The 121,958-nt window shown below is 46.5% G+C and overlaps 2 protein-coding genes across 12 annotated transcripts; one reads left to right on the forward strand and one right to left on the reverse strand.

Moving 5' to 3' along the window:
* Window positions 1–46,722: 46,722 nt before the first annotated feature.
* DHRS7 (dehydrogenase/reductase 7) lies at window positions 46,723–85,653 on the forward strand. The gene is made up of 7 exons (XM_005285919.5): window positions 46,723–46,985; window positions 62,357–62,509; window positions 68,097–68,203; window positions 69,291–69,530; window positions 82,765–82,887; window positions 84,529–84,744; window positions 85,420–85,653. Exons 1-7 carry the CDS (start codon window positions 46,856–46,858, stop codon window positions 85,456–85,458), a joined length of 1,008 nt encoding a protein of 335 aa, XP_005285976.2. The 5' UTR covers window positions 46,723–46,855; the 3' UTR covers window positions 85,459–85,653.
* A 287-nt stretch (window positions 85,654–85,940) lies between these two features.
* PCNX4 (pecanex 4) lies at window positions 85,941–104,367 on the reverse strand. Of its 11 annotated transcripts, none has more exons than XM_008168261.4 (12): window positions 103,940–104,367; window positions 102,253–102,365; window positions 97,298–98,024; window positions 96,442–96,621; window positions 95,838–96,346; window positions 94,848–94,948; window positions 94,578–94,700; window positions 93,966–94,329; window positions 90,049–90,152; window positions 88,389–89,440; window positions 87,862–88,048; window positions 85,941–87,322 (listed from the first exon to the last, which is right to left on the reverse strand). In XM_008168261.4, exons 3-12 carry the CDS (start codon window positions 97,984–97,986, stop codon window positions 87,071–87,073), a joined length of 3,561 nt encoding a protein of 1,186 aa, XP_008166483.2. In that variant the 5' UTR covers window positions 97,987–98,024; window positions 102,253–102,365; window positions 103,940–104,367; the 3' UTR covers window positions 85,941–87,070. The 11 variants fall into 11 exon arrangements, with proteins under 11 accessions (XP_008166483.2, XP_023960970.2, XP_023960969.2 ...); XM_024105202.3 differs by lacking the exon at window positions 103,940–104,367 and adding an exon at window positions 103,584–103,721; XM_024105201.3 differs by lacking the exon at window positions 103,940–104,367 and adding an exon at window positions 103,280–103,500.
* Window positions 104,368–121,958: the final 17,591 nt, after the last annotated feature.

Below are 121,958 nucleotides of genomic sequence, written 5' to 3' on the forward strand. Positions count from 1 at the left end.
ATTACTTTGTTGTAAGCTTCATGGATTATGACATGTCAAGATTCAAACCAAGTGATTAAGTCCATCAGTCCTGTGGCATTCTTGGCAATAAACTGAACTTCCTCATTCAGCTGAGCATTGTTTAGAAGGGTTGAAAGTTCTGTTAAAACCTGCATTTTCGGTGTCAGTGTGAGCTCTTCTCAGATGAACTCTCAGCAGTATTTGAGGTGAGCTGCTTGGTATTGTACAGCTCAAAATCAAGAATTCTAATGAGTAATTACTGGCTCTGGGGGAAGTGCAATTTTTTGTTCCGCAATTTCAGTTGCATTTGCAATGTACTGCCTGTATCGAAGTTTGCAGCTAGGGCAGTGTTTAAAGATCTTTTTTAATGTAGCTGACTAGTTTATCAACTTTACCAAACTCGCATCTCCACAGCTCACTGACTAGAGAAATTATACGTGCATTACATGTAACATGGACAGCATTTGGCATTAGACCTTGGAGAACCAATTTGAAAGATTTTGTCACGTAAGTTGCATCGTCGCTTGTGAAAGCAGATACTTTGTCAAAGTCCGCACCGTATTTTGAAACAGTTTTAATTATCACTTGAGAAACTGTAGTGGCGTTAACAGCATCCAAGTAAATGCAGTTGTCGAGCACTGTTGTTAGCTTTCCTGTCTGTACGTCTTTGGCCTGGTCAGAAATAAAATCAAACAGAATATGGTGTGCATAGTTGTCTTGCTCATCTGTGCACTCATCGGAAATAACTGCAAAAGATTCATATGAGTTAGAGACCTCATCTCCTCAAAATGTGTTGCAAAACCTTTGGAAGATAGTCCTGTCGTAGCTTATTCGCACTTGGTAAGCAATCGGCATATTGTACATTCTGTTGAATAAATTCACGCAGCGTTGGGCGATCAAGTTTTTCCAACAGTCTATTAGCATTTGCAAATGCATCCACAAGTTCCATTGTAGCTAAATGACTGGTCTCAGAACTCTCAGTCATCTTCTTAGAAAGAGAAGAAATTGTTTTTGTTTTTTTTTCCTTTTTGTTTCCCAGCAATGCACTATGCTGCGGAGCCCTCTTTCTGCTTCAATGGCTTTCCGAGTTTAAGTGGCGCTGAACGATTGCCCGTCATGCATGATCCAACAAAACATTGCAGCTTGTACAAAACAGTTTGTCACCTGGCATGTAGAATTTGGCTTCCAAATTCTTTCACACGATCTGCTACAGCAATGATTGTAGAGCAGGGGTGGGCAAACCATGGCCCGCGGGACCGTCCTGCCCAGCCCCCGAGCTCCTGGCCCAGGAGACTAGCCCCCAGCCCCTCCCCTGCTGTTCCCCCTCCTCCGCATCCTCAGCGCGCTCACTCCGCCACCGGTGCAATGCTGTGGGCGGTGGGGCTGTGAGCTCCTGGGGCAGCGCAGCTGCAGAGCCCGGCCTGACCCGGTGCGCTGTGCTGCATGGTGGCGGTGGCAGCGTGGCCCAGCTGTAGCCGGGTGGCGTGGATGTAACGTCGCCAGCCACCAGTGCTCCAGGCAGTGCGGTAAGGGGGCAGGGAGCAGGGGGGGTTGGATAGAGGTTAGGGGGCGGGGGTGTGGATGGTGTTCGGGGGGGAAACAGGGGATTGAATGGGGGCAGGGTTCCCGGGGTGCAGTCAGGAAGGAGGAAGGGTTGGATGGGGCGGCAGGGGGCAGTCAGGGGCAGGGGTTCTGGGGGCAGTCAGAGGACAGGGAGAAGGGATGGTTGAATGGGGCAGAGGTCCCGGGGGGTGGGGGGGCCGTCAGGAATGAGAGGAGGGGTTGGATGGGGCGGCAGGGGTCTGGGGACAGTCAGGGGACAGAGAGTGGGGGGGTGTGGATGGGGCAGGGGTCCCAGAGGGACCATCAGGGAACGGGGGGGTTGGATGGGGCAGGAGTCCCGGGGGAGGGCAGATAGGAGGTGGGGGCTGGGCCACGAACCCCTCCCCTAATGCCCTCCCCTGGGCCACGACCCCCTCCTCCTAGTCCCCCTCCATACAATTTATGAAACCTGATGCGGCCCTCAGGCCAAAAAGTTTGCTCGGCCCTGTTGTAGAGGTTTTTGATTTATTTTGGACACTCGTTTTAAAATACTTTCACTTGTTTCACTCCGACAGCGGAGAGAGTGGGAACTGACCTGGCGAAAGAGCTAAGTCACAAGAAGAGGCAGCCACTGCCCGGAGAGAGACCACAAGCTGCTATGCCAAGCATAGCCATGAGGAGGCGCTGAGCTGACCCCCTTCACACCTCCTTGCCATAGACTGTGAACTTTGAACAATAGTGCGGTGGTAGGAAGTGGCCTAGGGAGGGCAGCCTTAAGGCACCCCTGGTGTCAGACCTTTGATAGCCCTTACAGGGCCATGGACCAGAGCCCAGTGGAGTGGGGGGGCCTGGGCTCCCCTAACAACTGCCTACCCTGCATGTTGAAGGGCCTAAGCCCTGACCACTAGGAAACACACACACTGTGAGAGCAAACCATCACAAGAGCTAGATTTTTGCCTTTTTTTTTACTGTGTTAGAGTCTCAACCGTAAACAGCTTTTCCTTTCCCATTTAAAAATATGAATAACATTAAAAATGAATTATTCATAAGTGAAATGCCTGGCTAGAGAGATTGCATTATGCCTAAGGCTATGATTTTGGCACAGAAATTTTAGTGAATTTTATAGCAGAGGTGTGGGGAAAATAGTCACGGAAATGTCACCAAATAATGTATCTTTCACTACATCGACATACACAGAAGCGTAGTGGGGGTGCTGAAAAGTGAGGCTCAGAGAGAGGGTTGGAGAGCAAGCCCATCCTGCACTCACTGCAGCTGGGACTCCTGTCCAGCAGGGCTGGACCTGGCTTCCTGCTCCCAGCATTGTGACCTGGTGCATGGGTAGGGCCCTGCCAAATTCACGGCCATGGAAAAACACATCACAGACCATGAAATCTGGTCTCCCCCAGTGAAATCTGGTCTTTTGTGTGCTTTTACCCTATACTATACAGATTTCATGGGGGGAGATGAGCATTTCTCAAACTGGGGGTCGCAAGGTTATTTTAGGGGAGGTCACGGTATTGCCATCCTTACTTCTGCGCTACCTTCAGAGCTGGGTAGCCGGAGAGCGGCGGCTGTTGACCAGATGCCCAGGTGTGAAGGCAGCACCCTGCCAGCAGCAGTGCAGAAGTAAGGGTGGTAATATGATACCATGCACCCTTACTTCTGTGCTGCTGCTGGTGGCGGCTCTGCCTTCAGAGCTGGGCTCCCAGCCAGCAGCCACCACGCTCCAGCCATAGGCACCAACTTTTCCCAGTGCCAGTGGGGGCTCAGGCTTCCTGGCCCCGGTCCGACCCCGCCCCTGCCCCGCCCCGCCCCAACTCCACCCCCTCCCTGCCCCATTGGACTCCTTCCCCAAATCCCTGGCCCGCGCCGCGTTCCCCCTCCTCCCCCTCCCACCCAGTGCTTGCTGCCGCAAAACAGCTGTTTCGTAGCGGGAAGCGCTGGGAGCTAGGGGGAGAAGCAGCGCACTCAGGGGAGGAGATGAAGGCGGAGCAGAGGTGGAGGTGAGCTGAGGTGGGGTGGGGAGCTGCTGGTGGGTGCAGAGCACTCACCAATTTTTTCCCGTGGGTGTTCCAGCCCCGGAGCACTCACGGAGTCGGCGCCTATGGCTCCAGCCGCCGAGCTCTGAAGGCAGCCACTGCCAGCAGCCGCGCAGAAGTCAGGGTAGCAGTACTGCAACACCCCTACAATAACCTTGTGACCCCCCCACTACTTCTTTCTGGGCCAGGACCCCTACAGTTACAAGACCGTGACATTTCAGATTTAAATAGCTGAAATCATGAAAATTACAATTTTTAAAATCCTATGACTGAAATTGACCAAAATGGACCATGAATTTGGTAGGGACCTATACATTGGGTTGCAGTGCCTCTCACGTTTGGCTTGTCTGCCCCTCTGTAGATGGAGACAAAGGGGCAGACAGGCCAAATCTGAGTGTCACTGTAACCCCATGTGCCAGGTCGTAACGCCAGTCAGTTTGGGGCTGTCAAAGGTGCGTTCACAGCCATTTCTGAGACTTCAAGTAAGTTATTTAAATTCATGATTGCTGTGACCCCTGTGACCTCTGTGACAAAATCGTAGCCTTAATGAAACCCAGTATCCCTTCTGGATACTGTACAATAGTTCAATAATAAAATAAACATATGGAAATAACAATCTAATGAACACTACCAAGCATTTATTTCTCTTATTTTGGTTGGAACAAAAGCCAACTTAGCTCTGTTTATTTATAGTCTTTTCGTACATTAGTATCATTAGTGAAACTCCAGGAGTAATATGTGTTATCTTGTTAGATTATTCCTAGAGCTTCACTAATTTGTTTTCTGCTGTTAGAGTCAGCAGGGGGAGCTCACCAGACTTCACAGTGAGTAGTGGACAAGTGTTGGGACTGCACATGCACAGTATTGGTAACTATCTGTCATTTTATTTTCACAGCCTTGTAATTCATCCTCCCTTTGCCTCCCATTGCTCTTGACAACCACACCTTTGTGTTCTTTGTGTAGTCATCAAAAATGTGCTTACTAGATCACTGCTCTCCAAAGTGCTGTCTGTATCACTCACTGCTCTGAGGGCACCAGAACTGTCACTTTACTGATGTTCAGCCTGATTTAGTTTGCCTTCTGGCTTTAATTCTTTTACTATTTTTTTCAGTGTTATGAGTCATCGTTCCTTCAGGAAGTGAAAATTAGTTTCATAAGGGTGAAGTAAGGCAAGGCACCCTGAGGGGGAAAATATGGAAAAAATCTTTTAAAATTATTTTTAACCCTCAAGTTATTAATATGTATTCCCAATCTCTAACTCCAACTTCATTTAGCTTATCTGGGATTTAAATATATTTAAGGGGACTGTTGGCACCTTACTAAAACTTAGTGGGGGTTGTTGGTTGGCCCGGTCGCAGTACCAAAAGGAAGGGGAAGGGTTGATGGAAAATCAGGACCCTGGGACTAACCGTCCCTCAGGGGCAATGGGGAGAGGCCAACGCTCCGGATCAGCCTGATTGACAGGGCGGGCAGGCTAATGAGAGAGTCAGCAGGCCAAGGCATGGGAGGGAGGGTTCCCATCCTTCCTGTGAACTGGTGCTCCCTGGGCCTGAGTGCGGCCGAGCTAAGGAGAGGCCAACAGGAGCCCAGGCTGAGATGGGGATTGGAGGCTTGTGGGCCAGAGCCAGAGAGAACCAGAGAAGCAGCCCAGGGAGCAGAGCTGTGCTAGGAGAAGAGCTGCAGCAGCAGCGTGGGAGCTGGGGCAGTCCGGAGCCAAGTGTGGTGAGCAGCCGGGGAGAGCAAGGGGGACTGTAATGGGGTGGTCACCCCGCTCCGGCCCTGACGGGCTTAAAACAGCCCTGGGAGAGGGCTGTGGCTCAGAATGGCTGGGCTGATGGGGGAAGCAGCCACAGCTGTGGCCAGCTCAGTTAGGGCCCAGCTGGCCCTGATAAAAGGGCTGTGATCCACGCGCTCAAAACAGAGATGCTGTCTCGCTAGCTTCATGAGAGAGAAGGACCTGGCTGCCTGGGAAGCGGAGAAGGGTATCTAGGGTGGAGCAGTGCTGGGGAAGGGCAGAGGGAGCTGGGGAGCTCCAGCCTAGCTAAGCCCCAGGCTGCAGGCTGAGTTAAGGGCCCACAAGTGAACTAGGGCTGCAGAAGGGCAGCCCAGGGATAGGTAGAGGCCGCTGGTCCAACCCCCCTTGCTAATGATGAGTGGCTTATAGACTGTAGTCTGCCCCAGGGAACAGGGGCTAGATGGTGACTGGCAGTAGCCACTGAGGCAAGGTGGGGATAGGGGGTTGGGGGCTCCCCTGGGAGAGGAGACCCAGAGACAGAGGGGTTATTGCTGGGGGAAGAACCCTGGTATACAAGGTCACTGGGGTCTAATAACACAGAGGGGGGAGGCAGCGGCAGGTGAGGCATCAGCCAGCAGAGGTGCTCTGGAGCTGAAAAAGAGCTAATTCCCTGGATAACCAGCAGGAGACGCTGTGCCGGTGAGTTGTCACCCCAGGGACCCTGGGCAGAGGGCCCAGCGCAGGGAGACCCCACCAGACTGGGGGGGGGGGGGAAATCATAACCACGACAGGACTGATGCTGGGAAGAAGGGGCTGCCACCTAGATCCTGAGGGTGTGTGGCCCCCACCAGAGAAAGTCTGACCTGCTGCATCCATACAGCACAGCCTGGGCATGTGAAGGAGGCTGGAGACGCATGAGGGACAGACTGTGAACTTCCCTTACATTCCAGAGACTGCTGGTTGTGATGTCCCTGTACCACAGAGTGGGGTTACATGTTTCCTTTTATCCATTTCCATTTTTTCCTTTTTTTTTTAAAGTAATTGCTGTATAATAAATTGTATTTGCTTTGAACTACATGTAATGATCAGTGGAGCAGGGAAGCGTCCAGAGCAGTGAGAGCACTCAGGAGTGGGGACACCCTAGCCCCTGCCCTAAATGACCACAACAAGGTCAGCCTTGTCAGGGTTACGAGGACTCCGCCACCCAGGAAAGTGGAAGGGGAGTGGTCAGGCAGGCCTCTGGGTAAAGGGAATGGGAGTGAAGACTCAGATCTCTTTGCTAGCCCATTTCACCAGGATAGTGTATAAGCCGGGAAAGTTCCCCACAATAAATTCCCCCGCTTACATATAAGTCAAATTTGGGAGCTTTACTTCTTCCTCTTTAAGATGTTTCATCTTGCTTTGGTACTCTGCTAAACAGTTCTTCCATTAGCAGCTGCAGCTTCTTAAACTGCAAAGTATGTGGGGCTTGTCTCCATCTAAAGGCAGATCCACATACAGGGTTTAGGAGCCCCTTAAGGAATTTAGCTGTAGCTCAAGTCATGCTTTTTAGCTCTGAAGGTTCTGGCTTCAAACCCCACCGATGACCCAAGCAGGGTTTCTGTATCTTGATAAAAGTGTCACCCTTTATTGTAATGTCACCTTACCTTGTAATGTATACCAATGACTGGCAGTAATTAAAGAAAAATATCTTGGTAAAATTATTCTCCATATTTGATTTAGATTTTTATCTGGGGCGGAATGTATCCAAATCTGTTAACTTTCATCACATTTGTTTCCTGACATACTTAGCTCTATCACTTTTTTTTTATTTCTCACACAATTCAGCATCTGACTATACTTGCCAAAAAAATTATTTTCAGATTTTAACTTCAAATTTCAGCAACATGTTTAAAATTAGTTATAAAAATATTCTTTTTCCACTATTAGTGCTGCAAACAATAATTTTTTTTTTACGAGAAGTGAAGAAACCACAAAGACAGATTTTGAATGGCTTTAATATTGTGATCAGTTTGTGTATCTCAATCAGGAAGAGTACAAAAAAATCCTTCTACTTGAACAGAAACATTGGGTCTGAACAGTAAGAGAAACATCTTGAATAATTCTATGGTCAAAAGAACGTGTATCTCAAGAAGGTAAAAGGTTTGAATGGTGAATTTGCTCATTGAGGAAATCCTAGAATCATAATACTGGAAGGGTCCTCGAGAGGTCATCTAGTCCAGTCCCCTGTATTCATGGCAGGACTACGTGACCTCTCAATTTCCTTCCAGTCCTATGATTTCCTCAAAGAGCACAAATGCGGATATAAGCTAAAGTGTCAGGAGGTTCTATTCCCATACAATAGCTGTCAGATTCACAGAAGGACTACGGAGATCAAGAATAGGGGGGGCAGGGAGGGAGGAAAGAGGACGACTGTGACGGGTTGGATCACAGAAACCCCCTTGGGAGCTGCCACCTAATGTACCAAGACTACTTCTAGTCCTGTTTTCCCTGCCAGCTCAGGACTCCAGCACCCTGTCTTGCTGAGCCAGACACTCCCGTCTGCTCCAACACAGACCCAGGGTCTGAATCACTTGCCCCAAAGCTGCAAGTTTACCTGAAAACAGCTCACAGAAGTGTGCTTGTCTTTAGCACTCAGATGCCCAACTCCCAATGGGGTCTAAACCCAAATAAATCCGTTTTACCCTGTATAAAGCTTATACAGGGCAAACTCATAAATTGTTCACCCTCTATAACACTGATAGAGAGATATGCACAGTTGTTTGCTCCCTCAGGTATTAATACATACTCTGAGTAAATTACTAAATAAAAAGTGATTTTATTAAATACAGAAAATAGGATTTAAGTGGTCCCAAGTAGTAACAGACAGAACAAAGTAAGTCACCAAGCAAAATAAAATGCGCAAATCTATGTCTAATCAAACTAAATACAGATAAGTTCCTCACCAGTTCCAGAATGCTCCCTTTTACAGGCTAATCTCCTTTTAGCCTGGGTCCAGCAATCAGTCACACCCCCTGTAGTTACTGTCCTTTGTTCCAGTTTCCTTCAAGTATCCTGGGGGGTGGGGAGGGGGTGGAGAGGTTCCTTCTGTAGCCAGCTGAAGACCAACATGGAGGGGTCTCCCACAGGTTTAAATAGATTTTCTCTTGTGGGTGGAGACCTCCCTCCTATGCAAAGTCCAGCTCCAAGATGGAGTTTTGGAGTCACTTGGGCAAGTCACATGTCCCTGCATGACTCAGTCTTTACAGGCCGAAGCCATTGTCCACATGGTATCTTGTATGTCTCCAGGAAGACTTCTTATGTGGATTGGAGCATTCCAAGATGCATTGTTCCCCAAGTGCTTCCTGATCAGGTACTTAACCTTGCAAATTCCTTCCTAAAGAAACTGATCAAATGCCTCACAAAGCTTACTTAGAAACCAAGCAAGTATACAGCCCATATCCTTAACCTCAAGTAGAAAATGATATATGTGTACAGATAGGATGAATAGATATAGTAGACCATAACCTTTATGGAGATATATAACATGGCACAGGCAGCACAAAACATATTCCAGTTATGTCATACATACATTTATAAGCACCCCCCCATAAAGCCTTGTGGGGTACACTGTCACAACAACCTCTACCTGCGTGCAAAGGACAAGCTAGTCACTAAAAGGGCAGCTGAGGAAGGCCCACCTGTCCAAGGTGAAGGAGAGCAGTGGCTGACTTAGCAGGAGATCCAGACTCACGACCAAAACTATCTACAGATCAGTGGTCTGGACATCTTAGTGATAATAATGAGCAGCCAGAGACAATGTAAATTAACAAACACTATGGGACCGAGAGGGGTTATCTAGTCCATTCCCCTGCACTCATGGCAGGACTAAGTATATTCTAGACAAGCGTTTCTCAAATTGGGATCCGGGAGGGTACTCCAGGGGGTCTGCCAGCACACAGATCAACTCCTCCCCCTCCCTCCCTCAATTTCCCCCCTCCCTTCCAGTGCCTCCTGCGTGCCAGGGAACAGCTACTCAGCAGTGTGCAGGAGGTGCTAGGAGGGAGGGGAAGGAGTGGGGAAGGGGCGGAATCATGTCTGGGGCCACCAGCCCCACTGATCAACTCCTCCCCTTCCCTCCCAGTGCCTCCTGGACACCCATAGAACAGCTGTTCCCTGGCGTGCAGGAGGCACTGGGAGGGAGGGCAAGGAGCTGGGATGGGGCGCTCTTGGGGGAGGGGGCAGACAGAGGCAGGGAAGAGGAGGGGCAGGGGTGGGTGGGGCCTTGGGGGAAGGGGTGGAGTGGGAGCGTGGCCTGGGGCTGAGCAGGTGGCTTGGGTGTCTGTGAAAAAATTTAAATCAAAATGGGGGTCCTCGGGTTGCTAAAGTTTGAGAACTGCTGATCTACACAATCCCTGACAGGTGTTTGTCTAACCTGCTCTTAATCTCCAATGATGGAGCTTCCACAACCTCCCTAGGCAATTTATTCCAGTGCTTAACCACCCTGACAGTTAGGAAGTTTTTCCTAATGTCCAACCTAGACCTCCCTTGCTGCAATTTAAGCCCGTTGCTTCTTGTCCTATCCTCAGAGGTTAAGAAGAACAATTCTTCTCCCTCCTCCTTGTAACAACCTTTTATGTACTTAAACTGTTATCATGTCCCCTCTCAGTCTTCTCTTTTTCCAGACTGAAAAAAATTGGGTTTATTTAATCTTCTCTCGTAGGCCATGTTTTCTTTAATCATTTTTGTTGGAAAAAGTCCAGGCAAGAGCAATTTGTCCACATCTTTCTTGAAATGTGGCACCCTGAACTGGACACAATACTCCAGTTGAGGCCTAATCAGCGCGGAGTAGAGCGGAATAATTACTTCTCGTGTCATACTTACAACACTCCTGCTAATACAGCCCAGAATGATGTTTGCTTTTTTTTGCAACAATGTTACTCTTGACTCATATTTAGCTTGTGGTCCACTATGACCCCACAGTATTCCTTCCTAGTCAGTCATTTCCCATTTTGTATTTATATCCTATTTACTTCAGACCATTTCTCCAGCTTGTCCACATCATTTTGAATGATAATCCTATCCTCCAAAGCACTTGCAACCCCTCCCAGATTGGTATCATCCACAAACTTTATAAGTATACTCTCTATGCCTTATCTAAATCATTGATGAAGATATTGAACAGAACTGATCCCTGCGGGACCCCACTCGCTATGCCATTCCAGCATGACTGTCAACCCCTGATAACTACTCTCTGGAAATGGTTTTCCAACCAATCGTGCACCCACCTCATAGTAGCTCCATCTAGGTTGTATTTCCCTAGTTTGTTTATGAGACGGTCATGCGAGACAGTTGCAAAATCCTTACTAAAGTCAACAGGGCCGGCTTTAGGCCGATTCCCCCAAATCGGGCCCAGCACCCTAAAGAAGAGCGCCTAACTTTTTAATTTTTACTCAGCCGGTGATGGTCTGGGTCTTCGGCGGCACTTCGGCGGCAGGTCCTTCACTTGCTCCGGGTCTTCAGCGGTGGGTCTTTCAGTCCTCCGCAGAAGACCCGGAGCGAGTGAAGGACCTGCCGCCGAAGACCCGGACCGCCGGCCGCTGGGTATTCGAATCGGGCCCCGCACTTCCTAAAGCCGGCCCTGAAAGTCAAGATATACCACATCTATTGCTTTCCCCCATCCACAAGGCTTGTTACCCTGTCAAAGAAAGCTATCAGGTTGGTTTGACATGATTTGTTCTTGACAAATCCATGCTGACTGTTACTTATCACCTTATTATCTTCTAGATGTTTGCAAACGGATTGCTTAATTATTTTCTACATTATCTTTCTGGGTACAGAAGTTAAGCTGACTGGTCTGTAATTCCCTGGGTTGTCCTTATTTCCCTTTTTATAGATGGGCACTATATTTTCCCTTTTCCAGTCTTTTGATATCTCTTGTCTTCCATGACTTTTCAAAGATAATCTCTAATGGCTCAGATATCTCCTCAGTCAGCTCCTTGAGTATTCTAGGGTGCATTTCATCAGACCTTGGTGACTTTAAGACATCTAACTTGTCTAAGTAATTTTTAATTTGTTCTTTTCCTATTTTAGCCTCTGATCCTACCTTATTTTCACTAGCTTTCTCTATGTTGGACGTCCAATCGCCACCAACCTTCTTGGTGAAAACCGAAACTAAGAGGTCATTAAGCACCTCTGCCATTTCCACATTTTCTGTTATTGTTTTTCCCCCCTCATTGAGTAATGGGACTACCCTGTCCTTGGTCTTCCTCTTGCTTCTAATGTATTTGTAGATTGTTTTCTTGTTACCCTTTATGTCCCTAGCTAGTTTGAGCTCGTTTTCTGCTTTGGCCTTTCTAATATTTTCCTTACATACTTGTGTTATTTGTTTATATTCATCCTTTGTAATATGCACCAAGGCGTGGCATATTGAGGACTGCCCTGGAATTGCAAGCTAAGAGTGCGGGATTTCCTGGTCATCATGAGCTCAGGCTAAAGGCCTCCATAGAAAAGTGTGTGAGCAGACAGTGTTGCCATCTTGGGCAATTTTTTTTTTTTTTTTTTGCCAATTAGGGTTCATTTGAAAGGTCTTGGTGACAAAAAAAAACAAACCTTGAATTGGTGACTTTTTAGGATACAAATCACTTTCTTGTGGTGAAATTTGAGTGATTTTACTTAGAGCTCTGTTTTTCTCCAGTCCCTGTCTCTTTGCTGCCACCTGGTGGCCTTTCAAATGAGCAGCCACCAAAGGACATGTGTAGTGGGAACAAATCCAGCTCCTCTAACCAGCAGATGCGCACATGCCACTGGGAACAGAGCCTCACTGGCTGCAGCAAAGCGGGGCTTCCTATTGGCCCCAGGATGTATCCCATTGGATAAGGATGCAGCCAATAGAGAGGTGGGGTATAAACCGGCAGCAGCTTATGGGCAAGTGACTGACAGCTGCTACAAGTGTTGCCAACCTCTCTGATTTCTTTTGAAATGGCAGAATCAAAATTTTTGAAGCAAGGAGTTATTCTGTGATTTTGGGACTCCTTTTTGCATGTTGTTGGTGAAAACTCAAGCTTTGTGGTTGGTAGCACTGGAGCAGAGTCAGTCTGGAAAGAAACATCTGAAAGCAAGGTGGAGTGAATTGTGCTCACTGTCTTAAGGAGCAGCCTGTTTTCTCTCTCTCTATTTTTGATTTCTTGTGTTATCCTTTTGAATTCTAAGAAATAAAACAGTATTATATTGCAACCTTTCAGCAGGAGTATTTGTTTTTATTTAATTTCTCTCTGTATATACTGTGGACATAGCAGAAGGTGCCTCAGTTGTTGTGTGTTAGAACAGTAATGGGTATTCCAGTACTCATGGAGAGCTGATGAAAGACCCCCTCCAGCTTCATCTCTTGGCTTGCATCTTCCTAAACCATGTTTAATTTCCATGAACTGCAAGCAATTCTGAAATAGGCTAAGACATTTGCCCATACCTGTCCTTCAGCCTGCAGAAGATCTGCGCACACCCACCCACTCACACGCTGAAAATCTCATGCATGCCTAAAATTCATAACATCAAGTTCTCTAATTTATGAAAATAGAAACTAGTACTTAGCTGTCTAGCCAATTGTGATGAAGTGGGAATGTTAATGTTTTCTCTAAATAATGTGTGGGTGCCTCAGTTTCCCCTATGCATTTCTTAAATATCTAGGTGGTGGGATAAGGGTGTGCGATTGTTGCAGAGCCCTAGAGGGCAGGGGTGTGCAAGGGTCTGCACAGAGAATGGCCGATACCCTGTCTCCTAGCAACTGATAGCCTGGGCCCCTCCCCTGCAAAGGTGCCAACTGAAGGTGTTGGAGAACAAAGAGATCAGGTGACCTCCTGGCCCAGGAAAGAGACAAAGGGAGAGGAGGGGCTGGAGAGTTTCAGTTTGGAGCTGGCTGGGAAAATGGAGGGTAGGCTAGACAGACCTCCTGGCCTCCCTGGCTCCCCAAGATGGACCTGACCGAGGGGGTCCTGTTGTCTGTACCTGCAAGACCTGTCTTGGACTGTGTTCCTGTCGTCTAAATAAACCTTCTGTTTTACTGGCTGGCTGTGAGTCATGGTGAATCGCAGGAAGCTGGGGGTGCAGGGCCTTGTCTCCCCAAACTCCGTGACACCAATTTTAGTCCTACACAGAATTTTGCAACATAAATAATGTCTGTCATAATCTGTGGGCAGGCTGCTCCTGTGGAGAGCCTTTTCCAGTCCCTTGAGTGAACCTCTTTCAGTGGCAGGCCAGTGCCTCTACTTCTTTGAGGTGGGATATTGCAACCCAAACAGTCTCCGACTTGGTCTCCAGGTTGCCAACTGCATTTTTTCAGCAGGCCCAATTGGTTTGGCACCTGCAATTTTTCCTGCAGAAGCCTCTGACAGCACAGGTTTGCAGTGAGACAGAAACAGCTTATTCAAAACAAAGCATAATTTATTTTGCTCCAAAGGCACACAGCTTAGAGAAGTGGATTTTAACATAACAAAGATTCCTACAGAGAAAAGGTGGGTGAGCCAATATCTTTCATTGGACCAAGTTCTGTTGGTGAGAGAGACAAGCTATCGAGCTTATAGTGCTCTTCTTCAAGTCAGCTCTTCTTCAGCTCCGTGTAGCTCAAAAGCTTTTCTCTCTCTCTCTCATCGACAGAAGTTGGTCTTGTAAGATATTACCTCATCCACCTTGTCTTTCTAATATCCTGGGACCAACAAACACTGCATACAAAGACTGCTACATGCATATTCCCTTACTGAAGCTTAACACCGCTCAAGCAGGTCTGGCTTATTTCCTGTTTCTGAGTTGAGAGAAAACAGTCTGCACTGCTTTCAGTTTCCTCCCTCTGTTTCTCTGTGTCTCAGTCAGACTGTCAGCTTTTTTTTTTTTTTTTTTAAAGACCTGAAGAAGAGCTCGGTGTAGCTCAAAAGCTTGTCTCTTTACCCACGAGAAGTTCATCCAATACAATGTAAAAATGTTATTAAGATTAAAAAAAAAAAGTACAGAGTTTAAGCACAGAAATTTCTGGTTATCAGGGAATAACGTACCTCGCCAGCCTCTCTGATCACTTCCCTCTCCCTTTCTGCTGGAGGCACTTTCCTAACTGATCAGCATCTTTCAATCCTTTAGCGTCCCAGCCTTAGAAAAACAAAATGTATTACCTTTGCTAGCACCTGCAGGTAGAATCTCCACATAATGGCCTGTGACAGGGTGCTATTAGTAGCACCCTGATCACTGATGTTGATGCAGCAGAAAGAAAGCTACAGTCTCAGCTATGAGCAATTAAGTACTTTCTATTGGGGGTTTATGAGCACCTGGATGGTAATCACTGGGCTAACAATAAAAACGAGGAGTCCTGGACTCCTCGTTGTTTTTGCTGATACAGACTAACATGGCTACCCCTCTGAAACCTGGGCTAACAATGTAATTGGGAGGATATAAATGGAAGGAACAGGAAGCAAGGGGAAGTATAGAGAAGCAGCCTCTTGCTGTAGCCTGCATGATACTTCAGAAGGAAAGACTAAATACACACTTGGTGAAAGGGTCACAACCTGATGTATGTTTGTGACTGTGAGATCAGGTGAAAGGGACAAGTAGTGAAGTACCCTGGGTAGCAACAGAGGCACCTTCTGACATGGCCCCATTGTTTTCTTAACTGCTTTGAAGATATGTACTGAAGTGGTCTTATCTCTGTCATTTATCTTTCCTGCTGGGTTCTTTAACAACTAATCTACAGCTTCCTTTGACTTAACTCTATGCATTCAGGCAGACAACAATACTAAATCCAACAAAGAAACCAAATTTCATACAATATTCATAGGAAAAAATGCAGACATGTTCCCAATTCATCAAATGGCACACTACAAGAAGATGAACTGCACAGATGCTTAACTGTGGCATGCGACGGGCTGGCCTTAGTATTTTTTTGTCCAGCCTGCAAAATGTTTTGCCATCAGCAACCTTCTCTCTACCCGCTTCTCCCAACCCCACCTCCAAAATGTTCTTACTTGCCCACAGTGATGCACCTCAGGAACTACTCCCCCAGGCCTGTCTGACAATAAGGTCACTCTACCCTCTATGTAGACTTCTAGTCCACACACCTTTGCCCAGCCCTGCCCTTTACCCCCAGGTAAATCCATTCAGAGTCTAAGACCCAGAACCCAGTTGTATGTAGTACTCCTGGGGAATTCATGGTCCCTGAAGAATTTTTTTTCTCTACAGAATATGGATTCTGCTGGAGAGGCACTGCAGTTACACATTTCGCCCACCAGGGGCTGCTGTGGCACCAGAAGAGAGGGCAGCCAGCTGGCCAAGAGGCTGTGTTCCTCACAGTAGGACCACGTGAGGAGACACGGAATGGACACAGTTGGGCATATGGGGATGCTGGAGAGGTCAGAGACTGGGGTTCAGAGACTGGACTAGTGGGGGGGGCAGACTGGGGTGTGAGCTCAGGGGCTAGTGGGGTGACAGCATTGAGTTTGGGGCTGAATCAGAGGGAGGGTGCAGGGCCACATAGGGATGGAGGAATGGGGGTGCAGGACCACATGGAGATGGGAGGGGCTGCAGGGGGACATGGGGCCACGGGCAGATGTGCCTGACTGAATGGGAGAGGCTAGGGTTCTACCAGGGTGTCAACTTGTAAATGTACCTTTTACTAGAGTGTTTATCTTTGTTTGCTGTACTTTGAACCTAAGACTAGAGGGGAGTCCTCTGAGCTCTTTAAGTTTGATTACCCTGTAAGGTTATTTTCCATACTGATTTTACAGAGATGATTTTTATCTTTTTCTTTAATTAAAAGCCTTCTTTTTAAGAACCTGATTGATTTTTTCCTTGTTTTAGATACAAGGGGGGTTGGATCTGTATTCACCAGGAGTTGGTGGGAGGAAGGAGGGGAATAGTTAATTTCTCCTTGTTTTAGATCCCAGGGGGGTTGGAACTGTATTCACCAGGAGCTGGTGGGAGGAAGGAGGGGAATGGTTAATTTCTCCTTGGTTTAAGATCCAAGGGGTTTGGATCTGTATTCACCAGGGAATTGGTGAAAGGTTTCTCAAGGCTTCCCAGGGAGGGAATCCATTGGGAATGGTGGCAGCGGGACCAGAGCTAAGCTGGTAGTTAAGCTTAGAAGTTTTCATGCAGGCCCCTACATTTGTACCCTAAAGTTCAAAGTGGGGATACAGCCTTGACATGGTGGCAGAGCGGTGGGATCATTTTAAACCCAAAAGCCAGTAAGATTTTCTTTCCTTCTAGCTGCTTGAAAAGCAGAGCTGGAGGTAGATAGATGCATATCTTATCTCTCCTTGCCTGAAGGCAGAGGTGTTAAGTTTTTTTAACAAGGTCCTTTGTTCAGAGAAGTGTTCAAATGAGCAAACAAATGACTGGTAAAAAGAATTTACAAGCCCCGGGAGTAGCTAGTTAGAAAGTCTCTGTTAACTCAGCAGCAGCCAGAGCTGAGTACATCCCAGTTTCAGTCAACTGCAGAGGGGGTGACCCAGCACAAGAAAACAGGAAAATGACTACCAAAGAAGTAGCTAAAAAAATAGAACTGGCCAAACTAGAAGCAGAAGAAAATGAAAGAAAACATCAGAGACTGCTTCAATTAACAAAACTCAAGACACAGCAGAGAGAAAGAGAAGAGAAAGCCAAAAAGGAGGCCCACAAGAGAGAGATGGAGCTGAAAGAAAGAGATGGAGGAGAGAGAAAAAGAAAGGAAGCATGAACTGGAAGTAGCAAAGGCTAAGCAAGCTTTCACCCCCATCCCTGTTCCTGAGCCATCCACCAGGGCCCCGTCTGTGTTACCAGAGACCCAAACCACGGTGGTGGAACCGGATCCCCTGCCAACGACTGCAACAGCCGTACTGGATCCAATCCCAGAGACCCAGCCAAAACCAGTCCCAGAACCGGAACTGGCAACGCAACCAGCACCAGAACCATTGCCAGCACTGAGTCCAGCGCTTGCAAACCCGTCTACAACTCCAACGCCAGAGGGCACCAGCAAGCCTGACCTGGCGGAAGCAGCAGATAACCCTACCCAAGAGGTTCAGCCAGAGCCTGAGATACCACATTGTGCACCAGCGGACAGTGGTTCACAGTCAATGGAAACAGCCCCAGCACCTGCATCGCTTCCAGAGGGACCAAGCCCCAGTCCACAGTCCAAGGAGGAACTGATGTCTCCAGCATCAAGGGAACAGTTCCAGGCCGAGCAGGAAGCAGATGACAGCCTTCAGAAAGCTTGGGCGGCGGCGCGGAGCCCCCCGCCGCCTCTCAGCTCTTCTAACCGATCCCGGTTTGTTGTAGAACAAGGACTTTTATACAAGGAGACTCTTTCTGGTGGGCACCAGGAAGACTGGCATCCTCAAAGACAGTTGGTAGTTCCCACTAAGTATCGGGTAAAGCTCTTGAGCTTAGCCCATGATCATCCCAGTGGCCATTCTGGGGTGAACAGAACCAAAGACTGGTTGGGGAAGTCCTTCCACTGGGAGGGAATGGGCAAGGACGTTGCTAATTATGTCCGGTCTTGTGAGGTGTGCCAACAAGTGGGAAAGCCCCAAGACCAGGTTAAAGCCCCTCTCCAGCCACTACCCATAATTGAGGTCCCATTTCAGCGAGTAGCTGTGGATATTCTGGGTCCTTTCTGAAAGAAGACACCCAGAGGAAAGCAGTACGTACTGACTTTCATGGATTTTGCTACCCGATGGCCGGAAGCAGTACCCTTAAGCAACACCAGGGCTAAAAGTGTGTGCCAGGCATTAACAGACATTTTTGCCAGGGTAGGTTGGCCCTCCGACATCCTTACAGATTCGGGAACTAATTTCCTGGCAGGGACCATGGAAAACCTGTGGGAAGCTCATGGGGTGAATCACTTGGTTGCCACCCCTTACCACCATGAAACCAATGGCCTGGTGGAGAGGTTTAATGGAACTTCGGGGGCCATGATACGTAAATTCGTAAATGAACACTCCAATGATTGGGACCTAGTGTTGCAGCAGTTGCTTTTTCCCTACAGGGCTGTACCACATCCCAGTTTAGGGTTTTCACCATTTGAACTTGTGTATGGCCGCGAGGTTAAGGGGCCATTACAGTTGGTGAAGCAGCAATGGGAGGGGTTTATGCCTTCTCCAGGAACTAACATTCTAGACTTTGTAAGCAACCTACAAAGCACCCTCCGACACTCTTTAGCCCTTGCTAAAGAAAACCTAAAGGATGCTCAGGAAGAGCAAAAGGCCTGGTATGATAAACATTCCAGAGAACGGTCCTTCAAAGTAGGAGACCAAGTCATGGTCTTAAAGGCGCTCCAGGCCCATAAAATGGAAGCGTCGTGGGAAGGACCATTCACGGTCCAGGAGCGCCTAGGAGCTGTTAACTATCTCATAGCCTTCCCCACCTCCAACATAAAGCCTAAGGTATACCATGTTAACTCTCTTAAGCCCTTTTATTCCAGAGACTTAAACGTTTGCCAGTTTACAGCCCAGGAAACAGATGATGCGGAGTGGCCTGAAGGTGTCTACTATGAAGGAAAAAAGGATGGTGGCGTGGAAGAGGTGAACCTCTCCATGACCCTTGGACGTCTGCAGCGACAGCAGATCAAGGAGCTGTGCACAAGCTTTGCACCCCTTTTCTCAGCCACTCCAGGACGGATCGAACGGGCATACCACTCCATTGACACAGGTAATGCTCACCCTATTAGAACCCCACCCTACCGGGAGTCACCTCATGCCAAAACTGCTATACAAAGGGAGATCCAGGACTTGCTACAGATGGGTATAATCCGCCCCTCTAAGAGTGCATGGGCATCTCCAGTGGTTCTAGTTCCCAAACCAGATGGGGAAATACGCTTTTGCGTGGACTACCGTAAGCTAAATGCTGTAACTCGTCCTGACAACTATCCAATGCCACGCACAGATGAGCTATTGGAGAAATTGGGACATGCCCAATTCATCTTTACTTTAGACTTAACCAAGGGGTACTGGCAAGTACCACTAGATGAACCCGCTAAGGAAAGGTCAGCCTTCGTCACCCAGGCAGGGGTGTATGAATTCAATGTACTCCCTTTCGGGTTGCGAAATGCACCCGCCACCTTCCAAAGACTTGTAGATGGTCTCCTAGCGGGATTGGGAGAATCTGCAGTTGCCTACCTCGATGATGTGGCCATTTTTTCTGATTCATGGTCAGAGCACCTGGAGCACCCGGAAAAAGTTTTCGAGCGCATCCAGCAGGCAGGACTAACTGTTAAGGCTAAAAAGTGTCAAATAGGCCAAAACAGAGTGACTTGCCTGGGGCACCAGGTGGGTCAAGGAACTATAAATCCCCTACAGGCCAAAGTGGATGCTATCCAAAAGTGGCCGGTTCCAAAGTCTAAGAAACAGGTCCAATGCTTCTTAGGCTTGGCTGGATATTATACGCGATTTGTACCCCACTACAGCCAAATCGCCGCCCCGCTGACAGACCTAACCAGAAAAAAACAGCCAAATGCAGTTCAGTGGACTGATGAGTGTCAAAAGGCCTTTAACCAGCTTAAGGCAACACTCATGTCTGACCCTGTGCTAAGGGCCCCAGACTTTGACAAACCGTTCCTAGTAACCACAGATGCGTCCGAGCGAGGCGTGGGAGCAGTTTTAATGCAGGAAGGACCAGATCAAGAATTCCATCCTGTCGTGTTTCTCAGCAAGGAACTGTCTGAGAGGGAAAGCCACTGGTCAATCAGCGAAAAGGAATACTACGCCATTGTGTATGCGCTGGAAAAGCTACGCCCATATATTTGGGGACGGCGTTTCCAACTACAAACAGACCATACTGCGCTACAGTGGCTTCATACCTCCAAGGGAAATAACAAAAAACTTCTTCGGTGGAGTTTAGCTCTCCAAGATTTTGATTTTGAAATACAACACATTTCGGGAGCTTCTAACAAAGTGGCTGATGCACTCTCCCGGGAAAGTTTCCCAGAGTTAACTGGTTAACAATTGTTCTTGGAATGAAACATATTGTTAGTTTTTATATAATCAGTAGTATGTCTAAAGGTACGTGTGTCTTATTAACTCTGTTTTCTCCTAGAACTCCAGGAAGAAATCACAGCCAGTGTGGAACCGAACGTCCAACACTATCTGTGATTTGGGGGGGGTGTCATAACTATAAAGGGAAGGGTAACAGCTGTCCTGTGTACAGTACTATAAAATCCCTCCTGGCCAGAGACTCCAAAATCCTTTTCCCTGTAAAGGGTTAAGAAGCTCAGGTAACCTGGCTGGCATCTGACCTAAAAAAACCAATAAGGGAACAAAATACTTTCAAATCTTGGGGTGGGAGTGGGAAAGGCTTTTGTTTTGTGTTCTTTGTTTGTGAGGGCGTTCGCTCTCGGGACTGAGAGGGACTAGACATCAATCCAGGTTCTCCACATCTTTCTAAACAAGTCTCTCCTATTTCAAACTTGTAAGTAAATAGCCAGGCAAGGCGTGTTAGTTTTCCTTTGTTTTCTCAACTTGTAAATGTACCTTTTATTAAAGTGTTTATCTTTGTTTGCTGTACTTTGAACCTAAGACTAAAGGGGAGCCCTCTAAGCTCTTTAAGTTTGATTACCCTGTAAGGTTAATTTCCATACTAATTTTACAAAAATAATTTTTACCTTTTTCTTTAATTAAAAACCTTCTTTTTAAAAACCTAATTAATTTCTCCTTGTTTTAAATCCAAGGGGGTTGGATCTGTATTCACCCGGAGTTGGTGGAAGGAAGGAGAGGGGATGGTTAATTTCTCCTTGTTTTAAGATCCAAGGGGTTTGGATCTGTATTCACCAGGGAATTGGTGAAAGGTTTCTCAAGGCTTCCCAGGGAGGGAATCCATTGGGAATGGTGGCAGCGGGACCAGAGATAAGCTGGTAGTTAAGCTTATAAGTTTTCATGCAGGCCCCTACATTTTTACCTTAAAGTTCAAAGTGGGGATACAGCCTTGACACAGGGTCTGTATGGGGGAGGCTCCCTAACAATCCCTCCCCCCCCATAAAAAAACCTGTTCCGTATGTCTCCCACCCACACCCAACAACCCTCCAGGTTCCCTCCCAGGCTCCTTCCCAGAAATTACTTCCATTTCTCTCAACTCCTCCATTACCCCTGACTTCCCCCAAGCCTTTGCACTACTTCTGAGGAATTCAGGAAACATACTTCTGTATTGTAGTTTAAATGAATTATTACTCAAAGTTCTATATTAATATGCCTAGTAAGATATCTATTTGTCAAAAAAAAATTTCCTGAATCTTTTTGTGTCTCCATTGTTCTAGATGTAACTGCTTGCCCCCCTTTGCCACCTGATGTGCTGCGATACCACTGAACCCACCTGTGATGCCAGCCTGGGTACCCTTTTTACCTGTCTTGTTGAGCCATGCTATTAAGCCTCCTCCAGCACACACACAGGCAGGGCCATACCCAACTGCAGAACGAAACAGACACTGAGATCAGTTCTGGGAAGGCTCAGCTTAAGGGACTTGCTGGAGCACTTAGGTGTCCACCTCCCTTGGAGTGCAGACCCAAAGGTATATTATGAAGTCCGCCTCCTCCCTCAACGTGGAGGAAGGTATGTACAGCCTCTTATCTTCCCCCCCCCCAATTATGAATTATTCAAATGGAGTTATATTATAAACAAGAAATAAGTTTATTAACTACAAAAGGTGAATTTTAAGTGAATATAAGAGATAACAGACAGAACAAAGTGGATTAATGAGCAAATAAAACAAAATACACAAGCTAAGCTCAATATAATTAAGAAACAGGTGTGACAGACCTAGACCAGTGGGGTACAGAAGTCTGGTAGAGGGCAAATATACTGGTCACTGGATGAGTAGTTTTCTGTTCCCTGGGTGACCAGAGCAGGGGCTGCACTAGAGTAATCAGGAACCTGCTAGAATCAATTAAGGCAGGCTAATCAGGGCACCTGGGCTTTAAAAAGGAGCTCACTTCAGTTTGTGGTGGGAGTATGAGGAGCTGGGAGCAAGAGGTGCAAGGAGCTGAGAGGGTGTGCTGCTGGAGGACTGAGGAGCACAAGCGTTATCGGACACCAGGAGGAAGGTCCTGTGGTGAGACTAAGGAAGGTGTTTGGAGGAGGCCATGGGGAAGTAGCCCAGGGAGTTGTAGCTGTCATGCAGCTGTTACAGGAGGCACTATAGACAGCTGCAGTCCACAGGGCCCTGGGCTGGAACCCGGAGTAGAGGGTGTGCCCGGGTTCCCCCCAAACCTCCCAATTGACCTGGACTGTGGGTTCTTCCAGAGGGAAAGGTCTCTGGGCTGTTCCCCAACCCACATGGTGAATCTTTGAGGGAAAAAAATCCGCCAATAAGCGCAGGACCCACCAAGATAGAGGAGGAACTTTGTCACACAGTTTACAAAATGTAATTTCTTATCCTAAATGTTATTTTAGGCAGGTTTCAAAGTTTCTGTGGTTTAGAGTTCCAGTTATATTTCTTTTCAGACTGGATCCCTGTCTCAGTCTGGACTCCCCTCTTGCCTTCCCTTCACGTGTCTTTAGCAGCCTTTCTTCTTGGGCAGACAGGCCACGGAGAGGAGTCCCGTTTGCCTTCTTCCCCACTCTTAAATAAGATTTACATAAGGCAGGAATCCTTTGTTTCCCAAACTTGACCCCCCTTCCCTTTTAGTGGAAAGTTACAAGAAGTTCCAGATAATGTTTAGTATCAGGTGACAAGGCCACCTGACCTAGAAGTGTCACAGTTATGTCCCCAGATGCCTCCCAGGAAGGGGAGAAATTAGTATCTTCATGGTCTTGTTGTTCCTTCCTAATGGCCATCAAATCTGATGGCCTGTCATCTGGTGGGTATCTTCCAATAAAAAATCCAGTTGTAATTGTTACATAGTCCACATTCCTAACTTTAGATACAGAAATGATACATGCATACAAATTGGATAATCACATTCAGTAAATTATAACCTTTCCAATGATATCTTACAAGATCCATCTTGCATAAAGTACCTCTGTTATGTCATATCCATAACATAAGCATATTTCCATAAAGAATATGGTGTGTAATGTCACAATAGACATTTGCTGATAGGTATTTTGAAATAAAATTGTGAAAATAATTGAAACTGAACATAAGAACGGCCATACTGAGTCAGACCAAAGGTCCATCTAGCCTAGTATCATGTCTTCCGACAGTGGCCAATGCCATGTGCTCCAGAGGGAATGAACAGAACAGGTAATCATCAAGTGATCCATCCCCTGTCGCTCATTCACAGCCTCTGGGAAACAGAGGCTAGAGACACCATCCCTGCCCATCCTGGCTAATAGCCATTGATGGACCTATCCTCCATGAACTTATCTAGTTCTTTCTTGAACCCTGTTATAGTCTTGGCCTTCACAACATCCTCTAGCAAAGAGTTCCACAGACTGACTGTGTGTTGTGTGAAGAAATACTTCCTTTGGTTTGTTTGAAACCTGCTGCCTATTAATTTCATTTGGTGACCCCTAGTTCTTGTGTTATGAGAAGGAGTAAATAACACTTCCCTTTTACTTTCTCCACACCAGTCATGATTTTATAGACCTCAATCATATTCCCACTTAGTTATCTCTTTTTCCAAGCTGAAGAGTCCCAGTTTTACTAATCTCTCCTCATATGGAAGCCGTTCCATACCCCTAATCATTTTTGTTGCCCTTTTCTGAACCTTTTTCAATTACAATATATCTTTTTTGAGATGGGGCAACCACATCTGTACACAGTATTCAAGATGTGGGCGTACCATGGATTTATATAGAGGTAATATATTTTCTGTCTTATTATCTATCCTTTTCCTAATGATTGCCAACATTCTGTTTGCTTTTTTGACTGCCGCTGCACATTGAGTGGATGTTTTCAGAGAACTATCCACAATGACTCCAAGATCTCTTATTTTTTGAGTGGTAACAGCTAATTTAGATCCCATCATTTTATATGTATAGTTGGGATTATGTTTTCCAATGTGCATTACTTTGCATTTATCAACATTGAATTTCATCTGACATTTTGTTGCCCAGTCACCCAGTTTTGTAAGCTCATTTTGTAGCTCTTCAGTCTGCCTGGGACTTAACTATCTTGAGTAGTTTTGTATCATCCGCAAATTTTGCCACCTCACTGTTTACCCCCTTTTCCAGATCATTAATGAATACTGTATGTTGAATATGACTGGTCCCAGTCGAGACTCGAGTGGGACACCACTATTTACCTCACTCCGTTCTGAAAACTGACATTTATTCCTATGCTTTGTTTCCTACGTTTTAACCAGTTACCAATCTATGAGAGGACCTTACTTTGCTTAAGAGCTGTTGGTGAGGGACCTTGTCAAAGGCTTTTTGAAAAATCTAAGTACACTATATCCACTGGATCCCCCTTGTCCACATGCTTGTTGACCCCCTCAAAGAATTCTAATAGATTGGTGAGGCATGATTTCCCTTTACAAAAACCACGTTGATTTTCCCCAACAAATTTATGTTCATCTATGTGTCTGACAATTTTGTTCTTTACTATAGTTTCAACCAGTTTGCTCAGTACCAAAGTCAGGCTTACCGGCCTGTAATTCCCAGGATCACCTCTGGAGCCCTTTTTAAAAATTGGCATCACGTTAGCTATCCTCCAGTCATTTGGTACAGAAGCTGATTAAAATGATAGGTTACAGACTACAGTTAGTAGTTCTGTAATTTCACATTTGAGTTCCTTCAGAACTCTTGGGTGAATATCATCTGGTCCTGGTGACTTTTATTACTGTTTAGTTTATCAATTTGTTCCAAAACCTCTAATGACACCTCAATCTGGGACAGTTCCTCAGATCTGTCACCTAAAAAGAATGGTTCAGGTTTGGGAATCTCCCTCACATCTGCAGCCATGAAGACAAATGCAAAGAATTCATTTAGTTTCTCTGCAATGGCCTTATCATCCTGGAGTACTCTTTTAGATCTCAATTGTCCAATGGCCCCACTGATTGTTTACCAGGCTTCCTGTTTCTGATGTTCTTAAAAAAATTGCTGTTACTTTTTGAGTCTTTTGCTAGCTGTTCTTCAAATTCTTTTTTGGCCTTCCTAATTATATTTTTACACTTATTTGCCAGAGTTTATGCTCCTTTCTATTATCGTCATTAGGATTTAACTTCCACTTTTTAAAGGATGACTTTTTGTCTCTCACTGCTTCTTTTACTTTGTTGTTTAGCCACAGTAGCTCTTTTTTGGTTCTCTTACTATGTTTTAATTTTGGGGTATACATTTAAGTTGAGCCTCCATTATGGTGTCTCTAAAAAGTTTCCATGCAGCTTGCAGGGATTTCACTTTTGGCACTATACCTTTTAATTTCTGTTTAACTACCTCATTTTTGTGTAGTCCCCCTTCTGAAATTAAATGCTACAGTGTTGAGTGGCTGTGGTGTTTTCCCCACCACAGGGATGTTGCATTTAATTATATTATGGTGTGATTATATTGTTTTGACAAAATATGCAGAATTTTAAAATGTTGTGTGCAGAATTTTTAATATTTTGGCATAGAATTCCCCCAGGAGTAACGTAGCGAACCTGCAGACAGTTCAACTGCACTGCTACCATGAACATGCAGGCTACTGAGTGGGAGCCAGTATCTTCTCCTCAAAGCCCATGTGCCACAGATGCTTCCTTTGTTTCATTACTACCCCCAACACCTTGACAAAGTCTGGTGCAAGGGTCAGTCTGTTTCTCCCCAACCATCTGCTTTTTTTTCCCATTTCATCTCTTATGCAAGCTACCATAAAACCACCACTTTCTCTTACTATTTTTTTTATTTGTATTCTGATAGTACCTAGGAGGCCTCATCAGGGCCCCATTGTGCTAGGCATTATATACAGAACAAAGAGAAGGTCCCTAACCTGGTGAGTTTACACTCTAAGGCACTCTAAGGTCTGCATTACCAAGTTTGGTTGACAAAAGTGATGCCAACATCCAAAAGTCAACATAATAAAAATTGGAATCATATGTTCACACTTGCTCCCTCTGTCGGCAGAGTGCATTCATAGTGGGGGCACTATCATCAACAGTGTGAGCAATGCACTGTGGGTACCTATCCCACAGTCCAGCTCGACACCTTCTGTTGCTAGGTGTTGTGGGAAAGCAGAGTGGATCGCGGTGCATCCTGGAACTGGGCTCAATGTCCCATGATGCATTGCTTGCTGTCCCAGCAGTCCATGGGCTTCTGGCTTTCTTTCGCGGCATTTTTGCGATGAACCTTCTTTGCTGTGCACCCCGGCATCTTTGTGAGAAGGGATGGATCTCCTATGCTCTGTTAACTGTCATGAAGACATCGCAGATGGCAGTGTTGCCAGCACAGAGTGCCCGAGGCAAAGCAACAGCGGGTTCGTTGCCCGGTGTGCTTCGCGCCAATAAACACACCAGGGGGAGAAGCAAACAAAGTTTATTTGGGATCCCAAAGCGGTGCAAGGAGACTGGCAAGTCTCAAATCAAGCACATTAACAGGAACAGTTTTTCTTCTTTTATACATTTTGCAGTTAAGCCTCACCCCCCTTTTCCTTTCCCCTCTAGCCCTCCCTTTCTCCCCCCCCTCCTCCCTCTACCCCTCCCATCCCTGGTAATATTTAAGTCATTCTTGGCAGCTATAAGCCTAGCTTGTTAGTAACTTCTTTAAACCGTTATCTTGTCCTTTTTCCCTTCAGCCAGAAACATGCAGCCTCATTATTACCGCTTGAGCAGGGGGTTGCACACAGATAACTGGTTGCTTACATATTCCAATTGCACCTGGCTTTGAGGTTGATTAGAGTTTAAACATGGAAGGATAGAGTTTGGTTCACTTAGGCCTAGTGCAGGAAGGCTTCATTGACACTTAGTGGCCTTCCACCCTCCCGAGTTACCTAGGGTGAGGCCTAGTGACGTCAACAGCAGTGACCCCGAGGAGCCCGCTGGGCCTGCCCAGCGCCCGCTACCCCGAGGAGCCGCCGGGCCTGCCTGGCGCCCGCTACCCGAAGGAGCTCCCGGACTTGCCAAACGATCCCTGGCCGGACGAACCCATGGTCCAGGATCCCTCGAGGCTGACGCTAGCATCCAGGTAGGCCCAGAGGGGGTGTCTGGAAGTAGCCCGGGGGCAGCCAGACTGGGGTCTGGCTGCAGCACTGCCAGAGCCAATGTCAGTGTGTTGCGGCCAGGATCCCCACTGACGAAGCAGCGGGTCTTCTGCCGCTGCTAGGGCCCTGGGCTGGGATGCAGTGGAGTGGGAGGGCCTGCGTCCTCCCCTGCCACCAGTCTCCCCCTCCCCAGGCCTGTTGAGGCTCAGGCCTATTACTGTGGCTCAGCCCTGCCTGAGGGCCTGAGCTCTGCCACAGCGTTTGTTGCCCCACCCTGACCTAGGGCCTGGGCTTAAATACTTTATTTACTGTGGCTCAGCCCTGCCTGAGGGCCTGAGCTCTGCCGCAGCGTTTGTTGCCCTGCCCTGACCTAGGGCCTGGGCTAAATACTTTGTTTACTGTTGCTCAACCCTGACTAAGGGTCTGAGCCCTGACCTAACGCGGGTGCCCGCCCTGAGCTGGGGTCGGCTTCCTGTATCTTTCAGGACTGCAAGGGCTGCCGGGCGAGACCCGACAGCCAGACAAAGCACTCAAGCCCCAGCATGTAGTGAGTCGTTGTGGCTCCCCACCGCCCCGGAGCAGGTTGAGCCCCAGCCAACTCCTGTACAAGCCTTATATTCCAGTAAGCAAATTATTAAAATGCCTGTGCATGTATTGGTAGTGCTTGCAATCTCAATTTGTAGAGAACAAATAAAGATCGGTCACCATTCGAAAACTTTGCTTTTATTGCACAGGAAACAGCACATACAAACTGTCATAACTATAAAGGGAAGGGTAACAGCTGTCCTGTGTACAGTACTATAAAATCCCTCCCGGCCAGAGACTCCAAAATCCTTTTCCCTGTAAAGGGTTAAGAAGCTCAGGTAACCTGGCTGGCATCTGACCTAAAGGACCAATAAGGGGACAAGATACTTTCAAATCTTGGGGGGGGGGGGGGGGGGAGGCTGTTGTTTTGTGTTCTTTGTTTTGGGAGTGTGTTCGTTCTCGGGACTGAGAGGGACCAGACATCAATCCAGGTTCTCCACATCTTTCTAAACAAGTCTCTCCCATTTCAAACTTGTAAGTAAATAGCCAGGTAAGGCGTGTTAGTTATCCTTTGTTTTCTCAACTTGTAAATGTACCTTTTACTAGAGTGTTTATCTTTGTTTGCTGTACTTTGAACCTAAGACTAGAGGGGAGTCCTCTGAGCTCTTTAAGTTTGATTACCCTGTAAGGTTAATTTCCATACTGATTTTACAGAGATGATTTTTACTTTTGTCTTTAATTAAAAGCCTTCTTTTTAAGAACCTGATTGATTTTTCCTTGTTTTTAAGATCCAAGGGGTTTGGATCTTGATTCACCAGGAGTTGGTGAGAGGAAGGAGGGGAATGGTTAATTTCTCCTTGTTTTAGATCCAAGGGGGTTGGATCTGTATTCACCAGGGAATTGGTGAAAGGTTTCTCAGGGCTTCCCAGGAAGGGAATCTAATTGGGAAATGGTGGCAGCGGAACTAGAGCTAAGCTGGTAGTTAAGCTTAGAAGTTTTCATGCAGGCCCCTACATTTGTACCCTAAAGTTCAAAGTGGGGATCCAGCCTTGACATGGTGGTAGAGCGGTGGGATCATTTTAAACCCAAAAGCCAGTGAGATTTTTTTTTCCTTCTAGCTGCTTGGAAAGCCGAGCTGGAGGTAGATAGATGCATATCTTATCTCTCCTTGCCTGAAGGCAGAGGTGTTAAGTTTTTTTAACAAGTCCTTTGTTAAGAGAAGTGTTCAAATGGGCAAACAAAGGTAAAGGGAATTTACAAGCTGAATTGTTTTTTTTGTTTTTTTTTTTTACATCCTCGGGAGTAGCTAGTTAGAAAGTCTCTGTTAACTCAGCAGCAGCCAGAGCTGAGAGCTTCCCAGTTTCAGTCAACTGCAGAGGGGGTGACCCAGCACAAGAAAACAGGAAAATGACTACCAAAGAAGTAGCTAAAAAAATAGAACTGGCCAAACTAGAAGCAGAAGAAAATGAAAGAAAACATCAGAGACTGCTTCAATTAACAAAACTCGAGACAGAGCAGAGAGCAAGAGAAGAGAAAGCCAAAAAGGAGGCCCATGAAAGAGAGATGGAGCTGGAAAAAGCCAAAGAGGAGGCTCACAAGAGAACTATGGAGCTGAAAGAAAAAGAGATGGAGGAGAGAGAAAAAGAAAGGAAGCATGAACTGGAAGTAGCAAAGGCTAAGCAGGATGCACCAGCCAATGCTAACAACTCCCCTCCAGGTACCACTTCCCATCCCAGAAAATTCCCCACCTACAAGGCAGGCGATGATACTGAGGCCTTCTTAGAAAATTTTGAAAGGGCCTGTCTTGGATACAGCATCGCTGCAGACCAGTACATGGTAGAGCTGAGGCCGCAGTTCAGTGGACCCTTAGCAGAGGTGGCGGCTGAAATGCCTAAGGAACACATGAACAGTTACGAACTTTTTAAAAACAAGGCCAGACTCAGAATGGGGCTAACACCCGAGCATGCCCGTCGGTGGTTCAGAGCCCTAAAGTGGAAACCCGATGTGTCATTTACCTGTCATGCCTACCACATTGACAAAAATTGTGATGCCTGGGTATCAGGAGCAAATGTTAAATCTCTGGAAGCTCTGCTTTCCCTAGTAAAAATGGAGCAGTTTTTAGAGGGTGTTCCTGAGGAAATAGAAAGGTACATCCTAGATAGGAAGCCCAAAACTGTAACTGAGGCGGGGGAGATTGGAGCCAAATGGGTGGAGGTGGCAGAAAAGAAAAAAACTAGTAGCAGTTGGAGCGAATATCAGAAGAGGCAAGCCGAAACAAAACCTTACCACCGGGGACAACCCAAGGCCCCACCCACATCCCAAGGGAAACCCCAGACGCCTTCTCAACCCACCACACCAGTCTCCACCAACCAACATCGCCCCGGTGATACCTTAGCAGGGCGATGTTTTAAATGTAATGAACTGGGACACATAAAGGCTCACTGCCCCAAGAACCCCAACCGATTACAGTTCATTACACCCCAATCACCCCAAAGATCCCCAAACCCAGATGCCTCTCTCATACCCTCGGAGCGAAGGGAAACCTTGAGAGTGGGCGGAAAGAAGGTTACCGCCTGGAGGGACACTGGGGCTCAAGTGTCAACTATCCACCAATCCCTAGTGGACCCCAAACTCATCAACCCAGAGGCTACAGTGACAATTCAACCCTTCGTGTCACAGTCTGTAACCTTGCCTACAGCCACATTGCATGTCCAGTACAAGGGCTGGTCAGGAATGTGGACTTTTGCAGTCTGACAATTATCCCATTCCCATGCTGCTGGGGGAAGATTTGGCCAACCATGTGAAGCTAGCCAAGAGGGTGGGAATAGTCACCCGGAGCCAGGCTAAGCAAGCTTTCACCCCCATCCCTGTTCCTGAGCCGTCCACCAGGGCCCCGTCTGTGTTACCAGAGACCCAAACAACGGTGGTGGAACCGGATCCCCTGCCAACAACTGCAACAGCCGTAGTGGATCCAATCAAAGAGACCCAGCCAAAGCCAGTCCCAGAACCGGAACTGGCAACGCAACCAGCACCAGAACCATTGCCAGCACTGAGTCCAGCATTTGCAAACCCGTCTACAACTCCAACACCAGAGGGCACCAGCAAGCCTGACCTGGCGGAAGCAGCAGATAACCCTACCCAAGAGGCTCAGCCAGAGCCTGAGATACCACATAGTGCACCAGCGGACAGTGGATCACAGTCAATGGAAACAGCCCCAGCACCTGCATCGCTTCCAGAGGGACCAAGCCCCAGTCCACAGTCCAAGGAGGAACTGATGTCTCCAGCATCGAGGGAACAGTTCCAGGCCGAGCAGGAAGCAGATGACAGCCTTCAGAAAGCTTGGGCGGTGGCGCGGAGCCTCCCACCGCCTCTCAGCTCTTCTAACCGATCCCGGTTTGTTGTAGAACAAGGACTTCTATACAAGGAGACTCTTTCTGGTGGGCACCAGGAAGACTGGCATCCTCAAAGACAGTTGGTAGTTCCCACTAAGTATCGGGTAAAGCTCTTGAGCTTAGCCCATGATCATCCCAGTGGCCATTCTGGGGTGAACAGAACCAAGGACCGGTTGGGGAAGTCCTTCCACTGGGAGGGAATGGGCAAGGACGTTGCTAAATATGTCCGGTCTTGTGAGGTGTGCCAACGAGTGGGAAAGCCCCAAGACCAGGTTAAAGCCCCTCTCCAGCCACTACCCATAATTGAGGTCCCATTTCAGCGCGTAGCTGTGGATATTCTGGGTCCTTTCCCAAAGAAGACACCCAGAGGAAAGCAGTACGTACTGACTTTCATGGATTTTGCTACCCGATGGCCGGAAGCAGTACCCTTAAGCAACACCAGGGCTAAAAGTGTGTGCCAGGCATTAACAGACATTTTTGCCAGGGTAGGTTGGCCCTCTGACATCCTTACAGATTCGGGAACTAATTTCCTGGCAGGGACCATGGAAAACCTGTGGGAAGCTCATGGGGTGAATCACTTGGTTGCCACCCCTTACCACCATGAAACCAATGGCCTGGTGGAGAGGTTTAATGGAACTTTGGGGGCCATGATACGTAAATTTGTAAATGAACACTCCAATGATTGGGACCTAGTGTTGCAGCAGTTGCTTTTTCCCTACAGGGCTGTACCACATCCCAGTTTAGGGTTTTCACCATTTGAACTTGTGTATGGCCGCGAGGTTAAGGGGCCATTACAGTTGGTGAAGCAGCAATGGGAGGGGTTTACGCCTTCTCCAGGAACTAACATTCTAGACTTTGTAAGCAACCTACAAAGCACCCTTCGACACTCTTTAGCCCTTGCTAAAGAAAACCTAAAGAATGCTCAGGAAGAGCAAAAGGCCTGGTATGATAAACATTCCAGAGAACGGTCCTTCAAAGTAGGAGACCAAGTCATGGTCTTAAAGGCGCTCCAGGCCCATAAAATGGAAGCGTCGTGGGAAGGACCATTCACGGTCCAGGAGCGCCTAGGAGCTGTTAACTATCTCATAGCCTCCCCCACCTCCAACATAAAGCCTAAGGTATACTATGTTAATTCTCTTAAGCCCTTTTATTCCAGAGACTTAAACGTTTGCCAGTTTACAGCCCAGGAAACAGATGACACGGAGTGGCCTGAAGGTGTCTACTACGAAGGAAAAAAGGATGGTGGCGTGGAAGAGGTGAACCTCTCTACGACCCTTGGACGTCTGCAGCGACAGCAGATCAAGGAGCTGTGCACAAGCTTTGCACCAATTTTCTCAGCCACTCCAGGATGGACCGAACGGGCATACCACTCCATTGACACAGGTAATGCTCACCCTATTAGAACCCCACCCTCCTGGGAGTCACCTCATGCCAAAACTGCTATACAAAGGGAGATCGAGGACATGCTACAGATGGGTATAATCCGCCCCTCTAAGAGTGCATGGGCATCTCCAGTGGTTCTAGTTCCCAAACCAGATGGGGAAATACGCTTTTGCGTGGACTACCGTAAGCTAAATGCTGTAACTTGTCCTGACAACTATCCAATGCCACGCACAGATGAGCTATTGGAGAAATTGGGACATGCCCAATTCATCTCTACTTTGGACTTAACCAAGGGGTACTGGCAAGTACCACTAGATGAACCCGCTAAGGAAAGGTCAGCCTTCGTCACCCAGGCAGGGGTGTATGAATTCAATGTACTCCCTTTCGGGTTGCGAAATGCACCCGCCACCTTCCAAAGACTTGTAGATGGTCTCCTAGCGGGATTGGGAGTGTGACAGTGTACCCCATAAGGCTTTATGGGGGGGCGTTTATAAATGTATGTATGATATAACTGAAATATGTTTTGTGCCGCCTGTGCCACGTAACATATCTTCGTAAAGGTTATGGTCTACTATATCTATTCATCCTATTTGTACATATATATCATTTTCCACTTGAGGTTAAGAATTTGGGCTGTATGCTTACTTGATTTCTAAGTAAGCTCTGTGAGGCATTTGGTCAGCTTCTTTAGGAAGGAATTCACCAGGTTAAGTACCTGATCAGGAAACACTTGGGGAACAATGCATCTTGGATTGCTCCAATCCACATGAGAAGTCTTCCTGGAGACATGCAAGATACCATGTGGACAATGGCTTCAGCCTGTAAAGACTGAGTCATGCAGAGACATGTGACTTGCCCAGGTGACCCCAGAACTCCATCTTGGAGCTGGACTTTGCATAGGAGGGAGGGGGGGGGTCTCCACCCACAAGAGAGAGTCTATTTAAATCCGTGGGAGACCCCTCCATTTTGTCTTCAGCTGGCTAAAGAAGGAACCTCTCCACCCCCCCCAAGATACTTGAAGGAGACTGAAACAAAGGACAGTAACTACAGGGGGTGTGAGTGATTGCTGGACCCAGGCTAAAAGGAGATTAGCCTGTAAAAGGGAGCACTCTGGAACTGGTGAGGAAATTATCTGTATTTAGTTTGATTAGACATAGATTTGCGCATTTTATTTTATTTTGCTTGGTGACTGACTTTGTTCTGTCTGTTACTATTTTGAACCACCTAAATCCTACTGTCTGTATTTAATAAAATCACTTTTTATTTAGTAATTTACTCAGAGTATGTATTAATACCTGGGGGAGCAAACAGCTGTGCATATCTCTCTATCAGTGTAATAGAGGGCGAACAATTTATGAGTTTGCCCTGCATAAGCTTTATGCAGGGTAAAACGGATTTATCTGGGTTTAGACTCCATTGGGAGTTGAGCATCTGAGTGCTAAAGACAAGCGCACTTCTGTAAGCTGTTTTTAGGTAACCTGCAGCTTTGGGACAGGAGATTCAGACCCTGGATCTGTGTCTGGAGCCAGACGGGAGTGTCTGGCTCAGCAAGACAGGGTGCTGGAGTCCTGAGCTGGCAGGGAAAACAGAAGCAGGGGTAGTCTTTGCACATCGGGTGGCAGCTCCCAAGGGGGTTTCTGTGATCCAACCCGTCACAGTGGCGTAGTCGAGCAGGGTCTGTGCACAGCTGATTGCTTTGAGATACTGGTAGTGATTTTAAGTGAGTTTTAAGTGTGGTGGCTGGAGAACAGACAAAGTGGTTACTGGTTTGTTATTTTCTGTTTGCTTATTTCGGGCAAGGGAAGTAGGGACAGAAAAGGAAGCTCTCTGTTAACTAAGAATCCCCTGAGCTGAGTGCATCTCAGTTTCAGTGAACTGCACAGGGGTTGTGGCCCAGCACAAGAAAGCAGGAAAATGAGTACTAGTGATCTCAGTTCCAGTGAACTGCAGAGGGGTTGTAGTCCAGCACAAGAAAGCAGGACAATGAGTACCAGTGACGCTGCTATTAAACTAAAGCTGGCCAGGTTGGAAGCAAAAGAGAGAGAAAGTGAACATAAGAGACGGCTGGAACTAAGACAATTAGAAATTAGTGCCATGGAGGCAGAACATGCAAGGGAAGAGGCTGCCCACAAGAGGGCTATGGAGGCAGAGGCAGCTGCCCACGAGAGGGTTATGGAAGCCCAGAGGGAGGCCCGGAAACATGAACTGGCTGTTATGGAGTCGGGGAGACGAAACCCTCCCCCTGCTGGCTCCACTTCCCCAAAAAGCCACAAATGGGAGCGACTATGTCCACAGTATGACGAGTCCAGCGATATCGCTGAATATTTCATCACCTTTGAGAGACTGTGCACCCTCCATGCCATCCCTGAAGATCAGAAGATGACCACATTGATAGCAAAATTGACTGGCAGAGCTCTGGACATATTCAATAAGATGCCTATTGATGATGCTTCAAACTATGGTAAATTTAAGGAACTGGTTTTGAAACAGTTTCAGGTTACACCTGAAACCTACAGGGTTAAATTCAGGAGCCTTAAGAGGGGATCTGGATTAAGTAATGTGGCTTATGCCAATGAAATGAGAGATTTGGTAGATAAATGGGTGCGGGGGAGAGGCATTAACAGCTTTGAAGGGATGTGTGATCTGGTTACTCAGGAACACTTCCTGAATATGTGCAGTGATGAGGTAAAACAGTATTTGTGGGACAAAAAGGTAAATGCAGTGGGTGAATTAGCTGAGTATGCTGACTCTTATGAACAGGCCCAAGCCGCGATCAAACATAAACCACTGGCGGAGGGGTATAAGGTTGGGGGAAAGCAGAATCACCGTTTTACCCCTGGGTCTGGGAAAAAGGAGCCTGGGCAGTCACCTCCCCATTCTCCTGTTACTCGTCCCAAATTTCCTACACAGGCAGGGGATCCCAGAAGGTGCTTTCACTGCAATTCCCCAGGGCACCTGAGGAGTAGCTGTCCCAAATTGAAGGAGAGTAAACCTCCCTTGTCCCATGTTAGCTCGGTTGCCTTCAGCCCTGAGGCCCCAGAGGGTACCCCCACCTCTTATCACACCAGCTTGGTGGACATGGGGCCTGGTGAAGCGGACAGAGAACACATCAAAGTCGTCAAGATTGATGGCATGGAGTGTCTGGGATGGAGGGATACGGCGGCTCAGTTCTCTCTGGTTCGACCGAGTGTGGTCCCAGATGCTAGTGTCCTGACTGGGCAGACGACCCACATTAAGGGGGTGGGGCCGCAGAGGTTCCCTGTACCCCTGGCTAAGGTTCATGTGGAATGGGAAGGTATGGAAAGAGATTTACTGGTGGGGATGCTCGAGGACATCCCCGCGGACATGTTGCTGGGAAATGATTTTTTCAGCAGAACTAGGACTGTTAGTGTGGTAACTCGCAGCATGAAGAAAGGCTGTGAGGTGGAGGCTGTTCCAGCTGATGACTGTAGGTCTGATGCAGCTGAACAACTAACCCCTCCTGCCCCAGGGAACATGGTAGTGGGTGACTCAGAGGGAGCCCCCAGGGATGGGGCGGGGACCTTGGAACCCATAGAGGAGTTGGGGGAAGGTCTCAGTGACAAGACAGTGCAGGGAGGTGGGGTACTTCCAAATATGGGAGAGACAGAGCCAGGCCTCTGTCTGGCTGAGGACAACAGGCTCCCAGGGGTGGGGGCAGGGGAGATGCAGTCAGTGCCCAGGGATGGGGACGCTATCTCAAGGGTTATCTGTCAGGAATTTGCAGCTAGACAAAGGGCGGAGCCTTCCCTTGAAAGTATAAGAGAGTGTATCTCGGAGGGAACTCCAGGAAGGGAGGGGGGGGGAGAAGTTTTTTGAAGAGGACGGGAAACTGTACAGGCAGGCCCCTGTAGGTAAAAACCAGGGTCCCGGTCAACCCTATAAGCAGTTGGTTGTACCCAGCCAACACCGGGGGGAATTAGTGCTGGTAGCGCATGACAGTCCCTTTGCTGGTCACTTGGGGGTACAGAGGACATATGACAGGCTGAGGAGGAATTTCTACTGGCCAGGGATACAGAATGATGTGAGGGATTATTGTAGGACTTGTGCAGTGTGTCAGGAGAGGAAGAAGCCGGGGGGACCCCAGAAGGCTCCACTGCGTCCCTTGCCCATCATCCAGGAGGCATTCCAAAGAGTGGCAATAGACATAGTGGGTCCTATGCCACGCCCCACTCGGAGAGGGAACAAGTATATCTTGGTGGTAGTAGACTTTGCCACTCGGTACCCTGAGGCAATTGCACTGTCTAACATAGAAGCCGAGACAGTGGCAAGAGCTCTGCTCACCATATTCAGCAGAGTGGGCTTCCCTAAGGAGATTTTGTCTGATCGGGGGGCAAACTTTATGTCGCAGTTGTTCAATGAGCTATGGAAGGTGTGTGGAGTGAAACAGCTTAAGACGGCCCCCTACCACCCCCAGGCCAATGGGCTGGTGGAAAGATTCAATGGGACCCTAAAATCCATGCTGGGGATGTATGCCAAAAAGAGGGGCCAGAGTTGGGATGAACTATTACCGTTCCTGCTGTATACCTACAGGGAGGTCCCCCAAGAGTCCACAGGCTTTTCCCCATTTGACCTTCTGTATGGGAGGAAAGTGAGAGGACCCCTTGATCTCATCAGGGATACCTGGGAAGGATGCAACACGGTAAGGGAGGAACCCATGACTGAGTATGTCCAGAGGTTCAGGCGGGAGTTGAAAGACATGATGGAGATTGTACAAAACAACCTCCAGAGCAGTCAGGCCAAGCAAAAGGCGTGGTATGATAAAAATACTTGTAAACGCACTTTTGATGTAGGAGATTTGGTCATGGTACTCGGCCCTGCCAAAAAGTTCAAGATGCAAAACTCCTGGGAGGGGCCCTTTGAAGTGGTTGAAGTGGCGAATGAGGACACTTATAAAGTTAAAAAGCCCCTGGATGGTGCGGTACCCCAATTGGTACATGTAAACAGACTCAAGGCTTATCACAGCAGAGTGGCCGAGGTAAACATGATCTGTTGTGTCGAAGGGGAAACTGAGGCACACCCGCTCACTGATCTGATGGCTGAATGCCAAGACGGGTCGTCCCTTGAAAGTATAGAAATCTGTAGTGAGCTGACACCACTCGAAAGGAGGGAAGCGTTGTCAACACTGCAGAAGTACAGTGAGGTATTTTCCAACAAACCAGGGAGGACGCACTTGCTGTCCCATAGGATCCTCACGAAAGGGGCTCAACCTCCTCCTTCCAGGCCTTATAGGGCCACCGGCAAGGTGAAGGAGCAAATTCAGGCTGAGATACAAAGCATGTTGGACTTGGGGGTAATTAAGGATTCTGACAGTGCATGGGCTTCCCCTGTGGTCTTGGTCACCAAAAGAGATGGCACCGTTAGATTTTGTGTAGACTATAGAAAACTCAATGCTATCACTGTAACAGATGCATACCCCATGCCAAGAATTGATGACATGCTGGATGTGCTGAGCCAAGCCAAGTACCTTAGTACCTTTGATCTGACCAAAGGTTACTGGCAGATCCCTCTGGAGGGGGAGGCACAACAAAAATCAGCTTTTATCACGGACATAGGGCTCTATGAATTCACAGTGTTACCTTTTGGTCTGGTAAATGCGGGTGCCACCTTCCAGAGACTGGTCAACAGAGTGTTAAATGGCTTACAGCATTATGCTAGGGCATATATAGATGACATTGCTGTATTCAGCAACACCTGGGGTGACCACAGAGAGCACCTGCAAGTCGTGCTATCAAAGCTCAAAGAGGCTGGGCTAACTGTGAAGCCCTCCAAGTGCAAGATAGGGGCAGCCAAAGTCCCTTATCTGGGGCACTGGGTAGGGGGGGGTAAAATATCCCCCGACCCTCTTAAGGTGGAAGCCATTGTGAAATGGCCTGTACCCCAGACTAAAAGGCAAGTCCAATCCTTCATAGGCTTGGCAAACTATTACAGGAGGTTTGTGGTGGGGTTCAGTGACGTGTCCCCAATCACGGACTTATGTAAAAAGCATCAACCTAATAAGGTCATTTGGTCAGAGGCATGCCAAAAAGGCTTCAACAAGGTAAAAGCACTCCTGTCTGCGAAGCCTGTGTTGGCCAGCCCTGACTTCGAAAAGCCTTTTGAGTTGTGCACTGACGCGTCAGACACAGGGTTGGGTGCTGTGCTGATGCAGACAGGGGAAGACAGTAAGAAGCATCCCATTGCCTTCCTTAGCAAAAAACTGTCCCCGGCCGAACAGAATTACTCTGTCATAGAGAAGGAATGCTATGCCATTGTGTGGGCCGTCAAACAATTAAGACCTTACCTTTTTAATAGGAGGTTCAGAATTCTAACTGACCATTCACCTTTAGTATGGCTCCACCGAACTAAGGGCACCAACTCCAAACTGCTACGCTGGAGCCTGGTCCTACAGGAGTTTGACATGGAGATTACTCATATTAAAGGAAAGGAGAACTGGGTAGCAGATGCCCTGTCCAGAAAAGAGGATCTTTAGGTAGCAGATGCCCTGTCCAGAAAAGAGGAACTTTAGGTATACTGCCTCCGCCATGGACAGTGTCCAAGTCTCTGGCAGTAAGTTCAGGGGGAGGGTGTGACAGTGTACCCCATAAGGCTTTATGGGGGGGCGTTTATAAATGTATGTATGATATAACTGAAATATGTTTTGTGCCGCCTGTGCCACGTAACATATCTCCGTAAAGGTTATGGTCTACTATATCTATTCATCCTATTTGTACATATATATCATTTTCCACTTGAGGTTAAGAATTTGGGCTGTATGCTTGCTTGATTTCTAAGTAAGCTCTGTGAGGCATTTGGTCAGCTTCTTTAGGAAGGAATTCACCAGGTTAAGTACCTGATCAGGAAACACTTGGGGAACAATGCATCTTGGAATGCTCCAATCCACATGAGAAGTCTTCCTGGAGACATGCAAGATACCATGTGGACAATGGCTTCAGCCTGTAAAGACTGAGTCATGCAGGGACATGTGACTTGCCCAGGTGACCCCAGAACTCCATCTTGGAGCTGGACTTTGCATAGGAGGGAGGAGGGGGGGGTCTCCACCCACAAGAGAGAGTCTATTTAAACCCATGGGAGACCCCTCCATTTTGTCTTCAGCTGGCTAAAGAAGGAACCTCTCCACCCCCCCCAAGATACTTGAAGGAGACTGAAACAAAGGACAGTAACTACAGGGGGTGTGAGTGATTGCTGGACCCAGGCTAAAAGGAGATTAGCCTGTAAAAGGGAGCACTCTGGAACTGGTGAGGAAATTATCTGTATTCAGTTTGATTAGGCATAGATTTGCGCATTTTATTTTATTTTGCTTGGTGACTTACTTTGTTCTGTCTGTTACTACTTTGAACCACCTAAATCCTACTGTCTGTATTTAATAAAATCACTTTTTATTTAGTAATTTACTCAGAGTATGTATTAATACCTGGGGGAGCAAACAGCTGTGCATATCTCTCTATCAGTGTTATAGAGGGCGAACAATTTATGAGTTTGCCCTGCATAAGCTTTATACAGGGTAAAACGGATTTATCTGGGTTTAGACTCCATTGGGAGTTGAGCATCTGAGTGCTAAAGACAAGCGCACTTCTGTAAGCTGTTTTTAGGTAACCTGCAGCTTTGGGACAGGAGATTCAGACCCTGGATCTGTGTCTGGAGCCAGACGGGAGTGTCTGGCTCAGCAAGACAGGGTGCTGGAGTCCTGAGCTGGCAGGGAAAACAGAAGCAGGGGTAGTCTTTGCACATCGGGTGGCAGCTCCCAAGGGGGTTTCTGTGATCCAACCCGTCACAGTGGAGAATCTGCAGTTGCCTACCTCGATGATGTGGCCATTTTTTCTGATTCATGGGCAGAGCACCTGGAACACCTGGAAAAAGGTTTCAAGCGCATCCAGCAGGCAGGACTAACTGTTAAGGCTAAAAAGTGTCAAATAGGCCAAAACAGAGTGACTTACCTGGGGCACCAGGTGGGTCAAGGAACTATAAATCCCCTACAGGCCAAAGTGGATGCTATCCAAAAGTGGCCGGTTCCAAAGTCTAAGAAACAGGTCCAATCCTTCTTAGGCTTGGCTGGATATTATAGGCGATTTGTACCCCACTACAGCCAAATCGCCGCCCCGCTGACGGACCTAACCAGAAAGAAATAGCCAAATGCAGTTCAGTGGACTGATGAGTGTCAAAAGGCCTTTAACCAGCTTAAGGCAACACTCATGTCTGACCCTGTGCTAAGGGCCCCAGACTTTGACAAACCGTTCCTAGTAACCACAGATGCGTCCGAGCGAGGCGTGGGAGCAGTTTTAATGCAGGAAGGACCAGATCAAGAATTCCATCCTGTCGTGTTTCTCAGTAAGAAACTGTCTGAGAGGGAAAGCCATTGGTCAATCAGCGAAAAGGAATGCTATGCCATTGTGTACGCGCTGGAAAAGCTACGCCCATATGTTTGGGGACGGCGTTTCCAACTACAAACAGACCATGCTGCGCTACAGTGGCTTCATACCGCCAAGGGAAATAACAAAAAACTTCTTCGGTGGAGTTTAGCTCTCCAAGATTTTGATTTTGAAATACAACACATTTCGGGAGCTTCTAACAAAGTGGCTGATGCACTCTCCCGGGAAAGTTTCCCAGAGTTAACTGGTTAACAATTGTTCTTGGAATGAAACATATTGTTAGTTTTTACATAATCAGTAGTATGTCTAAAGGTACATGTGTCTTATTAACTCTGTTTTCTCCTAGAACTCCAGGAAGAAATCACAGCCAGTGTGGAACCGAACGTCCAACACTATCTGTGATTTGGGGGGCGTGTCATAACTATAAAGGGAAGGGTAACAGCTGTCCTGTGTACAGTACTATAAAATCCCTCCTGGCCAGAGACTCCAAAATCCTTTTCCCTGTAAAGGGTTAAGAAGCTCAGGTAACCTGGCTGGCATCTGACCTAAAGGACCAATAAGGGGACAAGATACTTTCAAATCTTGGGGGGGGGGGGGGGGGGGGGGGAGAAGGCTGTTGTTTGTGTTCTTTGTTTTGGGAGTGTGTTCGTTCTCGGGACTGAGAGGGACCAGACATCAATCCAGGTTCTCCACATCTTTCTCAACAAGTCTCTCCTATTTCAAACTTGTAAGTAAATAGCCAGGCAAGGCGTGTTAGTTTTCCTTTGTTTTCTCAACTGGTAAATATACCTTTTACTAGAGTGTTTATCTTTGTTTGCTATACTTTGAACCTAAGACTAGAGGGGAGTCCTCTGAGCTCTTTAAGTTTGATTACCCTGTAAGGTTAATTTCCATACTGATTTTACAGAGATGATTTTTACTTTTGTCTTTAATTAAAAGCCTTCTTTTTAAGAACCTGATTGATTTTTCCTTGTTTTTAAGATCCAAGGGGTTTGGATCTTGATTCACCAGGAGTTGGTGAGAGGAAGGAGGGGAATGGTTAATTTCTCCTTGTTTTAGATCCAAGGGGGTTGGATCTGTATTCACCAGGAGTTGGTGGGAGGAAGGAGGGGAATGGTTAATTTCTCCTTGGTTTAAGATCCAAGGGGTTTGGATCTGTATTCACCAGGGAATTGGTGAAAGGTTTCTCAGGGCTTCCCAGGAAGGGAATCTAATTGGGAAATGGTGGCAGCGGAACCAGAGCTAAGCTGGTAGTTAAGCTTAGAAGTTTTCATGCAGGCCCCTACATTTGTAACCTAAAGTTCAAAGTGGGGATCCAGCCTTGACACAAACACAGATGGTTGGTGGGAAGCCATTTGGCTTCCCAGCACTCCTTGCGTTCTCTTTTTCTCTGCATTGGAGCACTGCAGTACCTCCCGGAACATGTCTTCTTTGCTGCATTTTGGGCTGTGGCTACACTAGAAACTTCAAAGTGTTGTCGCGGGAGCGCTCCCGCAGCAGCGCTTTGAAGTGCGAGTGTGGTCGCGCGCCAGCGCTGGGAGAGAGTTCTCCCAGCGCTGCAGGTACTCCACCTCCAGCTCCCAGCGCTGGGGCACTGTTTACACTGACGCTTTACAGCGCTGTAACTTGTTGCGCTCAGGGGGGTGTTTTTTCAGCCCCCTGAGCGAGAAAGTTGCAGTGCTGTAAAGCGCCAGTGTAGCCATAGCCTTGGACACGTTCTTAGATGGCGGAGATGCTAGGCTGGGGTGTGTGGGGTGTTCCTGAAGGCCACATCTGGTGAAGCACACGGGACAATGCACAGAAACAAGATTGTTACATTCATACACAGCATTGAAATTTGAGTTAAATTGCAATCACTCTCACTGACCCTAGCCAGGCACATCCCTCTGCGAACACCCAAAGCATGCTGAGTGTTGGGGCGGGGGGGCGCTCCTCATGGGAAAAGAGCACACACTCTTTGCAAGGGTTGTGGTGCAGCATACTAGGGAAAAAATTCTAAAATTCTCCCACACTTTTCCACAGGTGGGGAACATTCTAGCAGCTATCTCACTGCTATGGGTAAGCAGGGAAACTAGGGTACATGTACTCCATGCTTGTGGCTTCCGCCCTGTTCCTTATGCTGCTCGTGTGTGTGCAGCTTTGGTCCCTGCACAAGTGATTGCTGAATGGCACGGGAAAGTTTCCTACAATAGGGGAAGGAACAAAGCTGTTCTGCCAAGGACCCTTCGGCAGAGCATTACCGAGTACTTCCAGGAACGTATCCTAGAGATCTGTCTGGAGGATTCCCGTGAGAGCTTGGCGTGCATCAACACCTTATTCTGCCATACCGATTAGCTACATAGGGAAATGTGCAGTTCACAGAAACACAGCCAGCCTTCCACATTTCTATACCCTGAACCCACCTCCGCACCACCCAAACCACAGCCACTTACCAGGCATCTCTTCTCCTGCTTCTTGCTCGCTGGAGAGCAACTGCGGAGACTGGCTAAACACCTCTGGAGTGGAGAACAGTACCTGGCTGCCTGCCCCACCGGGCGACCCCACAGGGAGCTGCACATCGTCATCTAAACTCCATCACTTCATCAATATCTTTGTCCTCCGGGTTAGGTCCTCTTTCCACTGCCTCCAGGCCCGCCGAAGTATCCCCGGCGCTCTTGGCAGTGGAGGTGGGGTCGCCACTGAGGATAGTGTCCAGCTCCTTATAGAACCAGCAGGTTTTAGGTGAAGCATCGGCTTGATGGTTTGCCTCCCTTGCCTTTTGGTATGCCTGCCTCAGCTCCTTTATCTTCGCTCTGCACTGCAGCATGTCCCAATCATAGCCCTTTTAACACAAGCTTCAAGAAATGTGCCCATGGGTATCCCAATTCCTTTGGCTCAAATGCAGCTGTGACTACACAGCCTCCTGTCCCCATGTACTGATCAGATCCAACAGCTCAGCAATGGTCCAAGCAGGAGAGCGTTTGGTGTGATAACCTGCCATGGTTACCTGGGAACATGTGATAAGACCTCTCCATGCAGAGCCAACCAGAAATGGAATTTCAAAAATTCCAGGGACTTCTAAGGGGGAGTGGGTGTCTACCTGGCTGCAGGGCAGCGGAATTCAAACAGCTGACTACAGCGGTCAGCATGGGCCTTGTGGGACATCTCGTGGAGGCCAATTAAAGCAATGAAATCAAGCATGGTGTCTACACTGGCACTTCGTTGAGAAAAATTTAGAGGAAAAAGGTGTATGTCTCTCATCGGGGTGGTTGTATTTGGTAGCCAAAACTGGACATTTTCCCCGAAAAAAGTCAGATCGGTGTGTATGCATTCACTGTTTGGTTGACAAAAGGCAGTTTTTGTTGACAAAACTTGGTAGTGTAGACAAGGCAAAAATATAAGATGAGAGAGAATGGGTGGCTACAACAAAAGTTGTGGGGATGTAAGAATGAGATGATTATGATATAAAAAGTGTGGTAATCTTCCTTCAAATCTGTCCCAAGTCCCACTTATACTGTGATGTTCACAAGAAATTAGCCCACTAATAATGATTAGCTCAATGGCCAAGTGAAGATAGTGGCTATTTACACAAAGAGTAAAAAATAGTGACGTATATTCCTCTCTTCCCCCTTTTGACCCAAGTAGTTGGCCAATTTTTGGAGCCCAGTGGGTTGTTTTGATTAGGAGGAGAAACTGATGTTGGAATCAGATATTTCTTTGGCCAGGTGCAATCCTATTTATTTACAAAGAGTGTACAAAGTCCTGTTTCCCTGAGCACCACAGGAATCAAACAGGAAATAATTTCTTTGCTCACAGGTCTACATTTATTTCAGCCAGTACTCAGTGCAAAAAGCTCTCTAACCTTTTTCTCAGGCCATCATCCCAGTGGATGTTCTGATTCCTTGGCTTTCTGCTCCTAGTCTTTCTGCTTCTCTGGTGTTTTTCCTGCTTCTTTCTCTCCCATAGACACAGGTACCTCCAACAAACAATATCCAGTGACACCCCTCCTCCCCTATGTGCCTTGCCTGTGCTTCTATTTGGGGTGATGACCTGCATCTGTGTTTTGACAGGAGGCTGCTGTAATTTCAGATATCTAGTTCCACATAGAAGCTTAATTTTGTCCTACATTTACTCCAAATGAAGGGTGGCTGTTACACTCACCACTTTCAATGAAGTTTAACCGAACCCATAATACCTCTTGCCCATCCTTATGTTGCTTATTCCAAGATCCTTGGGGCAGGGTCTGCTTTATTATATACTTGGACAGTGCCAAGTAGAATGTGGGCACCTCCATAATAATCAATGACAATTTATGCCAAATGTGTGTGCAGCTGGTGAGAATGGTTAGGTTCCACCAGGCCAAGCCTTCTGCTGCAGAAGTGGAGACTGTTACAGATCTGGAAATGGAGGCACAGAAAGATTAAAGCTAGAATTTTCAAACTTGTGTATATAGGATAAGGCATCTAAATCCGTATTCAGGCACCTGTATAAAAGTGATTTGATTTCTAGAAGTGCTGGAGTCAATTGGATCTGTGGGTGCTCAGCACCCCTGCACTTGGGAGCTTAACATTAGGCATCTAAGTCTGAAAATTTTGTCCTATGTGACTTGTTGAGGGTAGGGACTCAGTGTCATTGATTAAATTAGTGCCTTGCTTAGTCCGCAATGTCTCTCATTCTGTTGAGGTACCCCCATCACTAGATGTCACAATGGCTGCTCGGGAGGGAAGCTGGCCCAGGGAGCTGGTGATGGCAGTACTGTTATCAGTGGTAGTCCAGGTGGAACTGCTCCTTACTGCTGCCAACCAAGCTGGGGTCTTCCCCAGCATCAAGGGACCCATGGTTGGGTTTTTCCTGGATCGTAAAGGCCAGCCTTAGGTGTCTGTAACAGGACTGTGAATAACCTGTGATCTTCAGGAAAACATACTGCCAGCTCGCCAACCCTAGTGCTCAGTGTGCAGTTGCAAGGCTATTTTACTTTTTAAAAGACAACAAACGGAAGCTGGTATGCGCCTTTACACTTCCAGGTGTGGAGCAGGAGCAAGGAGGGAAGGCAGCAGCATGCTCCGTGGGTTTCAAAGGTTGTTTCTGTTTATGGAACAAGTAAATGATATAAATCAAATTCCCCTTCTCCCACAATAGAAATGACCCATCCCACTTACCACTATGGCAAACCTTCAAGGCAGAGGAAAGTTAACCCCAGGAACGGGGCTAGTGTTTAAGGATCCTAGTCCTGTATCATGGGGCTGACCTCTCACCCACTATTTATCAGCTTGCTCAGCCTTGAGCTGCCTGGAAGCCGAGCCCTGAGGCGGGGCGTCAGTGTGATCATGCCGAGGCGGGGGTTGCTGTGGAAAGGCCTCGGAGGAGACTAGAGAGTTACTGAGGGGGAGGAAATGCAGATACTGGAATTAGGATCAAGTGAGGGACTAGGGCGTGAGCAAGCGACGGGAGGAGCCAAGGGGGAGGTGGGGCGCTTCAGAGTGAGGGAGGGGAGTCAGGGAGGGGCTCCCCTGGGGGGAGTCGGGCAACTCCCGCGGGGACACAACCGGGGGTTCGGGTCTCTGGGACGCCTCAGAGGCGGTGCCCCAGCTCCCCGCCTCTTGTCGCTGGGGTGGGCTCCCCGGGCCGACCCCGCTGCGACGTGCGCGGGCAGCAGGCCCGTTCCAGGCGCCTGTCCCGGGCTGCCCGCCAGGCCAGCGGCGGCCACTCCCCGGCGGGGGCGGGCTGTGTGCCGCGGCGGGACCAGGGCACGGCGGGGGGCGCTCGCCCAGGGTGGGGCTGCCTCTGGCCCATCATAAATCCCCGGGGCGGAGCGGTGCCCGCCAGTGCGCTGCGCTCCGGCCATGGAGTGGGCTGCGCTCCTCCTGCTCGCGCTGGCGCTCTGCGCGCTGCTCTACCTGCTGGGCCGCTGGCTGCTCGGCCTGGACGGCGACCTCACCCTGCTGTGGGCGGAGTGGCGGGGCAAGAGGCCAGGTAACCCCCCTCCCCGGGTAGTGCGGTGCCAGGGGGCGAGCCCTGCCCCGTCCAACGCGGGGGCAAGAGCCAGCGGGGTGGCAGCAGCTGCAGGGGTGGGGTAGAGCCAGCATGTGCCTCACTGGAGCTTTTGTGCCCCGGGGACATGCATTTTAATCCGATTTAATTAAAGGGGTGGATTCGGCTACATCTACACTACAGGGGGGGGGTCGATTTAAGATACGCAAATTCAGCTACGCGAATAGCGTAGCTGAATTCGACGTATCGCAGCCGACTTACCCCGCTGTGAGGACGGCGGCAAAATCGACCTCTGCGGCTTCCCGTCGACGGCGCTTACTCCCACCTCCGCTGGTGGAGTAAGAGCGTCGATTCGGGGATCGATTGTCGCGTCCCGATGGGACGCGATAAATCGATCCCCGAGAGGTCGATTTCTACCCGTCGATTCAGGCGGGTAGTGTAGACCCAGCCTTAGTGAAACTACCTTAAACCCCTGTGTGGACTCAATATTCAGCATTCACGTGGCTGGATTCAACTAAACTGAATTGAGGCCACTTCGATGCTGAATGAGAGTGTTCATACAGGGGTTTAATGCAGTTTAACTAATCCACTTTGGACATACACCTTGTAGTTAATGTGGATTGTTTTCCTGAGTGCCCCTGTGTAGACAGGTTTCAGAGTAACAGCTGTATCAGTTTGTATCCACAAAAAGAAGAGGAGTACTTGTGGCACCTTAGAGACTAACAAATTTATTTGGGCGTAAGCTTTTGTGGGCTAGAACCCACTTCATCAGATGTATGAAGTAAAAGATCTAGGAGCAGGTATAAATACATGAAAGGATGTGGGTTGCTTACCAAATGTTAAGTCAGTCTAACCTGGGTCTGTGTTTGTAGCAGGCTAGCGTGTCTGGCTCAACAAGACAGGCTACTGAAGACCCAAGCTGCCAGGGAAAATGGGCTCCGATGTAGTCTCAGTACATCAGGTGGCAGTCCCAAGGGGGTCTCTGTGGGATAGTCACAGGAAAGTATATGTGGGGGAGGGGAAGGATCTAGAATGGGATGGGGTATTTAGGAGTCTCTGCCACGTCCCTATTTATACTACCTTTTGAAAGAAACTGTAGGCTGGAAATAACCTGCCTCTGACCAGATAATGCTGATGTTTGCACCCTGCACAGCTGTGGAAAAAACAGGGAAGAGGTCCTTCGAAAACATTTCTATATTCCTTATTAGTGCCATCCAACTGCTAGATGCTTCACAAATGTGCAGAAAATTAAAAAATGTACACTCATACCTTTCTGAAAAAGGCCAGCTATTTAAACATTTTGACATTAGGGCAGAAAAGTTAATCAGCAAGACTTGTCCATCTCTGAGCTCTCATTGGTGGACACCTGAAGAGCTAATGGAGATATGGAAACTTCTATAAGAGGTTTCAATCTAGTTTTTAGTCTATTTTAAATACATGTTCACTAATACAGTGCTAATAATTCTTTTTCTAGATTTATTCTAGTATGATATCTAATTTTGTTTGTTACTTTTATAGCATCACACGCTTGCTAGGTATTCTACAGAACAAATAAGACTGCACTATTTAGAAAACAGAATGAATAAGGGTAACGAATAAAATGAGGGGATGCGGGTGAGATAGGACAAGGATTGCGACAGTTTACAAGAAAGTATTACTGTTCCCACTGTCTCCTCCTGCTCCTGAATTTACAAGCTGCTTAGGCCTTCTGTAAGTTTTCTTCTCTGCATGTGTCAGGCTAGCTTCCCCACTTCAAATCCCTCTTCCAAACTGACGGTCTTACTTTGTCAGTTAAATTCAGCCCAGGCACTAAGGTTCCACTCTCATAAAAACTGTTAATTAAAAAGCCAGTAAGGAAATAAAGCACACAACATAAACAAATTGTGTGTTTTCAAGCTCTCTGTATAATGTCCTCCCAAGAGTGTTTTTCCTTACTATTTCCTGACTTAAGAAGGATTTCACAATCTGTGCCGTTTGATAGGGTAGATAAACAGGTCTCGTACACTGTACAGTGCCATGTGCATCAATGTTAAAAATTAAATGTTGAATAGCAGTTATAAGTATCTGATGGATCTTTCTAATAAAGTTTTCTTGGTTTTACCTTTTGTTTGTTTCAGTGCTGTCAGGTTGTTTTATAGCTGTTCATCAGGGCCGCTGCAAGGATATTTTGTGCCCTAGGCAAAACTTCCACCTTGAACAACAACACCCCCACCCCCCCGCACATCGATTCATTGAGGGGCAAATCCTAACGAGCCTTTATAGGCCCCAGGGGCTGCTCCCCCGACCAGGTTCACCCCTCCCTGCCCCCTGAACTCCCCTGGAGGGTGCACAGCCCCCCTGCGAGCCGAGCCCTCCCCTCCCGACCCCACTCTGGTGGCCACCGCCCCAAGTCCACTCACTGGCTTTGCTAGGCTTGGGCCGCTGCAGCAGCTCGGCAGGGAGGAGCTGCCTTCCGGAGGCAGCGGAAAGCCAGAGCGTTCTGCTTGCGGCAGCGGCGAGCCCCAGCCATGGAGGAGCTGGCGCGGCGCAGGGGGGTAGCAGCCCTGCAAAGGCAGAGGCGCTGCTAACGGAGAGCAGCCATGCTCCCCGCCCCTCCTGCCCAGGCTGTGGCCTGGCACACACCCCCTCCCCCCGGGAGCTCCTGCAGGCTGCAGCGGATGCATGCAGACGCCAGCTCTCATGTGCCCCCTGGCTCCCCCCTTGCCTAGGGTTACCAAATTTCAACAATCAAAAAAGCGGAGGGGGGGGGGGGAGAAGAGCCCCACCCAAGCCCTGCCCCCGCCCCATCCACTCCCTCCCACTTCCCACCCCCTGACTGCCCCCTCCTGAGACCCCCCACCCACCCTAACTGCCCCCCTAGGATCCTACCAGTCCCCTGACTGCCCCAACCCTTATCCACACCCCTGCCCCCAGAACTCCTGGCCCACCCTGCTCCCTGTCCCCTGACTGCTCCGATCCCTCTCCACATCCCTGCCCCCTAACAAGCCCCCCCCCCCCCCGAACTCCAGACCCATCCAACCCCTGCTCCCTGACTGCCCCCTGGGATTCCCCTTACAATGCCTGAAGGGGAGGGATAACTCAGTGGTTTGAGCATTGTCCTGCCAAACCCAGGGTTGTGAGTTCAGTCCTTGAGGGGGGCCATTTAGGGATTTGGGGCAAAAATGTGTCTGGGGATTGGTCCTGCTTTGAGCAGGGGGTTGGACTAGATGACCTCCTGAGGTCCCTTCCAACCCTGGTATTCTATGCCCATGCCAGTCAGACGCTGACTCCATGTGGAGGCAAAACACGCTGCCGTGCGCACAGCATCTCCCCCACAGAGTGCTGAGGCAGCAGGAGGGGGGAGCTCTGGAAGGGACAGCGGCGGCTCACATGCCCTGGAGCCACAGAACCTGAGTGTGGTGAGGGGAGAACCGGGGGGCATGCCTGCCCAGGCTGCGGGCGGCGGCCCCCATGTGCCCTTGGGCTCTGCGGCTCCAGGGCGTGTGAGCCGCCGCTGTCCCTCCCAGAACAGGCTCAGGGCCCCGTACCCCAGCGGCGGTGGTGACTCACATGCCCGGGAGCTGCAGAGCCCGAGCATGGCGAGGGAGGGGCCGGGGGGCGCATGGGGACCACGGCCCGCATGCATCTGCTGCAGCCTGCAGGAGCCACCGGGGGGGACGCCGGGCTGCATCCTGGGCAGGAGAGGTGGGGGGGCGCGGCTACTCCCCGCTAGCAGCGCCGCCGCCTTTGCAGGGCTGCTGCCCCCCTGTGCTGCGCCAACTCCTCCATGGCTGGGGCTTGCTGTCACCGCAAGCTGATGCTCTGGCTCTCCGGTGCCTCTGGAAGGCAGCTCCTCCCTGCCGAGCCAGGGCACTGCTTTTTGGCACCCCCAACCACTTGATGCCCTAGGCGACTACCTAGTTCGCCTAGTGGTTGCACTGGCCCTGCTGTTCATCAGTCCCTCTCCCACTTTTTTTTTTTTTTTTTTTCGGTTCCTGTTTTGGTTCCCATATTTTTCAGTAGCTACATGTGACCTCTTTTGAGGTGCAGATGCAGCCAGTGTGTTAGCCAGTTTTGCAGGCCTTTGTAGAAAGCAATGTTGATACCACAGAAATGGATGCCTTGTGGTTTGTTTATTATTGGTAAGGCTCACAAAATATTAGGCATTATATAAACATAAAGGAGGCATGGTCGCTGACTCCAAGAGCTGACAACCTATGGCTTGATACTGCAGGTTGCTTTGTGTGGTCAAACCCTATGCCTGTGGGGCGCCACATGGACGGAGGGTCCAGCTCTCCAAGTGGTTAGTGGTTTGCAGGATTGGGGCCAAAGAAAGAGTAAGGGTACAAGATGCAAATAGAAAGGTCAAAATGATGATGATCTGGCCATAGAAGTACAGGCAGCTTTGTGAAATCTGCTTATGACTTCAGTTCCACTGAGACTGCTATTAAAATCCTGCTTTGAGGATAAAGGGAGGCCCTATTTAAGCACCACCAGGAAATCTATTTATGACGTCTTGAGGTCCCTTCCTCCTATTCTGCTCAGTGCAGCATTCTGAAAGTTGATTACAACATCTTAACTAGAACTCTGGCCAAAAGATTACCACCTGTAATATAAAGAGGAAGGTAGTCTTATGGTTAAGACATTGCACTTGAAATTATAAGACCAGGGCATTTCTTCCCAGTTCTGCCACAGACTGAGCGATTACTCTGGGTGTTCTAGTAAAAACTGGTACTTAACTGTGAGCCTTTGAAAATCAGAGTTTGCTCAAGTGCAGTATGTTATGCCTACCTCTTTCACTAAGCTGACAATGGTTTTCAACCTGGGGGTCTGCAGACGGTCCAAGATTGCCAAAGGGATCTGTACATCTATCTGAATATTTTTTTTCATTTGCAGACCCCTAAAAAGGTTGAAAACCACTGGTGTATAGCTAAGGAAGGCTGTGCTGAAGCTGCAGACTTTAACATTAAGGGTATGTTTACACTGCAATATTTAAAAAAACAAACAAAAAACCAGTGGCATTGAATCTCAGAGGCCAGGTCAGCTGACTTTGGCTTGGGCTGTGGAGCTAAAAATAGCAGTGTAGACACTCAGGCTAAAGCCCTGGCTCTGAGATCCTCCCCTCCTTGTGGGATCTGGGCTTCCGCCGAAGTGTCTACCCTTCAATTTTATAGCCCTGCAGCTCGAGTCCCCTGAGCCCAAGTCTGCTGCGGGCTATCTGTGGCTATGCTGCAGGTCTTTTGTTGCAGTTTAGACGGACCTAGTGTTGCCGGCACAGGGGCCTGAGGACAGCAACAGTGGGGTTCGTTGCCCGGTGTGCTTCGCGCCAATAAACATATCGGGGTGGAGAAACAATCAAAGTTTTATTTGAGATCTCAAAGTGGTGCAAGGAGACAGGCAAGTCTCAAATCAAGCACACCAGCAAAAACAGTTTCTCTCTTCTTTATACATTTTACAACTAAGCCCCCCCCCTCTACTCCCCCTCCCCTCTCTACCGAAGGCATGTTTATACATTTAAGCAATTAAATCATTCTAGGGCTATCAATCTAGCTTGTTAGTAACACTCCTCTAAACTGTTATTTGGTCCTGTTTACCTTTGGTTTATTACCCCTTCCCCAGCTAGAAACATGCAAACCTCATCATTATCGTTTGGTACCTGGTATGAGCAAGGTCGTAATTGCTAACTGGCTGTTTACACATTCCAATTCCTGTCCTTGGCTTTTGAGGCCGATCAGAGTTAAACATGGAAGGACAGAGTTTAAACATGGAAGAACTCTGGCTCAGGCCAGAGTAACTAGTGTGTGCAGTGCAGTTTGGCAGAGGCAAGATCTCCATAGGATTCCTTGGCTTGATTCCTTCGCTCAACCCTCCTGTGGTGCCAGAGGATTAAAGGAGGACTCCAGCATGGCTTTTAAGATGTGCGTGGGAGCCGTTCTCTGAAGCATGTTAGGAACTGCACAGCTCCTTAAAAGTTTGCAAGAGGGCTTGCCTCATGTGGAATGCCCTATTGTGTATAGGACAGGCTGTTCCAAAGGTGTTGAGCCAAGTAGCTGCAGGTTGTGAAATTTAAACATGCTTTTGCTCCGCAATCAGAGCTTCAAATTCTCTCTCCCTCGATGGGTTCTTATGGTGATGGTTGGCTGATAGTATCTGGATGCCTTGCAAAACGGACCAAGGCAAGGAAGGGTCCAACAAGCTGACTTTCTTCTGCCTCCCTAAGTGATTGCTAGGTAGCACGGTGTGTTTGTGTGTGTCTGTACATACGCGCACACCTGCCTCTCTTTACCCACTTCAGTCTCTTTAGTGGTTGGTTGCAGATATTGGGGGAAGGCTAAAGAGATAAGTCTTGCACACCATTTAAAAGACAGTGAGGTTTGTGGTCATTCATACCTCTTCCAGAAGAGTATTCCATAGTCTTGCACCAGTTGATGGGAAAGTGTTATCCCTGCTTTCAGGAGTTTGACCCTTGAGAGTGATTGTTACACTTCTCAGGAGTGTAACTGTCAGAGGAGTGAGAGACCTCCCTCAGTGAGAGATGGTCATTTGAGGTCCTTCAAGTTACCTACAATGATAATCTCTATTTTGAAATTAACCTGTGGGGAGCCAGTGTACGGAGTGAAACAACTGTAAGCCCTTTGTGCACCTCATGTTGCTCAAGAGGCAGGCCGATGGGTTTGGGACCTTTAAAAAAAAAAAAGGTTTGTGCACTCATTCCAAAGTGTGGGGAGTTGCAATAATCCATTCTAAAGGTCATGTAGATGAGGCTCACGCTGGTCTGGCCGTTAGCTGAAAGTAGATGCTGCAACTTTCTTGCCAGTCACAGAAGGCTTCAGCACAGGCTAAAATTCCCAGGGTTTGAGGAAGGCTTGTACTGCTGCAGCTTCACTGCTTTGGTACCCAAGTTAGCTAGATTAAAGCGAGCTTGGGTATGTCTACTTGGACTGCAGTTACACCCAATGATTGCAGTATAGACATTCTCAGCATCTGAGCCAAGTGAGAGAGAGAGAGAGAGAGTGAGTTGGGTGTTGTCTCACATGGCGGCAACAACAATATGCAGACCATGCTGTCTTCTACCATTGGCTTAATTAGGCAGGAATGTTAGCACTGGCTGTAAATAAGGTTTCCCAACACTTCCCATTAGAAGACCCTGTTTTCAGCTGCTTATAAGTATCTGGGCATAAATTTTCCATGCTGGATGTCCGCCTCAGGCTGAATTGTTTTGGAAAACTTCAGACAAAATTCTTCAGCCGTTTCAGACAACCAAGCTATGGAAAAATACAGCACTTTGCATATGTTGAAGTCTGGTTCCTTTGAAGTAGGAGATAGCTCATGGTTTGAGCATTGGCCTGCTAAACCCAGGGTTGTGAGGCCAATCCTTGAGGGGCCATTTAGGGAGCTAGGGCAAAAATCTGTCTGGGGATTGGACCTCCTTTGAGCAGGGGGTTAGACTAGATGACCTCCTGAGGTCCCTTCCAACCCTGATATTCTATCTTTGGAGCAGGGACTGGAAATAGGTGTGCCAAAAGGATGTGTCTTTTGTGGTCCCCATGAAAATTTCCTAACATTTAGCCAAGTTATAATTTAAAAACAACAACACATTTTGCATATACTCAAGAGAGACTTCAGGCATTTTAGTGCTAAATTTGAAGACAATTCCATTTTTACTGGGCATACACCAGCGTGGGGCTGAGTAGGACTTGCCCTGCAATTCCAGCTCTGGGCTATTGTCAACCAGGCACCTGAATAGAGAGCAGCAGAACGCAAAACATTCCTATCCTTTCTAGAAGGAAATGTTTCCCCCTCTGATCATCTTGGCTAGTGAGTCAGAGGTTCTGTTTTAAAAGGGGGCTGGGGGGAAATTGATAGTTAAGTGCGCGATAACTAATGCACGGTAGCTATCTTGCTGAAAGATTTTGTCATGTAAGTTGCATCGTCACTTGTGAAAGTAGATACTTTGTCAAACTTTGCACCGGATTTTGAAATGGTATTAATTATCGCTTGACAAATTGTAATGGAGTTAACAGCATTCAAGTAAATGTAGTTGACGAGCACTGTCGTTAGCTTTCCTGTCTGTACATCTTTGGCCTGGTCAGAAATAAAATCAAACTGAACATGCAGTGCATAGTTTTCTTGCTCATCTGTGGACTCATCTGAAATAATTGCAGAAGACTCACATGAGTTAATTTGAGACTTCATCTCCTCAAAATGTGTAGCAAAAACCTTTTGATGATAATCCTGTCATAGCTTATTTGCACTTGGTAAGCAACCGGCATGTTGTACGTTCCGTTGAATGAACTCACCCAGCTTTGGGTCATAAAGTTTTTCCAACGGTATATAAGCACTTGCAGATGTCACCACAAGTTCCATTATAGCTAAATGATGGGTACAAGAGCTCTGTCATCTTCTAAGAAAGAGAAGAAATTGTTTTTGCTTTTTGATTTTAAACGTTTTGTTTACCAGCAATGCATATCTGCAGCCCTCTTTCTGCTTTGATGGGTTTCTGAGTCTAAGTGGTGCTGAACTGTGTGTGATCCAATGAAACATTGCAGCTTCTACAAAATAGTTTGTCGCCATTTGCATGTAGAACTTGGCTTCCAAATTGTTTCACACGATCTGCTGCAGTAATTATTTTTGATATTTTTGATTTACTTTGGACACTCATTTTACAGTAATTGCAGGTGTCTTCTGGTAGGCAATCAATTGAGATCACTACATTACAAAACCTCCCCAATGTCTATATCTATCAGTCAGTGAGTTGAGCCCTGAGTGTAATTTGCTGCTCTAAAGTGTCAATCAAAAAATTCTGTCAAGTGCTTCACCTTTCTTTCTATTTTTTTTTTAAATAAGCGAATAATTGCATCTGGAATGGGGGGGCAGTTGCCTGTACAATGTTCCCTCCCCAGGCAGCTGCAAAGGGAGGGGGACAGGAAATGAGTGGGGAGGAGGGGTGTGGAGCTAGCCGCATCATATCTAAGAGCAGCCCTGCAGGGAAAGAGCAACTTCTGTCCTGCCCCAGTTCTGCCTGGACTAGCAGCTAGGAGCCCCGTGCTGGGGCACTTCCAGCAGCACAGGGAAGATCAGACCCAACTCCACAAGCTTCCTCCAACTGCAAGAACCTCTGGGGCTGCTGCCTAATCCCAGGGCATCCTGCAGCAGGGGGAGGCACCTGGAGGTGGGTCTGAGCTCTCCCTGAGAGCAGCTGTGCGGGGGATGGACAAGTCCTGTCCCTCCCCAGCCTAGCCGGACCTAGGAGCCCCCTGGCTGGGGCACTCCTAGCACCAGGGGAGATGGGATTTCACAGGGAAGGGCTTATTTCATGGTCCATGATGCGTTTTTCACTGCAGTGAAATTGGTAGGGCCGTACAAATATGGGTGGAAGCCAATTCCAAAGTGTCTTTCCATGTGTTTGTTCCATCTATGTGATGGAAGCATGCCTATCAGCGCCATCATAAACATCTGTTAGTTATCTGCTGCCTGTGTTACCCAGGATTTTAAGAAACCAAAGCAGTGGTAATTTAACTGTTTCGCTCCAGGTGGTGTCAGGAATAAATCAGTGGAAACAGTGCTTCTGGCTGATGAAAAATTGATGCAAGTAAGTGTGCTCTTTACACCCGAGGGCATTCTGTGCCTAAAAATTCTGTGCCAAAAATTAAAAATTCTGCGCACAATATTTTAAAATTCTGCAAGTTTTATTTGTCAATAAATAAATGCAGAGGCTCCGGCATGGCAGTGGGGAGCACAGGCCACTGGCTGCACAAAGGTGGAAGATGACCCTGCAGTCCTCCCAGCCCCGGGACACAGACTCGGTGGTGAGGCTGCACCTGATCCTGACACAGCACAAGGCCTGGGCCTGCCCCAGAAACACCGCAGGGCCCTGCCTAGGGTTACCATATTTTAATTTTTAAAAAGGAGGACACTCCATGGGCCCTGGCCCCGCCCCTGAATGCTCCGCCCCCTGCTCCTCCCCCTCCCCTGCTTCCCGCGAATCAAATGTTCGCGGGAAGCCTGAAACAGGGAGGCAGCAGGTAAGCTGGGGCTGGAGCGGGGTGCAGCGCGGCCCAGTCCGGCCCCCCTGGCCGAGCGGCTCTCTTTGGCGGCCGGCTGGCCCAGGCCAAGAGGCTCGGGCCCTGGCATCTCCCACCCGGCTCGGGCCCTGGGGCGCTGGCCCCCGGCCAAGTGCCCCCGGCCCCAGCTCCGCCTGTGGCCCCGGCCAAGCACCGCGCCGGCCCCGCACCGCTGGGCCCTCCCTCCCTATTTTCCCGGACATGTCCGGCTTTTTGGGATTTCCCCTCGGACGGGGATTTCAGGCCCCAAAAGCCGCACATGTCCGGGAAAATCCGGACGTATGGTAACCCTAGCCCTGCCTCTCTGCGCCAGGCACACCAGGGGTGGGGCAGGCAGGCTTAACCAGTCAGGATCCAAGTGTGGAGGGGCTCAATGTGGAGGGATCCAGGTGTGGGGTGAGAGGATTCTGTGTGGGACAATCTAGGTGCAGGCAGTTCAGTGGGGGGGTCTAGGTGTGGGGGGATCTGGATGCACAGAGGCGTTGTGTGTGTGTGGGGGGGCTCCAGGTGCAGTGGCAATTGGACTGTGCAGGGGCTTTCAGGTGAAAGTGGTTGGGGCTCAGCAGAAGGGTCTTGGTGTGGGGGTCTCAGCAGGGGGTTCTGGGTGCTGGGGAAGTGGGGCTTGGTGGGGTCTGGGTGCAGTTAATTGGAGGTCAGTGGTGAGGGGGGTCTGGATGTGGGGGCTCAGGGGGTGGTCTGGGTGCAGGGATGGGGTATGGAGGTAGGGGGTCTGGGTACAGGGGGGCTCCAGATGCAGGGGTTGAGGTTCAGTGGGGTTTGGGTATGGAGGGCTAGGGGGGTTCTGGATGTACCAGGTGACGGTTGGCAAGGGTGTCTGGGTATGGGAGGTCCAGATGTACAGGGGTTGGGTGGATGGAGGAGCAGCTCCCTGTACAGTGACCCCTCCCCCCACACCTGATGAGCAATGTGGGGAGGAAGCAGGGGAGGATGCGGAGCTTCCTGCAGCTGAGGGTGGGTCTGACACAGCTCCAGTCACTCCTTGCAGGAGAAGAGGAAGTCCCGTCCTCTCCTGCTTCCAGCCCAGCTGGGACTAGCAGCTGATCAGGGTAGGAGCCATGGGCTGGGGTGTCCCCAGCCCCTTGGTGATTTACCTCTTTGCTGGCTGCTCTGGGTACCTGAAACAATGTACCTGCGCAGCTGGGGAGTGGTGCATGACTGCTCTTGCAGCTTCCCTTTAATTCCCTGTCAGTCATTTTTAGTATTGGAAAGCAAAAAAAAAATCTGTAGGGGACGTGAATTCTGTGCATGTGCTGTGGTGCAAAATTCCCCCAGGAGTAGCTCTTATATAAAACTACTATTTATTAGATTTAAGCACACACAGACCGAAGCAATAGGTTTAGAACGTCCCAAATAATTACCTAGAATCTGAGATGATATTGAGTAATTAGCAGCAGGTCAGCAACGGCCTGTCACTTCCCTGCCATGGAGTACGGTGTCAGAAAAAAGTCTCTCAGGATAGCATCAGAGAACTGCTCCAAAGCACACTATTATCTGGTCTTTTTATAACTAACTTTTATAAAATACAGAGCTCATACTGGGTCATCACCTCTTCTAACTTCACTAAACTATTGACCAACAAAACATTCCTAACAATCTCAGGCCTTGGCTACACTGGCGCTGTACAGCGCTGCAACTTGCTGTGCTCAGAGGTGTGAAAACGCCCCCCCCCCCCGAGTGCAGTGCTGTAAAGCGCCAGTGTTGGGAGTGGCTTTATTTTGCTGGCACAAGGAGCAGCTACACTGTGTGCCTTACAGCGGCTCTGCTGTAGCGGCACAGCTCTGCCACTGCAAGGAGCGCAGTCTAGACATCGCTTTAGTCATAATAAGCTTCTATATCAAAGGCGCCCAAACTCAAGATCTCCAGCCACTTACTTTGTTTGTCTCAATTTATTGACTCTCTTCTCCCCTCCTCTCTTTCTGATTAGCAGAAACCGCAAGCCTGCAGCCAGCATTTGACCTTGCCTCCAGAAGCCCTGCTTATTCAAATGAACCCTTATCCATGTGGTGTTCTGTTTTGTTAATTCCTGGTGGCTGAATGCACACAATGATTGCAATTAGCTTGATCAAATTCTGGGGTAACTTTACCCCCAATTGCAGGGCAACATCTGTGTCATGCTGCCCTATCATGTGTTCTTACTGCAAGAAAACAAAATCGTTTAGATGTATTTGCTGTTTGTAGGATGTATTATCTGCACAAAATTCTCTGTTACTCACACACTCAAGGGCACCCACCTTTACCCAGTTCCTAGGGCTCAAGGTGTAACCCTCTTAATTTAGGCACCCCCACCCTTTCTCAGTTCCGAGGGCTCCAGGCGAAAAGCACCTAACTTTATTCCTCTGTGGGCTCTGGGCTCTACTCCTCCGTGGACTTTGGGCAAACACCCTTTCCATGTGGACTCAGGGCTTAATCTTTTGGGGTTTACAGGGTCTTTTACCAGTGAAAGAGCCTTACACGGTAATATACTACATAACCTCTATTTATTAACAATCACCAAAAACATACTGCATGTGCTACACATACAGTGCTCACCACTCCTGATAAGACATGAACTTTCCTTGATGGCCAGTCAGGATCAGGTCATCTGGGGGACTCCAGTTTCTGCACAGTGTCATTGGCAGAGTGTTGAGGTCTGGCAGCTCTGATCTTTGGGGCTGTGTCCTGGAGTTGGTTCCCAAAGAACTTCCTTTTGGACACCAGTTTATATAGTGAAATTTGAGTTCTGCTTAGCTGTACCTTAACCAATCATTTTACTGAAATCTATCTAACCAATCCTAACATAGTATAACAAAATTCTCTAATCAATCCTATCCCAGCACCTTAATTAACTTACACCTAGCAAAATTAATTATGTATCAGACAAACAATTAAAGGACCAGACAGAGATTATACAGATAAACAATAGGAAAGTGGGGACCATAATGATAAAACAATAAAAAAATGAGGATTTCACAACCACAACTGCTGATAAGTGATTTCTTAACAGACAAGATGCTATCAAACGAAGTTTTCTTTAACCATCTTAAGATCTGTTTCTGTTTCTGGTGATAGTGGGTGCCATTAGGACGGGGTCTCCTTCTTAACAGCCTGATATTACATTGTTTTAATGTAATTTAGATGGAATGTGAGAATGTGCTTTTCAGCTAACGGCTGCTGCTTGGCTGCTCTTTGAATCTGGCTGCAGACAAAGGCCTTATCCTTACAGATTACCTTTATCAGACACGTGTCTAAAAATACTGCACATCACAATTTTATCAATTAAGCAAACATTTCTCAAGTTACGTTAAAAAAAAACAAAATAAAACCTGGACCAAAGATCAGAGAATACAAGTGATAGAAAAACACAAGATAAGCCTACCAACTCAAACATAGATTTCTACCTCCTGTCCCAGGACAAAGCGTGTTGAACTTTGTCCATAGCATACCTGTGTGTGCTATACAACACAAATATAATGGAGATCATTTATGTAAGGGAGGAATAAGAAGAGTTCTCAGACTTTCTTAATATCTCTTTGAGTGTAGTCTTCAGTTTCACTAAAGCTTACTTAAAAGGATCCCAGGTTTCTCAAAATTGGACCATGCTTTAGCGGATATAGCAATATTCTGAGGATGCAATCGAAACCAAGGAGTTAGGGTCAAACAACTTTCTGTGCTATAAATGTGACGAGAGCAAGATCAGTGTATCCTTGGGGTGCTTCTCATCTATTGAAACAAACTAGGAGAGTTTTCCCCAAACTGGGGGAAAAGATAATTGACTGAGTAGAACTTCTTATAATGCATCAAAGGTATCTTCTTTGACTTAAGCAGAATGTAAATGTGGGAAAGGAGCATTGATGACAACTACTACCTTAGCTAAGGATCTCTCAAAGTAAAATGGAATCACTGAGCCTTGTTGTAAATCTTAATGGGAATAGTATCCCAGTGGATTAGAAACTGGTGGTCTTCTAAGTGGAAGCTATGGTCAAATTTCTCCCATTTCCTCCTCTCCCACTGGTGAAATGAAATAGAGGCCTTCTGTTTATAAAGGAGCTATGAAACTCCAGGTAAAAATCCAAACTGCACCAGAGAAGAATCTGAATTTCTTAGCTGGCTGGCACATACTGCTATGCTGCACAACCTCTCATGTATGTTGTGTATCTGAGCACACTAGTTAACCATTAGCACCATTCTGTTGTAATTCTATTTTTATTTTAAAACACTCATTTAAAAGTGAACCATTAAAAGGTCTTCTCAACAAAAACACATACTGGAACAAACCAGTTCTATGACTGATCTCTAACAGTATTCTATTCCAAGTTCTTCACAGAAGAGCAACACCCAAATTGATCCTAATGTACTTGCTAAGGTGCAATACTATTGTGACACTGAGCCAATGAAGAAGGTTAAGCAGCCAGCAGACCACGTGACCCAAAATCAACCTTTAGCACATATTAGAAAAGTATTGAAGTGGTAACCAAGGCCATTCCTTGTAAATGGTTATCAAAGCCATATTAAATAGATGAGTTCTGTGTTGTTGGAGAATTAGAAGAGGATACTAATTTTATTTGTGTTTACCTAGATCTATTAGAAGTATAACAATGGGATCTAATTAATTTTTAGATGCTAAACTTCTGTTCCTGTTCGTAATGTTTCATTACTATATTCTATTAATTCAGAGATCAAAAGGGATATTAACATTCAGATGAAACTGTTGGTGCAATAATATTATTGTCTTTATTTCTCTTTGAAGTTTGTAGTAAGCTACCTATGAACCTTTCCAAGGTTAATTGCCTTATGCTAATCAGTGAATCAGTGGCAAGAGGAGATTAGTTTTCAACATCAAAGGGAAGAGGGGACAAAAGTGTGTCTATGCTGAGAGGACACATGCAATATCTTCGGTGGTTCAACAAATATTGTTTAATTATGTAGATTTTTGAGGGGGGATGGGTGGAGGAAGGGTGTGTGTGTGTGTGTGTGTGTGTATCCTCGAGATGGCTAACAAAATCAGAGTTTGAGATAAACTATAGGGGAAAAATTATGTATAAAAATAGTAAGACTTTAAGTGATACAATCAATGACTCTGTGACTGCACTGTAATGTGCAAAAGGGCAAAATTAAGGTTGCATATGCTCTTAACTCTGGAACTTCTTGACATTCTGAGCACTTTTCAGTGTATAACCAGCTATTAAGTTTACATAGATAAGTGACTTTATAATAATGCTATTGTGAGATTCCATGTTTCTGTATAAATTGTGCAAATTTGAATCACTGTTGGCAGTGATCCATAAACTGTTTACTTGGTCATTTCAACAGAAAATGAACTGCCTGACAAGGTCGTCTGGGTGACAGGAGCCTCAAGTGGAATTGGAGAAGAGTTAGCTTACCAGCTAGCAAAGATAGGGGCTCTAGTTGTGCTTTCTGCAAGAAGAGAGAATGAATTGGAAAGGGTGAAACAGAAGTGTCTTGGTAAGTAAAAAAGTAACTTCCATATTATTGATCTGGCTTTTGCCATGATAGAGGTGTTGTAAAAAAACTTAATCCATACAACAGGAATACATTCATAATTAAAGGTAGTTATGAACTTACATTATTATAACCTAGATGCTTTTCTTTGAGTTGTGTATTCTTAGAACATGTATTTTAGAAAGCTCCAACTGAAGGATGCAATATTACAGGAGCAGTACATGAAAAATGTTTATGTGCTAAAGTTGCAGATGCGTAGGTACCTAGTGGGATTGTCAAAAACACTTATCTGCAGTTTTAAGCAACTAGGCAGTTTGGGCCTTTTTTTTCCTCTTGAAAATAAGAGGCTGTTTTCAAAAGGAACACAAGGGCACTGTGCCAGCAGGGTGGGGTCATGTGGAAATTCTGGCAGGCTCTTCGTGTAAAAGTTACGCAATATTTGAGCTGTCCAAGATGTGCAGCTAAGCTTGCCTTTGTGGCAGTTTGTGATCTTCAGCACTATCTTATAGCACCTAAACGTCTTGGTAGCTGTAACTAGCTCCTACTCCCTGTTACAGATGGGTATGAGGCTATGCTGTTGTATAGACATGGCCTCACTAAACAACAGAAACATTCAGGTGTCCAGTCTGCCTTCAACATGTTTGAAAAGGGTAACGGCAAGATTGCACAGGTGTCCCTGAGGAAATCGTTTACCCTGCAGAATATTTTACTGGTGTTGATGAATGAAATGCCAACAGCGGTGGCTTCAGTCTCAACAAAATGGGGTTACTGCATCCAGGTGCACAAGTAGGGACTCCGCATTTGTGGCAAAGGTTATGTCTCTAATGAAAAAACACTTGTTGGAAGCAGGGACAAGGTCCAACACAGTATTTGCCCAGCGTTGTGGAAAGAAGATTCAGTCTAGCCTGCATATGTTGGATTGCTATAAATGTAATCATTAACAAATCGTGCTGCAGCCCTCTACTTTCTCGATAGTGTGCAGATGAGGGAAGGAGAAAGATGAATGTAGTTATGGCCCAGAAACAATCCAAGATGAAAGAGAATTAGTTACCAGATGGAGTCTAATTAAAAACACTTAAAACGCACAAAAATAGCCATTAAGATGTGGGGAAGGGGAATAATTTTGTTGCCTTTGCTGTGTGAAGAAGACTCCCAAGCCACTATTTAGGAAACAAGCTCAGTGCAAGAGTGAGAAAGTTCAGTTGTTCAAAATAACTAGAAAAGCTGACGCATTCAGCGTGAAGACTTGGAATTGATGGCACTTGGCTTTGCTAACGTATTCATCAGCCTGAAAGCATCCTAAAGAGCACTCAATGTAATAAACAGACATGTGTGATGCAATAGTGAAGATATCTTATGAGCTGCATTTAAGCCTCCTTAAATCCTTCTTCATAACAAAAAGAAATTAGCAAACGCAAGTGTTCTGCTTTACCATAAAGTACTATTAACAAAAGACATGGCAGCTTGACAGTGAGGGACTGGGGGTTGGTCCAGGAGAGGTGGTGTCTATAGGAAAAAGAACAGGAGTACTTGTGGCACCTTAGAGACTAACAAATTTATTAGAGCATAAGCTTTTGTGGATTACAGCCCACTTCTTCGGATGCATATAGAGTGAAACATATATTGAGGAGATATATATACACACATACAGAGAGCATGAACAGGTGGGAGTTGTCTTACCAATTCTGAGAGGCCAATTAAGTAAGAGAAAAAAACTATTGAAGTGATAATCAAGCTAGCCCAGTACAGACAGTTGAAGTGATAATCAAGCTAGCCCAGTACAGACAGTCTGTACTGGGCTAGCTTGATTATCACTTCAATAGTTTTTTTCTCTTACTTAATTGGCCTCTCAGAGTTGGTAGACAACTCCCACCTGTTCATGCTCTCTGTATGTGTGTGTGTGTATATATATCTCCTCAATATTTGTTTCACTCTATATGCATCCAAAGAAGTGGGCTGTAGTCCACGAAAGCTTATGCTCTAATAAATGTGTTAGTCTCTAAGGTGCCACAAGTACTCCTGTTCTTCTTTTTGCGGATACAGACTAACACGGCTGCTACTCTGAAAGGTGTCTATAGGGTCCATCCCCTGCCGTCTCCTGAAGAGTGTGGATTCACTGGCTCAAGCTGATGAAACAGCTCAGAATGGCAGGACTGACTTAGACGTTTTGGGATCTGTGATTGGCATGGAACAGACTCGGGCTAGCTTTCCAGTAAATCTTTCTGGTGCTTAATTAGAAGCAGAAAGTTGTCAGCACACATTTTAAGCCATATAATCCGAGCGCACTTGATGTGGAAACTGAGACAGACAAACCCACTTTTGAGGATGGAACCACATCTTAATGTATAAGAGGGAAGGCAGTTTAAATTATTGAACATCTATGCCATTTGCTTAGTACTTGGTTTGCCAACTAAAACTCTTAGAAAAATAGTTGGGGGGCGGGGGTTGTGTTTACATGCTTCCTTTCTCTCCTATTGAAAGGAAAAGAACCGGTCTTCTGAAAATATACTGTCTGAATGGCCTCGCAATAAGGCCAGCATATGTGGTTCATTAGTGATAGGATGCCTTTGAACACTGTATGGCCTTTTGATGCTTTTCTTATTCTTGTGGGAAGTACTTCAGATCATTCATGTGTTTACAGGCAGAGGGCATTAAAAAAGCCACTGAAGTCACCTCAACCTTCCCTGACTCTCTAGTTCTTGTCAGTTAGCCTTACAAGTTTACTGGGATTTGATCTCAAGTGACCTTAATGTTCGTTTTGTGTCTGTGTCTGTCTCTCTCTCTTTGTAAAACTTCAAAGTAACGCTTAATATCTGAGGGCTTGCCCAGATGTCAAATTAATGTGTGGCAAGCCCAGGTGTGAATCTACTGTGCACCAGCTTGCCATGTGAATGAGGCCTTACTCCCTATGGAGCTCATGAGCTCTAGTGGTTACGCTTGTGAATTTTCTACTGTGCCTTATTTTTCATGACTATATACAGGAGGGATCTCAAACTCCAATCACCATGAGAACCACACGAGGGCTAGTACATTGGCCTGAGGGCCACATCACTGACACCTTTTCATATAAACGTACAAAAGCCCTCCCCAACGCCTTGGGCCCTGCCCCCACTACACCCCTTCCATGAGGCCCTGCCCCTGCCCCGCCTCTTCCAACCCCTTCCCCAAAGTCCCCACCCCAACTCCACCCCCTCCCTGCCTCTATTCCACCCCCTTTCCCAAATTCCTGCCTCTTCTCCGCCTCCCCCCCCCGCTCCTGGAAAGCGCTAAGCGCTACCAAACAGCTGTTTGGTGGCAGGAAGCACCTGGAGGTAGGCAGAGGAGCGGGGACACAGTGTGCTGGAGGGGAGGGTGATGGGTGAGGGGAGCTTGGCGGCCGAAGGAAATGCGGCCTGCGTGTTTGAGACCCTTGCTATACAGTAACTCCTCACTTAATGTTGTAGTTATGTTCCTGAAAAATGTGACTTTATGTAAAATGATGTTAGTCAAATCCAATTTCCCCATAAGAATTAATGTAAATGGGGAGGGGGGGTTAGGTTCCAGGGAAACTTTTTTTTTGCCAGACAATAGACATTATATATGGTGTAAGTTGCAGCAATGAATGACTGTGAAGCTTGGCTGAGATGGTGGATTAAGGGTGGAATATTTCCCAGGGAATGCCTTGCTGCTAAATGATGAACCAGCACTCAGCTGAGCCCTCAAGGGTTAATAAGCTGTTGTTAATGTAGCCTCACACTCTGCAAGGTAGCATGGACTGAGGCAGGAGGAAGGAAACACAATAGATGCAGGGCAGTAGCTGCAAACACTTCCCTGCAAAAACTGAACATGATGATGAACCCACACTGTTCAGCTGGAGCGCACCACTCCCTCCTCCTGACAGCACATGCACGGCTGCACAGGTGCTGACTTTCTCTCTCATGCACGCACCCCCCAGCACTTTGGAGAGAGAGAGAGACGTGCATTGCCCCTTTAAGTACGCTGACTCCACTTCAAGTTTGTTGCCCTTTTAACTAGGGTTACCATATTTGACAAATAAAAAAAAGAGGACCCTCCATGGGGCCCTGGCCCCGCCCGTTTCCCACCCCCAGTCCCGCCCCAACTCCGCCCCTTCCCTGGCCCAACCCTGCCCTAACCCCGCCCCCTCCTCCCTCCCACTCCCAGCCACGCAGAAAGGGCTGCCCGAGTGCTACCGGCTTCACGGTTTGCCGGGCAGCCCCCAGACCCTGTGCCCCCCGGCTGGCGCTTCCCCAGCGCAGCTGGAGCCCGGGAGGGGAAGCGCCCAACTGGGGGTGCAGGGTCTGGAAGCTGCCCGGCAAACCGTGAAGCCGGTAGCGCTTGGGCTTCGGGCAGCCCCCATGCCTCCGGACCCTGCGCCCCCGGCCGGGCACTTCCCCTCCCGGGCTCCGGCGGCGCAGGGTCCGGAGGCATGGGGGCTGCCCGAAGCCCGTAGCGCTCGGCTCTTAAACAGAGCCGAAGAGTCAGGGGAGGAGCAGAGCAGCTGCGGGAGGGGAAGTGCCCGGCCGGCATTTTCCCGGACATGTTCAGCTTTTTGGCAATTCCCCCCGGACGGGAAAAACCGGACGTATGGTAACCCTATTTTAACCCAATCAGACAGGAAGCAACAGCTTCTAGCCAGCTCCCTCCTTTCTGTCCCTCCCCTCTGCTTTGTGGAGAGGGGGTACAGAGTGGGGGGACATCCTGATATCTGCACCCTCCTCTTCCCCCCCCCCCGTTCTCCCCCCAGCAAGCAAGAAGCTCCCAGGAGCAGTTCCAAGGAAGAGGGCAGGTCAAGAGCAGCACAGCAGTGGGGGGAGGGACAGCTCAACTGCTGCTGAGCAGTTGCCGAGCCACATGCCTTATAGGGAATTTAGGGGAGCTGATTGGGGGGAGGGGAGGGTTTCTAATCCCCCCCAAGGAGGGGCTGCTCTTCCAGAGAATCCTGCAAGCAATGGACAAGGCCGACAGCTGCCAAACGACATACGGGAGTATTGCATAACTTTAAACGAGCTTATTCCCTTATACAGACTTTATTTTAATCCTTTCTGCCTTGAAAGTCATATAGCAATAACCATATTCAAGGTTCTTCAGCCTCTGGCTCAGGTATTGTGTATGTAGGTTGGCCATTACCTCCCCCTGGCCCTTTTGGAGAGGACAATACCCCGCATGCTCTCAGGAATGCACTCAGCTGAACAGTTTAACCAACAGGCAAAATGTGAAGGATCATGATACTCTGTGCTTCTGAAGGCCTTTGTTAAAACCTTAATTTAAAAAACCATATTGCAGTGGTTATAAGGTATGTGTAAATTCCTTGTAGACTGGAGTGTGTTGGTATGTTGTTCAAGGTACACAAACCCATTTCATTTAATAAGATAGTACTTTGTGTTGGTACTGTTATGATAGCATTCCATTAGCTGATTCAGTGTTTGCAAAAACAAAATCTGTTCCCTTCCCACTTAATGGAATTTCCTTTTTGGAAGCTGTGTTGGTGGTGAGGCTGTTGGATTTACTTATTTTAAAATATCAGGAATTAAATGTGCCTTATTGGTGTTTTGTCTGGAATGCTCCTTTTAAACACTTTCTTTTACTTTAGAGATCTCCAACTTGAGCAGTAAAGATATCCTTGTTTTGCCCCTTGATTTGACTGATAGAAGCTCCCATGAAGCTGCAACTAAAACCGTTCTTCAGCATTTTGGCAGAGTGAGTTGAATTTTGGGCTGATGCCTTCCCACCCCCATCCCGCCACCTTTATTCTTTGGTTTTGTTTGAATTTCCAGTAATTCAGCGAAGTTGGTTACCCATTTTGTGTGTGTGTGTGCGCGCGCATGTTTGTGTGGATATCAAGTCCTTGATCCTATAATTGTTTGCTTGTGGGCATGCCATTGACGTCAGTGGGGTTCTGCACGGGTGCAACAATGAGCAAATAACTTGAGTAAGGATCTAAGAATCTAATTTGATTGTTCCTGATCTGTGGTTGTAGAACCTCATTTCTAGACCCATACTGAAAATGGAATAACCATAACTGTAGGTGTTGGTCTGAAAGTTGAACAGAAGAAAGTAAATTCAGAGAGCTTTGTGTTGCAGTGTTAGTAATATCTGTTTGTGTTAGCTACCATGCACAACAGAAATGTACATAACTCAAAAGCTGATGGTTCATATCAAGGGGGAGGGGGGGAGATCAAATATTTTCCTGTGAGTAGGTGTTTTGCTCCAAATGCCTGGCTCTGCTCTTGTCCCTTTTAACTTCAAACATAATCTGAAATCCAGGCAGTGTAATAAAGTGGGAAGTTTTAGATACCCTTTATGCTTTTACAGTCCTGTTTTTGTAATTGTCTCTCTCTCCCTCATTGCTGTCTCCTCCAGTGGAGCTCTGGGCAGACCTAAGAGGTTTTTTGTTTTGTTTTTTGCTTTGGCAAAAATGGTAGAGCCAGCGTGGCAGGGGGTGCGTGCTCAAAATTTTTTTTACTGATAGGGGTGCACAATCAAAAAAGTTTGGAGACCACTGCTCTAACGGACCTTGGCTACTGCTCAGCATAGCTACATTGAGCTATTTTTGTCAGCTTTTTGCTAACCCAGCACCAAAATTAGCCAACCCTCAATTTAGACTTAATTGTTGTGGGTTTCTACCGCTAGAGTGACTAAAACATCTCCTGCAGTAGCTAATAGTGGCCCAATGCTACAAAAGCTAGAAGATTTGAGGTAGAGGAAAAGCTGGGCAAAACTTGTGCTTCCTCAAAAAAAAAATGTTGGTGGTTAAGACGTGTATTAATTTGTTTGTTTTCTGAAGATTGACGTTTTGGTGAACAATGGTGGACGTTCCCAGCGCTCCCTGTTTGTGGATACGAAGGTGGAAGTCTATGCTGCCATAATGGAACTTAATTACCTGGGTACAGTCTCCTTAACTAAACATGTCCTGAATCACATGGTCCAAAGGGAGAAAGGGAAGATTGTAACTATGAGCAGTGTAATGGGCATCATGGGAGCCCCCCTTGCCACGGGATATTGTGCCAGCAAGCATGCCCTCCAGGTAAGCTAAATTCCATCTGGCTTGCTAAACTAGCGGTCTTGGAACACAGTCACCTTCTGTCTCTAGGAAGCACTATTGTTATAGCAGCTAGACCTTGCAGAAGCTTTTATTCTAACCAACATCCGGCACGGAGAGAGACTTGGCTGAAGAAGTGTAGGCTTATTGTGGGTTCCCTGCCCAAATATTTTAAAGCTCCTCAGAATTAACAGAAAGGGCTGGCTATGGATGACACTCCCTTCCCAAACCTGGGCACAATTGGTGACAGGGAAAAGTGTCTCCTATCCATCCATCCTTTCCTTTTCGGATAGCAAACAACTCACAGTGGGGGACTGCAGGGGCCTCAGGTAGGGCTAACAGATTTACAACTGAAATAAGATCACCATTTTTTGCCTGGCTGACTTCCCAGGCTTGTTAGGGAAAATAGTGTGGTGGGATTTGGATCCAAAGACCACGAGTTAGGCCCCCCAAAATCATAGGTGCTGACTCTGTGGGTGCTCTGGGGCTCAAGCACTCAATGGGGGCGGGGGAGGAATGGGCACTCAGCACCCATGAGCCAGAGCTTGAGTGTGGAATGTGATGAGTTCCATGCTGCTAACAACTTCTGCTCTTGGGATAGGGAGATTTGTAAACAGAGGCAGGGTGATGAAGATAACAAAAGGCTTGTCATTAAATTAAGAATCCTAAGATGATCCCGAAAGCATTGCCAGACGCTCTTGTTAAAAGGTAAGAAACAAAGGTTGGGAATAAATGGTCTGTTCTCAGAATGAAGAGAAGTAAATAGTGGTGTCCCCCAAGAGTTTGGACTGGGACCAGTGCTGTTCAACATACAGTAACTCCTCTTTTAAGGTTGTCCCACTTAACATTGTTTCAATGTTATGTCCCTGCTCAGTTAGGGAACATGCTCGTTTAAAGTTGTGCAATGCTCCCTTATAACGTCGTTTGGCTGCCTGTTTGTAAGATTCTGTGGGAGAGCAGCGACTTTACAAGGGAGCATTGCACAAATTCCGCTTCTCCGCCTCTTCCCCCACCCTCCCAGCGCTCCCCCCCCCCAACAGCTGTTTGGCGACACTTAGGACTTTGGGGGCGGGGTGGGGGGGAGGGATGTGGTGTGCTCCGGAGAGGAGGTGGAGTGGGGGTGGGAAGAGGTGGGCCTGGAGCATTCCTGGCAAAATCCGAGCCTGTTCTCCGGGGAAGCTGCTGCTGCAAAGGTGCTTCCTAGCGTCCTTGCCTGCAGCGGGCTGTACCTGTGTGGGATAAGCCAGGGGCACTTCCCAACCACAGTACAGTACTATGCAGTATAATGCTTTTTGTCTGCCCCCCCGCCCTCCAAAAAAAATTTCCTTGGAACCTAACCCCCCGCATTTACATTAAATCTTATGGGACAACTGGATTCGTTTAACATTGTTTCACTTAAAGTTGCATTTTTCAGGAACGTAACTACAACGTTAAGTGAGGAGTTTACTGTATTTATAAATGATCTGCAAAAAGGAGTAAACAGTGACGTGGCTAAATTTGCAGGTGATAACTATCTTGAGTAATTTTGTAAAATACAAAACATACTGCAGAGTTACAAAGTGATCTCACAAAACTGGGTGACTTGGCAACAAAATGACAGATGAAATTCAATGTTAAATACAAAGTAATGCACATGGCAAAATATAATCCCAACTATACATACAAAATGATGGGGCCTAAATTGGCTGTTACCCTTCAAGAAAGAGATTGTGGAGTCATTTGCAGTAGTCTGGAAGCAGAGTACTTCAAATTTATAAGAGTCCTTCTCACTGTGCCTGTATCATCCTGAACTGCAGAACACTCATTCTCCCAGGTTCAAAAGACTTAAAAATGATCTCCAGTCATCAATGGGACAGATGCAGCTAAATGTAGCTCTTCTTAACGTGCATCAAGACCATACCAGGGAACTAGATGTAAATAAGATTGCTAACCGTTTCATCCAGAAAGCTACAGTGAGACATAATGTCTTTAAACTGTGACATTAGTGAAGACAGCTTGTAGGTGATTGCAATGATTTTAATATACTGTAATTCATGATGTAATTATGTAGTTCATAACTTAATTATTAAAATAGTAAAGATACCAATGGTAGACTCATTCAATAACTAGAATATGAAAGAAGTATTTAAAATATGCTGAAAATAGCCTTCCCCCCAACACTGGCAGAGTGCCCCCTCTCTCTCTTCTCCCCCCTCCCCTTTCAGAAGCACTCACTGGCAAAAACAAAAGTCAGCACCTATGCACAAAATCATAAGTGGTCTAAACATCACAAGAACTTGGGGGGAGGGGGGATGTTTTTTAATTCTTTGCCTTCTGGCTTTGGAGCCTTTAGGGTGCCCCCTTTCAAGCTTTCCTGGCCCTTATGGTTTCAGAGAACTATTTATTTCTCCTTCACTGAAAGCTGAGTGGCTAATAATCACTTGACTCTAGCAGCTGGGGCTTCAAGGAAGACTCCAAAAACTACCAGACTCAATAAAATCATAGAATTTGGCAATGCTGTATGTCAAGGGGCACAGTGAAATCATCAAAAAAACAGGAACAGTTGCTGTAGGACATACTTTATTACAGCCCTGTTTCCTTGTAAGGCTTGGTGTAAGTATAAGAGTTATGAACAACCTCCATTCCCAAGGTGTTTGTTATTCTGAGGGTCTACTGTAAACTGTGTTCATTTTGGTATGGGGGTTTCCTTATTTATATTTTGAAATAGAAATAATCCCATATGAAACCTACAGCCTTACTAGCTGAAATACGCATCTCTGAAGGAGAAAGCCATGAGTGGTAATGGGAACTCCTTATGAAGAAGGGAATTGAAATTCATGTTCATGGGCTGGAATAACTTAGGGTACGTCTACACTACGAAATTAGGTCGAATTAATAGAAGCCGGTTTTATAGAAATCGGTTGTATACAGCCGATTGTGTCCCCACATAAAATGCTCTAAGTGCTCTAGTCGGCGGACCGCGTCCACAGTACCGAGGCTAGCGTCGACTTCCGGAGCATTGCACTATGGGTAGCTATCCCACAGTTCCCGCAGTCTCTGCCACCCATTGGAATTCTGGGTTGAGATCCCAATGCCCGGATGATGCAAAACAGTGTCGCGGGAGGTTCCGGGTACATGTCGTCAGGCCCCTCCCCCTCCGTCAGAGCAACGGCAGACAATAGATTCACGCCTTTTTACCTGGGTTACCTGTGCAGACAACATACCACGGCAAACATGGAGCCCGCTCAGCTCACCGTCACCATATGTCATCTGGGTGCCGGCAGACGTGGGACTGCATTGCTACACAGCAGCAGCAGCTAACTGCCTTTTGGCGGTAGACGGTGCAGCATGACTGGTAGCCTTCATCGGCGATCTGGGTGCTGGCAGCTGTGGGGCTAGCAACCGTGGGACTGCATTGCACCAGCCCCTTGCCTTTTGCCTTTTGGCAGTAGATGGTGTATTACGACTGGTAACCGTCCTATTACAAGTTGGATCATCGCACATTAGCAGAGTCTTCCCTGAGCAGCAGATCGTGCAATAGGCCTGAAGGCCATCGTAGTACACTAACTGCCAAGCGCCCAGTATTTGCTGCCAAGCACCCAGAAGATGCCGAGGGCTATCAGTCATGCTGCACCATCGTCTTAAGATGTAAAAAATAGATTTGTTCTGTATTCATTTGCTTTCCTCCTCCCTCCGTCAAATCAACGGCCTGCTAAACCCAGGGTTTTCAGTTTAATCCTTGAGGGGACCATTCTGTGTGACAGTTGTTTGTGTTTCTCCCTGATGCACAGCCACCTTTCTTGATTTTAATTCCCTGTACCTGTACGTCATGTCGTCACTCGGCCCGCCCTCCTTCCCCTGGTCCGTCAGATACTAGTTTCGCGCCTTTTTTCAGACCAGGTGCCATAGCTAGCACTGGGATCATGGAGCCCGCTCAGATCACCGCGGCAATTATGAGCACTATGAACACCACGCGCATTGTCCTGGAGTATATGCAGAGCCAGGACATGCCAAGGCGAAACCCGGACCAGCCGAGGAGGCGATTGCAGCGTGGCGAAGAGAGTGATGAGGAAATTGACACGGACATAGACCTCTCACAAGGCACAGGCCCCAGCAATGTGGAAATCATGGTGTTACTGGGGCAGGTTCATGGCGTGGAACGCCGATTCTGGGCCCGGGAAACAAGCACAGACTGGTGGGACCGCATTGTGCTGCAGGTGTGGGACGATTCCCAGTGGCTGCGAAACTTTCGCATGCGTAAGGGCACTTTCATGGAACTTTGTGACTTGCTTTCCCCTGCCCTGAAACGCCAGAATACCAAGATTGGAGCAGCCCTCACAGTTGAGAAGCGAGTGGCGATAGCCCTGTGGAAGCTTGCAACGCCAGACAGCTACCGGTCAGTCGGGAATCAATTTGGAGTGGGCAAATCTACGATGGGGGCTGCTGTGATCCAAGTTGCCAGGGCAATGAAAGACCTGGTGATATCAAGGGTAGTGACTCTGGGCAACGTGCAGGCAATAGTGGATGGTTTTGCTGAAATGGGATTCCCAAACTGTGGTGGGGCCATAGACGGAACCCATATCCCTATCTTGGCACCGGAGCACCAAGCCACCGAGTACATAAACCACAAGGGGTACTTTTCAATGCTGCTGCAAGCCCTGGTGGATCGGACGTTTCACCAACATCAACGTGGGATGGCCGGGAAAGGTACATGATGCTCGCGTCTTCAGGCACTCTGGTCTGTTTCGAAAGCTGGAGGAAGGGACTTTCTTCCCGGACCAGAAAGTGACCGTTGGGGATGTTGAAATGCCTATCGTGATCCTTGGGGACCCAGCCTACCCCTTAATGCCATGGCTCATGAAGCCGTACACAGGCAGCCTGGACAGGAGTCAGGACCTGTTCAACTATAGGCTGAGCAAGTGCCGAATGGTGGTGGAATGCGCATTTGGACGTTTAAAAGCCCACTGGCGCAGCTTACTGACTCGCTCAGACCTCAGCGAAAAGAATATCCCCATTGTTATTGCTGCTTGCTGTGCGCTCCACAATATCTGTGAGAGTAAGGGGGAGACATTTATGGCGGGGTGGGAGGTTGAGGCAACTCGCCTGGCCGCTGATTACGCGCAGCCAGACACCAGGGCGGTTAGAGGAGCACAGCAGGGCGCAGTGCGCATCAGAGAAGCTTTGAAAACGAGTTTTGTGACTGGCCAGGCTACGGTGTGAAACTTCTGTTTGTTTCTCCTTGATGAACCCTCCAACTCCCCCCACCCGGTTCACTCTACTTCCCTGTAAACCAACTACCCCACTCTCCCCTCCCCACTTCGAGCACCGCTTGCAGAGGCAATAAAGTCATTGTTATTTCACATTCATGCATTCTTTATTAATTCCTCACACAAGTAGGGGGATAATTGCCAAGGTAGCCTGGGATGGGTGGGGGAGGAGGGATGGAAAAGGGCACACTGCATTTTAAAACTTTAACTCTTATTGAAGGCCAGCCTTCTGATGCTTGGGCGATCATCTGGGGTGGAGTGACTGGGTGGCCGGAGGCCCCCCCACAGTGTTCTTGGGCGTCTGGGTGAGGAGGCTATGGAACTTGGGGAGGAGGGCTGTTGGTTACACAGGGGCTGTAGCGGCGGTCTCTGCTCCTGCTGCCTTTCCTGCAGCTCAACCATACGCTGGAGCATATCAGTTTGATGCTCCAGCAGACGGAGCATTGACTCTTGCCGTCTGTCTGCAAGCTGACGCCACCTATCATCTTCAGCCCGCCACTTGCTCTTTTCATCCCGCCATTCAGCCCGCTACCTCTCCTCTCGTTCATATTGTGCTTTTCTCATGTCCGACATTGACTGCCTCCACGCATTCTGCTGTGCTCTATCAGCGTGGGAGGACATCTGGAGCTCCGTGAACATATCGTCCCCGTCCTCCGTTTTCTCTTTCTAATGTTCACTAGCCTCTGCGAAGGAGAAACATTTGCAGCTGGTGGTGGAGAAGGGAGAGGTGGCTAAAAAAGACACATTTTAGAGAACAATGGGTACACTCTTTCGTTACAAGGTCGCATTTTTCCTCTGCCTGCCGGTTTGGTGTGAGAGATCACTCACGCAGTGCCAGGCAACAGATTTCGGCTTGCAGGCAGCCATGGTAAGCCACAGTCTTTTGGCTTTTTTAACCTTCTTAACATGTGGGAATGGTTTCAAACAGCAGCGCATTTCCCATATCAAGGATGAATTGGGTTGGCCATTTAAAATGGGTTTTCAATGTAAAAGGAGGGGCTGCGGTTTCCGGGTTAACATGCAGCACAAACCCAAGTAAACCACCCCCCCCCACACACACACACACGATTCTCTGGGATGATCACTTCATCCCTTCCCCCCACCGCGTGGTTAACAGCGGGGAACATTTCTGTTCAGAAGAGCAGGAACGGGCACCTCTGAATGTCCCCTTAATAAAATCACCCCATTTCAACCAGGTGACCGTGAATGATATCACTCTCCTGAGGATAACAAAGAGAGATAAGGAATGGATGTTGTCTGCATGCTAGCAAACACCGGGACCATACGCTGCCATGCTTTGTTATGCAATGATTCCAGACTACGTGCTACTGGCCTGACGTGGTAAAGTGTCCTACCATGGCGGACGGGATAAGGCAGCCCTCCCCAGAAACCTTTTGCAAAGGCTTTGGGAGTACATGAAGGAGAGCTTTCTGGAGATGTCCCTGGAGGATTTCCGCTCCATCCCCATACACATTAACAGACTTTTCCAGTAGCTGTACTGGCCGCGATTGCCAGGGCAAATTAATCATTAATCATTAAACACGCTTGCTTTTAAACCATGTGTAATATTTACAAAGGTACACTCACCAGAGGTCTCCTGTGTGCCCTGAGGGTCTTGGGTGAGTTCGGGGGTTACTGGTTCCAGGTCCAGGGTGACAAACATATCCTGGCTGTTGGGGAAACCGGTTTCTCCGCTTCCTTGCTGCTGTGAGCTACCTACAGTACCTCCATCCTCATCTTCCTCGTTCCCCGAACCCTCTTCCCTGTGTGTTTCTCCATTGACGGAGTTATAGCACACGGTTGGGGTAGTGGTGGCTGCACCCCCTAGAATGGCATGCAGCTCCGTGTAGAAGCGGCAAGTTTGCGGCTCTGCCCCGGACCTTCCATTTGCTTCTCTGGCTTTGTGGTAGGCTTGCCGTAGCTCCTTAATTTTCACGCGGCACTGCTGTGTGTCCCTGTTATGGCCTCGGTCCTTCATGGCCTTGGAGACCTTTTCTAATACTTTGCCATTTCTTTTACTGCTACGGAGTTCAGCTAGCACTGATTCATCTCCCCATATGGCGAGCAGATCCCGTACCTCCCGTTCGGTCCATGCTGGAGCTCTTTTGCGATCCTGGGACTCCATCACGGTTACCTGTGCTGATGAGCTCTGCGTGGTTACCTGTGCTCTCCACGCTGGGCAAACAGGAAATGAAATTCAAACGTTCGCGGGTCTTTTCCTGTCTACCTGGTCAGTGCATCTGAGTTGAGAGTGCTGTCCAGAGCGGTCACAATGAAGCACTGTGGGATAGCTCCCGGAGGCCAATAATGTCGAATTCCGTCCACACTACCCCAATTCCGACCCGCAAAGGCCGATTTTATCGCTAATCCCCTCGTCGAAGGTGGTGTAAAGAAACTGGTTTAAAGGGCCCTTTAAGTCAAAAGAAAGGGCTTCGTTGTGTGAACGTGTCCAGGCTTAATTCGATTTAACGCTGCTAAAGTCGACCTAAACCCGTAGTGTAGACCAGGCCTGAGGGAATTCTGGGCCTAGTCCTTTGAATTGTGAGCACTTTCATGACTTTAAAAGAATCAGTGGCTCGTGGCCCCTTGTGAAGTACCTGGTATCTTTCAGCATCCTGCCCTTTATTCTCACCATTTCTTGCAGAAGGCTCTCAGAGCAATAGAGCAGGAAACAAAATGGCTGTAAGGGTTGCATATTAATTTGTATAACTTTATGGGGTTAGATATGATCTGCCTTCAAGATTATTCTGTGAACTGCTAGGGAGGGATAGCTCAGTGGTTTGAGCATTGGCCTGCTAAACTCAAGGTTGTGAGCTCAATCCTTGAGGGGGGCCACTTAGGAATCTAGGGCAAAATCAGTACTTGGTCCTGCTAGTGAAGGCAGGGGGCTGGACTTGACCTTTCAGGGTTCCTTCCAGCTCTATGAGATAGGTATATCTCCATATATTTTTATTTTGCTACAGTGTGATTTGTTTTCAGCTTAAACTGCAGTGACTGTTACAGTCAGTGACTTTGTAAAATGGCACCTTCTTACTCAACACCTGCCATGAAGGTGCACACAGCAGATATTTGCTTAGTTTACTGAAACAACATTTTGTAAAGCAAAGGGCTGGCATAATAAGCCAGGCAATAAGATATGAAAGAATGAGCCCAGTTCTGTTGAGGAGGCACAAGACAGTTGTCAGCTGTTACTGAAAACTCTGACTGCTGAAATCATAGGTGGCGGTTTGAGCTCTCCCTTAAAAAGTCAGCTTTTGACTTCTACACTGAGAACTGATCTGGAAGTCCTTGAGAGAAAAGGCCTGTAAACGTGAACACCCTCCCCCAGGGCCACTTCTGTAGTCTTGTTTCTGACTGTAAACTCAATTCTGAATGCTTTTTTTGTCTAAACACAATTCACCCATTGTACATCACCATGTGCACACACAAGGCTCTGTAAATCCCTAGATGTAGAGCACTTTGCTAAGTGGTATTAAGGGTGGGCTATTTATTTAAAAAAAAAAAAGAGCCCCAGGACACTGAAAGTTAATCTTATCTTAATCTAACATTTGAAAGTATGGAAATGAACAATTAAACCACTCCAACAGCCTTAATGTATAGCAAAACAAGCCTCAAATCACCTTTCTTCTGGTTTTTTTCACAGCTAGAGCTTGGTTCTACAAACTGCTATTCACATAGCTTCCTACAGGGTTGCAAAGCAGAGGGCTTGATCCTACAAGTAGTGTGTGTGGGGTTGGTTTTTTTGTTTTTAAACCAAAGGCTTAAGAAATTCAGGATAGGGTAGTGGATATCTTCTTGTAAGAGTCAGTACGTTGACTCTTTGACCACCCCACTATCATCCTCATTTTATCACATCACAGACCTTTTAAGAAGTCTGCATTCTTTAAAAGCACAAACCTTCAGCGTGAAGATACTGTATTTGTAAAGACTTGTATCTATAATGCTAGTTACTGTGATGGCAGAGGAGCACCCTTAGGTTTTTGAAGTGGCTTTAATTCCATGATTGGGGTCTAGGAAGTTTGTCTACATGTTGTTTATTTGTTGATTCTTAATTGGTGACACAGGGAGTCTTAATGAAGCATGCAGAATGATGGACTTCAGTATGCTCTTCATACAAATTCCTAATTTGATAATTGGTAGCACATGGTGGCTCAATGGGGCAATGGCAGCCTTCCGTATTCATCCTAATTAGGAATCTGTTGTAATGGTGCCACATGGAGTTGCACTGAAGAATGATCTATGATGTCTTAGCTTGCTGCCTAATCAGAAATTTCTAAAATAGGTGTCTTTACTAGACATAAAGGCTACTAGTTCTTGCACAATAGCAGTGCAATTAGGAGCAGAACATCTTAATGTTTGTGGTCCATGGAGTTGAAAGTGCGTATGGATGGATAACACTTTCTGTTCTAACACTGTCCCCTCCCCAAATGCACTCCAGCGAGGGTGTCACCAGGGCCAGAGTTAGGGTTGCTGGGTGGCCTATCCTAATATCTAACTTTTTGACAGTGCTTGTCTCTTAATAGCAAAACATTATAAAATCACTGATCTGTGCTCTCAGACACTGAACCCACCCCATCCAAATAAACAAAGAAAATAACCACAGCAGTGAGTCTGAGATTCTGTGCCAGGGTTTTTTTTATGCAGTGTAGGCATTAGGCACTCTGTAGACAAAGACTGTAGTTAAAAATTCTGTTATGAGCCAGAATAGACTCCAGCTCACTTCCTGAAGCTGTTGGCTCTGTAGAGCCAACAGAAAAAAGGGGACAAAATGTTTAATTACATAAATGTGACTTGGAATACTTAAGTGGCGGTTCTAAGAATCTGCCTTTTTTACATTGTTGCTTTTCATAGTAGAACAGCATTTCGAACAGCGTTAAGGGGGAGAACCTAACTGATGTGGAAGAAAAAATAGGTGACTGTCTCAAGTAACACAATGTAATACTCTGTGTACAGCATCTCTCTTATTGGACACACCTACATTTTCACTTTAGTTAAGAAGCTTCTTGATGCAGTTAAGTAGAAGGAGCTGGTTACTTCTCTCTTTGTTATGATTTCTAAGCTAGGAGTCTCTCAATGCAGTAATCTAATAATAAACATGCAGTATGTTGTGGGATGTTATTTTGGCCTGTTTACTCCCTACACTGGAACTGCAGGATACTTCTCCCAGGAGGGTTTATTCCTGATTCTGTTTACCAGGCCATAAATCAACTAATGTTCAACCATGAACTCCATGCAAAACATGTCTTTGAATCACATGTTCCCCAAAGCAGCTACTGGACAAATGTTAATAGCTACAGAGCCTAGGAAAGACTGCACTCTTACCCCTTAAAGATAAATGGGGTGTGTCTACACTGCACGTGGGAGGTGTGATTGGAGCAAGCATAGACCTACCCAAGCTAGTTTAGCTCAAAGCCAGCTCAGGTAGCAGTGAAGTTTTGGCAGCACAGGCTAGCCCCATCCACTCAGGACCCGGGGTAGGTGCTTTGAATGGCTAGCACCCATGCTGCTGCAGTTTCACTACTATTGTTCAAAGCTAGCATGAGTAACCAGCTAGATCTTGCTACACATGCTGCCATCACACTTGATTACAGTGTAGACATACCTCTCGTGTTTGTAAATAAAGCTCAGCTTCCCGCTTGCCTTTTTCTGCAGTGTGTTCAAGTCAGAGCCCAGTGCAGATGTTATACCCCATATTCTTCATAGAAATATTATCTTAGTTGTGCCATATTCTATGTCTTATGCAAGATGGGTCATGTGAGGTATCAGTGAAAAGGTTATGATTTACTGAATGTATTTATCTCATTTGTATGCATGTATCATTTCTGTATCTAAAGTTAGGAATATTGTCTATGTGCTTGGGAAACGCCCACCAGAAAGTAAGTAATCAGCCTCAATAAGCCATTAGGAAAAGACAATGAGTGTTCAAAGATGTAGGACACCCCCCCCCCACACACACACACCCCCCTACCTACCTACCTATTTACCTTCTAGGAATTCCTTCCTGTGGACCTTGCAAATAAACATTGTCTCATAGTTGCCCTGACTCTGCAAGGTCATGTGCTAATGTCACAGGGTACAAAATACCACCTTGGACACTGCTGGTACTTTTCCACTGGAAACAAAGGCTTCCCACCTTATGTAAATTCTATTTAAGGCTGGGAAGCAAGACAATCCAGACTCTCCTCCATTGCCTGCCCAGGAAGGAAGACTGCTAAGAACACCTGAAGGGAAAGGTAGGGTTGAGTCCAGGTTGAGAGGGGGTCCAGTCTGTAAAAAGAAATAACTGAAACTCTAAGCTCCGGAAACTCTGCAACTTGCTGTGACAAGATGGCTGATGTTCATAGGGTGGGTCCTGTGCTTTTCTTGGGGGGTGGGGCTAAGATGCCACCCTTTGCCTCTGCCTGGGAAGGTGGTAGAGGAGGGAAGCAGGGGAGGGGTCTGGGTTTGCTCCTCGCTCTGAGTCCCAGCCCCTCTCAACCCCTGTGGCTTTCTTATCTTCTTCCGCCTTGGGTAGGGTTACCCTCGGTCCTTAGACGCTGGGGGAGGGAGTCTCCCTGCCCTGTCTCCCTTACTTCAGTTCTCTGGTCTTTCAGCTCTCACAACATACCTCCAAGCTCCAATCCTCTTCCCCTGACTGCCTGAACCAATTAACCTGTAGCAACCCTCCCTAGTCTACAGGGAACCATGCCTTAATTAGCCTAGGGCTTATATATTTCCACTCTACTGCTGCTCCCTGGCCCTCCAGTATCACATTGCCTAAAACAACATTTAGGGTGAGAAATTACACTCAAGAAACTGGTTACAAAATATATTAAGCTTAGTTTGTGTGTTTTGTTTTATTTGCTGAGTAATCTGCTTTGTTCTGTTTGCTATCCCTTATAATCACTTAAAATTTACCTTTTGTAGTTAATAAACTTATTTCTTGTTCATAACATAACCCAGTTTATGCAATTCATATCTGGGAGGGAAGAAGCTGTGCATATCTCTTTCCACATTGAGGGAGAGGGTGATTTTTATGAGCTTGCACTGTGCAGATTTTTCTGTACAGTGCAAGACAATATTATTTTGGGTTTATTCCCAAAAGGGGATGTGCATGTGAGTGCTGGGTGAATCCTCAAGCTGATTCCTCCCACACACAGCTGATCTCGGTCTGTGTCTATTTGCAGCTGGGTGTCCCTACCAATGTGTGCTGGAGAAGGCTTGAGGGCCTGGCACAGCTAGGACAGGGTGAGGAAACCCAGGCTGGTTGAATGGGCAGAACCAGTGAGACACCAGCACATCAAGTAGCATCCCAGATGGGGGGGGGTCCAACCTGTCACACCCTCCTTCATGTGACACACAATCCTTGTCCCTTACTTAAAGAATAATTTCTATCATGTTTTACTCTCTGCATGAAGAGGTGGGAGAAGCGATAGGCATTTGCTTGCAATGGTCTACTCCTTTCCATGCTCCTGCCGTTCTTATTCCTGCACAACTCCCTTTGACAAAACACCAGGGGCCTTGATTCTCTGAGGGGCTGAGCACTATGCAGTGCCATTAATGTCACTTGGTGCTAGAAATGCTCAGTACTTCTAAAATTCAGGCCCCATAATACTTTGTTGGTGGGCGTTGTGCAGACCTGAGAACTGCAAGAGTGGGGAAAGATTCTGGTATAGAGATCCTTGTCCTTCTGAGAGCTGATGGAAAGAGGCATCAGTGACTGCAGACAATCTCTTACTATCCAGGCCCTTTAGCTGTAGACTGAACTAGGAGTAAGCATTCAAAGTGGTCACTCAACATGAAAGACTGAAGACTGGTGGTGGTGATCGCATTTAGTACAATACCTGGAACTTCTACAGCAGAGTTAGAGTTTAATACTCATTAAATAAGTTAAACCTCACACTACCACAGTGAACTACATAAACATTATCCTCATTCTGTGACTAGGGAAACTGAAGCATGGGGCAATAACAACATAACTTCCTTTTTTCTAGGGTTTCTTTAATTCTCTTCGGCCTGAACTTGGTGAATACCCGGAGATAATCATTACCACCATCTGTCCAGGACCTGTCCAATCCAAAATTATACACAATGTCTTTACTGAAGACCTCTCAAAGGTAAGGAGCAGATATTTCCCTGCTGAAACTCTGCTACAGTAGAAGCTAATTCTGTTACAAGCACAGTAAAACTTTCATAATATTTTCCAATGTAGAACTGAGCTCCTCCGTGTTAGCAAACACTAAGCTTCCAGCAGTAAGGAGATGAATACCCTACAGTGTAATAAAGGAACATTATATAGGCCCAGATTTGTAAAGGTATTTAGGCATTGTGGTGCTCAGTGTTGCAATGCCTAACTGATTTAGGAGTCTAAAAATCTCATTCTTCAGAAGTGATTTAGGCACATAAATCAGTTAGTCATTGCAACACTGAGCACCACCATGTCTAAATACTTTTAAAAATCTGGGCCTTTGTCCCTAACTTCATATAGAATCACACCCTTACTCACCTTTGCAAATGGTGTATCTTCCCTTTCCTACGTGCACAAGTGTGTTAATCCCTTTGTAGGTGATTGATTTGGTGTACACCCTCCCATTCCAGGCAACCTGGAACCTGCCACTATGCAGCCAACCCGTGGTTGCAAACTCCCCGTACAGTCAGCTTTTACTCACAGAATCACCCTGTTTTGCTGCATAGAAGCCATTTTGCAGCTGCAAGGAAAGGGTCTGGATTAGTCCCACAGAACTTTGAAATGCAGAATACATTAGCTGCCATCTAGGCAACTTCCGTCTGCTCAACTCACAAAGTTCACTATTCTGTTGACTCGATGGTGCAATCATTGGCAAAGCGCCTACTGTTGTCAGCTTCAAAGCATGCATTCTTGGAAAGCCAAGGAAAATCTCTCAAGTTCCAAAACGGTTTCAGATAAACTATCCTGCAAAAAACCCCTAGTAATTGAAATTGGTGAACAATTTTTTTTGGGGGGGAGGGAGGGTGTCTACAAACTACCCAGCAAACATAATACCTAGGATAATTCCCTGCCATGTGGGGAACAGGCCACCTCTCCTGTACATTCGAGCCAGGTTCTGGTAGGTGCTTGTGTAACTGTACTTTCACAAAAAATAAAACATTGTGTCTAAAATTATCTGTTCTATTAAAACCCCGCTGAGAGCAAAACACTGGAGATCAGCATCTTCGTTTGATTCTTTAAAAATAAAAAATTTCTCAGGCTCCTGGGGATAAAAAGTCTGGTCCTGCCTCTTTCCACAACCAATCAATCAGGGAGTGTTTTCCTTAGCAGCCTACCCCGTAGGCTGCGTAGAGCTGCTGTAGCCTTTGGAGGAAAATGACTTCTCCTTAGCACTCACATCTAGTTGCTTGGGTGGGGCTTTGGGCCCAGGTCTATTATATAGGCTTCATTTACCCCAAGTCCTACACTGTTCATATAAAATAAATAGAGACCAGTCCTCTGGCCAGCCTACTTTGCCAGAAGCCACAAGAGACCTGTGTTTTATTATTAGGGATACATATGCAATGAGCTGTGATCCATTTAAAAAACAAAGTATAACTCCCCCTTAAGGATGCAGCATAAATGAGGGAAGGAGGGAGAACGGCATTGGGGAAGACATTTTGTTTTGAATTATGTATGCTCTAAATGCTCTGATGATGGGTACACAGGAAAGCCAAAGATGGGGGAATGAAGTAAATTTTTCTCCAGGCAAAAGTTCTGTAGCATTTTGTCATTCCTCTTTTTTTCCCAGTCACTAGATAACACCGGTGATCAGTCCCACAAAATGCCAACTGATCGCTGCGTTCGGCTTACATTGGTCAGCATGGTAAATGATCTGAAAGAAGCTTGGATCAGTGATCACCCATATCTAGCAGTCTGCTACCTTTGGCAATATGCACCCACCTGGGCATGGTGGTTTATGAACAAGATGGGCAAAATAAGAATACAAAACTTCAAGAGTGGAGTGGTAAGCCATACCTAACAGGGTGTTTCTGTAGATCCTTTCATCTCTTAGTAGAGACTTTAGCTCTCAATGTAGGCTGCATTCTGGGTCTGCTGTTCATCTTCCTCCCTGCTTGGTACCACATTTGGACACTACACAAGCATATACAGCCCCACGGGTTATTGCTGTTCAAGCAGAACAGTGACGTGAGTAAGCTTATGACAAAACATTTCACCTCAAATATATCTAGTCTGCAGTGCACAAATGTAGGTTCAGAGCTGGATACTGAGCAGCTGCTATAGACCTGGCCTGCACTATGCTCTGTCACTACTATAATATTTAAAGTGACTTGAGCAATAGATTTGGAATTCAGACAGGCTGAGAATCTCTCACTTCCTTGCAAGTATTGCTTATGTCACATACTTAAAGCTGTGTCTGAGACAAAAGCCTCATTTTAGGTAGAAAAACCTATATTATGCAAAAGGTTAAGCACTCTAAAATCAAGCAGCAAAAGTTTCATGTGCACACTTAAAGCTGTCCTCCTGCACAACACTATGGGATCAGATGCTGACAATACAAATACAAGTAGAATGAGATTTTTTTTTTTAACTCCATCTTGTGTGAAGGATTTCCAAATCTAAATGAATAGAAAATGGAGGAAAACATTGCTTAAAAGGTGTTGTGTTCTCATTATTACAGGATGCTGATATCTCCTACTCTCAAAAGAAGAAAGCTTGAAGAGAAACCTGCACAAAACCCCACTAAAGCAGAGTAGTAGCTGTAGCAGGAGACGTGTTCTGTCCTCTGTTAATCTTTGCAAGTTAAGGCCTTTATTTTTTTAATTCCTTACTTTTTTGCTATCATGTAACCTGACAAATGCAACTTAATGTGATTGTAAGAACATTTTTGAATAAAAGCATGTCTCTAAACATATCTGCTTTACTGTTGCAGGGCCTTCTATAAATTCATTCTTTAGGTTTATAAAAACAATGGTAGAAGGACAGGAACCCTATCGTGATCTTTCTGCTGCCATGAGTTTACCCTGTATTTGGAGGGTAGCTACGAATCATAAACTACTTGATCCTATTTCCACCATTCTCACACCTTACAGACCCCCACCCACCAGCCCAGATTCTTCCCTTCCTGGAGCCTGAAAGCCCCATGCCCCATAAGCTGGTTGCACCCTGGGCTGACATTCAGGACCAATATCAACCAAGCTATGAAGGGGGAAAAGAGTGTTTATTGCTTGTGAGGGCTACTCTAGAAGGGCAGCACTGAGGCTGGATAACTTGTGCACACATCTAATCAGTCTGGATGGGAGGGGATGCAGCAGGCTTGTGGCTTTCCCGTTAGCCCTGCATTGTTTAGGGGAAGGCACTTCCCCTCTCTACATAGGGGAGAAGTAGTTGCCAACTGAGCCCTCTCTCTTTTTAGTAGAGTTCTGCTCAGGTAGTCAGGGTCAATAGTTCTAAATGTCTCAGCTGTCTTGGACACCAAGTCAGCAAGGACTCTACCTCCTGCTAGAAGATCTCCTTCCTATTAGTACATAGGAAAGTGGAGGAGTCTGACTGCCCTGCTGAAGGGCTTTGGCAGTCAAACAAGTTCAAGTGTAATAGCTTTACACACCTAGATTGTCCAGCTGAAGTCCAGTGCCCTGTTGCCCTCCACGGGGCAAAAGCTGGGGGTGGAATTGGGAGGGAGCTGCGGGAAGACTGCAAGGGGGAGCCCACCTGCATCCTGAAGTACCCCCCTGCCTACATACAGCCTCTATAATGGTTTGTTTACACTGGAGGAGGGGAAAGCCTGGAATAGCTAGTGTGCACTTCTATAGAAACACTCCAAGGCTTCCTTTGTGAAAGGGCAGCTGGTAATACACATTAAATAAAATGATTTGAAGTTATACATTATAACAAGTTCTAAAAAAAATCAAAATACATCAATATATAAAATGATCAGAATAAAAATTTCATATAAATATTCATATGTACACTTTGGTTACCAATTCTACAGTTCACTATACTACAATGAGCTGTAACCTGCCCAGCTATTTAAAAAAAAAAAAGCACCAACAACAGTTAGTGGCCAGAGCTAAGTCTCTCTTCTCTGAAGTGGAGATCAAGACATGTGTGGCAGCCACACAGGGAAAGGGGCTTGGGTAGTTCCAGCAGTGAAAAAACAGGTTCTAAAGTTCTTGCCTCCAGCTAGCACCCTTTCTGTGCAAATTAGGTTTCCTTGGTTTGGCAACTGCCATCCAATGCCACTCAATGAGATCTTCATATTTCTAGTTAGACAAATGCAGCATTAGTGCTTGGTTTCCTACTTACAGATAGGAAATACAAAAAGAAACACCTTACAACAAAGGCACATGGAGAGATGCAGATGAATAAACAGGGTAGCCAAGTGGTGGGTCTGCTGCTTGAACAGTAAGGTTTCTCAGAAGGACTGGGTGAGCTTGTATACTGTAGCGTTCTTCATCATCATTGGTAGCATACAGCAGCTCCCATGAAAGATTTGCCCATTGACCTCGGACAGCTTCGTTGTTGAGCTTCCCAACCTGCACTAACAATTCCTGAAGGGTAAGCACTCTGCCAGTGTAAACTCCCTTTGAAAGAAAAAACATTTAATTTTCAGTACACTATCTAATAGAATCAGACAAATATAAATGTTTCAGTTACAGAGCAGAAAGGGAATAGTTAGCATCATTCTGGGTACTGTCTTTTTAAAACTGCCTCTTCCATAATTTCAACAGGTGAAACTGTGGAGACTGCAATTTAACAAGTGAGACTTTCAACAGTGCAGTTCCTTGAACCAAATAATGTCACATGCACTGGTCCCTTCCCAATATTTAGTGTAAGATGAAAGGCGTATAGGCCTCTAGACTATGCTGTTGCATATAATTAACTAGAACTGTTGAATCTTTAATGGATGAATGCTTGAATATCCCATGTCATAGTTAACAAATGCTGCTGCATTTGCAGAACAGCTGTCTAGCGATTTCCAGCAGTACTAATGCCAAATTTTGTCAAGCATTCACTTGTTCTTTGTAAAGTTCTCTGTAAAGTCTTGGAAGTAAGACACACATTAAAATAATGAGCAGTGGAAAAAAATACATTAATGTTGCATTTTTTTCCCTCCCCTTACCATGTTAGGATCATGTCCCAAAGAAAAAAGATACGGCTTTTCCTGTAAAACTGCTTGTTGCCACTCAATATCTGATACTAAACCAATGTACCAGTCACTTTCATATTCTTCCAGATAGTTAATCAGCTCTTTGAAGTTCTCTACTGGACCCAGGCTTGCCTTGTCAACCATGAGCTTAAACGTATATCTGAAAGATGCATAACAGAATGCCTAGAGTAAGTATACACTTCAGAGAGAGGGACAAAGCACTTACCAATAGCAATGTAGCTATGATAACCCACTTACAGGTTGTTATATAGTTGTTTCAGTTAGCTCAAACATTGGCACTATGGACTGATCATGGAAAATGCAAAATATTTAATTTCAGAACTAATTTGCTATACTATTTGGCAATGAATATGGTGACTTACTGTCATTTAGATAGCAAATATTTCTTCACTACATATAGTTTAAAGCCAACTCTGAAAGCACAAATGCTCTCTTCCGACAGCGTTATGCTATGTTTTATAATACGCATGGCTTTTTACCTGAATGCTTTCAGTGCTAGTTGGAAAAGCTCTGGTTTTCCAGTTAGCCAATCCAAACCAACACACCAGGGAATGCCACCAGTGTACGCTCTAAATACATGACTAGGAGCAGGAACTGTATTGTCTAGTCCAAACAAACCAAAGCAACAAGACAATACACCATGGACGTACAACTCTTTCAAAGCTTTGTCTTTAGTAATGTCTTCAAGTAAATTGGAAGGTTTTTCTTTCAAATGAAAAAAATCCAGTTGACTCAAAACAAAATGGTACCAGTCTTCTGGAAACCTCTGCCTCATCTCATTGAGTTTGGAAGTAGGTATGGGTGCAGTTCTCCACTCTTCAGGTATGCTTAGCAACTCAGAGTAGGAGCAGCTAAATTCAACTAAAGGTAAGCGTACAACTTCCTGCTTCTTTCCTTTGTCTACAGCAGGGAGTCCAAGCACAACAGCTTTGTAGAGTTTATCTTCAGGTGCTGTCTCTTGCAGAGCACCAACTGCACTCTCCATTTCTACTGACCCTGGAACAGACAAAAGTGTTCTTTGTGCAGCTTCCAATGGCTTGGTTTCTTTTCTTTCTCTTGTTTTGCTGGGGTCAAGATCAAAAAGATCACTATCATCGGTCCAATCCGCAATTGTATCTACACTAAAGCTATCTTCATCCTTTATGGGCCTGGGTTTTTCTACTGCACTGTCAAATGCTTTGGGCTGGGTTAATGGAAATGACCCTTCTTTGTTCTTGGTGGTTTTGTCCAGCTTCTCGCACATTTTTGATTTTTTATAGCAATACTGGACAAGTATCCATACAAGCACTTTAAGGAAATCATCTTTCAGTTGCTTTAAGTTCTCATGTGAATCAATGATTCCAGACAAGACATTCCTGGCATCAGAATACAGTCTCACAGGTAGAGCAGTACAAGGGGTTAAAATATTTCCAAAATGATGATTGAGAGAGAAAGTCTCTGCATGCTCCTGGTGTTCAAAGGCCATTTCAAAAACTTCATCCACTCTGTGTGCTTCAGCAGTGTGGCAGGAAGTTTCCTGCAATTCTAGCCCCTATAGCACAAATGGAAACAAGTCATCTTTGCTCTTTGGCCGAATAAGCAATGCTAACAAATGTTATTTTCTTGTATTAAAAATTATTCCCAGCAATTGAAGACACACTTCCATTTCTAATATTTCTGGCATCAATGAAGCTAAGTTTTTTTTTTTTTATATAGCACCCATCATACAATCTAAGATGGACTACAGACATTAAATACAGATACGATAAATCTGAACTTTCTTTAGAACCTTGCATTTTATTTGCCATGTTACCTTTGCCCCTTACAGATCAACCGTATACAGTTGTTTTTACAAAAAATGTCTTGAGCCACAGGACGAGTGACACAGTACTTCTGTACTTGCTAATCTAGTAGTTCCCCCCCCCCCCAACTTCTTCTAAGTCATAACTTGCTTATGTGCTTCAGATTGTTTCAAATGTATTATTACGGACTTAATGGTGCAACACAAAAGATCCTATCAGTTGCAAAACTAAATTAGCTACACACTCAGAATATATTAACCTTATGTAATGTGTTATTTGTGCTATTACAGGAAGTTACACAAAAACAAATGTGTGTTTCCCCAAAACATGACTAGGTAAGTTTTCAGTAAATATTCACCTTAATATTAACACAGCAGTATGTGAAGCCTCTTTCTAGTACTAATATCCACATCAGTCTGTCCTGAAAACGGCACAAGTAGTGTGATCCAGGTAAAGACAGACCTAAAAAAGATGCAGAAAAAGTTAACTTTTACTGTTGGATTCTGTTGATTAAGGTTTCTTCTGTACATTGAGAAAACCATTGCAAAGACACTCTTGTATGAAATAGTTTGTGGCCTGCGATGTCCTTGCAACAGCCAAGCACATTTACACAGCAACAATGATCCTGCCAGAACCAGTTTGGGTTGGCCAAGCACAGCACAGGTGTTGCTTCAGTGAATTCCTGGCTTCTTGATGTACATATCCCATAGTGCCCGCAACCGTTACTAGCTGGAGCTTGGGGGCAATTTGCCAGTATGAGGCATTGCCTTGTGAATGGGGTTAGAATGGCCAGCAGAACTAAGGCAGCTGCAATGCTTGTGGTTTCCTCTTGCAATATGAAGGAACTACTGTAGACTACACTGGTTGAGCTGGAGACCTATTCCTCGATGTTACAACCAGAACTTGTAAAACATCTTGAAATATTTGGTGAATTTGTGTACACAGAGAGCTTGCCAAGCACTGCTTTTTGCCATACTTTCTTCGATATAGATTGAGCCTTTGTGCATTAGCGTCCACAACTTTACTTAGATTATGGACTGCTGCTTATATTAAACTACCTTGTGTCAGGTCAAGAATAGAAACCAAAGCAAGTAAGGTGCAAATCTGGATCCAAATACTGTGTCCAGAACAATGACTACAGTACATTCTGAAACACTTAGGTAGTGTAAACAGAAATGATAAGGGCAAGCTGGGAAAACTTAGTGGAAACCAAGTTAATTTTCTTGCCTACAGGGTTACGTATATACATAAGCTGTATAATACTACTACAATGCACGTCTATAGAACCGTTCAGCAGAGCATCTCAAAGTGCTTTCCAAACATTAATTCAGCGTCATGACAACCTTATGAGATGTTAACCTCTTTACAACAGGCAAATGAAGTAAGTGGCTTGGTCCAAGATCACACAGTTGAGTCTCGGGCAGAGCAAGAAACAGAACTGTGGGGCATGAAGACAGAGGGAGCCACAGATAAAATAAATGAGAAACAGCAAAGGAGTGCAAGGTACTTAAAATACTCCAAAAGGAAGGTGGGAATGGGATATGAGAGAAATACAGGAAAGGGGGCAGACTTCTTAAAATGTAGGATCATGTTTCTTCTATTACTCCCTGTATCCTGAAGATTAGACAGAGGAAGGCATGCCTTGCAACTTTTTTCATTAATTCACAATGTTTTTTTGCAGCAGCAATGAGTTCTGGAAGGAGTCATATCCAGCATTTCTCAGCCAATAGAAAGCTCCTATGATTTCTTGCTTTTGTGAAAAATCAGTTTGTACACAAAAGGGAATTCAGAGACTCCCCCAGCAGCAGAGGGTCAGACTGCAGGGAAGAGGAGGAGGAAGAAACAAAATTGTGTAATTCAAGGAGCACTGTTCAACAGAATAACTAAACATTTAAAAGAGTTCTTTTTGGCAGTCGTTCCCTGCATAGCACGGCCACAGATATCAACCAGAGTTCCACACGTGTATGACTGCGGAATTAAAATGTTAAAAAAGAACAGTCTTCCAGCCAACAGACCCCATATTAGCCCTCATCGCTATGAGTCTCTAATCACTGTCGTACATCGTATTTTTGTTAGCGGAGAGTGAAGAAGAGAACAATAACCGAGTAAGACTTCATACATGGGCTCCCAATTTCTAAATTAATAAACCTGCATCCAAGAACCATTAAGACATGCTTTTGTAATACACCACCTCCATAGCTGATCATTACTTACTCAGTTGGAAGGGAAAAACTTCTGCAAGACAATTGCATTTTTGTCTAAATTACCTGATTCGTAAGAGAGTTTGGGAATGCTTAAGTCATCCTTTATCTATTTAAGACTTTTCTAAAGTGCCTGTCACCACAGTCCCCAAGCACTGATTTATTATAGTTTTAATAATAATAAGCTGTGCTTCTATGGCATTTTTATTTAAGGATCTCAAAATGCTTTATAAATATCAATTAAACCTCAATCCACCTGTGAGGTATTATCATGCCTGCTTTACAGATGCTTAAGCAGATGTTAAGGCCTAAATTTTGCAAGTGTACCCATTTTTGGATGTCCTACATGAAACTCTAACAGACTAATTTTCAGAGGTACTAAGCACCCACAGCTCCAATGGAATCTGCTGTTCCTCAGCACCACTAGGAAGAAAAATCAGGCCCTAGATATCAAACTGGGTACCTCAAAAAAACCCGAGGCAACCAAAATTAGTAGGCATTTGAAAATTAAGGCATAAATGACTTGCACATGTCAAGTTAGTGGCAATGCTAGCTCTTAAAAGTCCTGAAGTCAAGCTCACTGCTTTAGCCAGTAGATTGCTCTCCCTCCCACAGAAACATCACATTGCTTTCCTCTACTCTCTGTTTAGATCTAAGAGGATGATGGTAAACTTGCCATCTAACTAATTTCCTTAATTCAGGCCTTAGATTACAGTCAGCTGTCACTTCTCCAACACATCTGTGATATTCCAAAACAGGACAATGCTTGTTTGCTGCCAGTACATTGCTCATTTGCATCCTCACTCACGTTCAAATCATCTTTGACTTGTACAGTGAATTTTAGTTTCAGAATGTTGTAAAATACAAATCAGTAAAACCAGCCATTAGGTTATAGTTAAAATTAAAAATAACCTTATATTCTACTGTGCTAATAAAGTGCACTTTCTTGCTACCATTTTTGCAAAGATTATTTTAAAATTTGGGCTGTCAAAGCTACTAAAAATCCTCTCTGTAGTTTAGACTTTTACTTTAAATTAAAATAGTGGCACATAGAGCATTGTCGCTTCATGTTTGAATGATCTGAGATCCTGACATGATCTCTTGCCTGGAGATGTCCATTCAAAGATTATCCCTTTAAAAAGCACATAATTTTTTCTATTTTTTAAAAAATATTGAATCTGAGGCATGAGTGCCACAACACTGCACTTTCGTAGTAGCAATAAGGAAGATGTTCTCTTATTTACTGGCTGAGTGAACTGGGAGAGGGGATTTTCCTTTTGTGGGGAAGCTTCCGATAATTACTTCAAGTCTCTTCAGCCCTCGTACCAAAACCATCGCATAGGGCCGTTGACAAAAGTTTCTGCATTTATCTCTTCCTCCGAGAAAGAGTGAATGAAGTTAGATTCAATTATCTTTGAGTGTTAAGATGCCTCCCTTACTAGCCATTAGTGTAAGACAGCAAAAGTAAATACTAATAACTTATCAGTGGGGCAACATGCTCTTGATTATTCTGGTTATGTGTGCCAAGTGTTTCTCAAAAGAATTTCTTGCAATTTCAGCCATTATGTTTGGCGGAGAAAAAAAATCTTGGTTTTTGTTTTCTTTTAGTATAAATAAATACATGCCACAATCTTTCGTAAAATTGTAAGGCCAGAAGGGACCGTTATGATCCTCTAGCCTCATTTCCTACATAACATAGGCCACAGAATTTTACCAAGTGGTTCATATATTAAGCCCATAGATTTCAGTTAAGCCTAGGTAGATCTTTTAGAAAGACATCCTCTCTTGTTCAATATAAGGAATGCCAAGTGCAACATAGTTTTGCCACCACTGTGTCATTGTATTAAATCATAGCATTCTCTATTAAGAGAATACAGCAAGGTCAGACACCACCCATTTTTTTCTTATCTGAATAAGCCCTGAAACACTGCACTGTAAGTTTTAATCTAGGTAGTAAGCACATTTATTTAACGTAGAGGTTGCAAATCACAATGTTCTCCAATAGAGGCTACACAGATTAAAGAATTTAACTATATTATCTGCAAATTATTTTATACAGCTACAGTTTACCTACCTAGACTACCAGATGCTAGTGCAGACTGCAGTGCAGCGGCCAAACTTGGAACCACCTGCTGGTAGTACATGGTATCTGAACAAATGCAGGCTGTTGCACCCACAGGTCCAGGCCAGCTTCGGATAGGTCTAGGAAACCCAATCAAAAATATTGGTAGAGTGAAGAGCGGCAGCATGGGGGAAGAAAGTAGTGCACAGACAGCTATGAAGGCCAATACAATTGGGAAGAAAACAATGTTGAGTGTTATTAAGGTGGCAGTAGATTTCCGACGTTGCTTTTTCTCTGTCCATGATGTCACGAGAACAGCTACAGCAAACTGCAGTTTTGAGATCAACTGAAGTAATCGATCCCGAATGACACCAGCCTGTTGAGATACATACAATAATCAAATATTTTTCTTAGGTATCTGGTCACATTCAGCATTGCTAGAGCTCTTTCAGGTTTACATAGTTTTATTTAGTACACTTAACATTAATTATTAAACCAAGAGAAAATCCATGTCTACAGAGTTTCCGTCTCCATAGCCATAAGCCCTGAGCCCTAATTTTGGAAGAAGTGGGCAAGAAAAGAATAGGATGCAATATCTAGCTGCTTAATTAAAATTAGGTTTACCAGTAAGAGTCTGATTCCTGTATCAAGGCTTCTGTTCCACCACACATCTGTATTAAATAGCAACATCTGCACTATCGATACAATCACCATCTCCAACAGAGCATTCTCTGTATTTTGCCAAACCTAAAACAGAGACTGATTATTTGTTGTACCAAGCATCTGCCCCTTCTCCCTCTTCTTGACCTGGAGTATTTCTTCCAAGTCACTTCTTATTTCTTTTGGAAAAAATTTCTTCTACAAGGTAACAAATTAGAAAAATTTAAAAATTACCATTCTAAAGGTTCTTGTGAATCCAATGCAAATAGATACTGAATGAAGACTTTGTAGGGAACTGTCTAATGAAAGAAATGCTATCATAGCAAATGGAGACACTGCAATTAAAAAAAAAAAAAGAAAACACGAGAGAAACATCAATGTTTTTTCTTTGCAATGTTTACCAAAGTCCATAAATTGGCTCCAGATCCTGCAGTGAGCTCACTGCAGAATGGAAATCTTAGTTTGTGACTGGGAATTGCCACTACTAAACCAGTAATTTTTTTCGTGAACTTCCCTATCCCCCTCAAAAAAAAAAAAAAAAAAAAAAAAAAAAAAAAAAAGTTAAAATTAGGTGGCATTTTAACACAAAGGGCCCATTCCTGCAAGCACTTACGCCCATGCTTAACTTGTGATTAGTCTCTCTGAAGTTAATGGGAATACTCAAATGAGTGAAACGTGTGAATAAGCACTGCAGGATTATGTCCCAAAACTGGTAGATCAACACAAACAAACTCAATCTGGGCCAAATTTTGGTTCCATAGAAGAGAGTGGAAAATGTGCTACTGACTTCAATGGAAGTAGGATTAGACCTTTAATTAGGAAGTTGCAAGTAACAAATATTTTGACTGACTTCCAGCGTCAAAACAGTTTTCTTTTAGAACTATTTTATCAAAGTTACAGCAAAGATTTTCAAAGAAGTGACCAGTGATTTTTGGGTTCCAAAGCTACACTCCTTAAAGGGGGCTGGTTTTCAGAAAGCATGGAGCACCCACACTCTGAAAGTCAGTCCCTCAAATTGAGCATCCTAAAATTCATGCACCCTAGATCACTAGTCACTTCCGAAAATCTGAATCCATTAATTGTGCATACAAGGCTAAAAGTAAAACTTCAATGAAAACTTTAAGCCATTTAAATCTTCTTAGCACATACATTTTAACTCACATAGAGAAATGTTATTGCCATGTTTTAATCCTCTTACATATAGTATATAGAAGGAATTCCTACCTAGTGTTAGTAAAATCCTTCTGACAACACCAACTTTCATAAGCCTTCTTTGCGTCTCCATGAACACCGTCACAGTCCTGACATCCTTTGGATAAAAAGGGTTTCGGAAGATTCCAAACAAGTACACTCCCTGAATCTCTCTAAGAATCCACATAACTATAAGTAATATGATCAGAATGTAACTCACTATAGCCTGGGGACTGGCTTTGGAAAATGCTGAAAAACCAGCAAAGTGATGCAGCAAGCTGGCTTCTATGAGAGCCAATGTCAAGACAGTCAAATAGAAAAAGAATTCCCTCCACACAAAGTGTATCCTAGGACCACTGGACTTAGACTTGTTGGAAGCTAAATGGCTGATCATGGTGTGCTTGAAGGCTAGACCAATCTCATTTAGGTTAAGACTGAGTATGAACCCAAATCCAGTCATGAAGAGGACTACACCAACAGTGCTGGGAATGAAATATGACGCTATAGCTGTTCCAGCAGAAATGAGAAACATTACTAACAACCTGAAAAGGGAAAAAAAAAAAAAAAGATTTGAATGAAAAGAAAATAGGTTATAAACTACAATGTTATATTTGATCATTATGTCAATAAAATTTACCTTGTATTACTTGACATGGGTGAACCTCCTAGGCCAAACTCCAACACTTGTTCCATTCCCCATAGAAAAAGTGCATCAAGTGGGGGCAGAATCCCCAATGCCCATAAAAATGGCAAAAACAGAAATATGATGTGCAAAATCTGGTTTGTCTGTTCTAAAACTGGTATGTTAACAGTAAACCTGGATGAAAAAGGAAATGTATTTGACTCCTATGAAAGGAAGATACTGTATGTATAGATGCAGTTCAAGTTTAACACACACGATAAATCCAGCTGTATAAAAGTTATGTATCCCATATTCAAATGTCAGAATATAGTCAGACTTTATTTTTGTGTTTTTGTTTTTTTTTAAATATACTTAAATTAATGCCTGGACATTATCAGACTGACAACAACTAGAAGCCCAAAGATTGAATCCAGATCTAAATGTTTCTGAAGTTCAGTGTTTGGATCTATAATTCCAAATCAGGCCTATCTCTAATGTAAAAGTACTGTATTTGGTATAAATTATCTTAAGACATTTAAAAGCTGTAAGAATATATTGCTTGATAACTGATCCTTAAAAGGACAGTGAGGCAAACAGTTACTTCCAATAGTACTGAATTTAAGACTGAGGGTGACCATTTTAACTATGCTAACCTTATAACTTCTCAGTCTCCCACCTAACTTTTCTTGAAAGCTATTAAGTTCTTAATTTGCTATAAAGGCAAAATAAAAGCATTAAGTTCTATTGTATATTTTTCCAACTGACTGACATCTCTAATACAAATCTTTCAGGAAAGTTATTTCATAGCATCTACCAACAAACTGCATACATAAGCCAACATTACAGTTATATAAACATTATAGAAGTTTACCTGTGTGCAAGATCCACTGCAATAAAGACAAAAATATAGAACGGTCTCATCAGAGCAGTAATTTCATAAGTATCCAGTGCTTGAAAAGTAGCTGTCTCTGTAGCTGTGTTTATGATTAAAGAATATTCTCCTATACAAATAGTTACCCATCCAAACACAAAGATCACAATAGTTCCTCCAATGTTACTATACAGCAAGGTTATTCTGTTTGGCAGCAAATACCAAGTTCCCAACCCACACATTACCCCAGCAAGAAAGGAATGAAAAACAGTGTTGACTATATATTTCTTTCCTGGAATAATAAATTTAACTGTCTCTGAACCCACACAGCTGGAAAATTCATACTCATCTTCATCCCTTAGGGTATTCTGAATTTGCATTCTTTCTACTGTCACTGTTTTCTGTCTTGCATACAGATTTGTCATCTGGAGAATAAGTGCTGTAACAAGCATCAGTCCTCCTGAAAGTGCTGCAGTGTAATAGTCTTTCATAATGTCTAACTGATACAAAAGTGTTCCTACTCCTCCCAAAACCCATGGTGTCAGGAAAAGAATGATCTGATTCACATATATGTAAGGAGGCGCACAATAGCCCAATTTAAATCGGGGACCACCCAAAACAGTCTGTGGAAAGCGCTTCAAGAAGAACTCCTGTTTGTAATCATTCAGGAGAGGTACATCTGGACCCATTCTTATTACTCAGGAAACTTGGATGAGTCCCATCTTCCCTGTAGCACAACAACAGCAGATAAAGAAAAATAAGGTAGTGTTACTAAATGCCACATTCAAAACTTCACAAGTAGGCAATAAAGGTAATTGTTTTGTCCTGTTTTCATTTGTAAAATCATATGGAATTCTCATGTTGTTAATTTCAGTAGACATCTTCTATCCTACTTGCAGAATACACTGAACTTTAAGGACTATAAGTAAACTGTTAAAATGGGAAAAAAATGTACAACATATTTTAAAATACAGAATATACTGACCATTGCAGAACTTATGTGAAGAATTATAGGGCTAATTTAACATGGCCTCTACTCTTTGGAGTTAATAAAATGAATTGTTTACCCTCACGACAGAGCACTTGTCTAGAATTGAAATTTACATCTAGCCCCATTCCAACTTATGATTTAAGCCTCGATTCCCCCAAGGACTTCCAACTTGGAGGCCACCCATGTCCAGGAGGAACCCCATCGATTTCAGTGAGGACCCACACGCGTACAGAGGTTCCACATTGAGTTCCTTGTAAAATTAGGGCTGTCTAGATCAGGGGTCGGCAACCTTTGGGAACTGGTGTGCCAAGTCTTCATTAATTTAAGGTTTCGCTTGCCAGTTTAAGGTTTCGCATGCCAGACCGGCAGCGCGGGCAGCAGATGGAACCCCAGACCGGCAGCGGGCTGGGCCGCTCAGCCTGCTGCCGGTCTGGGGTTCTGTCCGCCACAGGGTTCTGGCTGCCGGCTCTGCTCAACCCGCTGCCAGCTCGGGTTCTGTCCATCCAGGCCAGCAGCGGGCTGAGGAGGGCCAGCGGCTGGGACCCCAGCTGGCAAGGGGCCAGTGGCCAGGACTGAGAGGCTCATCCCACTGCTGGTCTGGGGTTCCGTAATCCAAGCCGGTAGCGGGCTTAGTGGGGCCGGCGGCCAGGACCCTGGCTGCCAGCAGCGTGCCACTAAAAATCAGCACGCGTGCCGCATCAAAGCCCTTTTCAGTTACCCTGATACTTAGGAGCCCTACTCATTGACCAGGACCCGGTTGTGCTCAGCACTTCATAAACACAGAACAAAAAGATGGCTCTTGCCCGAAGAGCCTGCAATCAAAGTATAAGATAAGAGACAGATGGGGAAGTACAAGTAAACAATGCGACAAAATTGGTCAGCATGATGGACAGTGGCCTCAGCACACCACTAGCCTAATTGTTTGCCATCCCTACAAAAACACTGACAACAAGAGTTTTAAGGAGTACAATGAGGTAGCCTTGTAGATGTTTATGGGGCGCTCCATGCAACAGAGAGGGGGACAGCATGGGAGAACGCACAAGGTGCTTGTTTGAAAATTTAATAAGTAGACAATGAATGCTATTGGCTGACATACCCACTTCCCCATCTGCAATGTGGGAGAAAAAAATTGAAGACCTAATTGTAACAGGCACAACATGTATTCAGCATATGCTTGTTAATTATATGAATGAGCAAGTCCAGCAAACCATTTACAGGGTTGTTGCTTCCATTTGGATTTTTTCAGGGCCAACTGTGAATGTAGGTAGACCTCCAAAAGGAATGATTACTCAAGGGGTAGGGAAACTTAATGGAGAGTATCTTTGTACTCTACAAACATAATGATATAAATGTATGTTTTGCTCTCTTTCTGATCACAGAAGCAAGGATCTAGAGGCAACAGGCGGGAGTACTCAGTCTGAGGGCCTGGATAGAGAACAGGACTCAGAAAAAACTACTGTGTAGTGACTCACTGGTTTTGTTTTAAATAAAGTACTTGTGGATGTAGCTAGATGATTTAATGCAGAAAGTGTTTTATACTAGTTACCTTCTATCTGACAAGTAAACTGCACCCCATTTTTAACAGCACTACAGGTGTAGTGAGAAACAAATGTGCTAAGGTCACTGACATGTATCCTCTCATTACTATATTTAGTACTTGTAAGTGCTTTAGTGCACAATGTACAGTTTACATTCACCAAGGAAACAGTCACATGGTCTGCAAGCATACACTGGGCATCACAACATTCCATCAGAAATAATGGAAATGAGAGGCACCAAGATACTCTAAATTAGTGTTACTGGCCAATAATTGGCATTTTCTCTAAAAGATATTAGGCTAAATCAAGACATAATACTCAGTAATAAAATGTAGAGCCATGAGGTACTGTTGATCTGCTGCCCTTATAACACAGAGCACTCTCTACATAGTACTGTACATTTCTTTCTTCTGTTGTAACTTTGCATGTTGTGGTGTTACTTGCATTCTCTTGCAACTGAGGTGAAAACAGCAATCATGTCTGAAAGCAACTAAAATGTAATGTGAAAATACTGCCAATCATACAGATATTGGATAGGGCATTCATTACAAACAGTTCTACAGTTTGTAAATGCAATATGGACACACCCTAGTAAAAAGGTTCAAAAAGTACATTAAAAAAGAAAAAAAAAGGACATCCTAAGCTTGCTCAGAAATCACTGGAACTTTATAAATAAAATTAAATAGCATGTTTTAAAGCTGTGTGTGCAACAGTGCCAGGTTAAAAAGAGTTTGATATCTGAAAAATTGTGGGGGCATGTAAAGGAGAGAAATTCAGTTTTAAAGGAAACATAAATCAAAGGTAAAGTTTTACTTTTTTTTTTTTTAAATAAAGTTTTCCTGGCAGCTGTGATTTTACTGTTTTCCCACAGTGTTATTATTTGTTTCAAGTTTATTCTGCATTCTTGTTTCTAAGTATATATTTGCTAAAACATAAACAAAATATTAACCAATAAAACATATTTAACAGTGTTTTATTTGTTAAATAAACTTATTTCCACTACAAGGTCTGCATAAATAATAGACATACTTGCATAAAATTTAAAATCTATGTGTATAAACAACACAGTCCTCCTACCCGAATGCAATGCAAAACAGAAACATTGTAAGGCACTATAAAAAAAACAATAAACAAATTTATAAGAGAAATTAGAGACTTAAGCCCAACAAATATGGGAAACCATGTAATCTTAAATATCTCTGACCTCTGAATTGATAAATATGTTGGTGCCAAATCTTCAAACAGGAGATTACGTATGTATAGTTACCTCTGCACGAGTCCCAGCAAAAGTAACTGTTTGCAGGATCTACCCTTAGTTTGCATTTCTAAAGTATGTGGACAGTTCTAGGCTGACCACATTGCCTGGTTACCCTGCTGGCCTGGGTGACAACAGTCACATCAAACATAAGCTACCTTTCTTCACTTTCAAAGCCCTTCATGGCCTAACTCCAACCTACCTATTTTCTCTCTTTCATTACTGAAGCATCAACTTCCACCTCTGATGAGCCCATGATGTAATTTGTTAAACTGTCAAACAAGCACCATTGTGTTTTCTTCCATGCTGTCCCTCATCTGGGAGAAGCAGCCCACAAAATATCTGCAAAGCTACCTCATTAGTATCCTTTGCTGGGATGCCTACAAAAACACTGACAATAGGTAGGCCACTGAAGTGCTAATACCACTGCCTATCATACTCATCAATATTGTCTCAATGTTTCCTTGTACTCCCCCAACCTATATCCATCTGTTGTCCCTTGTCTTATACTTTGATAGTAAGATCTTGGGGGGGTTGCAGCTTTTTGTTCCGTTTGTACTAGCACAATGGGCTCCTAGGTACTACTACAATACAAACAACAACAATTGGACATAACCAGGGTAGTTCTACACCTATATTACTCCGTTGCTTATATCATCCCCATTACCCAATAGTATCTGAACACCATTAAATCTTTTAACGTGTTTATCCTCACAATGTCCCCCTGAGGTAGACATGTGTTATTCTTGTGTTATTTTACAGATGGAGAACAGAGGCACAAAGAGACTTGACCAAAGTCACATAGGAAGTTATTGGTGGAGTCAGGACATGAACCCTAATCTCCCAAGCTAGTGCCCTATGTATGAGACTATCCTTCCTCTACAGGGCTTAGATCGTTAAGTGCAGCTTTAAATTTCTTGGAGAGGCTGAAAGGGTGAGGTGGATGAATGCCTACTTCTAATATTTCACAGCAAAACATAGGCTTATATTTGTATAATTTTAATTTTTTAAATTATGTCATATAAGGCTTTGGGGTTATTTAAAAGTTATCTGCTTAGTACAACCCAGGCCACAATACTCAACACCTCTCATCACATGAAACTATCAGTCAGTAAGATCAACCAACCATAAACAAACAAATAAATAAATACAAAAATAAGCACACCCTTACCCCAAGCAGAGTTTTAATCCTGAGAGACTTCATGAAGTTCACCAAGGACTTAATTACTGCTATGAAATGTTCATAGAACAGCTATCATGATGAGGGGGTGGCAATATAAAACCCTAAAATCAGAAGTAGATTTTGTACTTGGATTAGCAACTGATCATGACAATTTTGGAAGACTGTTATCTAACACTACATATCTGTATACATAGCTCCATATCTGCATACACACAAACCTCGTGTCAGATCAAGGGTCACCTACAAATTGCACAGCCTTTGTACTAAAAACTAAGAAAGATAAGGTCAAGTTTGTTTTAGTTGAAGTGCAAGGCTCGGGATACATCAACACCTTAGTCCTAGGGCCAGCATTCACATCCAGGGCCGGCTCCAGCGTTTTTGCTACCCCAAGCGGCGGGAAAAAAAAATCCGCAATAGGTGGCACTTCGGCAGCAGCTCTACCGCCGCCGCTTCATTCTTCAGCGGCAATTCGGCAGCAGGTCCTTCTCTCCAAGAGGGACTGAGGGACCCGCCTCCGAATTGCCGCCGAAGAGCCGGACGTGCCGCCCCTTTCGTTGGCTGCCCCAAGCACCTGCTTGCTGCGCTGGTACCTGGAGCCAGCCCTGTTCACACCCCCCTCTCAGCTCCCACAGCAGCATCCCAAATGTCCTTTGGGCAAGGCACTGTCTCTTTGTTCTGCGTTTGTACAGCACCTAGCGCAACAGGTTCCTCATCCAGGAGTGGGTGCCCTGCCAAGGTCTGCAGTAGCCACCCAGCCAGGGACACAGCCCCCACAAACCCTGGCACTTTCAGGCGCTGGAATCAGCCCTGGGGCTTGGCCCCAGTGGAGATTGAGGCCGGACACCCCAGCTCGGCCTCGGGGGGCTGGCGAGCCTGACACCCCAAGCTGCTCAGAGCCTCCCTCACTCCCCGCCCAGCTCCTTTGAGGGTACCCGGGCGTGGGGAGCGCTCCAGGCTGCCGCCTGCGGGGCTTAGCCCTGAGGGCCCGACCAGCGCCCCTTGGGAAGCCGCGTACCTGGGGGCACCGCGGGCTGCCCGGCGTCGGAGCCCCAGCAGCGGCTCGCGGGCCCAAATCCCCCCCGTTGGTTTCCACAGGGAACCTAACTGAGGCGGGCACCGCCCGGCGGGGGAATCCCTCCCACTCCGCCTAGGCCGCTGCAGCGAAGCGGGGGCGCGGGGTTCAGACGCGGCGGCAGCAGGGGCCGCTCTCGCTCTCGCTGTCTCCGCGGCGGCGGCGCTGGCTGCGGGTCTCCCGCGCGCCCGGCCCCGCGCCCTGACGGAGGGAGCTGCGTCCCCCTCCCCCCGCCGCCACCACTCACAGCCGCCGCCATTTTCCCGCCTGACGCAGCCCTCGGTCCCGGGAACCGGCCCTGCCTGCCGCGGGTAACGGCCCGGGGCCGCCTGCTGCACGCGCCGCAGCTTGGCGGCCGCGTGGTTAGTTCCCGACTGGGTCTGTACAAACAGCGGCTCCTGCGCGCGGGCGGTGTTTGTGGGGCCGCCACGGGGCTCTGCTGCTCCTCTGCTGATGTTGGGCACAAGGGGCAGGGGCTTGACTCTGCCTTCGCCCCGTGCGGGGGGATGGATCCCCCGAAGGACACGTGCGGGCTGAGAGGGGGGTTTGAGGGGGGTGGTGGGCATTGCCTGCTGCCCTGCCTTTGCCATTCCTTCTCCTCACCTTATTTAGTCGTAATGTCCGTTGAGACTCACTGCAGCCGCAGAGCAGGCGTCCCAACCAAGCCCTGGTCACTCTTAACACGTCGTTTGTTCCCGCCTCACACTTAAGGCACCGATAGACCCACTGGTAGCATCTTGGGGCCCCGCTCATGAGTTCGGGTCACATTGTGCTAGGCTCTAGATCAGGGGTTCTCAAACTTCATTGCATGGCGACCCCCTTCGGACAACAAAACTTACCGCATGACCCCAGGAAGGGGGACCGAAGCCTCAGCCTGCCCGAGCCAGGCTACCGCAGGGCGAGGGGAAGCCTGAGCCTCGCTGCCCCTGGTTGGGTGGAGCAAAGCTGAAGCCCAAGGGCTTTAGCCCCAGTCAGGGGGGCTGTAACCTGAGCGCTGCTGCCCGGGGCTGAAGCCCTTGGGCTTTGACCCCAGTGGTGGGGCTTGGGCTTCGGCCCTGGACTCCAGCGGGTCTAAGTCAGCCCTGGCAACCCCATTAAAACAGGGTTGTGACCCACTTTGGGGTCCTGACCCACAGTTTGAGAACCACTGCACTAGAGCATTGCAACCTGACTACAGGGATTGGGCCAGCTCTGAAAACAACCCAATCCTCTCAGGCTCAGGTTGGCTCTGATCTTCTCTTCCTGCCCAGGAGGTCGGTGTGGTGGCAATTGCGTGCCCTGCTCTTGCTAGCCACCCCCTGCGCTGTGTGCGTTACGGAGTTAGCTTGCCAATGAGTCACAACATCTCTCATTCCACAGTGAGGTGACAGCAATGGCCAACAGGGGGAGGGAAGGGCCATGCAGGCGCTGTCACACCAGCCCCAGGGGCAGGCGGTGACCAGAGACATATCGTGGGTATGGGGGGCAGGTTTGGGGGGAAGTGTCAGGGTCATGTCAGATCTGAAAATAACTTGATACTCTTGGGTGGAATTTGGGTCAGCTGTGCTCGGGTCTGTTCTGGGGCTGGGTCAGGCTTTAAAATTAGGCATGAGCAGACCTGTACTAAAGACTGTAACAAACCACATAACAAAAGTTGGTCACTGCCACAATGTGCATACAATAAGATAAGACAACAGATGGATACAAACAGATTGGGAGGCCAATGAGACATCTTGCTGATCTACATACTCCTGCTGTCTCCTTACCCCATCCTGTTATTTATATTTTAAAAAAATCACTGTTGCTATTTTCAGATACATTAGTTACTACTACAAAAAACATAGGCATTCCCAAAGAAAACATTTGTTAGCTAACAGTTAAGTCGTGACTTGTAAGTTCAAATATTATTCATCACTGCAAATATTAAACTCTGGAATTCATCAGCTAAGGTTAATTATATAGCTCTTGCCCAACTGTAACACACTGTTGATTAATACACATCTATACACTGGGCATTTTTGGCTGTGCAACACCAAAACAACTTTAACTCTGTCCTAACAGTAATTTCGTGGGAGATGGAATGGAGAGGGGTCTTTGAAACAACTTTATCCATCCATAACAATCAATTTCATTTGACCTGTCAATGCTTTTCGTTCAGCTCCAAAGTGGATATGCTGACTCTGATGTTCTTGATGCCTATCTACCATCCGCATGACAAATATTGTATAAAATTCTTAGTAGACAAGCAGCATACTAAAGACCATCATTCTCCATTCTTCATTAAGACTCCATGTGTTCATCTCTCCATAGGTTTTTGTAAGGCACTTATCAGTGTAGTGTCTAACCACAAATCTAATTGATGTGACATCCACAATTCAAGTATCTTTACATACAGAGCTAATGTATCTATGTATGCAAACCTCCTAGGCCCACATCATGAAATTATAACATTGACATAAAAAGAATCAGTTTTAGCCATTTGACGAATCATATACTCGTAACTGGCTTCATACATCGGTACAATGTTTTCCTAAAATTTAAGAATTCTGCAAATGTATACTGCAGACTTCTTAAGCCCATTATGAAATTAAATGATGAAGAGAAGATGTCTAGTGGCTACTCTAAATTTACCTTGTTATTGACCTTTCTAAATGTAAGTTGTCAACAGCCATAGTCAGCACTTCTTAAGCTATTGATTCCTGCCTGTCTTTCATCCCATGAGTAAGGGTTAGGTGGATCAGGCTTCGGTATGAAAGAAACAAAGATGAGAGTTTGGTGTCACTACAAGAGGAGTGTTGATTGTTTTGCTATTGACTAGACAAAAATGTTCAATGTATGGGTGTGTTAATGGGTGTTCAGACATATACAGGAATATAGCTATTGTCAGCCTTACATAGTATACTACACATTTCAAGTTGTCCTTAGTAGGTGATTTTCATTTGTAAATGTTGGTCCATCTTTTTATTAAAATATTTTTAAATGTATTTTTAAACAAAGTAAATTAACCAATTAAACAAGAAAAACAAAAACGTATTTAACGTTACTAATTAATTCCAGACAGACCTAAGCATAATAATATCAAATATATTGTTAATTATTATATGAGGAACATCTTAACATTATAATTCTACAGCATCATCAGGTAAAATGGGTTATCAGCAACATCAATCTACAAGTAGTCCTAGAACAGAGATTTACATTCAGAGGGTCCTTTTTGTGAAAGAGGAGAATATCTGAGTTGCCAGTTGTTGTAATATTGTATAATGGGAAGGAGTTTGTATTTAAATGCCTCTATTATGTTCTTTCTAGGTTCTTGTACTGTGCTCATGACCCTAGGACGAGTGCTTCCCACTAGAGCATTAAGCAACGTGACTAACATTTGTCAGGTGTTTGTTCTCTCATCCTCTTCCCCAGGAGGAGAAGTGTGTGCAGTGAAGTGTTTTGTGGATTTAAAAAAAATAAAATATACACCCGCTGCTATATGTTTATGTTAGAGAAGGCAAGGTCAAAGAAATACACCTTGCACTTGGAGCAAAAGGTGGGGAGGTTTGTGGTGCTCCTTATTTCCTGTGGAAGTTCATCCACAGTCTTGGGCCAGCCCCTGAGAAAGCTCTGTTTCCTCTCCTAGCCTGCTCTCAGACACCCTTCACACAGAAAGTGGAGTCCAAACCCATCCCCTTCCTGGAGTTTGGTTTTATTTACCCAGAAATTAACAATAATGTAACATAATCAGCTCTTTCTAGGCCCCCATAACCTAATATCTGATCACCTTGTAAAGGAATGATAAATACATAAATAATAATTTATTATTTGTATTATCATAATGCATAGGAGCCCTAGTCAAGGACCACACAGAACCTAATTGTGGTAGGCTTTGTACAAACACAGAACAAAAAGATGGTCTCTGCCCCAGAGAGCTTACAATTTCTCCTCACAACTTTGCTGTGAAGCAAGGAAGCATGCATTTTCTATTTTACAGGTGAGGAGCTGAGGCATGGGGGCATTCAGCGCTTGATCCAAAGCCCAATTAAGTCAATGGAAAGACTCCTATTAATTTATCTACGCTTTGGACCAGGCCCCAAGTGACTTGCCCAAGGCTTCACAGAGAGTCTGTGGCAAAACTGAAAACCGAATGCAGATATTCTGAGTTTCAGTCTAGTGCCCTAATCACAGGAGCAGCCAAACTTTTCCTAGGGCCAGCTGCTCTTTGTGTTCCACCATCTAGATTTCTAAACCCATTCCCCAGATCCTCTCCATCACTCGGGCACCTCAAAAGACCCATTTTGATGGGGTTGTCTTACCAATTCCTCACAATCTAGATTCAGTTATCCCTATTTTTTCCGACTGTCTTTGCCACTTCCTAGAGGCCTGGAAATAGGTCACCTATGACCGCTGGGTTCTAAACACAGTGGAATTTGGTTATACCCTCCAATTTATTTCAACCCCACCTTCCCCATCCTTCTTCAGGGACCCCTCTCACAAGCTTCTGCTAGAGCAAGAAGTTCAATCCCTCCTCAGCATGGGAGCAGTGGTGGAGGTTCCGCTACATCTAAGAGGAAAAGGGTTTTACTCCCATTATGTTTTGATACCCAAGGCCAAGGGAGGTCTCAGACCCATCTTAGACCTGCGTCAACTCAACCATTATCTCAAGAGGTTGAAGTTTCGCATGGTCTCCTTGGGGTCGATCATTCCGTCACCGGATCTAGGTGATTGGTATGCTGCCCTTGACTTAAAAGATACAAACTTTCACATATTGATCTTCCAAGGACACAGAGGATTCCTGAGGTTCATGGCAAACCAAAGACATTACCTGTTTGTGGCCTTGCTGTTTGGCCTCTCGGTGGCCCCCAAGAGTCTTCACCAAACGCATGGCAGTGATAGCGGCCTTCCTCAGGAGAAGATGACTGGCTCATCAAGGGCAGGTCTCAGGTGCAAGTGCAGTTGGTCATCGCCCTCATCCACTCAACCTTCCAGGCATTGGGCCTTTTGATCAACATTCAGAAATCAACCCTTATACCCATTCAGAGAATAGAATTTATTGGAGCGTTTCTCGACTCCCAACTGGCAAGGTCACTGCTCCCAGTGAGTTATTTCCAAGCGATCACAGAGTCATTCTTCTTCGAGTGCTTGCTCATATCCATTCCATTAGGAATAGGTGTGTGCGCGCCGCGTGCACGATCGTCGGAAATTTTTACCCTAGCAACACCGGCGGGTCGGCTGTGGAGCCCCCTAGAGTGGCGCCTTCATGGCGCTGAATATATACCCCAGCCGACCCGGCGCCCCCTCAGTTCCTTCTTACCGCCCCTGACGGTCGTTGGAACTGTGGAGCGCGGCATAGCTGTCCTCCACTCTCCCTAGCTTATTTTGTTGTATCACAGTTATAGTTATAGTTATAGTTATAGTGTTTGTAGTAAATTAGTTAAGTAGTTTTAAAGTTGTTCTAAGTAGTCCAGGGGATTAAGGGGGTCGTCTCCCCCTTTCTCCCCCGGCCGCGGGGCCGGGCTCATGCCCAACGCTCCCGGCTTCAAGCTGTGCGCCTCCTGCGCTAAGCCTATGCCCACGAGCGACCCGCACGACTCCTGTCTGAAGTGCCTGGGAGAGTCCCACCAAACAGATAAGTGCAAGATCTGTAAGGCCTTCCGACCAAGGACCAAGAAGGAGCGGGACTTTCGGCTCAGGCAACTCCTGATGGAGGCGGCACTTAGCCCGGACACTCCTTCTACGGGCCAGGCCCCGGCGCCTAGCACCTCGGTGCGCAGTGCCCCGGCGGCACCGGCTATGACGACCACGCGAGTGGCGTCAGACAAGCCTCCCCGGCACCGGACCTCGTCGGCACCGCAAGCACAACAAGTGCCTCGGCGCCGGTCATTATCCCCGGGGCATAAAAAAGCCCATAAGACGGGGACATCCGTGCCGAAGACGCCGGCTCCCCCAGTGCCGGGGGTAGAGCCGCGTCCGCCGGTGGAGCAACGAAAACAGGTGCCTCCAGCACCGTCGACTCCGGCGCCGAGGCCGTTGAGTCCGGTGCAAATAGCGTCTCCACCGAGGCCGGCGGTGATACAGTGTCTCCCGTCGACTCCAGAGACCTTCGCGGCGGCGAGAGACTTAATAGCTCTCACGGAGCCGGCACCGCCTCAACCACCGGCACCGACTGCACCGTTGACTCGCCCGGTCCAGTCGAGGGGGAAACCTGCCTTGATGCGCCCGCCATCACAAGGGCTGGAACCTCGGCACCGATCCAGGTCCCGAAGCAGGTCCCCACGCCGCTCGCAGTCCCGGCACCGAATATCGTCTCGGCACCGGTCGTACTCGCGGCCAAGATCTTCTTCGCGGCACCGCTCTTCGTCTCGGCACCGATATGATCGTCGGCACCGATCAACGTCGAGACGTAGCTCTCGGCACCGCTACGGTCGACGCTCGACGTCGAGGGGCCGCTCCCGGCACCGGGCATACTCCAGGTCCTCGTCGAGGTCCAGATCCGACTCCCGGCACCGACGAGGTCATCGGCACCGGTCGCGGTCCCGGCACCGATCGCCGGCACCGCGCAGAGATAGATCATCTCCGGACCGGCACCGTGCGGCACCGCAGCCCACGGGGATCGTTTCATCTCTCTCGGCACCGCCATGGCCGTCAAGATCGGTGTCTCGCTCCTCGGAGGACCTGTCGAGATCGGCATACCCCCCTCAAGGGCAAGCCGAGGAACGAAACTTCGGCCATTGGCAGGAGATGGCAGAGGACCACTCTCATGGACCATCTCACTGGTCGTTTTGGACCCCGTGGGCGTACCACCAGGAGCAAGGGGCTCCAATACCATCGACCTCTCGCTCGGGTCACTCGGTCAGAAGGGCCCCAGAATCCACCATCTCTCGGCCTCCGCCAGGAGGCATGGAGGCTTCCGTGTCCACGCCACCCGACACCATGGACCCAAGTGCAGGTGATGCTCCGGCCCAAGAGCAGGGGGATCAGGACCCCCCCTTGGATCCAGTACCACCGGAGGCATCCTCTTCCTCCTCTCCGGATGAGGCAGTGGCGGGCACTTCATGTACGGGTCCCCCTCCGATAGATCTTCGGGCTCACCAGGATCTCCTGCGTAGGATGGCCCGTAATATGGACCTGCAGGCGGAGGAGATAGTGGAGGTGCACGACCCGATCGTGAATATCCTTGGAGCGGATGCCCCATCGAGGGTGGCGTTACCCCTGATCCGCACGATCCAAACGAATGCGGATACGATATGGCAAACTCCTGCCTCTATTCCACCCACAGCGAGAGGGGTGGAAAGGAAATACTTTGTCCCGTCTAAGGACTATGGGTACTTGTATACCCACCCCCAACCGTGTTCACTGGTGGTGGAATCAGTGAATGCACGAGAGCGCCACGGCCAGCAGGCTGCAGCGCCTAAATCAAAAGAGGCTAAGCGGCTCGATCTGTTTGGCCGTAAGGTTTACTCAGCCGGAGGGCTACAACTTAGAGCGGCGAACCAACAGGCGCTACTGAGCCGCTACAATTTCAACTCCTGGAACTCTATGGGGAAGTTTAAGGAGTTGATTCCCCAAGAGTCCAGGGAAGAGTTTGGAGCCATGGTAGAGGAGGGCAAGAAGGTGGCTCGGACCTCCTTGCAGGCCTCCTTGGACATTGCAGACTCAGCTGCGAGGACCCTGGCTTCGGGTATCGCTATGCGCAGGATCTCCTGGCTTCAGGTTTCGGGTTTGCCTCCGGAGCTGCAGCAAACCCTACAAGATCTGCCCTTTGAGGGTCATGGATTGTTCTCAGATAAGACGGACTCTCGCCTGCAGAGCCTCAAGGACTCGAGAACAATCATGCGCTCCCTGGGGATGCATGTTGTGGGCCCTCAGCGCAGGCCATTTAGGCCGCAGCCTCAGCGCTTCTACCCCCCCCCGCCTCGTCAGAGACAGGACTCGGCCCGGAGGCGAGGGCGAGGTGGTAGAAGAAGGTGGACCGGCCCTCAACCCGGCCAGAACCAGGGGCCACCTAGACCACCTTCAGGCCCCAGGCAGAACTTTTGAAGGTGCGGTCGAGGACGGCGCCCCAGTCATCCCCCAGGATCCAGCCCCCTCCTTTCGGGATCGCCTCTCCCACTTCCACCGTGCTTGGTCCCTTATAACTTCGGACCGTTGGGTCCTCCGCACGGTGGAGAGGGGATACGCTATCCAGTTTTCTTCAATTCCCCCCTTCTCCCCCCCTTCCCCGTCCCTCTTCAGGGACCCTTCTCACGAGCAACTTCTTATACAGGAAGTTTCTACGCTCCTCGCTATGGGGGCCATAGAGGAGGTTCCAGTGGAATTAAGGGGCAGGGGATTCTATTCCCGTTACTTCCTCATTCCCAAGTCCAAAGGAGGTCTGCGACCCATCTTGGACTTGCGCGGACTCAACAAATTCGTAGTAAAGTTGAAGTTCCGCATGGTCTCTCTGGGGGCCATTATCCCTTCCCTCGATCCTGGAGACTGGTTCGCCGCCCTCGACATGAAAGACGCATACTTTCACATTGCTATTTACCCGCCTCACAGACGCTTCCTGCGATTCGTGGTAAACAGGGTGCACTACCAATTTGCAGTCCTTCCCTTCGGCCTATCCTCGGCCCCACGGGTGTTCACGAAATGTATGGCTGTCGTGGCAGCGTACCTTCGTCGGCAAGGGATACAGGTGTTCCCGTACCTAGACGACTGGCTGGTACGCGGTCGCACCAAAGAACAAGTTCGCGATCACGTCCACATAATAGTGCACACATTCAACAAGTTGGGTATCCTACTCAACAAGGACAAATCCACTCTAGAACCTACCCAGAGAATAGAATTCATCGGTGCGGTTCTAGACTCCAGACGCGCACAAGCCATCCTGCCAGACAATCGCTTTTGCACCATCACGAGCCTCATTCAAGGACTCAAGGCCTTCCCAACTACCACGGTGAGGTCGTGCCTTACCCTGCTGGGTCACATGGCTTCCTGCACGTACGTAACCAGGCATGCCAGACTTCGGCTTCGCCCACTCCAGACCTGGGTGTCATCAATATACCGCCCACATCGGGACAGCCTGAATATGGTGGTCACAATCCCGAACTCGGTCCTGACCTCCCTCACATGGTGGCTAGATCACAATGTGGTTTGCGAAGGGATGCCGTTTCACGCCCCACAACCCTCTCTGCACCTGGTCACAGACGCTTCTTCTCTGGGTTGGGGCGCCCATCTCAACGAGCACCATACCCAGGGCCTGTGGACTGCACCCCAGCTAGCCCTGCACATCAATGTTCGGGAACTGATGGCGGTGCGCCTGGCGTGCCAGGCATTTCTCAACCTCCTACGTGGTCGCTGTGTGTTAGTTCTCATCGACAGCACCACGGCCATGTTTTACATCAACAAGCAGGGAGGAGCACGTTCGTCAATTCTATGCCAGGAGGCCATTCGCCTGTGGGACTTCTGCATCGCCCACTCAATCCTTCTCACGGCATCGTTCCTCCCTGGAGTCCAGAACACTCTGGCGGACCGACTCAGCAGGTCCTTTCAAACACACGAGTGGTCTATCCGTCCGGACATCATACGTTCCGTTTTCCAGAAGTGGGGGTTTCCCCAGATAGACCTGTTTGCATCTCGAGACAACAGGAAGTGCCACGTGTTCTGCTCCCTGCAAGGTCGAGCCCCGGGCTCCCTCTCGGATGCGTTTCTCCTTCCCTGGAAGGACCACCTGTTTTATGCCTTCCCTCCGTTTCCTCTGGTCCACAAGGTACTGCTCAAATTGCGCAGAGACCAGGCACAGGTGATTCTGATCGCCCCAGCGTGGCCGAGACAACATTGGTACACCACGCTGTTGGAACTCTCGGTTCGGACACCGATCCCGCTTCCATTATGCCCGGATCTCATCTCTCAGGACCACGGTCGCCTGCGTCACCCCGACCTGCAATCACTCCACCTCACGGCGTGGCTGCTCCATGGTTCACCCAGGCAGAGCAGCAGTGCTCGCACTCTGTCCAACAGATTCTGCTGAGCAGTAGGAAGCCCTCAACACGGACCACGTACCTGGCCAAGTGGAAGCGGTTCTCCTGTTGGTGCGAACAACGAGCCACGTCCCCGTTACAGGCACCTATTCCTCTCGTATTGGAATATCTCCTCTCCCTAAAACAGCAGGGGTTGGCGATATCTTCAATTAGAGTTCACCTGGCCGCTATATCGGCTTTTCACCCAGGGGAACTCACGTCCTCGGTATTCTCTAACCCGATGGTCGTTAGATTCCTCAAGGGCTTAGACCGGATGTACCCACAGCAACGTCAGCCCGTTCCGACGTGGGACCTCAACCTGGTTCTTTCCAAGCTCACAGGTCATCCATTCGAGCCACTAGCCACCTGTTCACTTCTGTACCTATCCTGGAAGACAGCCTTCCTCGTAGCCATCACCTCAGCAAGGCGCGTTTCTGAACTCAGGGCGCTTACATCCGAGCCCCCTTACACAGTTTTTCATAAGGATAAAGTGCAGCTCCGCCCACATCCTGCCTTTCTCCCTAAGGTGGTTTCTCCATTTCATATCAACCAGGATATATTTCTCCCGGTCTTTCACCCTAAACCACATGCTACTCGCCAGGATCAACGTTTGCATTCTCTGGACGTACGCAGGGCCCTGGCCTTCTATATTGACCGCACAAGGCACTTTAGAAAGACGACGCAACTCTTCGTTGCAGTGGCCGACCGAATGAAAGGCTCACCGGTCTCATCACAACGCCTATCCTCCTGGATTACGTCTTGCATCCGGACTTGCTACGACCTGGCAGGTGTCCCAGTACCACACCTCACCGCTCACTCCACGAGGGCCCAAGCTTCCTCGACGGCTTTCCTGGCGCAAGTTCCGATCCAGGACATTTGTAGAGCTGCGGTTTGGTCGTCAGTCCACACGTTTACAGAACACTATGCACTAGTGCAGCAGTCCAGGGACGATGCTGCCTTCGGATCAGCGGTTTTGCACACAGCAATGTCTCACTCCGACCCCACCACCTAAGTTGGGCTTGGGAGTCACCTAATGGAATGGATATGAGCAAGCACTCGAAGAAGAAAAGACGGTTACTCACCGTTGTAACTGTTGTTCTTCGAGATGTGTTGCTCATATCCATTCCAAACCCGCCCCCCGTCCCCACTGTCGGAGTAGCCGGCAAGAAGGAACTGAGGGGGCGCCGGGTCGGCTGGGGTATATATTCAGCGCCATGAAGGCGCCACTCTAGGGGGCTCCACAGCCGACCCGCCGGTGTTGCTAGGGTAAAAATCTTCCGACGATCGTGCACGCGGCGCGCACACACCTATTCCTAATGGAATGGATATGAGCAACACATCTTGAAGAACAACAGTTACAACGGTGAGTAACCGTCTTATACGTCTCATGCAGTCCCTACCAATCATCACGGTAAAGCTTTGTTTGAACCTTCTCGGTCATATAGCTTTGTGCACATATGTCGTTCATCACATGAGGCTGAGACTCATACCTCTCCAATCCTGGCTCGCTACAGTCTACTTTCCTTGAAGACATCACGTGGACAAGGCAGTCATGGTGTCACCTCATATTCTCTGCTCCCTGTCATGGTGGCTGGATCCTCAAGTGATCTGCGAAGAGATTCCTTTCACAAAACCTCAGCCATCGGCACACCTGGTCTCCAGTGCCTCAGAGATGGGCTGGGGGCCCATCTAGGGATGCTCAAGACCCAGGGTCGTTGGTCTGTGGAGGACCTATTGCTTCATATCAATGTCAGGGAGCTCAGGGCAGTCTGATTGGCATGTCAGGCATTCTTACCACATATTGCGAACACAACAGTCTTGACCCTCACGGACAATACATCAGCCATGTATTACATCAACAGACAGGGAGGGGCTCATTCTTTCCCCTGTGTTGGGAAGCTGTACGTCTATGGAATTCTGCATCGAACACTCGATCAAGATCAAGGCCTTGTACCTGCCAGGGGTACAGAACCAGCTTACGGACTGGCTCAGCAGGTCCTTTTTGACTCATCATGAGTGGTCCCTACACCCGGATGTCGCGATGAGCATCTTCCACAGATGGGGCTTTCCCCACATAGACCTGTTCGCCACACAGTCCAACAGGAAGTGCCAGCATTTCTGCTCCTTGAGTGGTCACAGCCCTGGCTCCATGACATATGTCTTCTTGATGAAGTGGTCTCTATACCTGTTCTACACCTTTCCGCCCATCCTGCTAATCCACAAGATACCTCTAAAGATCAAACAGGATCAGATTCGGGTCATACTGATAGCTCCAGCGTGGCCCAGGCAACACTGGTACACCTTGCTTGTCTGTCTCTCCTGTGAGGCCCCAATCAAGCTTCCTCTGTGCTCAGACTTTACCTCATAAGATCATGGTCGGTTTCTCCACCAGAACCTCTGCTCCCTGTATTTGACAGCCTGGAATCTCCGTGGCTGAACCCCGAGGAACGGCTTGTTCAGAACAGATGCGCAAAATTCTCCTGGGCAGTAGGAAATCTTCCATGAGATCAGCTTATTGTGCAAAATGGAAGTGGTTCTCCCTCTGGTCTTCAGCTTATGGGGTCCCACCAATGCAAGCGTCAATCCAGCTTATCTTGAACTAACTTTTATCATTGAAAGAGCAGGGCATGGCCTTTTTCTCTTTAAAGGTCCAACTGGCAGCCATTTCAGCATTCCACCCAAAGGTAGACAGTAGGTCGGTGATTTCACATTTAATGGTGATCCGTTTCCTCAAAGGCCTAGAAAAGACTTTTCCGCAGATAAGAGAACCTCTCCCTCCATGGAATTTAAACCTTATCCCCTTGAAACTTTTGAGCTGATGGCAACGTGCTCTCTGCTGCATCTTTCATGTAAGACAGCCTTCTTGGTGGCAATTATCAGCCAGGAGGGTTTCAGAGATTCGAGCCCTCACATCGGAGGAGCCCCCCTACATGGTTTTCTTTAAGGACAAGGCACAGCTTCGGCAACACCCTAAGTTTCTTCTGAAGGTTGTGTCCCAGTTCCGTTACAACCAACCTATCTTTCTGCCTGTCTTTTACCCCAAGCCTCATGCAAATCGGGAAGAACAGGGCCTGCATTCCCTGGATGTCACACATGCTCTTGCCTTTTACAGTGAACGGACCAAACCATTTTGTAAGTCACCACATCTCTTCATGGTGATTGCCGAGAGAATGAAAGGGCTTCCTGTCTCTGCCCAAAGGATCTCGTCTTGGATCACATCCTGCGTAAGAATGTGCTACGACCTCGCAGGCGTTTCCCCTCCACGGCCCACTCTACAAGATCCCAAGCCTTCTCAGCGGCCTTCCTAACTCAGGTCCCGATCCAGGACATATGCACGGCAGCAACCTGATCCTCGGTACACACGTTCTTGATGCACTATGCTATCACACAACAGGCTAGAGATGATGCCCACTTTGGCAGAGGGGTTCTACAGTTGCCTTGTTCTTAATCTCCGAGTTCACCTCTGAGACTACTGCTTGCTAGTCACCTAAATCTGAACGGACATGTGCAAGCACTCGAAGAAGAAAAACTGGTTACTAACCTGTCTGTAACTGTTGTTCTTTGAGATGTGTGGCATATGTCCATTCCAAGACTCGCCTGCCTGCCCCTTTCTCTGAGAGGTTGATAAGAAGAAACTGAGGAACATGGGGTTGGCGGCGTCCCCTTATACCGGTGCTATGAGTGCATGACACCAGGGAGCGCCAGAGCCCAGCCGAGAGATACCACTAGGGGAAAAATTTCCGACAGCTGTGCTCGGGGTGCACACACCCCTAAATCGGAATGGACATGTGCAACACATCTCAAAGCACAACAGTTACAGAAAAGGTTAGTAACCGTTGTTTTTAAAGATAATAAATGTTGGGTGAACCAACGTTTTTTTGCAGGTTGAATCGGGGAATTAAAGTTTTTCTCTTTTTTCCTACCCAAACTAAAAGATATTTTGTAATCTGTAAATGAATGTGTCTGAGTGAAATCAGGGATGTGTTGCAACCCTAATTTGTTCCCATTTTACATAGACTTTTGATTCTAGATGCCATGCCCACGCCATATATGGTACTGGAAAGATGGACTCACGCCTGCTTCTCTATCACTGCATTGAACATAAGTCTTGTAGACAGCTTGGCTCTGGGACAGCAGGAAGATGTGGTACGTTATGTTAATTTATATGGATAAAGCAGGGGTGGCCAACCTGTGGCTCCAGAGCCACATGCGGCTAAATTAATATGCAGCTCCTTGTATAGGCACTGACTCTGGCGCTGGAGCTACAGGTGCCAACTTTCCAATGTGCCGGGGGGTGCTCACTGCTCAACCCCTGGCTCTGCCACAGGCCCTGCTTGCACTCCACTCCTTCCCGCCCCCTCCCCTGAGTCTGCCATGCCCGCTCTCCTCCCCCCTCCCCCCTTCCCCCAGAGTCTCCTGCACGCCACGAAACAGCTGATTGGGAGGTGTGGGGAGGAAGGGGGAGGCACTGATCGGCGGGCTGCTGGTGGGCGGGATGCACTGGGAGCGGGGGGTGGGTGGCTGCTGACGTATTATTGTGGCTCTTTGGCATTGGTAGATTCTGGCTCCTTCTCCGGCTCAGGTTGGCCACCCCTGGAATAAAGGGTCCAAGAATCAAAGATGTTGACCCTGAAGCTGTCCAACATGAAATGGTTTTAAACAAGGTTTGGAGTTTGGTAGACAAAGACCTTAGCCTGCTTAGTAGCGTGGCAAACACACCATTAACAATTCTTTTTAACCATTTATTAAAGATACAGAAAAATAAGGAAAACAGTTAAAGCACTTGAAATATAAAATATGAAATAAAAATAAGGCTTTTATTTTAACATCTTTTATTCCCTTTTCCTTTGGCTCTAGAGAGTTTTTGGAAAAAAAACACATTTGTTTTAAGAACATAAGAATGGCCATACTGGGTCAGACCAAAGGTCCATCTAGCTCAGTATCCTGTCTTCTGACAGCGTCCAATGCCGGGTGCTTCAGAGAGAATGAACAGAACAGGGAATCATCAAGTGATCTATCCCCTGTTACCCATTCCCATTGTTTGACAGTCTTGTAGATGTTATTAAATATGGTAGTAACAGTCTTTTTGGGGGGAAAAGAGAAGAAGATAGTTACGATGGGCTGGAGTTGTCTCACATGCCAGGTGATGTTCAGGATTTAGCTGGTGGAGATGACAATGTCATCTGGGTCCTTCTCTCTGACCCGGTTTAGTCAGGACATTTTTTGGGATCCGGATGAAGAAGGCCCAGAGTCCCAGGAGAAGGTGGGGGTGGCAGCCAAGACAGTGAAGGTTGCACCTTTCCTTTTTTTAATAAGGCACAGCCAGGTGTTTGTTTTTGTGGACCCCAAAAGTGCTGTCCTTTCACTATTTTGTCCACCAATTAGGCCTAATTTTTGACACACCAATTTTGGTTCATTGATATTTGGTCTCACACTTTTCTTGTTTACCTGGCATGATTTTAACACAGTCCTTGAATTATATTAGTAAGCTTTTTAATTTGCACCTTTTCCCATTAACATTTATTTTTATAGGTCATTGTGAGATTTTGTAAATTTATAGTTATTTTTTACAGTTGAGCTTGCAATTAGGGTAATCATGTAGGTCCAATTATTGCAACACACACTTGGGAGCATGTTTCTTTCCAGTTGATTTTATTCCATTAAATAAATCCACCTTACAAATAATTAAACTTTTCCTGCAAGTGAGGTCTGTGCCTGGTTTTGTAGTGGCAGAGGGTTTCAGTAATATTTCTAAGTTATGTTGTGCAAGGTTTAGGATTTACATTCCTTTAGTGTAAGGAACTTTGTTGATGAAAGCTTCAACTCACTGAAAGCCTGTCTACTAAGCATAAACACTGAGTTGTTTCATCAGTTCACAGCTGAATAACTAATTCCATACAGCATAAAAAGAAATGTAAGATGGAAAGTATCTACCCTATCAAGGCAGGATTGTAAAGTGTTTTGGAATTTGCAAACAGAAATATATTCTTCCACCAATATTATTATTGTCAAGTGGAGTGAGAATAGACTTGTAAATGGACAAAGAGCCACTTAAAAGTTTGCAGTTATCTTCCTTTCGTCTTCTCAGTTTTCATTTAGGATAAATGAAAAACGATATTTTTCGTTGATTACATAGCTAGATTTTTTCCCCTTTCCCTTGCTTGCAGTTAATGCAAAAATCTCAGATTATGGAGGCAGTTTAGTTAAATATTTTATGTTTTGGGAAGGGCTCTCTTGTCTTGGAAGTCTCTTTCAATTGCAGTGTTTTGGAAAGCTATCACTGACCTGAGGACAAAGAGAATTACAAATTGCAAATCTGTGTGCTACTTGAATCACAAGTGACAACCCAGTATTGACTGAGGTATATTCTGTATCTTTAGTTTGACAGGGTGTAACAATTCTATTGCCGCATAAACTTCACAGTTGTCATTTATGCCCTATTCCATGGCCACATAGACTTCATGGTTATATAAGTGAAGATAGAATGCAAGACATTCTCCTCCGGAACACAGACCCCCACCACGAGCACTTAAGGACAATTTGTAGCTGCAGTAGTAGTATTGGTGTGTATTTATTTGGGTGCAAGCAACTATATCATGTGCCCTTGAGCACTTCATTCAGTAGAGGGCAGTAGTATACATACACGCTATCTAGTAAATTACCAAACTGTGTGATCCATTCCAAGCTACCATATTTATGATTGGGTTTTCCACCTGCCTCAATGTTCTGGGAAAGGAGACCAGTGTGTGCTTTACAGAAAGCCTAAAACTGACATACCGCATACTAGGCTGATGTTTTCCTCCAAGTGTTTTTAATTTTTCGCAGCAAGTTTGGTTTAGCTAACCAGCATTAGAACATAGCTCTGAATTGGTTTGCTTTTGTGAGTTACTAAAAATTAGTAAAGAAGTGATCATTTATTTAAACCAAAATGGAGTCAAACAAATCTAATATACTGTATGTTTGTTTTGGGTAAACTGTGCTCCAGACGTTCTCCAGTCTAAGGTCCTGATCTTGCACGCATTTAGGCACATAGTCCCAGATACTTCCTTTTTAGACATTATTTTACTTTCCTCGTGCAAGATAATTAGTGGCAGGTAGTATATGTGTGTGTGTAACATACACACAGTCTATAGATACAGTAGAACATCAGAGTTACGAACACCTTGCGAATGGAGGTTGTTCGTAACTCTGAACAAAACGTCACGGTTGTTCTTTCAAAAGTTTACAACTGAACATTGACTTAGTACAGCTTTGAAACTTTACTATGCAGAAGAAAAATGCTGCTTTCCCTTTATTTTTTTAGTAGTTTACATTTAACAGCCCTGTACTGTATTTGCCTCTTTTTTGTTTTTGTTTTGTTTATTTCCACTGCTGCCTGATTGCATATTTCTGGTTCCAAATGAGGTGTGTGGTTCACTGGTCAGTTCATAACTCTGGTCTTTGTAACTGAGATTCTACTGTGGTGGTTTGTTTTTTCCTCCCTAAGTTGATAGTTAGTACCTACCTTCCTCTTCTGATTATATCCCCAAAACAAGCAGAAGAATAAGAGTATGATCTCATTAGAAAAATTCTTAAATTAAATTCCCACTACGCTTAGAGATCAATCCATTGCATTACAATCCCCATCACCGCTTGCTGCCATGGCATTAAAAACCATGAGACTGACCGGTAAATCTGCATCTTTGTCTAAACACATTTCCGCTATAATACCTAAAATACTCTTAGAGAGCTGTGCTTTGTTATCCAGGCAACATGTTTTTTTTTTACTGTGCTAAAATTATTTAAAAAATCTTAGAAAATATGACTGAGCTGATGATGGGGCGGGGCGACTGGAAGAGAATGGAGAAGTGAGTCGTTGTTCTAGAAACCGAGGAACAAAGCATTAAAATGCTTGCAGGTATTAAAAAGGTTGTCTAGGTCTCACTTGGATAGCCACTGTAATATTAAATGAGTTGCTTGCACATGAGAGGACGTTCCTGAGTAAGCAGACTGCTATAGGGGAGATGCAGGAAGTATCCCTGTATATAATTGCACACAATGGAGCCTAAATGGTAAAAAGATATATGTGCACAAATTATAAAGTACTCATTGGTTATGGTCTGGTGCTTAATGTACTGTAATAAGATTAAATAACCTTTGTCAGGTTGATATTATTTTTTTCCAAAATGGGTCACAATTTCTTTTTAGTCTACTCTTTAAAGCTTAGAAAACACTGTCTTTTTTGTGTGCGAGTGAATTCAAAATGGATTTTCATAATTTCTTTGTATCTAACTTCTCTAATAAGGTTGGACAGATTCTCACAGTTTCTATTGCTAGTACAATTCCCTGCAAATAGAGCAGAAAGTTCAGGAGAACAAAAGGAATGATCTAATTTTAGTAATGGTGCAGGCTGAGGCTGTGTAACCTCACTCCCTCTTTTATTCTCCTCCCCTTTTGAATGTCAGTATCTCTTCCAACACTGCATCTTTTCATCTTGAATTGAATTCTTGTTGTGCACTGAGACCTTGGCTCAATGGATTTTTAGATAGCTTCCATCCAGAAGTATGCAACAAGTTGGGAAGTTTATCCATCTATTTCCAAACAATCTTGAACAGGTACCTTAACTAGTTCTGTATGGCTCATCTCTCTTCTTGAGTTTTTAACTTTCTAGAAAGACC

Source organism: Chrysemys picta, chromosome 4 (assembly GCF_011386835.1).
Source record: "Chrysemys picta bellii isolate R12L10 chromosome 4, ASM1138683v2, whole genome shotgun sequence".
NCBI classification, from domain to species: domain Eukaryota; kingdom Metazoa; phylum Chordata; order Testudines; family Emydidae; genus Chrysemys; species Chrysemys picta.

Bases quoted from the DNA above. Each gene is read 5' to 3' on its own strand.
- PCNX4 (XM_008168261.4), bottom strand. From the start codon at position 97,986: ATGGGTCCAGATGTACCTCTCCTGAATGATTACAAACAGGAGTTCTTC. The intron at 94,949-95,837 runs GTAGGAATTCCT...TTTTAATTGCAG, and splicing joins AAGGATTTTACTAACACTAG to TGTCTCCATTTGCTATGATA. The intron at 89,441-90,048 runs GTGAATATTTAC...TTTGTGCTATAG, and splicing joins ACTGCTGTGTTAATATTAAG to GGGCTAGAATTGCAGGAAAC.
- DHRS7 (XM_005285919.5), top strand. From the start codon at position 46,856: ATGGAGTGGGCTGCGCTCCTCCTGCTCGCGCTGGCGCTCTGCGCGCTG. The intron at 68,204-69,290 runs GTGAGTTGAATT...TGTTTTCTGAAG, and splicing joins TTCTTCAGCATTTTGGCAGA to ATTGACGTTTTGGTGAACAA. The intron at 84,745-85,419 runs GTAAGCCATACC...TCATTATTACAG, and splicing joins AAAACTTCAAGAGTGGAGTG to GATGCTGATATCTCCTACTC.